This window comes from Megalopta genalis, chromosome 12, assembly GCF_051020955.1.
Source record: "Megalopta genalis isolate 19385.01 chromosome 12, iyMegGena1_principal, whole genome shotgun sequence".
Classification (NCBI taxonomy): domain Eukaryota; kingdom Metazoa; phylum Arthropoda; class Insecta; order Hymenoptera; family Halictidae; genus Megalopta; species Megalopta genalis.
This window is the reverse complement of record NC_135024.1, coordinates 6,706,072-6,850,250: the sequence shown is the minus strand read 5'-3', so window position 1 is coordinate 6,850,250 and position 144,179 is coordinate 6,706,072. Positions and strand designations below refer to the sequence as shown.

The following is a 144,179-nucleotide window of genomic DNA, read 5'->3' as shown; positions in this document are numbered from 1 at the left end:
TACGAGATCAGATTTACGCCGATTAAATTTATTTCCTCCGACTGTCGCCATAAATACTGTCACCTACGCGCGCGGCCGAGATATTGCTCGAGCCGTCGATGATCATCGCTGGCCGAAGCAGGCCGGACCCATCGACAATGCGAAATTGAAGCGCGACACCGCAACTTTGTCGAGAACTTCAATTTGCGGCGGTGACCAATGCAACTTCGCTATTAAACTGAATTATCGGTACTTTCACGATAGAGCCGGCGCGACAGGAATGCCGGCGGTGGTGGGGCGGTCCGAAAAAGCTGAGGTATCACGACGGTGCCACAAGCCGAGGCTGATTGCTGTGACAAGGCTCGCGGATAGTCGCCCGACGTCCCGTAAAGGCCCCGGTCGTAGGTACGGTCCCGTCGCCACTATGTCATCGTGGTACGGTTCCCGTTCACGTGGCCGTTCACAAAGGGTGCGGGGGCCCGACTGTCGCGCGTGTACGTACACACCCGGGGCCATTGAGCGCGAGCCCGGGACCGTTTGACCGATCACAATACGAAATTAAGATAGCGATCGACACCCCGGCTATCGCGGGTCCCGGTCCGACGGGAACGGGCGAAAATAAATAAACGGCCGATAAATCGCGTTTGCGAAACACTTTGGGACACCCCGCAGATCCCATCGGCAGAAACAACCGCATTCAGAGTGACCGGGCTGCGACGAGCCGTGAATATCGCAGAGGATGAAGATCTGCTGAAAAACGAGACCGGTCGCGCATTTTGCCAAGATCCTGGCGAATAAACGCGCAAGATAGGGATGAATGGCTGCGCCGAGATACGCCGCGAGTTTCATCGTGGATTTTTCGAGCGACTCCCACGGTTGGTATTTTCAACGGCGAAATAAATCTTCTGGAGAACGACTGTCAATTCTTCGTTCTCGCACGGCTCGCCGGGCTAGATACGCAGGCCCTAGAAGACGTTACGCCCTCGATGATCGATCGACGGTTCGATTCTTCCACGCGAAGAAAACGAAGGACGATCTCGGGGCCCTGGCAAGGTCCGCACGCTCGTTCCTCCACGGTATACGCGGCCTCTGAATCAGCAAATCCTTTGATATCTCGTTGCGTGCCTGGCGGCAGCTGCCGCGCGCGCCAAGCCGAGCCGAGCCGAGCCGAGCCGGGCCCCGATCCTCGCATTATTTCGTGCTCTCCGGGGCCCTGCACAACGCCGCGCCGTGCCGCGCCGCACCGCACCGCACCGCACCGGCGTGAATGCCCCCTCGACTATATACGAGCAGCATGCATGTAGACATCAGATACGCTCGGTATAATATAACTTTTGCCCGCTAAGATACTTGACGCCGCATACCTTCCGCGAGCAACGGATGCCCGGCGTGCCTGACCCACGAGCCGCCGCGAAACGGATCGGTGTCCCACGAAAATATTATTTCAGTCCCGTCTGAACCGATTGACGAGCTAACGTCGTCCCGGGGAAACGCTGTCACCCGGAGGGTGAAAGCTCCGTTTTCGTAATGGCGATTCCACGCGGCTTGTGGCTGGGCACGATTCGTGGATCACCGAAAATTTGTTTTTAACACTTCGACCTCCACGAAATTATTTACTCGAATTTGAGAATTAATTGTTAAGCTAATCTATTATATTTGCCGGATTCTATTAGGATTCGCAAAGCTTAAGGATATTGAAAAGGTATTTCTTGTATCCTGCAAATTAACTTTACAATTTTTATTTGATTTAATAAAAGACTTTCATTTTGTGAAAGTTTTAAGGTTAACATTTTTTAAGAAATTTCTCTGTATGTACATTCAGAGATTTTCACGAATTTTTGCTACTTAATTAAATACTTGTAATTATACATTTTCTTCAGTTCATTTAAATGTTACTGGAATGGGTGACACTAATTTTGGACTAGCTTTAATTTTTATTGCTTAGAATACAAAAGAGTCAAGCAAATATTTCCAATGGTAAATTTTAACTTCCTAGTTTCGGCTTTATTATCGAAATAGGATTTTTAAAATACGAAAGAGTTAAACAACAATTTCCTATGGTAAATTTTAACTTCCTAGTTCTTATTAACAAAATGCTCTTGACATTGTGGGAATTATTCGACTGCCTATTGTTGGTAGACTCCATGTCTCTAAGCATTGTCAGTTATTTTATTAACACGACGATTACTTTATTAACATGAACAAAAATCCGGAGAATGTAACCGGTGATAAGCTAGAAACAATTCTGTTTTAACATTGCGCACGGTCGCCCGTCAAATATTTTATAATAAGCATGTTCGAAAAACCGTCCCAAATGGTCCAAATACTGAGAAACAAGATTACATAATCTTATTGAACGAACACGATATTGTGAACGAGGGGGTGTGAAAAATTCACGCTCGATCAATTGAATTCCCTGCCAGCGGAGTGTGATACGAATTCAGTCGTGATGATTAATGCTCGCGTGACGTATATAATTCTGAATGCAATAATCGCCTTACAGGCTGGCTCGCGACCCTCCGAAAGGCAGCAGCTTTGATCGAAGACGTCGGGAAGCGGTGCAGCCTGGGGGTGGCAAAAGGGATCACGCGTCCCACGCTAGAGGGTGCGATGCACCCCTGGCCGACTTTCATATTTATTGACCGAGAACCGCCGGCGGATCCATCGATCCGACCTTAACAGAAAGAAAAGCATCCGAGACGGAGAGGTCGAGGCCGACTTTCTTCGGGAGAAATGCGCATACCTCGACATTCTTGGTCGCTCTTTCTCCCTGTCCCCCACCTCGGGTCGCTCTCTTTTCTCCTCCCTGTGCGCGTTTCTTCCCTTTTTCGGACCTGCCGTCCGAGGCGGGCAGCCACCTGCTGAGAAAAGTGCTCCGTGACCGTTCGACGGTTGCGTCAGGACCAGGCACAGTTATTTGCATCATCCATCAGCCGGGGTGGAAGGGGCACGCACACCGTGGGGGCAACAAGGTGATCGTCGGCACGGCGAACAGGGCGAGGCGATTGGCCCCTGCCCGAACGAAATAGGAGATGACCCGCTCCCGATTCCCCCGACGATTCGCCCGTATTGTTCGACCTATGCCGGTGATATTTTATTGGGTTTATGACGTCATTAATCTGCTCGCGGGACCCGCCCACAGGTTTAATCGTGAGGCATCTGAACCGGTGGACACTTGCCGCGCGGTCTACCTGACCTGACGTCTTGGGAATCCTCGGCCCGGCGACCGCTGCAGATTCCGACCGAGATATATACCCACGAATACGTAAATTATACAGTTTATGGGCCTTCCGTGCACTCCTTTCTTTCGCGCCACCATTCCGGCCCGTTCCAGGCCCGCCTCCCCCGCTCGGCTGCGCCGAATCTACTCGACGCTCCACTCGCACGCTACCCAAAATGGTACAGGGTAGTTCACCTCGCTCGAGCTTAAATTTATTGTTGATTATTTATTGTTGATTATAGGAAAACGTGCGAGCGCAGCAACATTGACACTAGATTTACGGAGCACAAAAAACAGCTATTTCATATTAGTTTATAAAAGTAACAATAAGACATTTATTCTGATTTCTAGCAAGTGTTAATATAACATTTGCCGTGATATAAATTGAATGAATAACTCATAAATGTATCTTTATGAATAATCGTAAACTAAAAAATTAGTGACCCGTCATTTTGACGGGCCCCGTAATTCTAGTGTTAACAGCAAGCTGCTCCTAGTTTTAATAACAAGTGCGTCCCAGCATCGGTGGTACAATCGAGGAGAGGTTGATTCTATATAAAAAAATCTTTTCTCGCGTGATACCTCCCTAATCCCGCAGAAAAAGGTTAAGTCGCAGCGATGTATGCAAAAACAAGCCAAGCATTTTCGATCGCGAGAAAAATGGAAACAAGTGCAAAGACAGGCAAAATATAGTAATTTCTCTCTAATACGCGCTCAGATTGCGCACAAAAATGGACAATTTGGGAAGAGAAGATACGATTAGCCTTGCGTCGCGTTTTTATAGTTGCTGACAATCGGTAAAAACGAGCCGCAAGGCTCGAATGAACGAATCTCCCCTTCCCAAATTGTCCATTTTTGTGCGCAATCTGAGCGCGAATTAGGGAGAAATTACTATATCGCGTTCGAAAACCAGATACGACACAAAGCGCGTCCAAGATAAAAACGTCGCTTGGCAATTCGCCGCCGTAAGTGTCTACCGCGTTAAACACATGCCACTTACGGGTATTTATAAATCCAGCCCAGCTCGAACTTCCATTTCCAGGTGGCAAAATAAACGACAGAGAATGGTCCCTTCGGTCACGGTACCTTCGGCTCGTATTTACGTGTAACGTCTTCCGAGGCCGAGCGGATCACGTTTAATCGACTCGGACTGTGGCGAGCAAATGAGTGTCTAGCGATGGCCGATCAACATCCGGCGATCTGTCGATGATACCGGCGTTCACGGGCATCCTCTACGCTCGCGGCCGATGTATCGACAAATTCGTGTCCCGCGGCGAAGGAGGCAGATCTGTCACATCTGTGGAGAGCAATCAGAACCTGTGGCACCGTATATCGCGTTCCGCTCGTGTAGGCCCACGGGACCGGGGGTCGCGCGGGTCGGATATCGATAGTTTGAATCGACAGTACGATGTCTCTCGTCGTGCTCATCAAGCCGCGACAGGACGGCTTCGCTGGATGCTGTGTCATCCGCGTCCAGACGCGAGACGGCCACTCGATGACCGCAACCCCTTCCTGCTTCCTTTGTTTTCCGCGGTGAACGCATTAACCCTGCGACGGTACCGTGTTTAATATTAGGTTTACGGGACACGTCAAAATGACGGGTTCAAAATTTTTTCATTTAGGATCACTGAGATTGTATACAGGGTGGTCCACCTAAATATGACCACCTAAATATCTCCTCTAATTGCAGCGGGTAGAAAAAATTTTTTCTTATGCTATTTCAATGGTTTGGGGAAACCATCGTATTGCAACAAACATTTTTTCTCTTAGGTTAGTTCTTTGCGAAGTTTTCAAGGTCATCGATGTTTTTTTGCGTTTAATTGTATAATCTTTTTTATTGCATCGTGTAACTGATGTAAAAATGAACCTTCGAGGACAAAAATTATATGGAAAGGACAAATTTTCGTCTATCGAGATTTTAGAGACGAAGATGCAAAATATATGATGTATTTATGAAGAATTTATTCAATAAATTTGTTACTTGGGTCAAATATAATAATAATAATAATAGTTGTTAAAAATCCGAATAAATACATCATCGATACCTCTGTAAAATAATTCAGTGTTAATTGAACCAGGAGTTCTCGCTAGGAGCATCTGTATCTAACTAGGTTTTAAAATTAACACGTTAAGCTCGGCATCGGTACCTACGGACCGACGGTGAATTTTTTTCCGTTTGGCCGGCGTCAGGTCTTGGGGACCTACAGTGGGCTTTTCGTTTGGAGACTGTAGTAATTTTAATGAAATTTATTGAAACACTCTAAGCAAAAATATGGTTTGGTTTTGCATGTGTTACAGCAATAACGGTGCCGGACTCAACGTGTTAATTTTTATTCTGATGTATTAGAATGAATTAATTAACGCTCAGATTGTCCACAAAATGGAAAATTTGGAAAAGGAGATACGATTATTCGAGCCTTGCCTTCGAGCCTTCGTTTCTATGGTTACGAATTGTCAAGAACTATAGAAACGAGCTGCGAGGCTCGAATAATTGTATACCATCTTCCCAAATTGTCCATTTTTGTGTACAACCTGAGTGTCAGTTAGGGAGACATTACAATTTCTATATTGTACAGTAGTCAACAGGTCTGTTTGCTGATTCATCAAACATAATTTTATCAACGCCGTTGCTTGAGTCTGCACAAACTAAAATTTTACTCTAAGTGCACTTTCCGGAAGTTTGTGGCCCCTAGTTTTACTTCCCCCAGTAGGGGAAGTTTACTGCCCCTAATCACCAGCGCATAACATAGAAAAAAAATAAATTTTAGGGATGATCCTAAATCAGGTACAAATCTAAGATGCAGGCCAACAGTACGCAAGTAAAAAATCTCGGTTTACAGCGCTCTTTCTAGGTACTAGTTACGAGGGTGTGGCGTGTAAAAAAATAAAGCTGCACCCGACACAAAATTCAGACCGAAGCTCTGGCGAACGTTACACGTCCGGGTAAACCAAGTAAAATTAATTTAGGTAGCCAAACAGCCTATGACGTAGAAAGTTCCAGGTAGGATTATGCATCTTTGTGAGACACTCTTTACGGATATCGGTAATAATTTTACTGCAGCCGGATGACGGCGGCCGATAGTAAAAAAGCCAACGGGGGAGGGGTTCGATGTGAAAATAAAAGATGAGATTGAAAACGAGGCGGTTGCAGAAAAAAATATGTTCTAAAAAATCTATCAATACCGAGTGAGGGAGAACGTGTGAGGTGTGCATATGTTCGAACGAAGTCGTTAGAACGATGAGAGTTCTGTTATCGAAGGTGTTTTTTTGTCGTGTTTGGATCTGATTGAGCATTTCATTCGGGTCCAAATTGTGCGCCACCCTTATTTACGATGATCTGGTGGCTTCTAGCTGTGGGAAATCCCTGAAACAGACGTTGGAAGTCATTAACACAGAAACACTCGTCTGTCGATTATGGAGATGAAAAAACTTCATACTAAAAAACTCCACTGTTATATCAACACAATCTTACGTTCGCTTTTTTAAAATTAGGTTTCCTTAGGAATTTCAATGACACTTGTAAAATCTGAACTGGTTAAGCTTCCGCCAGCGAACGCAGGGTCCAACAAGACCCGCGAGTTGTAAATGTTGACTTTCATTGCTCGCAATAGAAACTTAAATAATTCAATTTTAGTTATTACCTCAGTTACTAAAAATTGAGAAATATTCCGAGACCCGCAGAAATATTTTTAGATCGAAGCAAAATTTTATGTTTTGTTTCATGAAATTTTGTCCGGCAGAATTTTCAGTGTTGCTAGGCGAACAGATTTTCGTCCGTTTTTCGTTTTTTCTTCTTTTTATGGTCGTTCATCGAATATCCTTGAATTATCGAGCTGAGATTGTTTCGTGTTCTTTAGCTGGGGTCGTAAAATTCTGGAAGTCTTCCCAGACTAGCTCACCCCCGGAAAACAAGCATAAACATTCCGGTCTAACGGTATCGGACTTTTTAGCACCGGTACTTTGCAGGCCAGTTTTCTTTCTAACCTCTGCCTTTCTTCCATCTATTTTTAGCGTGACAGAAAATCGTACGGTTCTCGCATTTTTATGGTGAACACGAACGAAAAATACGCAGAGCTGTACCCTCGTCTGCTTGCCTAAAAATGTGGGTCAAGCCATAAAAAACTTAAAAAAACCTAGAAAAGAAGGGTTTCTACGCCACGGTAACTGCAGTTACCCCTGAATGACTTGTAAATTCTCAGTCGACTTTTTACCATTATTGCTCCGAAACGAATGCGGAAAATTGCGTACCGTAAAAAATAGGCTTTACCCTCATCCCCGGGGTTAGAGAATAATCCCTTAATATTTAAAGACGAGCGCCCGTTTTGCATTTTTTATTTCTTTGCTCCTAACCTACGATTCTTTTTTTTGGCTACTTTTACCGTGGAGATTTTCTACGAGTCCTATTGGTTTAGTGTTTGGATTCTTCCCAATTAAAAAAAACCATGTATATTCATAGAATTTATGACATTTTTTTATGAAGATAAAAGCGATTATTGCCACAAGGTCTTTAGATAATCAGTATATTGCGGATCTTTATGCAAATTTGCTCGTCAGGGGAAATTAACAAAAGTTGAGTAAAGTTAGTAGTTTTAAGAAAGTGGCAAGACTATTTATAATGTTTTTAACAATTTAAGCTTTATTACTATTTCATATTTCACTTCCGGCTTCCGGTCATAAATCCACAAAATCCATAGTAGCATAGGTAATTGTTTGCAACCCCGGCAACCATTAAAACAAGAATTATTCAAACGAAGAAACTAACGGTTTCGCACAATTGTTATTAGAAATGTGAAAACAATATAAAAGTTTTATCGACAATAAGAACCGTTTATATCAAAAGTATTCAAAACAGAAATTTAACATTGATTTTTTAAAACATTCAATCATTTACAAATACTGTGAAAAATTATTTTCACTATTTTTTATTTTTCAGGTACATTCGAGTGATTTGTCCTTTACAAATCCGCTCGACCATTTTATGGCTGGGCGGCGCAAGCACTCCAAACATTTTGCACCCGGTGCATGAACGAAGACACTTCCAGTTCCCACTCCATCAATTTCTTTCCAATTTGTACCCTCACCACGACTCGCAGCAACCATACTAAGCCGGTACTGCGCAGAAAGGGGCGTAAGGCGTCGTCCGTGCCCGACGCTTCCGGCGTCTATGTGCCGCCGGGAAAACGGGCCCAAAGTGGAGCGTACTCCGGGCGTATCGTTGCGTGAAACCGACTCATCGTGGACACAACGAGAGCCTAACGACTGGCATTCAGTGCGTGCCCGTTTGGCCACGTGACATGCAAAAATCACCCTCCCGAAGCCCGGAACCAACGGCCCTCCGGCCGGGAATGACTAGGCCCGTGATTGGGCCCCGAAACTCGAGAGCAGAACCGAGATCCAGCCTACCTCGGCTTCTCCAGTTCCGAGAGATCACGTCGCGCCGGGCTAATTCAACCAACAAAACGAACGTTTACGCACGCTTTGCATAAACGCTTACTCATGCTGCTCCCTCGATCCCCTTTTTCTCCGGGCTCCCTTTCTTCGCACCCTCGAGGAACAGCGTAGCCGGGGAAAATTCTCCGTGGCTCCTGGGTGTTCTAGATAGATCTAGCTCGTCCTTCCAACACCTGTTTGTTTCGTTATGAATTTAATTCTGGGTCGGGGACAGCTTTTTTTCAGCGTGACAACTACATTATAACGTGGAAATAATGGACCTGGTAATGATGCTGTCGCAGCGATGGCAGAAGATTGTCGCGTTAGCTTAGCGATTTAATAATGTTTATATGATTGGTCTCAAATGTGTCTACAAGAATTTGTTGAGGAAATTTTTTATAATAAAATCTTGACAATTTGGAGACTTTAATTGAGTCATTAAATTGCAATTATTTTAATGGAGGATAAAATCGAAATATTATATATACGTATACATATGTATAAATAATAAATTTTATCCTACTATTTAATTCAATTTTATATATATATATATATATATATATATATATATATATATATATATTTATTTATTAAACATTTTAGAGTAGGATAAAATTGAAATATCTTCGAGAAGAATAATATAAATATAATATAAATATAAATATAGGATAAAAGTAGTAGGATAAAATTTAAATATCTTCGTGAAGCACTTTATCTGCAGATTTGCAAAAACTCGGTCATAAAAATAATTCAGTAGACCTTGTTTCCAATCTAGATATGTTCCCCATTTATTCTGCAATTTATTGCATAGATTGTACAGTAAAATTATACAGTAAAATATGCATTTCATATTTAATCGGCAAACAAAAATAATCAAGAATAATTAATCATAGAATACACCTCTGCAAATTTTACGCGATCAGAACAATTCTTGAATCCTCAAAATACATTTCTATCGTATATTTCACTTAAAATTACAAGTTCACAGGATACAATCCAATAAAAATTGAACGCTGTAGCCCGCAGCGAAACTCGCAGGAGCTAGACACCCATCGAAATGAGACTTCCAATCGTGACGCAACAGTTCCCCAGAAATCACAATTTGTCGAGTCCCGAGGGGCGTTCCAGGTACACGGATGCGAGCGCGTATTCGAAGTAATAATATTCCATTGCCGGATCCTCCGTCCGGGAAATAATGGATTACCGAAGGTTTAAAAGGCAACAGGCTGTACAATCAGCGTGGACGCGGAGAACAACCCCTCCGCAGGAAACAAGAGTACACGCAGAAAACAGCTCGGCCGTACCGTCCCGTCTCGCAACGCGGTTGGCAATCGCTCATTCGGGATCACGGTATATCACGCTTCATATAGAATGCCGGTGGGCCGATGAATTATTGACCGGCCGGTGGCATCCGGCCGTTCGTTCCGCGAGCAGAAACGATCGACCATAGCAATCCCGTTCGCGGCAATGATGAATCCAATCATAATTTAGTTACATCTTATTAGACTCCTACCGAGCCGGCTCACCGTGAGACCGCCAGGTATATAACCTTCTTAATCCACGAAATGCATCTCGCTGCTACCCCTTCGACCCCTCCCGCCGCACTTCTCTCGCTCCCTCCCCTCGTCGCCTTCTCCTCCTACCGATGCAACGGAGGCAAGCCTTCGATTCCTCTTTCCCGCGCGTTTGTCCTTCGCTTGTCTATGAAACCGCTCATCTGCCGCGGAGATTGCGCTGGCCGAGTCTAATTTCGATCCTCGATCCCTCTTCGTTTGGACCCACCTGCGTTTCGTGCGCGGTTTCCGCCAGGCGGCACGCTAGCTTCTTCGTGATTCGGTGGCATCTGCTTCGAAATTTTCGAGAAAATGATGTTCGAAACTTGCGGATCTTTTAGCTTCGATAGAGAATAATATTATATATTATAGATAGATAATTATATTTATTATATATACAGATAATTGAGATGATCAATGTCGAATCATTTTGGTACATAGCAGACTTTTCGATATCTATACAAATTTATAAAGAGTTTCTTCGTTGCTGATGATTTCCTCGAATAGAACAAAATGTGATCTGTTTAGTGTTTTAAAATTGGTAACGGAACAGAAGAATTTTATTTCGATGTGACATTGCAATTAATTACAGTTTAGTGTCTGTTTTAGACAAGTCCGGGTTAGGTCTGTCAAATAAATTAGTCAAATAATTAGGTCTTTTAATAAATTGACAATAATATTACGATGTTGTTAAATATATTCTTTGAACCTTTCTACTGTTTTATATTTCACCGAATCTTTTTCACAGAGGCACAAAATCCGCGGTTCTCTAAACAGTGCCATAGCAACCCCTGCATACTGCAACCCCTAAAACAAGACTTCACCGAGTAATGAGACTAGCTGTTTTGTACAACGATTATATATATTAAAAATACAAAATTCCTACAATTAGAAAATTTCACTAACATTAAAATGAATACGAAGACTATTTTTAATAAAACGTCAATATGTCAACAAAATACTAAAACAGGAAATTGGACAATTTCAATAAACATTTAGTCATCTATAAATACTGAGAGAAGTTACATACTAGTACATTATTACATTACATTCATTAGTATACATTATTCGTATTATACACATACTAGTACATTATTACATTACATTCATTAGTATACATTATTCGTATTATACACATACTAGTACATTATTACATTACATTCATTAGTATACATTATTATTTATTATACACATACTAGTACATTATTACATTACATTCATTAGTATACATTATTATGTATTATATATTATTATATATTACGTATATATTACATACATATATGTCTGTATTAGACAGCTATTCAGATAACCATTTTACAATTTCTGTAGTCGTATCATCGCGTATGCAACAATGATTTAACATTGGCATTGCTTGTGAACTTCGTCGACACGTGCGTTTATGATTCTGCAAGCACTTCAGTCGATGGCTAAATCGGATTTTGAAAATCCGTGGGAAGGCCTGTAATTTTTACGAGGGACCAACGCGGGCTCTAAGGCCTCCGGTGTTAACATATGTCGTCTCCGCGTCATCGCGTCGATCCGTTGACGTTAATTCGACGCCACCGTGACTAAATAATATTATGGAAACGTGTCATCCGTCCCGACGGAACCCGTTCCGCTGGCCGGGAGTTCACGGACCACCGGGTATATCAATAATTACAACGCGCACACAAGATAGGTCTGACACCCGTCGCTGGGGTTTCAGGCAGCGCGGACATCTTGGACCGACGCGACTCCGAGACCCTCGTCTATTCTTTTCCTGAATCTCCGACGTGCCCGAACAACGACGGACCCCTTGACCCTACTAATGGTACTGAAGAATCATATAAATTAATCCCGCGCACGCACGCGTGTGTGTGTATTTTGTGTAAAACATCGCGGAGAATGTTTTGTTGATTGCAACTTCTTAATAAGTCGATACCGATTAGATCTTCAGCCGGGTTGCTCAGAAGAGAGACATTAGAATTAATGTCAGCCGGGAATTATTGTTTCTATCGTCGAACAAGTAATCTGTATGTTAATGAAAAGCGCCTCGACTAGCTGATTTATTGTTATAATGAAGAACGCGGAGAATGAGTCATATTTATACTGGATGGAAGATACAGAGAAAAGCTGTCATTGTTTTTCGTTAGACTTCCACTCGCGGACCTCATTTTTGATTATCAATGTTGAAAGGATTATTAAAGATATGCCAGTGCGCGTGATGTGGTTCTCGATGACTCACGTCAGTCGACGTCTCAATTAAAATCTTTGCAACAATGTGCGAAGCTAGCTAAACGTTCCGCGAAGCTGTCACGAGAGACAGCAAACAATTTTTATATCATTCAAGGAAGTTGCAATAGTTCTCGGGTTTCCTTTCTGTTATGTTTCTAAATTGCGTGTTTTATAGGATGCTTCTATGAAAAATGTGTACTTCGTTCGAACTTAGAATCGAATCTGTAGATTATTCACCGAGTTATTCACAGGCCTACGAAGGATCGCCAAGTGTCCTGTCATTCCCATTACGCGCAGGATTATCCCACAAGCCCAAGATAAAACTTCTCAACAATCAATCAGAAAACCTCGATCAATCTCTCCGAGAAAATTCCAACAAAATGATTTCATTAGGTTGTCCGGGTAACCCCTTTCGCTGGATTTAGCTGATGCAAGGCTTTCATAGCTGAAGAATCGTCAGCGACTCTTGTCTCGCACTGATAATTCCGACTGTCCCGTTTTCCCAAACTTTATACACAATTCCATCAAAATTGTCCGGTCATTTGAGGCTATAGTTAGAGGTACAATCACCATTAGAGTGCCGACATTGATGACACCTGTATTTCATTCTCCTCATAAAGAACGTCCTGTTTAATCTTCCATAACCATCTACGTATTATCGTTTATTTATTATACAAATACTGTCTTCATCTCACGAGGGATTGTTAATTATAACTCCTTGCCCTACGATTTCTTTCATAGCTACGTTGATTAACACTTCTCGGATTTAATAACTTTTTTTTAATAGGACGTGACAATTTTTGTTTCTCGCGTGTCTTCGTTCGCTCCCATACCTAGACTTTGATAACAGAATAAAAAAACAAATTCCGTTTCAATCTGCAAGAAATTAATGACATTCGTATTCAGTAGATAATATATAAAATTTTTGAGTTAAAATGTGAGTTAACAGAATTCTTAGGAAAAAGCTATCCGCTCTAAAGAGCCACAGGTGCAAATTTATTTTCATACGCGACGAATGACGTAAAAGATTTCAATCGGGCGATCACATTACTGTCCTACTAAACGTCGCGGAAGTCGGAGGAGTCATATCTGTCCGTTTTCTATCCTGGTCAACTCGGATACGCGCACATCGGAGCCTACATTCTTACAACATTTTTCGATCGAGCACAAGTCGTAGAACAGGCTGGGACATGTCAGCGTTCAGATAACCCCGGCGCGGCGTATCGGTCGTTTCCCCGTTTCGACCAGGTCTCCGGTTCAGTTTAATGCACCCGTGATCTTTGGCACGCATGTGCAACAAGGATCCGGGCTGCGCCAGGTGCCCGCGTTTGAGTCACGGATTTTATGGTCCACGACCCTCGCATTTCGCGGTTCTCACGCTGCCTTTAGCGCAGGAATGCTAAAAAGTCGTTCCTCATTAAACGAACTGGAACGGAATTCCGGAACGGTACTGGAAAATACCACGCAACGGGGCCCGATCCGCGAGGCGGGAGCAATATGGATTGTGCATCGCGTGCACTCGCATGCACTCGAGCTGACCCGGCGCGGCGCACGCGACCCGTGAAATAGAGACGCGGGAGCCGCAGTCGCGCCCCTTCCTACGATCCTGATCGAACGATCCTTTTTTCTTTCCACGATCTTCCGGCTTTATGCTTGTTTTCCCACTGCCGATCCAGTGGTTACACTCTTCCGCATCGATCTCTTAATAGGATTAGATTTTACGACGGTATTGTTCCGTCTCTTAATTACTCGACGTTTATTCAAAATGCTGTTGATTATTTCTTACTTTGACTGCCATGCCAACAATCTAAAAAATTTCACAATGTTCAAGTAACATTATTTAGTCGAATTGAAATTGAAAAGTTGAATTGCGTAACATTAATTACATTATCAACGTTTATACTTTGGATCCGTCAGCTGGCGTTTATTTGAAATATAAACAAAGATAATGCAAATATTATTTCGCCACGTGATATCACAATTTTTACTAGTGCCTCAGAGAGCAAAGGGTTAAATGCGTATCAATTCAGTCACCTGAATTTAATGAAGTACAAGTCGTCTTTAAATTTGTTATACTACCAGCACATATTGCAGATCAATCAACAAACTGATAACCAAGCGCAAGTGCTTAAAAAATGACGCAGATGACACAAAGATGAACGACGGGCATAAACATTGTGTTCTATTTGATTTATTTCAGAAAAAAGGGGGACTCTCTATTTTTCCGAGAAAATCGGTTGCCCAATTCCCCGGAGTAGTTGCAAATCCTAGGAATTCTGACCGGCGCGGAAGAATGGGGCCCGGCATTATGCGTGAGCACGTTCGGGTAATGAGCCGTGGCTAACGATGTAATGAGTGTCTCAAGCTCGTTGCTGAAGTTTTGACGCAGACTGCGCTGCTCCTGTTTTAGTTCCAAGCCCAGCGTTCGTAAAAATGTGCGAATCTGCTTCTGCGAAACGTTCGTATTAGCTTTCGTTCGAGCAGAGTCGCGACGTTGAAAAGCACAAAGCAATTTCTTATCTGCCAAGACTGAAATTTTGGTGAGCCGAGCATGGTCAAAGATTTTCCGTCGTAGAATAGCGGAGAACGGGTAGGAAGCATAGCTGGTGACACTTAGAAGTCCGTTGTGGCAGATAAAAAGCAAGACCGGTTAAACGCAGCGCTCGCTCATTCATGCAATCACGCTTTGCGCGGTCTTTCAGCGGCTGGTTCGTTTGCGGAAACGGCGCGAACGACGGCGATTAAATGCTTCCTTGTAAACGTTCTCCAACGCGGATCTCGTATACGACCGAAACCTGTAACACGGGAGCGTTGCTTTTGCGGAAACTTGCAGAACCGTATTGGTAGCAGCGAATATATTACTGTCGTTCTGTGCAGAGTTGTGCTGATTCAATTACATTGTATTTGAATTACATGAAAATTCAATTGGTTAATTGGATTACATGGTACACAGTGAATTCTCCTCAATTTTTCTTCAGCATGAAAACAAGAATGGACTATTTGGGAACAGCTATATTTGCCGATTGTCAACAATTATAAAAACGGGGTGCAAGGCTCGAATAATCGTGCCTCTTCTTAAAAAATTATCCATTTTTGTGCGCAATCTGAGCGCGAATCAGGGCGAAATTACTGTAATTGGGATGCAGAAGAAATGAATTTCGTTGCTGTAAATGTTTACATTTCTATCAATTTTATTAATACATTTATATTGACCATAAAGGGTGCGGAGGGTGCGAATACATTGAATTTGTATGTTGTGCAAATACGATGTATTTAAATTACGTGATTGGTTTACAATGTGATAAAAATGAAAAGAAGAGTTTCCTCAAAGGGAGGATATTCAAACCCCCTGCACCCTTTATGGTCAATCCAATAGTACCAATAGAATTGTTAGAAATGTAAACTTTAGCAGCAATAAAAGTCAAATTCACGTTGTGTACTCTCTAACTAAATTGTTAGTTTTAACACTCTGCAATCTAAAAGGCAATTAGCCCATTTAGCGAATAAATAACAATAATAACGTGAAAAGCAAAATAACCTATGTAATAGCTAGAACAGAATCGAATATTTCCCAAAATATCGAAACCAAAATGCACTTTTGTTCGACTAACGTAAATATAAAGGTTGCAGAGAATGTGATTAGCAACTTTCGCAGCTCGTCGACCGTGCCAGCACCCTAATTACAACATTCCAGGCACTCTTTCCCGCGTCGCACCGGCCGGTATCTGTTTCACGGGCAGCCATAAATTTCGTCTTATCGACGTCATTCCGGTAGCTCCAATTCCTCGACCTCTGGCCCTTCTTTTATCGCCGATTCGCTGTGTTCTACCGGGTCGATAACGACAAGGAAACCGAAGTAGATTCCTCCGGTACAGGCTGAACCTGCCACGGCGAAGATCGACGAGGGGCGAGGCGGGGCGAACGAGAGAGACAGAGAGAGAGAGAGAGAGAGAGAGAGAGAGAGAGAGGACGAAAGAAGAGGAGGAAGATAGAGCCGAAAGGGAACGACGTCGAAACGAAAGCCGCTCCAGAATCGTGGTAGTCGTGCATCCGATAATGAGGCTCGCGCGGCATTTTCGATCCCGTGCCGCAAATAATCACTTTTCTCGACATGGGAGGCTCTCATTACCGGTCGGGGAGGGCGGAGGGGGGGCCGAAGACACGAAATGCAGAAGAAAAAGACAGGATAAATACAGGCAGGGGAGGCGCACGGGTGGAGAGCCGTGGATCGATGCCGTTTTATTTTTTTTCAGAAGCTGATTGAGATCGACCGAGATCATTTACCGGTCGACCTGTTCCAGGCCCTGGACTAATCAGATCAATCAGATAGAGTACGATCGCGAGATGAGTTCGGTATCATTATCCTCCTTCGAGACGCGCTCCCCCACCCTCCCCCTCTCTCTCCTCAATGTCTTTCATAGAACTTGTCCTTTTCCGGCCGCCGTGACGGGTCCTCAGGATCGCAAATCGAATCGTGAAATCGATTTCAATCGCGCGCGCGCCTCGCCGCGATACTATTCAGCCAGCGATCACGGCTGATTTTAATTCCGTAGCTTTTATCGTTCGTTTCTTTGTAACTCGCCGGCCGAAATGCTTCGCTTACTATTCTACGGTAATGAAAAATTAATTGGACGTTTGCGGACGTTCAATTAGGACGACGATGTTCAGCGGAGAAGCGTGGGACTAAGAGGAGGTTGTTAGTTCTAATGGTTATTTGTCACAGAGGATTGATAGGTGAACTGTTATGGGCGTTTAGAGACACGCAGCGTCGTTTACCTAAGTGACTCATTTGCTACCGATTCTCAAGATCTCTCGCTTCCGTGAGTTAGGCTCGCGTGATTTCACGCGTACGCCGACCACGCTTCGCACTGTCCCCTTTCGTGACGTGGACACGTGCACGCCTACTATGTTTCTTCGTTCTGGCTTTATACGTGATAGTATATATGTACACATATATGCACATGTGTATCAAGAGAGATTTCACTAAGGTATCCTTCTTTAGGATGTAAAGAAACCGAAATAATTGGTCACTAGATTATTCGTTTGTATTCACGATTTTATAAAATTCAGGATAAAAGAAAAGGTTCTTTATAGCAGAGTTAAAATAATTATTTAGTGCACGTTAACGTAAAGGTCTCCTTTCGGTTTATAAATTAGTGGATGGGTGCTATGAATACTGAAATATCCGCAGAAAAGATTCAATGCGAAGGATGAATTTATTCGAAATGCAAAAATCGCGTCACAGTCCATTAGCGGCAAAAGCGAATTCTGTCGCAAATAGGACCAGTCTAAAAATTTGCAAAAGCGAACTTTGAACACCGAGTGTCATTAGTAACAAAGAATGTAGAATTAATAAAACGCAGCGATATTGGTTCACAAGTTTACGAGACCTCCTCTTGAATAATAAATTCATTCTCGATTCCACTGGTGAACGAACAAATGGTAATGGCGACCGTGAAAACAGCGGTTATAAATAGCAAAAAAGACGGTGAACCTACTCGAGGAACGAAATCGAACAGGGTTTTAATTAAAAATAAAATCGGTATTTATGATGGAGTGATCGAGGGGGTACAGACAGGATTCTTTTTCGATCTGGCAGAAATACGCAGCCAATAATTCCCTGGATACGGAATGGTCCCCGCTGGTTTCTTTCTCGTAACACGTTATTTCTAAGATCAGGCCCTCTAGCCGGCCGACGGACTTTATAAAACTTATAAATATTCCGCGATATTTCATCGATGCGTAACTCCTGGTTGCGTCTGCAGGATTATCCGGTGAGAAACGACGGATTTCGATACGCATTATTCAGAGTAGCCCGCTGGAAATGCAAATGATCCTCGCCGGTCGAAATCACGAAGGTCGACGCGATCGAGACTGGGCGGGTTTTGTCGCGAGAACGATTTACACGATCGCGGCATAAATCAATTTTGACGACGACGCGCAGCGGTGCCATTCCGTAAGAATTTCGCCGAAATTCGAGATTGAGATCGTCGCATCAAATTGTACATTTTAATTATAGCCAAATTTCGGAAAAGTATCGATATCCACAAAGTTAGTGTCTCTGATTTCCCATTTCGAATATCGCTTGTCTGATAACGCACCGAAATTCGGCGAAACGTAAGAGTGATAAGAGACAAATAAGAATTCATTCTAAACCATAAAAGTGTCAGTTCTCGTAAAAATCGTACGAAGTTATAAATTGTGGCCAACTTTTTGGGAAAACGCGTCGATCGTTCGTTGTTCAGGCGGAGTTGCTTTTCACGGAAAACATTACTAGTTCGATCGCGCGTAGATCGGGGAACATCTTCGTTCGAGCAACAAAAGGTACCGTGGAGAAGCGGAACATAATTTGGAAGGCAGAAAACCGTGACGGCGGTGCTTTCTACCTAACGAGCGGGCTAATTGTTTCGACCCATCCTGATTAACTGTGGGAACCGTGAAACAAAGTGGGCCACTGGCGACGTGATAATTATCGGCACGCCTCGACTAAATTGGATGCACGGATCGTCGATTAATAAATGAAAGAAGCAATTATTCTGCAACGCTACGGACAAATTAACGAAAATTTCGCAAACCTGTGCATAAATGTGATCAACGCAAGTTATTGTTATTTAACTCCGTCTGAACATCAGAATATCCGCAACGATCTCATCGTTGAAATTACATCTTTGTTACATGTTCACGATACCACCGGCACGAGATATCGGATCTTCCTGTAAGATGCCATTGAAATTGGCAGGCACACAATCTTTTTAATGCCAACACAGCCCCAACCAGGTCATTAGGCTAATTTACGGGAGTGTTCGAAATTAGAGATGAGGCCCAGCCACAAAGTCCATCGCGGCCGATGCAGAACACGTAATTATCCGAGGCCACGTGGCCTCGTGATCGTTTTTACGACTGCCGAACGATTTTCTAGCCATCTTCCCCGGCGATCTAACCGAGGATCGTTCGTTGTCCTCGTCGATTACCTCCTCCACTTCCGGTCCGCTGTCTTCTGTCGGTAATGGCGACGCGGGATCGAGCGAAAGGTCCCGCCACCATTACGTGGAAAGTCGATCTGCTTTCGACAAAGGACAAACGTTTTGACTCGGGCACAATGGATCCATTTCACCAGGACTTTCACACGCGGTGTCCTTTGTCCTGGCTGGGGGCGTGGCCGAATGTCGCAGGCAGGTCCTTTCTTCGGGACCGTTTTCATGATAATCTTAAAAAATTGTTTCCCACTCGGAATCGCAACGTTGATGCTGTTTGTTGATACCCGAAAGATCGGGCAATCTTTGTTCATAAATATTTCTTGCGTGGACTTAAGAACGCGTAAAACTATGCGACAGTTTTCCCATTGTTTGACCACAAAAATTGATGTTTTGTCTCGAAATGAATATTCAGAACAAGCATTACATTTCCAGAAAGACGATACAATTAAACACGAATTAAATATGAATTATTGTACAATAGTTAATAATTCAAATCATTTTTATGACGTTTTACAAAGAGTTGTTAACCCTCCAATCGCGAACAACTGGACAATCTAAACATTTCGTACAATTTCGCAAAAATAGCTAAAAAAATTTAAATGAAAAATTTCAGAAAATATTTTAATTTTTTACTCTATTTCTCTTTCGTATCCTTTATAATCCAATTCTTAGGACGCGTCTGCACAACGAATAAAACTAGAAAAAGAACAAATTCGCCCGCAGTTAGAGTATTAACGGACATACTCTGGCCACGTTTATTTATGAACCCTGAAGCAGTGAAGCTCGAACAAAGCAGGCAGCTAAATTTATTAAGTACTCCAGAACAAGCAACGCCATTAAAATGATGTTCGTAATAAATACATCGGGCTTATCAATAGCCTGCGATCTACCAGCTGCGAGCAGCCGTTCGATTCAGGGTTGAATCGGTGGAAACGAGGCGGATTCCCCGGCACAATTCTCCGGATGATTTTTCGATGTAGCACCGGGACGCTCTTAGCCAGCGTTCGATCGTTTCTCAACCGATCCGTGACAAAGATTGGCCCGCGAATGCCGCGACGAACGGCTGGCACTCCGGCGATCCTCTCGCGCAATAAAATAATTTACACGGCAAGTGTCGAGAAGTCAAACGGAGTCAAAAGTGAGGGTAGGATAATTACCGCGTAATGTCGTACTTTCTCCTCGGAGCGTCGGTGTACGCCGGTCATTTACACGCGTGTAAAACGTTGATGCTTGGAAGCAGCTTGCCCGGTGATATTAATGTCGTGCTAGTAATGCGCGTAATAGCGCGAGCGCGAGCGCGAGCGAGAACAGGCCGCGTGATTTAAATCCCGCGATTAAAATGAATAGAAACCGAGGACCTCGACGTTTCCCTCGCGACCGGGCTCGCTTTCCACGAAAATGCTGCGTTCATCGAAGAAAGCGTTCCGAGGAAGTGATTACCGGATTATTCGAGAAGTTCTTTTTTCCTCATGTGCGCGCTTGCTGTCGAATAATAAGACCGTGCGCGAGCAGTACAATTGTTCTTTCTGTCGATGTTCTCCTGTTGCTGGAGATTCTGATTCTTTCGTAACACCGCGAACTCTTATTCTGTATTCGTATCGGCTGTACTACTCGAAAATGGAACGTAAAAGCAACACGATACGATGAACGAATTCAAGAGACTCTTTTTCAACAAGATTAAAGAGACTCGTAGTGAGATTTTTCGTTTTAACGAGATTATTGTTATATAAAGTTGCTACGAGTAGAAAGACGTTTCTTTCAACTGGATTTCTTTGAACTACATACCTAAGGATAAACGAGATAGAATGTCTGGAAAATGTTTCATTTATAATTTCATATCTCAGAGGTTCGTTGCATTTTTTCTATGAGTAAAATGAATAAATCTTAAGCGAATCATGAAAAACAGTTCCTATTGGCAATGAATAGCTGACTGATTGGCGGATGACAATTTTTTGAACTGCCGAGAACACATTTCCCTCACAAAAGTAGATTACCTATCGAGAACCTTAATAACAATTTATCTTAATAAATGAATGATTAACAAAAATTATCTGCACCCTGATATTTTGTCACATAAGCAAATCATATGCTAGCAAATACTAGGACGAAACGTGCAGCCCAAATATCGTCAATGCACCGACATTCATTCTAAAAGTCAGTCTCCGAAGAGTATAAAGAGAAAGTGGACGATCCTAGGATCCTCCGTGCGCCTATCCCTCAGAACATGCACGGCTGAAAAGCCGCAAAAAGAACGAACGTGAACCCGAGAACCATTTCCATCGCGTCAGCGTTCGGCGAGGATGAAGTTCAGGCCGCGAAGTGATCGATCCACGCGATCCCCGGCAATTTACAAATACGATTCCATCAGTGGTGCGTACATAAAATAAATTCCAGGGATTCCTGGGCATTTCACCGAGAAAATTTACGGCCTGAATTATTGCCTGGGCGACGAATTTTTCCAGCGGCGCGCGGCTTATTTACGCGCGGGTACGAATCCCATCCGGCGTGTCGTTGCTTTCCGGGCGAGAGGAAAATATAGTACAGATCGAATTACGGCGCGGCGAAGCGTGGATAGCCGCGTCAATAAAAGTCCGAATGATATATTCGTGGTCGCAAGTGCGTCTTAACGATTCCCCGGGCGTATTTCGAACCGATATCGGATGGTCGACGAGCCGTTGGATCGGCTCGGTCGCGCCTTTTCACGCTGCTCGTATCGCACCGCGCCGCCCCGCTCCGCGCCGCGCCGCTCGGCGTCGCTCCGCTCGGCGTCGTCCTTCACGGATGAAGGACGCGCGAGGATCACGGTCGAGGATTTTCAGCTCGAGCCGGTGGAAAGGCGGCCGGATTCGTGAGCAGGGCCCGTCAGAAGACCGCCGCGCGCCGGTTGCCAGGCCTCGGCCCATTTTGATTGATCGGGCAATATAGCTTGCTCGCCCCCCGCGGTTTCTGCATTACCAGCTACGACGTGGAAAAATTACTGGATTGAGATGCACTCATTAATAATGGCCGCGTACGTGCGCGAGATCGAGCCCCCTCGACTTCGATCCTAAACGGCCGCGACTCGGCTGCGCTCCACGCCGCTCCGCTCCGCTCGGCCGTCCCCGCGGCCCGTGTAATTACTCGTGAACGACCGTGCGACATGAACCGGGACGTTTTACCGAGGAGAATTGATCGATTTTCCAGGAAAAAATTCGCGGCGTCGCTTCTTTTTTCCCGGGTCCCGAGGCTCCGCTGGGAAAAGGCGCTCTGCACGGTCGCCTCGCCGAGAGAGAATAACCAATTTTTGTGCCTCGTGTGCAAGTTCTTGTCAGCGCGGAGCGTTTGATTAATCGAGGGTGTTTGTGCGCGTTCGATTTTTCTGCGGGACCGTGCCGCGAGACGTTTTAATGTTCGAACGTTTCGTGCGGGAACCATGTTTCTCTATTCCTTATTTTTAGGTACCCTTCTGTTATTCTGTGCTCGTACCATCGTATCGAATTACGTTTTACAATATGCAGCTAACGAAACAATGGTCCAACCTGTACATGCACGTATGCTATCAGAGGTGAGTCGTCGATGCTCAATTTCTAGCTTTATCCCTTTGGAGTCTGTTTTTTTTTTCGTCAATTTGCATCATATATAAAGTCAAGTTTTACGTACATGTAGATGCTAATAACAAGAAATGTTGATTTTATTAGTGTAGGTTGTGTCCATTCTAGACGCTAAGGGCTGGGAAATGTAAACAAACATGTGCGTGGTATGCATTCTAAGGACTGGTGTATTCGTGTATCGTGGAAAAGACAGGATTCATTTCTCCGAATAGGCGTACGAAATACATAGATGCGACACATATGTCCCGATAGACTCCAAAGGGTTAAGAAAAGGATCGTTAATCCTTTGCCTAAAGCTAGAAACTTATGATAAATGGAAGCGGCAAAGAGTTAACTCTTCGATTCGTGATCTAGATCTCCGAAGAAACTGTTCCTAGAACCTGAACATCGCCGACCGAAAGGGTTGAATACAGAAATTGTATCACACTCGTGACTGTAAAAGGTGTCCCGCTGACGCCCATATAAAGCGGTCAGTAATTCGAGGAATAGCAGCGTCAGCAACAACTTCGGCCTAGGCCTAAAAGGAACGCGGTCTCTAAAAGTGAGCAATTCTCGTAAATAAATAGCGCTACCGCTTTTTAATTGGTCGGTACGGTCGCCGTGAGCATTGCCGCGGCAAGGAATGCCTGTGCGGGACATCGGGCAGGCATAAAGTCTCTAAAGTCCCCGGGTAGATTTGCAATATAGCACGGTCGCGTAGGGTCGAGCCGGGTCTTAAATAGGAGTCCGTTCGGGGATCCGAAATAAAACGCGTTTCGACGATCTCGGTATTAGAGGAGGCGGGCGTTGGATTCCCGTGAAACTCGATATCCGTTTATCAAGGATCCACTTTGCTCCCAGGACCCGGTGAATTGCTCCCGGTTTCTTGTCGCCGATCGGAACGTAAAGCAGCCACGTACACGCACTCCGACGTCCGTGAACGCGAACCCGGATAGTTTTATGGCGGCCCTCTGCCTTCCCGTAAAGCGTTTCGCTAAGAACTCCCGTGCGAGTCCCGGGGAACGAAAAGAAGAAAGGGGGTCCCGCGCGGTGGTGGAGGGGCGACGGGGCGCGGGGTACGGCGGAGAACGACGCGACGGAGGCAGTGACTTAGTCCGGAGGAGCAAGGAGAGCCACGAACGAACGAGAAGAAAGGGAGGACAGAATGGTCTTAATATCCTTTGATTTATCTCGGCTGGGTCACGGCTCCTTCGCTCCCTCTTTCATCCTCTCTGGTACTCTCTCCCCCTGGGTCAGCCACCCCCCGCGCAAACCGCAACGCATGGGCGGGCCAATAAGTTTTTAAATAACCATAACTCCTGGTTTTATGGCCGAAACGGCGAGCGATGGCCCACGGCCGATCTTCTCGCGTCCGCCATACGGTCAAACTGTAGCGAGCAACTTGTTTGCTTTATCCCTCCTCCCACCGGCCACCCTCCAGCCACCATCCCCCTTTATATTCCATTTGTTGCGGGGCCGCGATAGGTCCGCCAACCTGTCGGCGATCGTACAACGAATCCCTGGCGCCGCTCATCTTTTTCTCTGTTTCGATACTTGCTCGATTCAAGCTACCTGCGAGCAATTTGTAAACACAAAAGGAGATGCCTTCTAATCACTCCGCCTGAAAAGTCTTTGTCCGTTCACCTGGAATCGTTCGTTTTTGCTTTGTGTTTCGTTACACGGAGCCGTCTTGTCGATTCTGAAACGAGGAAGTACAGTAAATTCTTTTTAATCGACGCACAGATTGTACAGAAAAATGGCAATTTGGGGAGAGAAGATACGATTCGAGCTCGTTTTCGTAGTTACCGTTTGTTAGCAATTATAAAAACGAGTAACAATCGTATCTCCTCTTTTGAAATTGTCCATTTTTGTGCACAATCTGAGCGTCGATTAGGGAGAACTTACTGTAATTGGAATGCTTGTTAGCACAATGACTGCAGAGCAAACGAGCCAAATGTTCGCTAAGAATCATAGTAATTTATTTCATTCAGCAGGAGTCGCAAGGCACGAATAATCGTATCTCCTTTTCCCAAGTTGTCCACTTTTGCGCAACATCTGAGCGTCAGTAGACGCTCGACATATCCTTGAAATAACCTTGACATGACCTTCAAATAACCTTGAAATAACCTTGACATGACCTTCAAATAACCTTGAAATAACCTTGTAATGACCTTGAAATAACCTTGAAATAACCTTGAAAGAACCTTGAAAGAACCTTGAAATAACCTTGAAAGAACCTTGAAAGAACCTTGAAATAACCTTGAAAGAACCTTGAAAGAACCTTGAAATAACCTTGACATAACCTTGACATAACCTTGACATAACCTTGAAATAACCTTGAAATAACTTTGACATGACCTTGAAATAACCTTGAAATAACCTTGAAATAACCTTGAAATAACCTTGACATAACCTTGACATAACTTTGGGGAGACATAGTGACATTATTGTAGTGGACGAAGCCTAGTACCGCTCATTGGCACTAGATAGCGCGCCAGTATCTCTAATACAGTAATGTCTCCCTAACTGACGCTCAGATTGTGCACAAAAATGGAAGAAGAGATAGGATTATTCGAACCCTGCAGCTTGTTCTTATAGTTGTCGACAATTCGAAACTATTAAAACGAACCGCAGGGCTCGAACAATCGCGTCTTCTCTTCCCAAATTGTCCATTTTTGTGGACAAACTAAGCGTCAATTACAGAGACATTACTGTACTGCGCCAGCTGATCTCGCCTCTCGTTGGTCACTACTTTTCGTTAATAACTCGTAAACAAAGCCGCGAAGTGCACTTTCACTAAGGAAAAAGTTACATCGAATGACCTCCGGAGCCCCTCATTTCCTGGAGGTGCCATAATTTTGGGACACCCTGTATATCTAGTCGATCATTATCATTCCATCATATAGAACGAACGGTTAAACAATGGGGCTCTTGTATCCCCCTAGACCCGTGTCCATTACACGGGATCCCCGAAGAGCATTTCGTTGGTAAAACAAGGACGGTCATCGGGAGGATCGAGAGAAAAAAAAGGCAGTGCGTGGGCGAGCCGATCGGAAGACGAGGTTCCTCGGTGTGTGAACGGATCACCGGGCAGAAAACGTCCGGCCAGATTTGTGTAGAGTGTAGATCATTACAGAATGGAAGCTAGAACAGCGAGGCGCCCGCTTTCTTCGCTCGCATGCGGTCCAACCGCGGCGTACACGCCGTGTCATGTCGCGGAGGCGCTCCTACTAAGTCACGGGCCATTGTTCTAGTCGTCGTTTGATAGACGATCCTCGTTCGCTACACGACTGCTCGAGAGCACATGCGTCACGGGTTAGACGATGATGAGCATCCGTTGCCCTTTCCGCCTGATCCTTTTCTGGTCCGAACGGTTCTCGTATTCAAATGCGATCCACGGGCTGCTTAGCCTATTTTCGTCGATTTTTTAGACGTTACGCGATTGAGATCTTCGCGATAAGGTTAATTGAATCGCGACGATCTTCTAACATTTTGCGAGATTGACGCTATTTATTAATAAAAGTCTTCTGATGAGATTCTTTAACCGATTTGCATCCACAAGCGGAGTACAATAAATTCTCCCTAATTTTTCTTCAGCTTGCAATAAAAAATGGGCAATTTAGGATGAGAAGATATTATTATTCGAGTCTCGCGGCTCATTTGTTTGCAAGCTGAAGGGAAATTAGGGGGAATCTACTCGTAATTCGCGCGTGACAGTTAATTGATTTAGTAACGAATCCTGAAAATGGTTAACTAATTAGCGATAGTTGACAATCGTCGCACGCGGATGCAAATGGATTTAATAAAGAATATTAATCGTTTTCTGTAGCAACTGCAGAAACAGAAGGTAAACCACAAAGTACTCCTTCCATTATAAATGTATTTTTTTATGTTTTTTAAAATGTAAATTCCCGGTCGAGTTCTTTTTTATTCGAATTACTTTTATTGCGATATTTCTCGATAACTTCTTCCACTGTGTGTTTCTAAAAGACACGCGCTTGTTCCTTCCCCTTCTAACGAAATCGTCCAACGGTCCTTTAGCGACACGCAAAACTGGATGACAGAATATTGATGCGATATCGCAGCGCGTCTTTATGTGGTTTACCATTGACGTCTATCTTGCTACTTTGCGTCAATAGTCGGCAGTCAGGTATTGAAATCGGTCAGCTGAAGAATTTAGAACCTTGGAGGTAGACCCGGATCGGTTCTAAATGGTAGTCCAGTGATCCCATTTAGAATGATAGGGACCCCAAGGTCCATTGAAACTTCTCTGACAAAAGGGGAAAATTCTACCCTAAATAAAACGAACATTAGGCTAACGAGATTCTAATTTCTCGTTCTCGTTTCTCGTTGAGAAAGAAAATATTATTTTAGATTCACGTTATTAAAATGCCTCCATAAAATTTAATGAACACCATACCTTTTTTTTCATCGATTCGTAGAAGCTAATAACTTCAGTCAGTCATTTTTTACAATCTTGCAGCAAAAATATCGCCGCAAATGTGCAATATATTATATATTTTTAAATAACGTCGTGTTTCAGAACGTGCCTGTTAATATTTTTAATTAATACTCGAACGGCCGTTCTTTCGGTGAAAAATGCAACCATGCTTCTGATCACTCACGATTTCATTAAAAAATTTGTTTAACATAATTTTGACAGTACTCTTTCTGGACGCGTTAATTTTTCTGTAAACGTTAACGAACCTTACGAAAATTTCAATCAAGTATCAGACACCAGGGAATCGAATAACAATAGCTACGCTCGGGGCCCAAATGGGTCCGAGCCTGTCCGTAATCCGAGCGTTAAAACGAAAGGTAGATTCACGATATAACTTTTATAGACTCGCGCTTAATAGGAAACGTTCCGGAGGAAGTCGCAAAGGATGCAACCGCTCCCCGTTCGCATCAGAGCTCGCATCTCGCGCGTCGAAATCACTATCGCGTCGGTGGTCCCACTGAAAAGCGACCACTGGGAATATTCGGCTACCAGATGAGTGGGTGGTGCCGGGCTGCGGAGCAGGTTGCGTGGCAACCGGGCGATATGGGCCTGCTCACGAACGTACCACGGCGAACGTCGGTCCGAAGTGCAGCGAGGATGCATTCCGGGTGTAGAACCAGGGCCTGTATGCGTGAACGCGCGTGTCGGACTTAAGCGCACGGATGTGGCACCCAATGAGTTTAAATCATGCCGACTGGCCGGGAAGAAGAAGAAGAAGGCGCAGCAACGCGCTGCTACGAGCAGCGGCGCGGCGCGGTGCAACGCGGTGCAGCAGCGTTGCACGCGGTTAAATCATAGGAGCAGGAAGGAAAAGGCGTGCGAAGGGGATAACGTTCCACCGACGAAGCTCGAATCACGGCGTGTCTGTAATTCGTTTCGTACGATCGCCGGATAAGCGACGTGGCAAGTGTTTTCTACGGTGTGCCCGCGAGTTTCAGGGCTTTCGGATCGCTGCGGAACAGCGGACGGAGGAGGCTGTTACATCGTCGACGGTAAATCTACCTGCGATTTATAATGGAGGATGAACGGATCGTTAGAGGTACAATGATCTTCGTTTAATGCTCCGCGCGAGGATACCGAGCTGTTCTACTACCGATACCTGCTTTAAAAAACTGGAACAGAGTTCGGCACACTTTTTGCCGTGCTCGACGCCAGTTTATTGCACGGCCACTTTATTGCAGGGCCATATTGTGTACCTTCCTGCGAAATAAAGATTGTCCAGCCGAAGCGCAATAAACAGGAGTTACACTCAAGTTGACCTTCTAATGAGAATATTCTTCTAGAATACTCTCTTTTCACACGGCTTTGGGATAGTTGCCCGGTAGTTCGAACAATAACACACTTTTAGTATGCACCATTAACATGGTAGCATGAAACGATTAACGTTCTTCGACTTTTACACAAGTCTTTTAGTCCCTTTAAGTGTCATAATTTCGCAGGTGCATTAGCCGTCTCTTTTTTTTCCTTTCCTTTTATTTCTGCCTTTTCTAGATTTCCATCTATTCTATATATATGCTTCTCTCTTTCCTTTTTTTAGTATTCAAATAGTATACATTTATTTTAGTATTCACACTCTTACATTTTCTCACTTTTCCACGCGCATTCCTCCTAGCCGTACCAACTGGAAGTCATTTTCTGCAAGCCCGTTTTTATTCATTCGAATTAACAATGAGTAGACTGCGAATTTTTATGCAAAACTCAAAAATTGTCTGTATCAATAAAAGAAATAAAAACTAAACGGCAAGTTTGTTTTTTCTTTAATCATTTCGACGGATTAAAAATAATGCATGGACGTTTCAAAAATCTGTTAATCTTTCTACTATTTTCGTAGTCTAGTATTAAGACACGGACGATGCATTAATTTTTATGGAAGAAAATAGAATTCCACGGGAATTTGTCAATAAGCAGAATACTCGAACGTTTCCATTTTCTTTGTCGTGTACGCCAGTGTACGAGGATCAGGAACAATATAATCCTTAGCGAACGACGACTTTTTTCGGCCGAGTCAGGTAGCAGGACTACCTGAAATGTGGGTTTGTATTCTTGCAAATATACCGAGTGTTTTGTATGGTACAATAAAATGATATTACATATAAATTATCTTATAAAAACGTCATATTTCGTTAGTTTATTTATATTGACACTTTTATGAGCATAATTTTACAAAATTTATGATTTGTGGTCTCGTTTGGCGTGATAGTTTATAAAACATTGACCAAGATGTATTCTTGGTTTATCTGGACATGTATCACAGAAATTGGTCGTCTTATGTCTTCCCCTCCTGGTTTGTTTCGACTGGAACAAACTTTGCTATCTTTCTTTGTGCCAGTAACAATTAAACAATTGTGTGTTCAGTAACAATTACATGCAGTTTCTCGTTTAGACGAATTTCGTCAGAGTTGGACGTCGAACTTGAAGATCTATCTCGTGGATCACGAAAAACTCCTCTTAATTTGTTAATCAAAATTTTGCGAAAGTTCAAATGTGTAACTGGTTGTTCGTTTCTCTGCCTTTTTACATGTTTGTAGAGAATGAACGAATTGATTAAACAAATTTCCCAGAAAAATAATTTGCCACCACTTCAGGGACTTTCTCATAAAACAGTACGTTGAACAATGTTGGAGATAACGAAATCCAAGATAAACACCGACCATCGCGGAACGTCATTTTAGTGACTTTTTGACAAAAACCTAATTTTCTCATATCGATGTCCAGTCAATTTTTGTTGCTTGTTAAATGTCCATTACCCTCAAAAGTGGAAATATTAATAAAAATGATCATAAATTGTAATAGATACGACAATTTAAAGTTGAACGTTTTGAACACTACATTTGACGCCAAAAAATATGCTCCTTTTTCTCGCAATGTCCCGACGAACCTAATTAACTTTTTCCTTTGCTTTCTTTTTTAACATTAGGACGCAATATTATTCGTTAGGAAACAGTAGCTTAAATTAAGATTTTTGTATCCTACACATGAAAAATATAATGTTTAATAAAATACAAAAAGTGTAAAAATTCGTTACATTTGACAAGGAATATCTTTTGACACCCAAGGAATCACGGTTTCGGACAAACGGTATTATTTTCAGGATACTTTCCTCCACATAATTCTGTAAAAGTTACAAACCAAGACGAGCCAGATTGCAAATTATTACGTTTTAAAGATATCAACGTTACATTACTTTGAGATTAACGATATCGAAGATAATCTCTCTGTGTTCCAGTCGGTATATTACAGCCCACTGTGCGCCGTGGCGACCGAGAGTTGCCTCTTGTCCGCTAAGGGTGAAAATTTCCAAGCAGTACCACGGTGAGCTGCCGAAAGAAGATGCTCGGAAACTTGTTCCATCAGTAGCCGATTTGGACGAAGTTGCACGAAGGAATTTCCGTTCCGATACCTCGTTTCCGGCGTGACGAAGGATCCAGCGGGTCTCTTAATCCTAACAAATCGAATCCAACGGTCGCGAGGCCACGCGCTACGGGGTAAAAGAAGCGGGAACGGCGGTGCGATAGCGGTAGACGGTCGGAGGGAAGGAACGAACTTCACCGTGTGCGGGGTAACGCGACGAGGGGAGAGGGGTGCGACTGGGAGCGACTTGGATGAAAAAAAAGGAAATAATAAAGCGAGTCAGTGCCAGGTGCCCGGTTCGCATAAGAAGGCGTCCAAAAGCAGTGCGTGTCATTAGAGACCGTGAAAGACGTGACAAATGACAGTCTGTCTCGTCTTGAATGCGCATTGGCGCCCCCTATCGCTGCCATTCGTTTGTTTGCGGTCACACATTGTCGTGCTGCGAGACCCGGGCCCGTGCTGCCTCTTCGTTTAACATGGAACCGACGCCGTTGGCGTTGCGACTCCGCTGTGAGAATCTGATTCGCCATGGATCCTTGGGGATGTTTTGACGGCCGGTTGACGAGCGATTGTCCTTTCTACTTCTGCTGCCCTTCCGAGTGCTGCTTCATCGATATTTTTTTCTTCTTCCTCTCCACACGCCGCGTTCTCCCTTTCCGCCTGCCGGCTTTCTTTTTCCAAGTCTCTCGAGTGGTCTCGATTAACGAGCATGCTTTTTTGCGGAGCTTGTCGGTGAACGATTCCGGGGAATACGAATAAGAGAGGACCGATGGGAAGTGACGGAACGCTTCCAGCGTGGATATTGATAGATCGAACCTGGGGGATGATGAATCTGCCTACGAAATATGCGAGGCTCGAATTTATGAGAGACTGGAGGTTTCGAGCTGAAATCGAGGGTAGTTCTTACATTGATACGTGGAGAGTACAGGTTCTTGTCATAACAAAAATAGAGTGTTTAACCCTTTCCCGCCGAGCGCCGCATATATGCGGCATCCACTCGACGACCTGTGGGTACGGGCGCCGCATATATGCGGCATCGAAATGAAGTGTATACAGAAGACGGACATGTGTAATTTGTAGCAAAAATGATAAAAGAACGGATTCGCGGTACGAGTGCGAAGATTGCGATGTTGGCCTTTGTATAGATCCTTGCTTTCAAATATATCACACATATTATTATATTTTAATAATTTTCGTCTCTCGTTATTAATTATATCAAACATTTAATCTTAGTCTTTGTAATTATATAAATACCTATGTTACCTATAATTTTGTAAGTCTTTCTAAATTAGAAATGTAAATATACTTGTTACATTAGAGCAATGATTGTTTTATTCAGCACAGTTATTATTTAAGACTTAGAACAACATATATACAGAAACCACGCGCACTGTGCATATTTCCGGAGCGAGTTTCCGTTCAGCGACGGTACTTCGGCGGATGGAGCTGCCGTAGCGAAAGGGTTAATTCACTCTGACGTGCATACAATAATCAGTGTAATTAATATCGTGTTTTAATTCGTTATAACTTGTTTCGAATCTCGTAGAGCGACGAGCAGACTCGAAATCTTCCGAGGAAATGGCAGATCGTCGATAAGATTTCTTAACGCGATCGTAAAACGATGCAATATACTTAGCCAGAAGGTGATCCGCGATACCTTGTCGCAGCGAAAGTGTTGCAGGAGGACAGCGAGACACGTTGATATCCGGCGACGTGCATCCGCGGGGACCTCCATCTTTTCCGTCGATTCCGCAATAATTCAATCCCGCTCGGATGTCCCATAACTCCATCGGCGCTGCATCGACCCCGGCCTTGACAACCAATAATCCGGCGATACAACGAGCGATACGGCTATCGTTCCGTCTTAAATCCAATAACGTCTGCGGAACAATGTCGTCGTTGGCGGCCGTTAGCGATCAGGATTGCGGCGGTGCCGCGTGGACGCGTTCAACGATCCGGTGGAATGGGAAAAATCGGCGTGGACCACCCTGGTGGAGCGAGGTTGCCGGGCCGTCGTCTCTATTTCTCAATTACGCTCGAAAGAAATCGTCGGGGGAGTCCGTCGGACGGTTAGGACCGGCCGGAGGGCGGCGTCCCTTCGGATCCATGTTAACACGGCCGGCCACTAATCGTTCACGTTTTCGCCATAAGGGCTGATTCACTGGCAGCACCGCTTCTTTACGGCATTGTTCGCCGGCCCGCCGTCGGATCGCTATCTTAACTAGCCTCGTGTGTGCGCGCTTGGCCGCGAGGAGCCTGGTAGCTACCGCGGCAGTCGCTGGTAGCTAACCGAGCGCTCGTAGACATGATCGTTCCTCCGGCGTGTTCTACGCCGTGCTCGGCCCGCGACGTGACGGCAGTAAAGTAAACGTTCCTCCTCCAGTTGGTACCGGGGCCAGCCGGCCCGAACAACAACAACAACAACAACAACGCCGGACCTAGGGAACCGGGGGAGCAACAACGGCGCACCGCGGAAAACGCTCCGGGATCGAAGGAGATCGAGGAACGATAGGAAATAAGCGAGAGGAGAGGTGCGAAGAGATAGGATTGGCCGGTGCTACCGTGGCCCACCGTGGAACCCCTATCGCGAGGGCCGAGCAAAGGTCAAGTTACGTCAAGTTGTAACCCCTCTCCTCCTCTTCCTTCTCTACCTCCTCCCACTCCTCTTTTATCCCGGGCAAACCTCCCCACCTACTTCGGAACCGAGCTCTATATTCCTGTTGCATTCCCTGGCAGTCCTTTTTCCCCCCCTTTCCCCCTTTTACACCCTGTTGCTCGGTGTAGTCCGTTTCCTCGAGGTCACGTCCTTCCCGCGCCAGACGATTTGCGGTTATAGGGGCCGCGGGGAATCGTGATCCTCGGATCGGGTGCGAACTACCGCGTTGTTCAGCCTTGTTTGGCCGTGGCGTGCTCTTCGGGGCACCGGTGCTCGTTCTCCGAGATTTTCGGCATCTGCGAGAAAGCTTTTACTTCGCGGCGGAGCTTGTAGCTTGGTGTTTTGTATAGAACGAGCGATGAAACCGGGGTTGCATTGTATCGCCACCGTGTACCGTTACTTTTTTACCTGACCAAATTACCCGGTGGACCGCCGTTGTGTCGAATTCCCTCCGCTTGCGTCGACAACCAACTCTTTGCATAAACATTTTACCTTTGCGCACAGGTAACGAGTCGCGTCGACCGACTGACTTGTTGGAACGGCCTCGTAATTTTCGCAGTTTTCGGAGAATTTTTATAAACTTTACTTATAGTTAACTAATAAATCAACTTTAATAATACAATTTATTGCCGCGCAATAAATATGAATTGCTTTTTACCTTTTTAGAAGTTATTACAATCGAAAAACTTCCAGTGACTGTTACTATGAAAAGAAAAATGTTACGACAAGGGGCTACTTGAAGGAGAGACATCGGAGACCGCGATCTTGCTTATTAACTGTTTTCGTTTTGTAAATATTTCGTAACTGTGAGTGTTGGTATTTCGCACGTTATGAAATTGCGGGCAATTATTTGTATTCAAACAGGAGTTATAGATAATTTAATATCGATGTACGAAATTAATTTCTACACCCGATAAAAATATTGGTCGTATTGGAGGGTGAAATATATATATATATATATATATATATATATATATATTATAATAAATAATAATAATAATATAATAAAATAATATAAATAATATAAATTAATAATATAAATAATAATAATATAATAATATAATAAATATATTATATATATATTGTAGAGAATTTACTGTATGTAGCAATATGGCGTCACGCCGACATGTTAAAAACCCTTAGAATTCGTCAACTTTGAACGCGTATAACATTTGAACCGTTTGCGCACTTTGGGACTTGAATTTTTTGGGTTTTCTCGATAAAATTTACGTGAATATATGTAAAAGAGCCAAAAATCTCTGGACCCGTAAAGTTTAACCGCCTTTTTTGTGCCACGAGCCAAGACATTTTTCCAAAATAATAAAGACTAGTATTAGATTGGGGAATAAGTTCGTAGCGTTTTTATCAAGCAATTTGAAGGCATTTTTGAACTTCGCAAACCATTTCCGTGCTGTAGACTCGCCTATGACACCTTCTCCGTATACGTTGTAAATGTCCCGGGCTGCTTCAGCAGCTTTTTGGCCTCGATGAAAAGCGAAGAAGAGAAGGTGTCGAAAATGTTGCTTTTTACCTGCTGGATATTCCATTTCTAAGCTTTAAAAGTAATAAGAAATTAAATTACTCAAAAAGACGATTAGCACAGTTTTGTAGAGCAGAAAGAGCTCTATCGAATGAATATTATACACTTTGTCAAACAGCAAAAGATCTCGTTGTGAAATAAAAGAAAATATAAAAACGCTACGAACTTATTCCCCAACCTAATACATTTACTCTCGTGCATGACGTAACTATATATCGAACAAAGGCTGCCAAACGTAGACCGTTCAGCAGTTGCACGTTAAACGTAAGCTTCGCAGAACATTACCCCGACTTCGCAGGTTACAGTATATGTCTGATCTCGGCGAGCGTTTCAGTTTTATATCTCGCGTTCCGTGATTCATGACGGCGAGATCGCTCGATCTTTCCGGATCGGTTGTCAGACGCGGGCGCATATCCGCGTGGTAAACAGAACGACGTGCGAACCGTATATCGATCTTAATAAATTGTCCATCAGCCGTCATCCATCTTCGCCGCGTTCGAGGATGAACGCGTGGCGGTTCCCGGGTATCGGTAATTTTCAGTTAAAAGCCCATCGGGAGACCGTTGAAACGAGCAATATATACGCATGCCCGATGCTCGCAAAGAATACGAGCACCGCCGTGAATTCGCAGGTGATCCATCTACATCTGGAGTTATTGACAATGACGCGCGGACAAAGTTTCATTCGAGCCTACTTAACGCAACCTGGCGTGTTCCGCGACAGAAAAATCGTTTCAGCCAGTGTTACGATACGCGGTACACGAAGGCGCAGCGAAGATAGAAAGCAAGCCGGTGGAAGCAAATTAATTTGAATAAATTTGTTCGGAGGCACGGGAACACGGTTCGCGCATCCCGTGCGACAAATATCATTGAAATTTTTCGAACGCGTCGCGACGCCCCGTTATCTTTCCGTGCCCGTCTAAAAATGTCGATTCTGTTAGAGAAACCGGACGTGTATACTTCGAGCGGCGCAACTTTCTCTGAGGATTCAAAGCCCGAAGGCACGCCGCGGCTTTGATAACAACCATTGAAACATCCCTGCGCTCGTCGACGCATCGACGTTACATATTTTATCGGCGAGTCGTCGGACGAGTCGCGAAACGAACAATATGTTTCCTCGAAATCCTGAATATCAATCGCGAACAATCCGTCGATAGATGCTGCGGACGTTGATGTATGGACATCTGTTCGAAACACTTGAGCCATGGGAAAGAGAGAGAGAGAGAGAGAGAGAGAGAGAGAGAGAGAGAGAGAGAACAACCGAATCACGCAATATGACAGAGTACTTCAATATTTCATCGACGAAACGCGTATTAACGTTTATGAACGCGGCCGGGATTAAGGTCAGTCGTCGAAAAAATGAACACGCGCTAGCCTATCATCATTAAAATGGTAATATTCACTTAGGAAAGTGAAATCAATTTGTCGAAACGGAGCAGCCTAATGATGGCCGTGCCGCGCCCCTCCAAGCGATCGATTATTATTCATTAGAATGAAAATTGTTTTTTTTTCTTTTTTTTTAGTATCGGCGAAAGTTGACACGGATGAAAAAGCGTGGATCTCTTGGCGCGGTGGTTTGGAGCGATTATTGTAAATGTTGAAACCGGTAGTATAGGCCACGAAGAGTGTAGCGAAAGATCACTGTAGCCGCTGACTACGCGTCGAAGTCACCGATGCGTCCGCTGTGCACAGCGTGAAAATTACTTGAGATTATGTAAGACTGTAGTTGTAATATCAATTGCATGATTTTCTTGCAATATTCTGACTTTTGCTCTAAATATTGAAATTATGCAAAAGAGAAAATATTTTTTAAAGGTTTATATTATTGTTAGTACGTGTACGTTGAATATTTTCAAGAAAATTCAAGAAGAAAGTAGGTGCTTGCGTAAATCAATTATAAATTTCACCTATTTCAACTAAGAAATATATTATAGTTTGTTTATTATTCCTATATAGAACTTTAGACTGCCGTAAAAAATAAATGTCCAAAGTGTACACATCGCAAATATTTTCGAAAGTTATAAGGTTGCCCTCATTTAAAATGCCCTCATGTTAAATGCCCTCATTTCCCGGAAATGCCATAATTCTGGGACGCGCTATATACTTGTTCGGCTGAATCCATGACTAATTTGTGCTATGAGTCAAGCTAGATAGAGCACATTCAAATTTATTAAAATCCTTTTACTTCAAGTTTTCGCCTAGAATGAAAGTTTATTATACGGAGGAGACGTGGAGTACTATAAACAAATTTACGACGGAAATTGGAGAGTCGTAATCTTAGAGCGAAACTTATGGCCCAATTTCTGGTTCGGACCTTGCGTTCTGTTGTTCCGTCAAAGGGTTGTCCCAGTTCTTCCCGCAAAGGTTCTACCCTCAATTCTGGCTCTGCTTCCTTTCGACCCATCGTACTGTTTTCCTCCAACGGAGACAGACCCAAATAAAATTCGTCCGGCGTGTGCCGAACAATGATACCTTTTTGGCCTAAATTGGATTCCTTTCTCGGTCGGTTCCATTGAGTTTTACTGCATACCGTTAGCGAGTTTAGAAGAACGAAAGTTAGACGTTGAATTTTCGCGTGGCCGAACGCAGGCCGCTACTTTCTGTTCCAGAGATGCACAGATAAAGCGAGAACTGTGTTTCAGGTAGCGGCTTCCCCGAACCGTCAGAAAAATATTGGAAAACTTTCTTGGAATTATGTTATACCGTACACGCGACATCTGCGCAGCCGCAACCGGAGGTATATGATTTGCATACTAAGAACAGTTTCTCTCGAAAAAAAAAACTCAACGTACTCGTGGCACCTCTTTGTAATCCAGGTGTGCTTCTTTGGTACGAACGCGGTTTGAATTTTGGGCGAAACTCGACACTGTGAACACTTAGAATAACAATATCCGATACGCAACTAATGTGTGAATTGTTACAATAATATTTGTTTTAATAATTATGTCATTGCTACAAAAGAAATTTGTGAAATCTGTGGAATAAATAAATACATAATATTAATAATATTAGTAATATTGATAATATTAATAATATTAATAATATTGATAATATTAATAATATTAATAATATTAATAATATTAATAATATTGATAATATTAATGATATTGATAGCATTAATAATATTGATAACATTAATAATATTGATAACGTTAATAATATTAATAATATTGATAATATTAATAATACAAATAAATCTGTTTTAGAATAAATAAATACATCGTATAAATATTGTCAAATTGTTTATTTAATAGAAAAAGCACATGAGGTAGAATTAAAACAACATTGTAGATATTTGTGGAAAGTAGTTCTTCTTGTGAGAATTACAAGTCAACATTAGTGTAACATTTGTTGACTTTTTAGTCATAAATTTTTATTGTTGATGCCGTCTAATAAAAGTCCAACAAAATAAAGTTTAAGATACCAACATAAAAATATAAAAACCGATTAAGAGAACAGTTTACAGGCTGGAATTACGGTCTAGTCAATGTCAGTGCGTGGGAATAGACTCGGGGAAACGGTCACCGCTGCCCGGACCGACCCATTGTTCTACCGGTAGAGACGACATTTTATTTGTGTATTTACTAGTATTTCGGTAATCCCATTTACCTAAATATGCCTCCTTATGGCAGCAGCACGCCGTTTCAGTGACACGCCCCGTGATCCCAAATTGGTTCCGGAAAATCAGAGGCTGGAAAGGTCTGGGAAATGAGTCCAGCGGGTATGTCCCCGGGGGCCACGGTGCTTACAGGCACGTTTGTTCTTTCACTACGGTTGGCATTTTAGGGCCTGGACTCGAGCAGTAGCCAATCGGTCGCTTTAAACCGCGTACCGTTATGTAGTTGCCGCAGAGAATATTTAGGCAATAGCTCGCTCTGCGGGAGCGTCCGAAAGGGCTGTTCTTACTGCTGGAAAGTTTAAGACCCAACTGGCGAGCTATTCCCAGGAGGCAATTTGCGTTCAATTTGCCCTGTCATTCCTACGACGCGACCCAAATGCCAACAAATGATCTTCGAAATGCTGCAGCAGACAAATCCGCACTATAACAATCGCCTTTCCTGCTTTTTTCACAATGGCTGATCAAAATGTCGATCTCCTGGATCCGTCGACAGAAAGTAAAATTAATTAATTTTATTTACAAATTATAGGAGAAATTACGACATTTTCATGGAAAATATTTATGGAAATATTGGAACAATTGCTATAACGAAAGCTGTACAAAATATAAATTCTAAAATATTAATATATGTTTCTGCGTTCACGTTCTGGTATACAATGCATAGTTTTTCCACTTCCTTTTCCGTCAAGTATCCGATTGCGGATATTTTTGTTTATAATTCATGCAATCTTTGTTAAATTTTTCGTTAGATCTTCGTCAACATAATTTTACTTCGTCATCTCCTCCTCCAAGACAAAAACGGAAGTCGTCTAAATATTCTCGTCGAAACATTAAATAGACTCGTCTAAATATTAATTTGTCTTAGATGTATTATATTACCTGCACAGTCCAATTTTCGCATCCCTTACCCCAATTTAACCCTTTCTTCTCGCGTCCCTTTGTGAGTAACGGTTCTGTTTTCGCCTGTCGAAATGAGAAGCACATTTCATTTTATTGATTTCTGAAGGTCACATATGCTCGAGGTCCACTGTTCATTTATTTGTTTCGATGTTGCTCGCCTCATATTTTTAACAATTGCACGCAATTTTCTATCGTCTTTATGACGTCTCTATTCGAGGATGATCACTTTTCTTACGATTAGATACATTGCCTGTTTCATTATACTTCTTTTTTATATTATATTTTATATTATACTCTTTCATAATATATTATATATTTATTTTATATTACTGTATTTTTTATATTATATTTTTCATATCACTCATCGTATTTATATTTTATATTATATATTTATATATAATATATTATATATATATTATATATATAAATATATTATATATTTATTTTATATTACTATATTTTTTATATTATATTTTTCATATCGCTTATCGTATTCTGACTACATACTATAATTTCTGCGACTTGTCTTTGATTATTTCTTAGCTTGAAAAGTTCGATTACTATTAAAATATAAATCGTTTGAATACAACTTACTCGATGGCATATTGCACACGTCCGTCTTATTTACGCACTGACTGAAATGTTTTGTATTTCAGATGCCTCGGCGGTAAAAGCGTTTGTTTACATTTCACAGGCACAGGTTGTGTTTACGTTTGCTTCCTCCGCTTGAGGCATTCGTAGAGCTAGTTATTTGAACCATGATCGGAAACTACTTTCCAACATTTGTACCGATCGCATACATTTTTCCAACATTTGTACTGATCGCATACTTTTCTTCCAACATTTGTACTGATCGCAAATACCACACAACATTTTGTTCTCTGTATGGTTTATTTTTGATAATACATGAAAAAATTGCGTTATTTTCTATTTGTTTACTTTATCTAGATTCCACCTACGTTCTCTATTCGTATTATCCGCACAAACAAAACACATTTTACAACTCTAGAACGCGAATATTCTTTGTCAATTTTCTACGAGTGTACACATATATGATCGGAAACTTTTTGCCAGGGGTTGTACATTATTTCGCAGACGTGCCCGTGCGAATCTAATATTCCCGACAAGCCGACCGCAAGCAGTAAAATCAGTATGCGAGATTCATAGCGCGGTCGACGCGGAGAAAGGTGCGTAAAATTTTTCGGGTCATAGGTCAGGGGTTGTCTCGGGAAACTTTTGCGTCGGCTCTGCGTTTTCCGCGAAACGTAATGGTATTCGCGACACGACCGGTGATCGCACCGTCATACGGGTCGCGGCGGTCGTCAACGGGTTCTGGGAAACGTTGAAATCTCCGGGTGGACGCGATTTCGCCGGCCGTGGCGACAAGCGATTGCGATATCGATGCGGACACGGTTCTCTACTTCGCTGCTTCCCCTGATCTACCACATCGCAATCCTGCGACTACGAACGCGGCCGGTCTCAGCGTCCTGTACATCGAAGCGTTTCCGCTTTGCCTGCCCTGCCATTGCGGTCCGTTACGACCGACGCGATCGTGTCTTTCACATATTTACAAGGAGTCGTTTTATGGCGTGGTGCGGCTGCGACTTGTCCCAAACAATTGGTCTAGTTACCCAGTTTTAATGGCATTGTTAAACGATTAGCAATTTTTGCCCGAAAATTTTACCCTTACCGTAATTTAACGTATCGATTTACTTAGAATAGTTGAACTTTCTTCCCCTCTTCCGTGAAAGTTTTTCAATCGAAAACAGTATCTTTACTGTAACCTTGAAGGCAACGGCAAGGAATCAGAGAAACTTCCCGAAAGAAACGACACGAAACATCATTATTTCGACACGAGACATTGTCATTATTTACAAGCAATAAAATACAATAAAATGTAGTGTATATGGGTACCTCGCTGTCATTCTACAAATGGGGGGGGGGGATAAGGGGTTATACTCATTAAGAAGCTGTCGTAGCCCATTGGTCATTAGAACGGTTGCTTAAACGTGTCCGCAAAGTCTGCTTTGTTTTCAGTCGCGTAATTTCTAGCAAAACGTCTTCGAAGATTTCATCGGTGTGCATCTGTGCAGCGACAGCCTCGTCTCTTCGTAGTTACAACTTTCTATTAAATACGACTACCTATACGATATGGAAGAAAAATATTATCTTGAATGTCGACGTAACTTCTACAATATCCTGGTACGTGTTGCAACTTGAACTAACGACACATGAAAAATTCAATCTGACGGCTGGTAGCGAGCGTGCTAAACTTGTACATGAGCAATCTCTGAAATATTGCCAGACATAGTTTCTTCTATACGTTTGCGCATTTTGTAAACGGATAACAGTGTCTGATGAAATCAAACTTTTTTCCCGATTTCCTGTAGCCACCACGAAGTTCTTGCAGAGCTTCGCTTCCCGAACAAGAATCCGAAAACCGAATTGCTCCAACATCCTCGGTTCTCGAACGAGCTTTTGCGAAAACTCAGAATTTTCGATAGAAATGATGCGTTGCATGAAAAGTAAAAACATTAGAAAGTTCTGATCTGTCTTAAAAGATAGAGACGAATTTTCCGAATATAGTGGCATACAATTTATTAATTGTTTCTGGTTCTCAATCACTATAAATGAATGTCGAAGAATTTTCGAACGTTTTCACTTTTTACACGATGTCTCGTTTCTGTCGAAAATTCTGGGTTTTCGCAAAAGCTCGTTTATTTCGACAAGTTTTAACCGAAGCAATTCGGTTTTCGGACTCTTGTTCGGGGAGAAGAGAACAAGAAGAAAAGGACAAGAATTTCATGGTGGTTATAGGAAATCAGAAAAAAGATTTGATTTCGTCGAACAGTAAAATCAAATTAAAAATCTAATCGCGCCTTTCTAAAAGGACGAAAATGAGAAACGATTCAAGAGACAGACTCGATATTTGGGAAACTATCTGTAGAACATCTGTAACGAGGATTCAGGGAACTTCGTGCGGAAAATTATGGAAAGACTGCTCAGTATCTCATTAACAGCAAGAAGAAAGATTTGATTTTGTCGAATAGTAAAATCAAATTAAAGATCTAATCGCGCCTTTCTAAAAGGACGATAATGAGAAACGATTCAAGAGACAGACTCGATATCTGGGAAACTATCTGTAGAACATCTGTAACGAGGATTCAGGGAACTTCGTGCGGAAAATTATGGAAAGACTGCTCAGTATCTCATTAACAGCAAGAAGAAAGATTTGATTTTGTCGAACAGTAAAATCAAATTAAAAATCTAATCGCGCCTTTCTAAAAGGACGAAAATGAGAAACGATTCAAGAGACAGACTCGATATCTGGGAAACTATCTGTAGAACATCTGTAACGAGGATTCAGGGAACTTCGTGCGGAAAAATTATGGAAAGTCTGTTCAGTATCTCATTAACAGCAAGAGCTTACCTCCGAAGCAGTCGATCTTTTTCACCGTAGATTATAGATTTTTCAACTGTGCGCAGGTTCTCTCGTCGGGTCGGTCCGAGCCGACGAAAACAAAGAGCAAGATCTCTAGAGCTTGTCAGGCTCGACTAGAATCCTTTTCTCCGTGTAGCTTCGGCATCACCTTGCCTTCTGTGTTGACAATTCCACGGTGTACTAGCGGCAGAGGATCTTCTTTCGCAGATTTTCGTTTTAAACCATGACGCGCCGCCCACTTTCCTGGCATTCCCCTAAGACTTTTCTCCGCACGAACGGATCCCATTTAAATTGGGATTAACGTGCTGCACCTTTCCGCGTCTGCGACGGAGCAACGACAAATTTTGCGATATTTACTTTCGCCGAGGGAGGGTGGCCTTGTGCCCCGCTGCGCGCACGGATTACTCGGTTTCGTTGCGGTCAATCCACGGATTAGCGGCGGGCCAGCGTGCCGTCTAACCAGATTGCTGGTTAAAGTCCTCGAGATAAGATTCCGCTTGCGATACCCCACGCGCACAATCCTTGTAAATGGACAACATCGGCCGGGCGAGGATTAAGGGAGGCGACCGTTTAAACGAATCAATGCTCATAGAATTTCGGGCGGCCATTCTTCCGCACGAGGAAGAATTTCTCTTAAAAAGAGACGGTGTCACTTATCCGTACGGCTTCCCTTTCTTTCACTTTCTCCCGACGATCTAGGGAAGAAATCGGGAGATCGTTCGAAACGAATCACAGATACGCGTTTAACCCCTTGCCGTACCACTTTCGACAGAGTTTCGACGTGTTGATATATTTTAGTTGAGAAGATCGATCTTATTTAGACTTATAAGGTTATTTATCGTCTCACGGCTCGTAAACAAAAATAGATAGTTTGGGAAAAGGAAATATGAATATACGATTGCTCGAAAATGAGGAATGTGTAATAAAGTATAAGTTATAAATTACAAGTTGAGTGATAAATCACAATGGTACAGGTAGAGCACTCGTAGAAATCTTTGTTTCAAGATCGAGTACCATGCTGTTTCCGAGAAATCGTACAATTGTCCGTGCCCATGCCTTGCCTTTTCCCTTGAACTTTCTCTCAACCCTTTCCTTGAGCCAGTTAGCCCTTTCGGAGGTCGACGCAGCCTTCAATAATTTACGTGGGCCACCGCATGATACTGGAAATGCCATGAAATTGTCTAACAATCGCTCGTAAATCATCGAGAATTACCACCATCGTCAGTACCGTAACATTTCTGCCGAAACCGAGGCCGGGGTTCGTTTGATGCGAACCCAGAGAATTTTCGAGAAAATATAAAACAGTGCGCTGGTTGACTGGGCCGCCTCGCGTCAATCGTATTCGATTCTTATTGGTCACTGTTTTTCATTAATAATTCGTTAACGGTACCTCGGAGAAAATTTTTGTAAAGGAAGAAGTTGCTTCAAATGATCTGAGGAACCCGCCACTTCTGGATTACGAGACATTTTTAGGACACCCTGTATATATATATATATAATTTATATACACAATTTAAAATATGTGCTACTATTTTCATAGTACTTTCCATAATAATTTTTCAAATTACTTAGGTTAATACATTTGATTAATGTAATATATAATATGAAATTCTGAAAAAACACAGCAATACGATACCTTTTTCAAAAAGTGGTCGAATTCTGCCGTACTTACCCTAAATATATAGAAAAAGTACATAGAAAAATATTTGAGGCAGAAATACAAGAATGGTGAAACAAAGATGATACGCAAACAGAAAAAGTTAATGAAAAGCCTCCTCGATCCTATTTTAGAATTTCGAAAGGTTTCGGAACCCAATATGGCTTTGAGTACCCAAAGTAATATTTCGGGTCTCGATATGACTTCGAGTACCAATGGCAAATCCGTCCCAAAGCTCAGATACCCGTACACCCCTGGTGTGTATTTATTTCGACGTCTGTCAGGATTTAATGGCGTCAAGCATTAACTCCAAACATGTGTGTGTATTTTCCTGCGTTTCCAGATACAATACTTTCTTTCTGAAATACTTGTGATAAATTTTCAACACAGCACATTAGTTAGCTGGATTTGGGAACACGTTTGATGATTTCAATGTGGTGATAGTGTACCTGGTGATTTCGATGCATAGTAAACGATGTTATTTATATAAATATAAAAATAATATATGATATTCATATATAATTATTATGATATATTATACTTATTATTATATATTATAATTATTATATAATATAATATATATTATACTTATTATTATATATTATAATTATTATATAATATAATATATATTATACTTATTATTATATATTATAATTATTATATAATATAATATATATTATACTTATTATTATATATTATAATTATTATATAATATATTATATTTATATAATTATTATATAATTGCTATATGCCATTGCTCGTAACACCTCTCTATAGAAATATAGAGATCTAATTCATGTTCTAATTCTTCGTATATAATTTATATGAATTATATTAAATTAATGCTAGTGTTAACTCTCAGACGATTCGATCATTTCCTTCGACGTTTAACAATAATTCATGAATCACCAACAGCCGCATTCCTCCGTTTGAATGCCTTTTAATGAACCTTGATTTTTCACTCGAAACACTTTGAACATTCAAATCGTTGGTTCAGTTGTCGATTCCACCGACAGGAAACCATTGAATTGCACTCATCACCGTGATGTCAAGGTTATTAATACTACGGTTACACGATCGCTCCTCGACGGCTGAATTTTATTCCCTCGAATAAAAATTCCGCAAACCGGAACAAGTCGCCGTGCGAACGAGAGCCGGCGACGCGATTGTTATAATTTTAGAGATGAAACGACGCAGAAGCTGACGCAATTACTCCCGCGCAGTAAAGTTGACAAGGCAAGGAGACTCGCAGCGCTTGAATACTCGATTCAAGACCACGAAGCACCAATGTGATTTATAGTCGAGCGGCCGGATGCGGTGACTCGAGGATCGCGCGTTTCGAATCGAATCGAGCTGATCGTGGCCGCAACGAGGATGAAAATTCGCGGAAGTGCGACACGTTGCAGGCAGAGCGGCACGGATTAGCACGGACTCGTAAGAAAATGACCAATGAACGGATTTCCCTGCCGAGCCGCGCGGATAATCCGATTACGAGATTCGCGGGAACTTTGGAAGGGAGTGGGGGACGGATATGTTTTGACGTGCAATTCGATCGATCCAGGTCGCCGGACGTGTTACACCGCAGACACACGGGGTTACATCAACGCGAGGTTAATCCGATTAAGCGGAGACGGCGTTGAATGAAGATGTTCGCCGACGGTTGTGACTCGGCGGTAAGATCGCGGGACCCGTCTATTTTCGGCGACAGGTCTCGTTCCGAGTACCAGAAACATTAGAGGAACGTGATCCACGAAAGGAGCTAACGAGAAGAGATCGAGTAGGAACGAGGAATTCAACGGGGTTTCTTCATCTATGAAACAGACACACGACCATTCGGAACATGTATGTGTCGTATGGGCTAGAATTAGTTCCTAACAGAACGATCGTATTTCTCGGCGTTCCACTTTCGAAAGTGTGGATTGGCTATCGCGAAATCTGAATTAAACGGGCGAGGAATTTTCGGATTTCGGCGAACGAGCGACCTCGTTCGAAACCGGGCACCGTACTCACGGGTGAGCTGTTCTTGATAATAAAACGAATGCTTGACTCGGAGCTGCTCGTTTGAATATTAAAATGTGTTTAGGAATTATTCGACAATTATTAGTCGTACGTTCTCCGATGGGCATTCGTTATTTCTTAATTGGCGATGCGTGTATGCTGGAACGGCGTTTCCTAATTGAATGATAATCTACTTTGATTTATTGGCTGCTTGCGGATTTAATGCATTTACGACTAAAATGGATAAGTTACGGAACTGCGTTGAGACGTACGAACCCGAAGAATTATTTTCAATCGAGTTATTCAATGAAGGAATGCGTTTAATTGAGCTTTCGTGTAATTTAATGCTGAATACACTTGAATCTCGATTATCAGAACTTCTGACACCTGAATTCATGATTATTCAAGCAAGATTTACGTGTAAATAATTAAATCCAAAATGATTCAGAGATAGCATTATGGTAATCTCTCGTTAGAAGACGCGAGTTCGGAATCGTAACCGAGAGATATGAGAATACTAAGACGTGATTTTTCGAGCCTCGCGGGTCGTCTTTATTGTTGCCGATATCTCGTGAGAGAGAGAGAGAGAGAGAGAAATTTTTTTTAATATATTGGTCAGATTTTTTCAATTAAAATGATACCAAACGCAACACGCTCTAAACCATATTTATTCATTATAGCAAGTAATTTATTTTATTTGTGAAAAAAGCATTGGAAAACCGATTTTTAGCATATGAAATATTAAAGGCAACGTCGAAGAAGCTATGTTTGTCGTTTGAAAGAAAATATTAATGAATGCTATTTATTATTGTGTTATGCTATTCGGGTCTTCGTTCGACTGACATTTCAGAGAAGTGCCCCAATTCGAGGACATTCGGTGGACAGATGGCACGACTCGACGGTCACGTACCTGGTAACTATCGCGTACCTCGTAGCTCCGCGGTTTTTCTTACCTGACTCACACCCAAACAGACCATTTTGTGTTGACTTCCGAGAATCTAGCCAAGGAGCTGCGTCGCGTGCCGCACACACGCTTGGCCGACCCTTAGCATCGACGTAGCAAAAAGCCACATCGGCGTAAGACTAGCACCGGGCAATTCACAGCAATCCTAAATTTGGCATTCTAGGGAGAATTTACCGTATTGCGAAAATCAGTCAGCGTTTAATCCAGCAGTGGACCTACGTATCTGTTCTATTGTACGAACGTTCTTATCATTCGTTCGGATCTGCGAGGTTTTCATGCAACGAAACGACAACATCGAAATTCACCAAAGTAATCGAGAAGTTGACGATGTACAATTTAGAATAATTTCGGCTCTTGATTCGTCTAAAATAATACATGTTCAGATGGAAGCACTTTGACTGCCACGAGCTATAATCGCAATGTATATTGTTTTATATCGATGAGAATATTTAATTTACTTGAAATTTCTAGGATTTTTATTATAATGTATGCTTGAATAAAGAAGTTTATCTAAAAATTTCTCATAGGAACATCCTTATCAGGAATCGTAAAAGAAAAAATCATAGACCAATTATTTTGACTGGTTTGGTAGTTCTAGTGTTAATTTTAGACACGAATTTACGACAGGTACCTAAATGTTTATTTAACAGTATTGAATCAATCGATATAACTGGAACGGAAAGTATAATATTTACAACACTTCTTCTTAGGTGGGTACGAAACGGTCTTCTCTTAAGCAGACCTTCACCCTTCTAATAGGGTCCTCTAACCCTTCTGTAGGGTTAAATTATCATTGAAAAATGAAACTGTACGAGATCAATTATTTCTGCAACATTCTTATGACATTCTGCAACATCCTTATCTCGCTGATCTTAATGAAATTAAGAAGATATGATTAGATCAGCGTAGCAAAAATGAATTTCTGCGTCTACGCAAACAACTCCGTGATCCATACATGGGTGACGCGGCTGTTAAAGTGCTAATCTTTCCGAGGAATAGTGGAACTTAGGCTAACAAGCGGAGAATACGGAAATTCGTGGAAGCAATGAAGCAGAGACTGACGAACAGTTCCGATTAATTCGAGCTGGTCAGGGTCCGAGGACGAACGCGTCTACAAGGGGACTAGATGTCCAATTGAAGACAAAACGGGCCATTCTCCGCGCGAAACACGAGCTCGACACGCCGTATACATAACCGCTCATACCCTATCGCCGCGAGGAATGCGTTCACATCGTCCATCTTCCGTCCAGTTTCACCCGTTCCCGCGTGACCATCTTTGGCGTGGAATTCGTCGCGTGAAAAGAGAGTCACCGGATACAAACGACCGGTAAGCAGGGACGACGGTCTGCCGTCTCCTAAAGAGGACCACGCGCAGGTTGCGACACTAGCAACCACCCGACTTCCATCCGTCGATACGATCTCTCGAGATTAATCGAGAGTTAGGAGCGTTTCTCCGGCACCTAGCGAAAATATTTAAGAAGAAGAAGAAGAAGAGGAGGAAGAGAAGGATGAGGAGGAGGAGGAGGGGGAGGAAGAAGAGAGGTATCAATGCTTGGGCAATTCACGCACACAGGTGCGTCCCGTTAACGCGATTCCCTCCCCGTCCTGCCGGCTGTTCCTCGAAGCGATACGTCCTGGGCCTGGTGTCTTCCTCGGGCGTCTGTCGTAAGCTGGCCCAATTTCTATGGTGGCTCGCCTTATAAATCGCCGTGCCTTTTTTACGACCTTCGCATAAAGCGCCTGGACGAGTCCTCTCGCCAGAGGTAACGAGCACTCTTCTCCATCTTCTCTTTTCACCTCTGCCCGTCCATCTTCCGACCCTCTCCCCCGCCGCGCCGCGGCCCGGTCGATCCGAACGAATTCGTGTGTTCCAGCTAGCGATGGGTCCAAAAACGTCGCAATCGGTATCAAAACCACGCGTGCCCGCTACCTGGGACACCTTGTTACCTACTTGAGCGGACGAACTCGATGATAGAATGCATACTGTGCTCGTGCATCTTTCTGGGCCCTTCCTGCGCCTGAAGTGCATCGATGTTTGTTGGGTTTTTTATGCTCTTAGAACTCTGATACTTTAATTGGGGATTTGCGCTTATTTAGTTTTCATTGTAAACAGATGGATTGTGTAGATTGAACTGGCGTAAAGACGAAAGAAATAAGGTTTTGAGCTTTTAGGTTCGTATAGCTTGATTCATTATAAAATACATATGCTTAAAAAGTAAAGCAATGGTGTTTTCTTTTAAACATTGTCACAAATGTCTTTTATTATAACGTCAATTTACCATGTTCGAAACAGAGACCTTTATTATTGCTGTGATAATAACTAGACAACGGATTTTATGCATTTCTGATAAAAATAGATTGGCAACTTTTGAATCAGTACAGAATTATCTACATAATTATCTATATATTATTATCAGCTCACTAAAAGCATTAAACAAAGAACGTAATTTCTATCTTGTTCCTGTTTGTTGCAACTTATAAAGAAAGTTGTATAAAAAGTATAAAAAGTTCCTATTTTGTGTAAAAATCCGCAGTCTAATAATACTTAACATTATCCTAACGTTATCAAGAATACATTACATAATAATAAACAATGGATTTTCAGAACATCGATGTACCATCTAAAACTGACCAAAATGGTCTAAACGAGGAGTATGTTTCTATTTGATTTATATTTCTTGCAGTCGATGCAGGGAACGTTTACTTTCCAATCTACTCATTAGGATGATTAAACCAGATTTTTAAAAAATCGAAGATACCGAATACCTAAGAAAATGTCGCATTGTTCGACACGAATTCTATGGCATTACTTATTTGTTCGAGCAAAGAATTTGCTTCGGAAGAATAACATAAAGATCGAGCTCTAAATATTATATTCAAGTGCTAAAAATGCATTGTTCGATGAGATTGTCCGAATGATAATTCGTCCTATGTCGGATGGACAGAGGAGAAAATGGAGTTGGTCCCATCGCTAGTCGTTCCGTTCACGGGTCCCGATTCCCCAGAGTTCGACGATGTCGTTAAAACCGTTTCGGCCAGTCGCGAGGACACTCCCCGGCATTTTTATGATTTCCATCGTGTCCGTATAAAACGCCGGGAACAACGGCCTGTCACTATTAAACATCGGGACGCACGCCGGGCCCCAGTGTTTTCGTTTTCAGACGGAAATCGTATTTAACAGTTTTCGGGGTGGGGACCGGTGCGCGGCGCTTGTACCTCGTAAAAGCGGTTCTGGATGTTCCGTTAATTATCTGCTCGGTGTACTCGCAATCGTAAAAGCAATTATATTACTCGGGTCCTGTGCGTGTTAATTCATTTTTTTCTTGATTCCACCCAACCACCCGAACTCCTCTCCGCTCTTACGCCTGCCCGGCTTTTTTTCTGGTACGCGCCCGTTCGTGTTTTAACTCGCAAGTTTTATTGATAAGCAGGTGTCGGATTTATCGCCTAACGCGCACGATTTATGGGACAGTTTTGTTGCCTTTGGGATTATCCAAGTATTATTTAAATTTATGCGGGCTCGCGGTGTTGTTCGGGTGTTAAATAACGATAGCTCCGGCTACCGACGCTCCGGCCTTTTGTTCGAGCCTGCGGTTTAGTATCGATAGCTTCGACGAAATAGATATTATACCTGTTGCGTATTTTTGTAATTTGGAACTTCTGGTCGGTAACTTTGTAACTCTGCGATATATTCCGTAATGTTCCCGAAAATGAAATCTCTGAGATCGAGTCAGAAATAAAAATTATCGATTCATATTATTGAATGAAAAATAAACTATACTCCGAATTAATATAACACTTTCTACATTTCATGAAACTCGAATGGAAAAACATCAGGAGAATATGAGTTCTTTACAATCAAGGAAAAAAATTTGGACGCTTCATCAATGATATCGATTGATGATAAATGCAACTGGTTTACGAGGTATTAAAAGGTGAGTATCCGAAATAAAGAAATGAAGAACATAATTAGACTGCGAATTTTACACAGTTATGGTGAAATTGAGTACCTGAAATATAAGATGCGAAGATGTAAGGAGAATTTAATAACATCGTTACATTATCTGCAGCTGATCAAAGTAATTAAAAGAAACAATTTATATTTATTTAATTTCTGTTCCTTACGATCATCTTGGAAAATTTTTATTTCTCATAAAGGTCCGCAATCTAGGCATAACAACACCGGCAAAGCACAATGTCCTTCGTTCACAAGAACAGAATCTGAATTATTTCAACGTAAAAATATATCTAGCAAGAGACTGAAGGCAAAACCGACACACCAACGTTCGTTATCGATTACAAACGCCGATTAAATGTCGGATAAAGGCCGCTAGAATTTCGAAAATGTGCCCCATAGGAGCGAAGTCTCACGGCTATTCTTGGAATCTGTATTCCAGCTCATGGAGGCTACCGTGTCGGTTCGATAGCGTCTGCGAAATCTAAAAAAAAAAACGAAAGACGAGGGAAGAAGAAGAGGAGCCGCAGATCCAACGGGCCGGGCAACTCCCCCAATATTTTGACTACCGTGTCAACGAGCCGGCGTACCCTTATTCAACATGCTCGTCGGCCCGTAACGCCATTCATTCGGCCACGTTAGCGTTCCCGAAGCAGATTTATCGAACGACGTGTCGCCGGTTCAACGCCGGCGCGTCCATGCGGTTAGATTTGTGGCTGTTGCGGTTTTGTCCCGCGGGATGAAAAGGGCCCTGCGCGCCAAAAGCCACGGTAATTACCGAGCACGGGCCACCGTGCTCTCGCTGTCCTCCCCACGGCTCGATAATTTCCTCGGATTACCGTTGCCGGGAATCTGTTCGCGCGGCCATCGATGCCACTTTGCGAATTGTATACGACCAAGCGCGGATCCGAGCTGCCAGCCGGCTTATGAACACGCGTACGACTCAACTTCGCAATCGATGCTTCGACCGGTTTCTCGCGTCTTTCCTTTACACCGCGACTTAAATCCCCGCGCCATTTAGCGGTCGCGTCTAACCGGAAAACTCGAAATTTCCTAGCATCTTCGTGGAGCACATGTTCGTCGATGTTGAGACACGGTTACGACTGTTCTACACTCTCCGTTCGTCTCTGGAAACACATCTTGCACACTATTTGGTAGAGCAGATTTCATCGAAAGGATGATCGCTTGAGTCAACTCTAGATGAGTATATTTTGGTCACCACTTAATGATGAATTCTTTTATCGCATTGTGTCGCAGCATTTCTATTGATCCTAGATAAATTTCAGTTGCATCAATTTTATTTATCTCGCCTTAAGATGATTATGTGAAATGTACAATAGTCAATACTTTAATGTCAATACATTAATTCTTGCAATTAATGCAGGCAATTTTCCTTTTGTTCAAAGATCCGCAGTCTAATAAAATTATTCAGTTAAAAGAAAAACTTTGAGCAACGGTATCATTTACGACAGATAAATAATGCACTTATACATTCTGCATGGCAAAGAAAAACAATAATATTAAAAATCTAAAATTATAATTAAAATTAGTGAATTCTTTATATAACTTGATAATACTGAAATATCTTTAATAAAATCCTAAATAATGAGATCTTTGGCTCGCCACTTGCATCGACATTTCTTCATGCCTCTTCGATCCAATCGTTACCTTTTATCGCAAGATCTTCTCCGATCCGAAGTGTCAATATGACACGACACCAGTTCGAGGCGAAACGATCGGCCGACGTGCTCTGGGAACGCGATCGCCGCGATAAAATCGGGCCCGACGACGAGCCGACGAGTACACCAGTCGCTCCCCGTCGAAAGCGGTAATTATCGATTCGTTCGCGTTCGGTGATCCTTTACGGGAATTCATTAAGTCTCTTTGTTCGCGACGGGGTTCACGGACAGCGGATTCTGAAAGATGGTTCACGGGCAAACATAAACCCATAGACGCGTGGGGAGGTCCGAGCGCGAAGGTCGAACGATTTTCTGTAATTAAATATGCCGGGCCCCGCGAGTGGGCGGTAGGCGGTGGGCAGTCGATTTATCGCGAAAACCGCGAGGACGCGATATTAAATTTCAGATAGGGTCTGGTAGTCCCCTGAGCACCGGCGGATTGTATTTCAAAACTCGTGCCGGCTGTTGCGATCCTCTATCGACGCTCTTGTTTTCGTCTTGAGCCCTTCGTAAATCTCCATCGATCCACAATGAGATCGTGAACCCTTTGTTGAATTTTGTACAATACCTTCTTCGAGGAAGGGTTTTATTACTTGTTTCTTATTTCGAGGGTTGCTTTTATTTACAGTTGATACAATTAGGAAATTATTTGTAGAACTCCAATCTTGTACAAGATTTTTAATCCCTTGCAGAGTGACATTTAGGCTGTCCCAAAAATATCTCATAATCTGGAAATGGAGGGTTCCTGAGGACATTTGAAGTAACTTTTTCCTTTACAAAAATTTTCTCCGAGGCACCGTTAACGAGTTATTAACGAAAAATAGTGACCAATGAGAGGCAAGCTTGCCCGGCGTGAGGCGACTCAGCCAACTAGTGGACGAAGCCTAGTACCGCTCATTGGTATTAGGTAGCGCGCCAGAATCCCTAGTACCGCGCCAGCCGAGCTTGTCTCTCATTGGTCAGTGTTTTTCGTCAATAACTCGTAAACGAAGCCGCGGATTGTATTTTCGTTAAGGAAAAAGTTACTTGAAATGACCTGAGGAATCACCCCTTTCCGGATGTTAACATAATTATGGAATACCCTGTATATGTATCGAGCGTGTCGATTGTCGACACCAAGCCTTTGTCTCGAGGTTTACACTGTAAGGCCCTATAAAGTTGCCGCAGCGACGAAGTCGAGCAATGCCAGTTGCCGAGACCCAGAAAGTCAGTCTCATCGAAACCATAGTTGCATATACAAGGTGTCCCAAAAGTCACTCGCAATCGGGAAATGAGGAGTTCCTGAGGACATTAAGGAAAAATTCTGGCCAATCAGAGGCAAGCTCGGCAGGCGTAAAGCGGCCGAGCCAACGAGCGGACGAAGCCGAATTCCGCTCATAGGCTCCGCCGCCTCGCGCTCGCTGTTTTCTAAATTCAAACGTGCGCTTAGATATTCTACATGTTCCCAAGTAGTCGATGATTCATTTATTGCGATTTGCGGACCAGTAATACGTTTCGTTGCGAATATAACGTGAGCGAACGTTCGAAAGAAGAATTGAAAATAACCGTGAAATGTTTGAGAATCGACCCGGATTTCGTCGCAACACTGTGTAGAATCGTGGCAGTGCTCGATCCACGATCCCAGGGTCTTTTCTAGCTCGACGTGATTTATAAGCTTCTACTATTTTGATCGATCCAACGAGATTCACGACCGCCGAGGACAGTGTAGCGAGCGGCCCGCTTTCCCGACGACAGGAAGCAATGACCCGTCCTGCCGGTGACGAGAAACCCCTGCGTCTAAATACGCTTAATGGATGACAACTATAAACTGCCGCGCCAGTACATAACACGGAACCACACGGTGAATATCGTTCCGCACGATTGAACGTTGCTCCGAGGTACGAGGGGCCCCGGCGCTGCTCTCTTCGCTTTCAGAACCGATCAGCCTCTCTCTCTTTCTTCGCTATCATTTCGCTCCCCCATTGTTTCTCCGCGGTACAAAATGCACCCTGTAGCGGCTTCCTAGCGACCCTCCGTGCAACCACGCTGCATCGTCATGAATATTTCCCCGGCGATAACGAGCCCCAGCCGGGATCACGGAGAAACCGGCGTCGATGTTGTCTCGACGCTGATCGAATTGGTCACGCAAAAATGATCGGATACATTATTATACGTTCTACTAAAGAAGAAAAATTACCGTATTCGTCGCAGCTACGAACGATTCCGATTTCGGAGTACGTTGTTCAGTGGAGTATCTTTATCTTTCGAGATCGCAACGTTTCGCAAATGCGTTGCTATTTGATTCGGTTCATGTTCGATCTTTTCGTTTAAAAATACAGTGCAACATTCCGCGTCGGAAATAGTTGGATGACGAAATTGCTTGGATAAAAGAATTTTCGAATAATAGAATAAACAGTTTTTTTACATTGAATCTTATTTATTCGAACAAAAACTTAAATTTTTAACCGAAACCGACCTTATCGTTTCGGTAAAGGACTTATGTTGTTAACAAAAAGAGTTTTCATAGATTTGAGAAGAGACTTAAGTTTCTTACATAAAGAAAAAAATTAACAGTTTATTTTCGCATTTATGGATTCCATATCTTTTTGGCTGCTAATTAAAATTCTAGAACTTTCTCGCTTAACATAAGTTCGCTTCTATTCCTATTTGTCAAAACCATTGAAATGAAACATCATCGACATTTTCATTTTTTGGATTTATTAAGCTTTTCCTACAGTTAATAGCATCCGAGGAATTTGCATGCCGAATATAACATTTTCCGATTTTTAATGTCTGTGAATATAGATTTCTTAACAATGCTGCCGCATTCATTATTATTAACATTATCATCATGATTATCATAAATGTATTAATTATGAAATTCTATCACACTTCAGGCTTCTTTGATACGTTTAGCAAGCGAAAGATGCACGAAGGTTCAAATTGAACGATAGTTGCGAACACAACGACGAAAGGGTTGATTGCGATCGGCTCCTCTCGCGATTCATCCGTCCGCACCCTCATTGGCGGTCATAAATATTGACTGATTAAGGGCGCAATACAAAGTGGTGAATCGCCTAGTTACGCGTATAGAAACGATCGAAATCCATGGTTACCCAAACAGTGTTCTCACGAGCCGATCGCCGATTCGCCACAAGAAGACGAGCGCGATTCGACGCGGTTCGAGAGCATATCGCGCGTCTCTCACCACTAGACTCTCATTAGCGGTATTCAACAATTATTCACAGAGGCGACCTCGAGGACGGCTGCGTGCCGCGGGCCGATCTATTGCACGGAAAACCGTCCCGTGACAAATCGAACAGATGTCGGGGAGCCTAGTTAGGCTCCGGGCCACTTTGTCACCGACACTCGACTGTCACGATCGATGTTAATCATTGCTGATCATTGTTGATTCGTCATCTGAACGCGGGGACATCGATACCCTGCGAAGTCATCCTGCATCGAGTGCCGATTCGTTCCGGCCAGAAAACGGCACTCGCCGAAAAATATATTCTCCTAGTCACTTACGGTTGGGTCAACGATAAGAATATTTTTAATTATATATTCGGCGGAAGGAATGCTCGTCCGATTCGACTTTTAATCGTTGTTAGGAACGATGCGTCGAAATAAAAATTTGCATTGGTATCAGCAAGCTATTCGCAACTCAATGTATTTAATTGTTTTAATTAATTCTAGTCGATTTATTTTCGTAGACTTTTACTAGTGGACTTTATTATTAGTGTTTTATTCGTAGAATTTACGAGCAGACCTATGAAAAGAGTAGACTTTCTTTTTTTAATCGGACGCGAAGAAAAGGGCAATGCTTTTCGGAAAAGTCCAATGTTCGTCGAATATTCAGCGAATTAGAGACATATTAATTGATGGCCAAGTATCCGGCAGCCCGGTACAGTAATGTCTCTCTAATTGACGCCCAGATTTCGCAGAAAAATGGACAATTTGAGAAGAGGAGATACGATTATTCGAGCCTTGCGGTTTATTTTTATAGTTATAAATTGTCCACAATTATAAAAACGAGCCGCAAGGCTCGAATAATCGTATCTCCTCTTCCCAAATTATCCATTTTGGTGGACAATCCGAGCGTCAGTAAGGGAGACATTACTGTATACTCTCCTACGAAGCAAGAAACTTGCACAATCATCGATACCGCACTTCGGCGCATAAATCAGCCGAAGAATGTCTCTCGTACCGAAGAAAGGCCGATTCGCAGGCGTTCCAACCGCGGTAAGAAATAATCCCGGTAATCGCAATTAATTTACTCCACATCCTCGGGGGCGCGAGCTTCGGAATCAATCACCGTTTAATCGGTATCCATCATCGCGGTTAAGAGAAACAAAATCCCCGGCGAGCTCGGCTGGCCGAAAGCCGGGTGTCTGCGGGATATCGGTAAAAGGATTCAGCGAGTCCACGGAATCCTGCACGGTTTCAGCGAGGATTCGATCCAGTCGTGCCGTAGATCATTGAAACGTATATCCCACCGATCGCGAGGGGTGTACCTGTACCCAGAGAGAGGGTGTACGTCTCCCTCTCTCTTTCTCTGTCTCTCTCTATCTCTCTCTTTTTGTTGCTCGACGTGCCCGTGGAAGGACACAAAGTAGATTCGAGATACCGGCGGTGCACTCCCAGTTCCCGTGGGGTCGTGCCGGTCGTATATGGCCGCCGGTTGACTTCCAGTTGCTTTCGAGATCGAAGATTCGCCTACGCCCTTTCCCGCGGAAGGATACCCGCCGAAGGACACGCGTACGTTCGAGATCCTGTTTCCAGCGGATCACTCGAAATAATTCGTCGTTGTCCCCGGTGAAATCGATACCAGCCGATGCACGACGCCCGCGAACGTTAGCACAGAACCTACCCTCTTTGTCCTTTTTCAACGAGCCGGAGAGTTATTCGTCGGGGGTGCAACGGTGACCGATAACTCTGCCGATCGCGGACTGCCGCCGGATGATAGCGCGCCGAGCTGGGAACTGGCTCCAACCTCTCGACGGTGCTCGATCGAGTATCGCCATCTCGTTGCTACTTTTAGAATGCCCGCTGATAGGAGACGATAGGAGCTCCGGGGTCGAAGCAATTGCTCGGTCCGGTTGGTCGCTGAATTTTAGCGTTTATCGCTATCTTTTGGAACGTTGCTTCTACTGGGTGGCCCCGCTGAACGACTGAATGATATAAAAGAAAAATAGCATTCGCGAACACGTTTGATGAAACATAATTAATCGATATTCTTTCGTATTATGTGCGAAAAACAACGTCCGCCATTTTCCTGCTCGCGAATTCTTCGAGGTTTATTTACGTGTTTTATATTTTACGTAGTCCCATAAAAAGAAATTTGGGACCGTCAAATCAAGTGAACGCGAAGGCCAAGCAATTTAGCATTTTTTGAAATGTACTTTGACATTAAAATGTTGCAGGTATTTTCTCTGAGTTTTAATCATTGATTTTTCCATTTTATATGCAGAATTGCTGTATAATTTATGGATAAAGAAAATAAAAGAGATTGAAAATGAACAAGTTGTGACCTTTTCAAATCCTTCGCTTTTTCAGTGGCCACTCTGCATTTGGAAATGGTACTTCGAATTTGAAAACTGTTATAAGAGACTGATTTCTCTGAAAAAAAACGTGGCTGCATTGTGTAGCCTATAGTAACAACTATATCATATTGTATTGTATATTATATTGTAATTATTTCAGAACTGTTTTTAGAGAGTTTTCCATAATCCATCGTCACGCTTTCACGCGAAAACTGATTACGACTGAGCGATTTCCATGGAAAACGTGAATTTCGATAATCGATACAAATTTCACTTTGTTCAATGAAATCCATTGTATCTAGCTGCATGTGCCCTGGCTAAGGCATTGTAACAAAAGGTGCACGCTCCGACCAGTTATCCACTAAACAGATTACAGCCCCGGCAGATTAAATAAATTTAACCTCGCGTGAACAGCCAGCGGAGAAAAGCGAATTTCGAAACGGCACCGGGAAAACACCTGCGAGAACCGGAGATTTACCACTGAGGATGATCAGTAGCTCGGAACTGACAGCAAACGACGAATTCAAAGCCAGCGTGGTTGTCCATCCGCAGTCGGTAAGCCAAAGTATCCGTTACGCGGCGGTTTGCGAGGACGTTTCGCACAGGAAACTCCGTCGACTGACAGCGCGATGAAAAAGACGCTTTAACGAGCCCTAATAGGATTCGTACCGGCGCAGATTTCTTTAAGAACCCGGAGGGGATTCTGGTCAAAACGTCGTTAGTCGAGATCGGGACAAACAGCGTTGCCGTTTCCGACTGGACTCGTGACCCGCTGAAAAAGGGTCCTTTCGCGCGGGATCTCCGCAACGGTAGGAGTCCCGCGTGAATGGTCACTCGAGAGCCGGGTTGCTAGGTGACTAAACGATGTTTGCCCACAATATGATAAACGCGCCTCGACGACGTTCCCTGGCATCCCTTTTCTGGGTGAACGGACCATTACCGCGGTCCATTTTTCATCCAGCCCCTTGTCACTTTTGTTTCGGATGTCTCCTCGTTCCGATCCTCCACGGTCTAATAATCTACACCTTTGTGTTCTCAATCGCTAGACGCTGTTTCCAAATTTCTGGTCCACTTTCGTTGCGGCAATTTTGACTGTTACAGAGGTTTTAGGATGACTGGATTACGACGATCATAATCTGAGTCAGCTGCCGCAGAAATTTCATAGAGACGAAATTATTTTAACGAAATGAAACTGAGAAACGAGAATGAAATGAGAAATTAAAGTCCTCTTTTTGCTATGCAGGAATAAAATTCATCTTTCCCACCACGGTACACGAAGTGCAGATAATTTACCAAATAAACGTGATTTTTTTCCCGTTCATTTTTCGTAAATGAGAATCTATCGATCCACTCAGAAAGACATTTAAATCTTCCAAAAGCATCAACCCTCGAACTACGACGGTATTTTATTTGTTCTACAGACGCGTCCTAAGAATTAAATTAAAATAGATATAAAAGAGATAAAGAAAAATTCAGAAGGAATTTGAATTTTCATTAATATTTTGTTACATTCTCGACAAATGTGATTATGGTATTTAACAAGAAATAAAGTGAAAGAAACCTTAATGAATAAAGCATTTCGCCAATCAAATTTTAAAAAATAATTAGAACGCGAATATGTTGCCCGTGGTTGAAGGATTAAACGAAAACAAAACTTTGAAAATCATGATGTTTACATATCGTTTTCGTACCCTGAAGTGAAACCTTGACATTTACACCGTCCGAGTTAATCCGATCCGTAAATTTACACCGTGAATATAGTTTCATAAAATTCCGTGCTGCCAATTTTAGCCAATTTATCGAGGATTTTCGCGCGTTGCCGTTCCAGCTGACAACGGATGCCAAGGCGTCAGTTTCCCTGGAAACTTGAACGCCGGCATGGACGATGCGGCTCGCACGGTTCGAGCCGCGAGATTCGCAGAGTTTTCGCAGCGAGAAGTCGCGTCTCGTGTCCCTTTGACCTCCTCGCGAGTGCGATGCGTTTTCTTCGCTCGTGGGTAGCTGGACGCTTAATAATCCGGCCGTGGTAATCGATTACCGGTGACGACGAACGGACGTCGCGGCTGCGGCGGCGTTTCGCATATACGATGATTCGCGTATACGACGATTCGCACGTCGGCGTGAGCCAGACCGGCTGAGAAACGCCGTTCGCGCCGCTTGCACCGGCTCTTACGACATTCCGCCGCGCTTTCGATTAATGAGATTGAGTGCCAGTTTTCAGCGCTGCCGGCGGATCGGCCCGCGGAATTCAATTAATCGTCCCCGCGTTCCTGAAACCTCGGGAATGCCTAAGCGATCGCCGCTCGCCCCGGCCGGCCGCGATCGAACGTCATAATTCAGTTCCGCGGATAGCCTGAATTTCAATGTGTTCCTCCCGCGATGATCGATCCGCATTGTAACGGGCATCGACTTTGCCGTCGATAGCCTCCGCCGTTCCTCGGAACGATCTTGGAATCGTTGATTCCATATGGAAATTCAGTTTTCAATTCTCTGAGGTCTAATATTACGTTTCTAATATTACAACTGTAGGTTTTATTTGCCGTGTTCGATTTGTTAGTTTATTCGCAGGAGTCGAAATTTTCTTCCAGTTTTATACGAGTTCGAATATGGATGGATTAAACGTTTAACTCGTTTTTACATTGAAAACACAACTAGGTACCCTTCTTCCTGGCAGAAGAAGACTAACTAACAAGGTGGTATTTATCATTCCTATAAAAAATTATTTCGTTCGGACAATGGGAGAGCCAACAGATCTTTAAAGTTTCGAAGTTCTGCAATATTTTTTCAATTTCTAACGAATTTCACGAAAAGGATTCGTTTTATCGAAATTTTGTTCAAATAAGATTAAAAGGGAACATAGTTCTCTACGACTTTGTTATATGTCATTTTTTCATACTCTCAACCACACTTTCGAGATAACAGCGTTTGAATGTTGGAAGATTTCACTAGTGCGGATAACTCGTGATTTGATCTTCATGAATTATTTTATAGAAACAGAAACAGAATTATTCTTTCTTACAAAGATAAAATATAAACGCCGTAGAAACATTTCTGGGTGTTCCTGAGATCATTTGAAGTAACTTTTCCCTTAGCGAAAATGCAATCCGCGGCTTTGTTTACGAATTATTAACGAAAAACACCGACCAATGAGAGGTGAGGTATGCCGGCGCGTGGCGGCCGAGCCAATGGGCGGAACTGGACTTCGCGTGCCCGTTGGCTGGGCCGCTTCGCGCCAGGTGAGCTCGCCTCTCATTGGCCACTGTTTTTCGTTAATAACTCGTAAACAAAGCCGCAGATTGCATTTTCGCTAAGGAAAAAGTTGCTTCAAATGACCTCAGGAATCCTCCATTTCCGGATTGCAAGACAGTTTTGGGACACCCTGTACCGTCTATAGCTCAACGCTCTTCCATCCCAGTTTTTTTCCGGAAGAAAGTCCGACACCCATGGGCGCAAAAGTTGAGAGTTGACCGATCCTGCATAATCCCCGACGATTGTTCCGTCCCTCGAATCTTTCATTAGTGGAATTACAATGGAGAAGAAGGTCGCAGCGTTGACAACTGCAACAACCCCGGGCCACTCGAGATCGTTGGAAGGAGCCGTTTCACCGTCGAGAAGGGAGAGGTCACCGAAACAGAGAGAAAGAAAGGTCACAGTTCGTCGTCGAGAGCACGATAAATCTTGTTTCCTTCCGTGTCGGTGGGCAGACACCTTCGAAAGAATGAGTTCATATCTTCGGGGGCAGAATCGAGTTCATATTAGCCCCATCTGCCTGCTCTAGGGATGAGCTTCTGCATGAACGAGCTGGCACACAGGGACGACCCGGCGGCAGACAAAACGTGGAGGACCAGCAGCGGATCGGCGGACTCGCAAGCAAATAGATCCGGATTATTTTCGGCCAATTGATCACGAATCGGACGACGCTTGCCGCGCCTCTCTTGTTTGCTACACATCGACAGACATATCGGCGAGATTTACCACGTCGACACCGGCCTGCCAGAAGTCGGATAAATTATTTATGGCGGCGGAATGCCTGGACGCGGGGAGGGACATGCTATTTTCTATGGACAAAATGATTCGAGACGAATAAAATTGGTTTAGCAGTTTCTCAATTTGTGATCGTTGCGAGGTATTCGGAAATTTCGCCGCTAAAATGTGTCATAATTGCACAAAATGTTCCGAGACAAATGAACTTCTTCATTTCGAGATTCTTGATTCTTAAGGTTCATTAATTTTTGGTAAGATGCATTTATACAAATTGCTAATTACAAATTGCTGAAATATGTTATAAATGGATAGAAGAATGTGTAATATTGATTGATAGGTGCCGAATCTTTTGGGCAGAATGAAAATTGTTCGTGTCCACTGTAAAAATCAGAAATGCAAATTTATGTTTTCCTTTAATAATGTTAATAAACCGCAGCTAACACGTTGACGTAAAATTCCTTTAATCTTAGTCTTAGACTGGTCTTAGATTGGTCTCTTCTAATAGCAATTTGAAAATTGGATTTTTGTCGCAAGAGCATAAAATCCGATTCCATTAAAATTGATTGCAGAATCGAACGAGGCATTAAGAACGCGGTGTAAAAAAATTTAAGAGCCGGTGCATCCAGTGGAAAGTGGTAAAAATGGGAGACGAGATTGAACGTAGCAATCAGAGAAGAAGAGTCCCGTGCTACCTGGCCGTGGTAAGAAGCGACAAACAAAATACAAGAAATATTTAAATGAACACACGTGCGAAAAAAGGAACGATGGAACGCTATCAATTCCGTTTCTCGACCCCCATTTTTTGTCGCGAACAAAAAGAGGACGCCGCGCTGTAATATGAATTAGCGATGTAGAAACATTAGTGTTTATTTAGCGGAGGTTGCTCAACCCGACTTCTTTCTCCTTTTTTTTTTATCAGGCCCCCGAGACAGAAATTTACATGGACCTTTAATAGAATAAATTTCGCCGCGTTGGAACAAGGTTCCGATCGGTTTTACGATCCATTACGAGCCGGCCCGTGGTGGACGCGGCTTTCGATCGATGACGGCGGCCCAGGAATTGGAAGATCGAGCGTTAGAGTGACGCAATTCTTACGATTCCCGATTCCAAGGTGTGTGTATCGTGTACCCGTCCGGGGCCGGGTCAACCGACACCATCATCATCGGCTATCTGGCTCGTAAAAAACGAGAGAAATAAAGAAAGAACGAACGAAAGAAAGAAAGAATGAAAGAAAGAAAGGGACGGGAGAGGGGGAGACAGAGAACGAAAGAAAGAGAGGAGAAAAAAACCGTAGGATCGGGTCGAAACGTAGCGGACTTTCCCAGATTTGTAGCCGCTTCTTCGCCGGCATTATCTCGATAAAATGAAATCGGTCGTTAAACGAGGAAGCGAGAGACAGAGCGAGAGGGGAGACGCGACCACAAAAAGCACCGGGCTCCGCAGGATTCATAGGGTCATGGGCGTTGGGTGGGGACTCGAAACGAAACGAAAAAGCAAGCCAGAGGTCGGCGAGGGCGGGGACGAGAGGGGAGGGATCGAGAGCAGGAGGAGAAGAAACGTTTTACGTTCGAAACCAGTTTCTATGGTTTAATTTTTACGGGTGGACATCTTCTTTAATTTATGGCGCCGTCCAACCCCGTCCTTCCTGCCCTCCTACTCTACTCTGCGGACGCCTTTCGACATTTTATTGGGTCGACCAGTTTCTCTAACTCGTTGGAATCCGCTCGGCATCGGAAACGCTTGGAAATTGGACGCGATCGAATCGAGAGGGGTATCCGCACCTTTACCCCCGATTCCCGGCTCTAAAATTCTCTCCGCTCGGCCTCGCGATTAGCCCGGGATGTCTAATTGTACCCGTGTGATTTCGCAAGGTCGATCTTCGTTCCCAGCAGCCACCGATATGGAAGCGACAACATCGAAGACGGTTCCGCGCCTCCGTCCGTCTCGAGTAAACCCCCCCTCCCTCTCGCGCGTGTTTATCGGATCTGTACGTTAATTGAACCAGCGAGCAGGTAATAGCTATCATTACGAGCGCTTACGTCTTTCAGGCCAGCAACTAAATTATATGGGCGAGCCACTCCGCCTGGTCGATGCGTCTCGGACTTAGGCGTGCGCGTGCAGACTGTTGTCGGGACTCGGATCTATGTATTCCGGAGAATTTGGTTCCGAGACGTTGAGAAACGGAAAAGCAGGAGGACCAATGTGGTAAGAAGATGCTGGGCGTCGAGGCTTGATTGAAATTTAAGTGTCCGGACGATGCATCGATGGGGTACGATCTTATCGACGTAGAATCTATACGCTACTTTTTAGGCTCGTTTATAGGCTCGACAACAAATTATTCTGTGAATAAGCAGATGCAAGCAATTACGAGAGTTATTCCACATAGTGGTTTTAGGAAATCATTCCTTCAATATTCTTGCTTCGTATGATAAATCTGCATCGCGTTCTTCGGGTAAAAAACGTGCCTCGTAAAGTAAGTAGTACATAAGAACACCTTGACTCGGTTAAGGTTGAACTAGGTTTGGGGCACAGAATACGGTGTTCGTAAGAAAGTATTCGTACAATTTTTAAAACGATATAACTTTTAAACCATTACAGGGGCTATTTTACTAGACAGTGGCGAGATCACGGATTTTAATCAAAAATAGGTAATTTCTAAGTTTAAAAATTTTTTAATTTTTTAATTTGAAATTTTTAAAGTTTTAAATTTCTTAATTTTCAAATTTTTACATTTTTACATTGTTACATTTTTACTGTAGCTCGTAGCTGTACTAAAAAATGCATTTTTTAAATTTTCGTGATGCGCTAACCGATTGCAATTTTGGAACACAAGTTTTTTGCCATTGCCTGGTAGACTAATTCTAACAGCTTAAAAAAAATTCATACCGTTTACTTATTGTTTCACCCTCCCGGAGTAGACCGCCACCATTCAGCCCCTCTATCTAGTCTACCCCAGGGCTTCTCCCTCCACTTAGGGTATTCGAAAGTGGGTCATAGCGTCTTAGCAGTCCAGTTGGCCGCAAGAGACCTGCGAGAGCACAACGTGAAGGTACTGGACGATTTCGCCGACTGCACAACCGGTGACATAGTTTTGCAAAAACTCATTGTCCATCTCCTATGCTCGTCAGAGCCACCGCCGCAATCCGTGCACACTGCTCAGGCCTCCAACAGCTACATCACCACCGACGATGGTTTTGGATGCGTCATGGCGCGCCGTGGGCCGGAAAGAAGATTTTGGTGACCTCTTTACAAAAACCTAATTTTTTCATATCGATCTCCAGTCAATTTTTATTGCTTGTTAAATGTCCAGTACCCCCGAAAGTGTAAATATTAATGAAAATGATCATAAATTGTAATAGATTTCGACAAATTAAATTATGCTTCTTTTCCATGCAATGTCCTGAGGGACCTAATTAATTTTTTCCTTTGCTTTTTTTTACATTAGAAGACAATATTTCTCGTTAGGAAACAGTAGCTTAAATTAAAATTATTGTATCCTATACATAAAAAAATATAATATTTAATAAAATACAAAAAGTGTAAAAATTCTTACATTTAACAAGGAATATATTTTGACGCCCAAGGAGTCACAGTTTCGGACAAACGGTATATTTTCAGAATACTTTCCTCTACATAACTCCGTAAAAGTTACATACCAAGACGAACCAGATTGCAAATTATTACTTTTTAAAGATATCAGCGTTACGTTACTTCGAGGTTAGAGCAACCATAGATAATCTCTCAGTGTTTCAATCGGTATTACAGACCGCTTCTTTGTCTGTAAATCGACAGATATTTACAATCGTAAATTATTCCATACAACATGAAATATATAAATAAACGAAACAAACTAGTAACTTGCTAAAAATCGCAGGTATATTGACTATAAAAGGCGGGGATTTGCAATGCATCACACTGGTACCTGCAACGCCTTTTTAAGCTACTAATAGAAAAATGAAGGACATATAACCCAGAGCCATAGTTCAGAATACTATAAATGTTCATACGTTTATACGCTTATAGTTTTACAAAAAGAAAACGTTACACAAAAATACTAGAGAAACAGATTATATGTTTCGAATTAAGTAAGTCCTGAAACAATAACAAAATGGTAAGATTAATTAACATACTGTCAAAACAAGTCCTGAAACAATAACAAAATGGTAATATTAATTAACATACTGTCAAAACATCGCATTATTTATTTACAGTATGTCCCAAAATTATGGCACTTCTGGAAAATGGGGGGTCCCTGAGGTCATTTGAAGTAACTTTTTCCTTAGCGCAAATGCTATCCGCGGCTTCGTTTACAAGTTATTAACGAAAAATACTGACCAATGAGAGACGAGATCAGTTGGCGCGAGGCGGCCGAGCCAATGTGCGCTCGTTGGCTTAGCCGCCGCGCGCCAGCCAAGCTGCTCGCCTCTCATTGATCACTGTTCTTCTTTAATAACTCGTTGACGAAGCCACGGATTGCATTTGCGCTAAGGAAAAAGTTACTTCGAATGACTCAGGGAACCATAATTAAGTAGCATAATTTTGGGACATACTGTATAAACTCGAAATCTCCGCTGAACTATTTCTTGCTCGTGTCACACAGGCCTGTGTATAAAAACGCTGGCGCGATGCTAGTTTTTGTACACAGCGTCTAGGTCAGCTGATGGTGCTCGATGCTTACCCAGGTGAACGACCGGCAGTAAAATACACCGAACGGCCCATGTTTATACTGTCACAGTGTACAATAAAGTACAATAAATACCTGTAAACAGAAATGGACAATTTGTGGTCAGTTATACTTGTTGACAATGGGCGACTATAAAAGCAGTACACGAGGCTCGAATAATCGTACCTCTCGTTCTAAAATTTTCTTTTCATTCTGTTGTACAACTGGAGGGAATTTATTGTACCTATTGTCTGGGTCGTCCTTCCAATAAACCTAATACCACATCCGTTTTCTATTGTTTCTCGTGCAGCATCGTTCGTTAGGGCATTGCTCTACTTCGCGGTAGCTAATGATCGGTGCTGCCTAGTCTTTCCAGTATTCAAAAATTTTAATCCAATGACGAGCAGATTGAGTTCCATAAAATATCTGAAACTCGATCTCGATATCTCAAAATTCTTCGAAATGAACTTTTTGATTTATAACAGTTCTTCGAATACTCCTAACAAAGTCTAAAACACAGTCGAACCTTCACCAAATGTTTCATGAAATATTCGAAACTTTGTCTCCGAAGGTCAACTCAAATGGACATCGTCCACATAACGATCATTCAGATCGAATTCACCATTTTGCGACGAACACAAAATAGCAGAATACTTTCAACCCTTTCAAAATCGTATCTCCGTTGTTAATCTTCGCCTGAAAATGAACATCGAACGATTTCAAGCATTCAAAGGGTTGTAAAGTAGAATCCTCCAACAACTCCAACCAAAATTTCGAACGCGTTCGGATCTCATGAGTTCCCAACGAAAGGAGAGCGGGAAAACAATAGAACCAGAGATAAACAGAGGATCGCATGTGCCCACTCCTTCAGGCGAATCTGCTTCCTCCCGGGGCAGATAGGCGATCGAACCTCGAGCGGCGACCGAATCCCCACGGGGCCCTCGCTGGAACAGTACACGAGGATCGGTAGACACTGCGGAGTGGAGAATCGAGAAATCTGAAGGAGTAGGGGGCAGTTGGGTGGCCGTCGTTCCGGGACCGAGTCGCTCGTGATTGGCAGAGCAGCGGGGCCCGATCGAGTCCCATTGGTCGCCGAGTGAATGGGCGTATACCGATGGGCAGGTACGGGTTGCTCCCTGCCAGCGGTGGACAATCGGATCCCGTTGGTACGCCGTGGCTCTCTTTAGGCGCCTTCGATGCAGTCGAACAGGTCGTAGCGATCGCGAAGCGCCAGTCCTCTCCCGTCCATCGACGTGGCCGCACCGTGACTCGTGGATGTTCGAGAGAGGCGGACAGACAAGTAGATAGACAGTTGGTTAGTCAGTCGGAGGTCGAGGAAAAATTTCATCGAGGATCGAGGACGACAAGAGGTGGAGAGAGAGAGAAAGAGAGGGAGCGAGAGAGAAGAAGAAGAAGAGGAGGAGGAGGAGGAGAAGGAAGAGAGATAGAGATACATAGATAGATAGATAGATATATAGATACATACATAGATAGATAGATAGTTCGGTAGACAGACGGAAGGTGGAGAGGAGAGCAGGCATCGGCACTCGCTTGGATCGTCCCAGTGACCAGAGGCACTCGGGGCCACTTTTCGGATCCGCATCGTGGGGAACGGTCAACCATTCGCGCGTCCTTCGAGGGGTTGCGAACGAGGCCCAGTCGAGACCGAGGTGGACGATATCATCTGTGGCTGCTGTATACTCCAGGGTGTGCACGAGGTCCCGGTCTATCACGCCACGTGACCGCGCAACAGGACTTAAGCTATTCGAACAGTGTGTGCCGGGAATATCGAACGATTCTTACGATCAAAGTTTTTGCTCGCCGAGGTAGCAGAAACGCTCGGACATGATGTGTAACGTGTGACAGAGGACTTGGTTCCGAGGAAGACTGTTATTAAGTTTGTGGTGCGGACGGACACCGGTTGGCCAGTTTCATTTGGATATCGTCAAACTGCGAAGGTGAGTGAAACAGTTCTCATACGATCCGACGACGTCTGCTATATGCGGGCGTCGACGTCTCCGGTCCCGCGCGATAACGCGACTAAGACGCGTCCGAATCGTCGAACGAACATCCCAACCCAGTGTCATTGACCCCTTCGTTCGACGTGCACCTATCCACCGGTCAGTGTCCCATGACGCAAGTGAACGAAAGCGACGGAGATTCTGGTCACAATGCACGGGCACCGTGCGCGTGAAAGGCGGCAAAGGGATGAAAAAGGCCGGCTAATGATGCTTAGAAAAACCGGGGAATAAATCACTCGCGTTCAGCCGGTGATCAACGGCGTTTCGTCAATCTTACGGCCCGTTCACCGCCCCATTTATCCCTCGTAAGTTAATGTCTACACCCGAAGTGTCCGCGTTTTGCTCGCGATTAGACAGCGCCGTGAAATTGATAATGCGTCCGTAATTGCGGCGCGGGCCCCGTTGGCCCGTTAAAAATGGCCCGCCGGCCGGGGATTTCGATCGGAGAACATAACCCGCGCGCGCCGGTTGGAAAGTTCTTATCGAACACGACGAATTCTCTGTCACCGTGCATTCTTCGGCTTCGTCCGGCGCGATTAGCAATTCGAACGGTCTCGCGAGACCGGCGTTTCCATTATACGGTTAACAAGGTATTAGCTTTTTGCGTGGAAGTTCGACGCTTTCACGAATTCCTCGGGAGAAAAGGCTTCCCGCGAGGAAGAAGCGTCGTCGGCGTCGTCTTTTCCCGGCCAATAAAGATCGGCGACCGCGATTCGCCGTTCCCCCGCGGTCCCCGCGTCAGGCACACCGGCGTCATTTCGTTCGGACTCTCGAGAGTACGCTCGACCATAGGGTACGCCGCGCGACCCTTGGGAGTGGTGCGGTTGGTCGTGGGGTTGCTCGCAAATGAAAACATTATCGTCACCCCTCGCGGCTGCCTGTTGCTATAATATTTGCCTACTGGTAGACAGTGCCGTAATTCGGGCCGCACAAAGGCCGGCACTTTTGTCGTCGCATAAAGGCGAGCAAGAGTCACGGAAGTTGACGTATACACACGCACGTGTGCGATACGGAAGGAGGGAGCGAGAGCATGAGAAAGAGAGAGGGGGGAGGGGGACAGAAAGAGAAAAGGAGATAGAGCGAGATGGCGAGAGGAAGGGAGGGAGAGACGGGAGGAAGCGTTACAATTATTATGCATAGCTGCCCAGCCCGGTTCTCCCATGTCAAAATATATTTATTGCCCCCCACCTCTCACCCCGTCACCTCTCTCTTTTTTCGCCTGGTTGCGGTGTGTCAGCCACTATTGTTGCCCTTTCATACGGTTATTACCCACTTGTACGTCGTCGGAGGCCTCGGGGCCTGCGGTAAACGTGCCACCGTTTCTTTCGGGCCTGTTCAAAATGGTAGCACGCCGATTTCTCCGTCGGAGAAGAGCCTCGAATAAATTCCCGGTGGATCCTGTCGAACGGCAATTTCGAAGATTACATGGTCTATCGACTAATTTTAGGAGAAAGTCGACGAAAATCCACGGCGTTCGCGCGCGCGAGACCAGTCTCGAAAAGGATTGCTTTGTAGGAGAAAGCGTGGACACGTAGAATAGCTTTAAATTAGCATCGATAAGAGGACGCCTCCTAGAGCATCGACGGCGTTTAATTAACCTTAATCTGAACGGCGAGTGCAGTTTCGAAACTCGCGTTTGTATCTGTCGGCCGATCAACGGTTCGGAACCCTTCGCCGCGGTCCTTCGTACCCGAGAATCGTCGGTCCTCATTTGCATATTAACCCTCCGCGGGGCCCGCTCGAGGATCTGACTTAACGCCTTTCTGCCGTTCCACCCCTCGGCGGGCCCCGAAATCGTAAAAGTCCCGGCAAATACGCGTATTATCTCGGCTTTTTGCGGTGCCTGGCGGGAAACGGAAGCGTCGGTTGAGCGGCCCCTGCAATCGCGGGCCAGTCGGGCCCCCGGGTCACGCCGGGTCGGGACCTGTTCCACGACCGAGTTCCAATCGACGTCCGCGAAAAACGGTGCTCGAGGATACGCCGGCTTTTCCAGCGAGACTTTATCTCGATGCAACGTCCCGACAGACATGCATTTAACGGTACACGGGCCCCCGAACCCGTTACTTTTCTAATCTGAGGCCGATGCCAGCCGCTTCGGGACTCGATCGGACGCGAAATACAAGGAACCACACTCTCCCGTGCTTCCTTCCGCTCGCGGTTTCCGGAGAAACTGCATTGCTTTCAACTTTGTTGTCCGCGACATGCTTCGTCGATCAAAGCTTTAAGCACGCCCTTTTTATGGAAATCGCTGCAGTGTGTTCGTTCTTCGATAGTTGCACCTTTTGCAAGATCGTTATCACTTCCTTGGAAACATTTTCAATTATTAACGATCTGAGATGTTTTATACAAATTTGTACTTTTTCAAGCTGCTTTGTAAAGAGATAGATGAAAAACTTCTTTCAATTGGGGATAACATGAGTGCATTATGTTTGGAGTCTATTCATGGTCATCGTTTGGCAGTTATTATTTGACACATCGATTCATATTTTGAACAAGATCAAATGATTAAATGCATCGTCTTCGCTGTCAATTTCTACCGATAGTACAATAACATCGCAAGAATATTTTATCATTTTATATAGCAATCGCTCTATCGAGAAACAACTTCTGTGTTTCGTTTCAATCCCGAAGCATGCGATTTTGCTTTTCTCCGTGCTGTTTACCGAGAATCGAGCTGATAAAAAGTATTCGATGCACCGTCAGCGTACTGTGCGAGCAGCATGGCAATTATCATTCTGGAGGAGAATATTCGCTTCGTCTTCGGTACAAGAAACGAGGAATTAACGTCGCAAGAGTTAGAATTTCCATCTACTTGACCCCGCGCCTTATGATTTGTTTGGTAATCACGTTCACGCTGGATTGTTAATAAATTTTCCTGCGGGACAGAAATCGAGTGAACAATTCAGGTATAAATTCATCGCTGTGCAATCCTGAGACCGATTTTCACGATTACGCGAGCTCGATCTAAAATTTCCGACGAAACTCGACATTGCAACGAGTGGTTGGAAAGACTAATCAACTTTGTTCTTTCTCGAACATTTATTCGGACTCTGACAAAAGTGAAAAGCGAGATACCAATTAGCTACTTCAACGCTGTCAACTCGTTTCCAAGAAAATTAGGAAATAATAATAAACATCTACGTTCACTATTTCAAAGGACGTTGCACAGTGGACATTTATTTGAAGTAGCAGTGCGAATTCGGGTGAATCAATAAAGTGTCATATTTCATTATTAAAATGTCACAGAATATTATCATCGCAGAACATTACTGCTAATTTATTACGTCCGACACGCAGCAAAAGTTTCGTGTGGGTCATATAACACGATAATTGTAAATAGATTTCTGGATTTAGAAACGTTCCCTAATCCGTTTTTACGATTTCGGAAACCCGAAGAAAATACCCGATACAGTTTTAACCCGAAACTTCAGGTACCGGGCCACCTCCATAAACTAATTACTTTATTTCCTCAAGAATTCGACTATACAAGTTCGACCAAGTAATCGTTTCGGGGAAACACCGAAATGTTAATTCTCCTTGCGACTCGAACGAGATCACGGATGAGATTAACGGCCGATACAGTCGGAAAAGGATTCCGCTTTCTTACGATATTATAAATCGACGGTGCGGCTTGTTTAATCGTTGTTTAAACGGAGATTAAATCACGCGACGGCCAGAACGCCGCGAGCTGGCCGCGCCGGCGGGGAACGGCGCGGCGGCCGCATAAAATCCGCGCGCGGCACCGTCGAATTGTAAATCACCGGAACGCGTAATTAAAGCGGAATTAACGACGCTGAATTATTGGAACAGGGCAATTTATTCGCGGCATAAAACTCGATCGCCGGGTATTTCCCAAATCGCGACTCGCGTCTAGGCAATCGTCCGAGACGTCTTTGCGGAGAGTTGCGATGTTAACCCTTGCCGCCGTTAAAAGTCGTTTGAGAAACCCACTTTTTGCGAACGATGCGCTCGTAATCCAGTGAATAGTTATTAGTGTTTTGTGACAGTGAACGCCGCAAACGAGGCCGCGACGCGTTCGCCACCGTACTACCGATCGCGCAAAAACGCTTGTCGTTCTAGATTACATGTAATTTATGACCAGATGCTCGATATTGTTCGGTTTTATTTTCGCGTTACCGGCGGGACAATAATAAAACTTTGAACCGGTGCGAACTGCGAGTCGGAAACACGAGATGCAACAACTACGCGTGTCCCTCGCGGACCTCTCGCAGGTTCTTACGAGACGCGAGCGGAGTTGAACGCGTGTCCGGTTGCGTAGATCTCGGAAAGTTCTCTTCTCGCGAGTTCGCGACACCGACAGTGGATCTCTGCTTTCCTCAATGGATGCCACACAAGCGATGCCACTGCTCCCCTAAACGTTCGCGGGGACAACGAATCCTGCGCGGCGGATTCCCACAAGTGGCAAGGGTTGTTGCCGTTGCGCGTTCTCGATTAACCTGGAGTGGCTGAGGAAAATGGTGCGTGCATAGGGGAGGGGGGGGGATCGTCACAGTTAAAAATTGGATCGGTCACGGGCCGAGGAGACGAACAATGCGCCGGGAGATCGGTCGGTCGCTTCTCGAGAGACGATCGCGCGCATGGGTCAGGTGGTGCCGCGTGTGTGCGTGCGCGTCTCTGCGTGTACGTGCGCGTGTGAAGGCGCGGCGAGAAACCCGGTTCGCCTTCGTGGGGCTAAACTGTCGCGATAAATGATCCTGCGGAGGGTTATTAATTGTCTTTGACTCCCAACCGGGCGCTTTGTGGATCGCGAAAACATATTAACCGAAAAGGAGCTGCCGTCCTCTCTACCCCCGGGCGTGTATGCCCGTCGAATCGACGGTGTTGCGCGAGTCCCGACCCTGACACCCGACCATGCTCGAGTGTCTGCCGTATACAACGATCTGGAGCATCATTTTTCAAGGTCTCGATCGACGCGCCAAGCCGTACCGCTCTGCACCGCGCCGCACCGCGCCGCGCCGCGCCCGGCCATCATCCATCAAACCGATCGTTAAAAACGCATCCAGGCCCGATACAAATTGCGCGACCTGTATACCCGGCCGCATTCGTGAACGCCACTCCAGTTAGTTTCCCTTACGAGCTTTCCCTGAATCTCTTCCCTCTTGCCTGGATGCATTCGCTTTGGCTCTCGACGACGACCCGCGGCGACTGGCAACGAGCGGGCGTCTCGGGTCCTCGGCGACAGAGACCTAACCGCTGCGTCTCGTTTCTTGGACCCCATAGCGGGAAATGGATCACAAAGGAATTCGCAAGTAACCGTGTCTGTCTAGCCGGGTCACCTTTTTTACCGGCGTGTCCACCTCTCCCCCGAGGTCCTGCGAGGTCCTCTTTTTACCTTGTTTCGAGAGGGACGACGTTCGAACGATTCACGCCGATCCTCTTGGTCACTTTCGCTGAAAATGTATTGGCTTCTATGTTTCGTTCTTGGACGATGAGATCAATTGTCTTCTGTGTCGTTAGGGAATTCTGGAACTTTTTTTGAATATATGATAGAAATAAATGGATGAGATGTGTACTAAAAACGTTAGACGGTCCTTAACCAGTTCACTATTTTTGACGAGCATACTCGTCGCAGCACAAAATATTGTCGTTGCTTGTATTGCCGTTTCTGAGTATACTTGTCGATAACAGCCGACTGGTTAAGAAGGATATAAAGGGTGTCCCAAAATTATTGTATTTCCGGGAACTGAGGGGTTCATGAGATCATTTGAAGTAACTTTTTCCTTAGCGAAAATGCGATCCGTGGCTTCGTTTACGAGTTATTAACGAAACAACAGTGACCAATGAGAGACGAGCAGCTTGGCTGGCACGCAGCGGCCGAGCCAACGAGCGCACGGAGCTCGGTTCCGCTCATTGGCTCGGTCGCCTAGCGCCGAGCGAACTCGCCCCTCATTGGTCAGTGTTTTTCATGGATAATTCGTTAACAATGCCTCGGAGAACATTTTTGTAAAGGAAAAAGTTGCTTCGAATCACCTCAGGAATCCTTCATTTCTCGGAAATACCATAATTTTGGGACACTCTGTATGTACACTTTCATATTCCTCTAGTCAATTATACATTTCATAAAAGTGTTGTATTTAAACAAACTATGAAGAAAATCAAACGTAACTATAATTACGGTAACTTAAACACTTTTCGAAGAGAGATTGCGACAGCTGACCGGTTAAGAAACATAAAGTACACAATTTGTTCGAAGCGAGTGTTGCTTCTTTCTATTCTCAATCGTCCGTGACAATTCACGAAGAACGCAGTAGTTGAATTAATCTCAGTGTCCGCCGCGAGCCTATAAAAATTCTCGCAAAATTTCGCAATCAACTAATATACCAGGATGTCTCAAATAATACGGCGCGGTCGAGTGAAAACGCCTCTGGCAAGATATTCTACCACCACCACCCCCACCGGTAGCCCTGTACGTATTTACCAAGCCGAGCATGGTGAAATTGTCGGTGGATCTATCGACCGCCGAGTCAATATTTAAGAAAGCCAGCCGTATTTAGTCTGCCGTGAAGATCCGCGAGGCTCCTGAACGGTCGACATTGACACCGTTTGCCACCCTCGATCGAAGACTGGCTGCGATCGTCGCCGTTGGCCGTTCATAAAATTATCATCCGTTCGGAAAAATACCGGACCGGTTTCTCTCTCGCGCCTGATTCTTTGATAATTAATTACGGAGCGGAGCGACGACGGTGCGCGCGCGGTGAGCGGACGACAACCGTGGACGGTCCCTTGATAGGACAAAAACCGCAGGGACGAAAAACCGAGTGAGAGATAATCGTCCAATTAAACGGTTCGAATAATCTTTCGTCGATGGAGAGTTTCCGCCGCGAGCGAGCGAACCGGGCGAAACGAGTTCTGCCGCGACGGCGGCGATTCACGAGCGCGTTAACTGCAATTACTCGGTTGACAAGGCAAGTCCGGCAGCGATTGTTACAATTCTCTGTTCCCCCCCACCACCCTGTCCCTAGACCGTGCGTCTCGGGTCTCGGCCTAGGCTCGAACGTTAGAGAAAGCGTTGCGCGATTTAATTAATTGGCGGTATATTAATTCGCGAATTTATGGCCGCATTAAGAATGACCGCTTGATTACCCGGCCGGGAACCCCGTGATATACGGCCGACGATTTTTCTCGCTAAGTTAATGAGTTAATGAATCTACTCGAAAGAGGGAGTCGATATATCACCGGTGTGTAACGCCGCGTCAAGGGAATTTCTTCGCACGAAAGTTAACCGACCACCGGTCGCGATCTTATCGTCGCGTAGTTACGCGCTCGGACTTGCGCGCGCGCGTTCGTTCGCGCGACCCAGCTCGCCGGCCTGCATCGGGGCTAAAATATACGGACGATTACAACCGTTTATCGCCAATTAGAGAAAACGAACGGACCGCGAGGGCACCTCGTCCCGATTGTAATTGTAAGCGGCGCGAGCCTGCAACACGATCGGCCGCCGATCTACGGATTATATTATTCCGGGGGTGTGGAAACTACCTGGAGGATTCCTCCGCGGAACTGGCTCTCTTAAAGCCTCGCCCGATTTACACGGGCCTTCGCTGTGTTTACGGATTCTTCGAATGGAACGCAGAAAGATACTCACTCGCTTTCGGCTCTTAGACCGGCCGCGTGCGCTTTTCTTGCGTTTATGGCTCATAAATCACCGGAGGACTTCGATAAACGTCCAGCTGATGTTCGCGTCCTCAAATTTGTCGGTGTCAATGTATCAAATCTTTGAATGTCTCGAATTTCTAAATCTTCGTTTGAATTAGTTCACTTTTCCGATTTAAATTCTCAAATTGCTCTAATTTGCTTATTTTTTCGCAAGTCTGCAATTGTTTAAACTTTTCACTTTTAAGGATTGAAAAAGTTATACTTTGAAATTCTGAAATGTGAAAACAGGGAACCGCACACGGAAATCGAAGCCGGGACCTGCGCTTCGTAGACGGTCGACTTTCTCGAATAGCCACGGAACCCTCCTACTTTCCCAATTTCCAATAGCGCTCTTTTCCTCAGGGGATCCCGACACTTCTAAAATTTCTTTTAGTTTCACTTTTAAGTTCTCAATCCCATTGTCTGCGATTGCTTCTACGACTACAATGGCAACAATGCTAGGTTTAAGTGAACCCTTTGCACACGAGTGTCTCTAAAAACTGTTCTATCACGTTCCAAAATAACTTTTACATGATCAAATTTATCTACATTTGTAAAACTATTAAAGCGTAACCGTTGAATGTGTCGGAATGCTCAATTTCATCTGCATAAGATGCACCGTGCGTCATGTAAAATGGAAATACTCCGCAGGTCAGGAAAACAATTTTGAACTGGGAGTTAAAGTGGCTTCGAGTGCGAAGGGTTAATAACATACAAATCATCGGTCACGACTCAATCTGAATTACATAAAATGTTGGAATTTGTGATTATGGGAATACAGTAGAAGATCTTGCTTGCGTAAGATACAAAATATAATTTCGCAGGATTGAGCACACGTGTTTATAGTCGAAACGAGAAGAAAGTCGCAATTCGCGATGGCGCGTATGTCCGGAAAGTAAACGCTCTTATAACTACATGATTTACACGTCAGATTTCGCGGTTACATAATCGATTGATCATCGATTGAGTTCGAACGTAAAACGAAGATTGAGATTTTCCAATCTCGAGCATTGCTAACCCATTAACTCTCAGCTCACGAGTACAGTAAATTCTCCTCAATTTTCCTTCAGCTTCTAAACAAAAATGGTCCATTTGGGAAGAGGAGATACGATTATTCGAGCCCTGCGGTTCAATTTTATAATTGCCGATTTTCAAAAATTATAAAAACGAAGTGCAAGGCTCGAATAATCTCCTCTTTCTAAATTGTCTACTTTTGTTCACAGGTTGAAGGAAAATTGAGGACAATAATTATAAAAACGAGGCAATTATAAAAAATCGTATCTCCTGTTCCCAAATCGTTTATTTTTGTTTGTTGAAGAAAAATTAAGGATAATAATTATAAAAACGAAGCAATTATAAAAAAATCGTACTTTCTGTTCACAAGCTGAAGAACAATTAGGGATAATTTCACTCTCAAACTTGAGCTCGGAAGTACTGAAATTTAGCGCGCCCGAACACATCATCGACACCGTCTAGCAAGCCGATCTCTTTCTTCCTGACTGCTGTACGCCCTTTTAACGCCTAGCTGTCCCACATTCTCCGGCTGGCCGTGTTCACAATGCGGTCCTATCTTCCCGAAATCTTCCTCGGACCTGGTCTGCGCACCCTCCGATCACGATCCTCCCTGCCCCATCCGCGCCGCGTTCCGAAGGGTTCCTAAGAAGTCGCCGGTAAGAAAAGGGTTGCCGGGGTGCGAGAGGACAATGGACAGGCAGCCGGTGTGGATCGTCGAAAAAACGCTCATAAAGGGATAAACGTCAGACGGGACTCGAGTTTAATGGCGCGTAAAGTTCGACGTGTTCCTGGACCGGGTGAACACGCGTGCGCCGGCAGAAGCGGGACGATGACAGGAGGGGTACGTGACCCCATGGTCCCCCTGCCTCTCGAATCCTCGGCGTTCCTCTTCGTTTCGGCCTGGGCGAGGCGTCGGAGCGGTGTAAGCCGATATTTGGAGCAGGTCGATCGACTTCATTAACGCGTCCCGTGGCAAATATTGACTCTGGAAACTGGGGTACGAGGTGCACGTGTGTACACGAGCTACCTTGTACCCCCTGGTCACCGTTCCTGCCTTTCAAAGTGGTCTGGCAATTCGCTTACTCCGGCTTCATTTATTTCAGCGTTGTCTCGACGGTTAAGGTTAGAGCATAGTAGGTCGTTGAATTCTTTTTGGCATGCGCGAAGGTTGCAGGAAGTTGCACCTAAACTTGATATCATCTTCTTAGGAATTGTTTAAGCTGTCGTACGAAAAAGATTTGATGCTAAAACTCTTCATAGATTTTTTTCAAAGCACAGATATTCGAAGCTGAAATCTGATGTCTAACATATTCTATCGTCTCTTTGAAATCCTTTTCGAAGTTCAAATTGCAAACATCTTCGTATTCAAGTACGCCTGTAGCATAATTAAATAACTGAAACACAAGTACGCCTAAACGTGAAAACATAGAAGTAGTATTTTAATGCTCTAAAGCGTATAATCAGAACGAATGTTTCAAGTTCCAATTTTAAAATTTCAACTCTACGACGTTCGTATTTAATTACAGAGTTACTTTATAGAAGCAATATCTCGGCTGTCGATGTTTCAAAGGGTTATCGGGTCACAGGAAGATATATTCGTACCGAAAAATCGATGCCGCCATTTTTTGCCAAAAATTGCTCCGTTCCAGACCGCCGTGCCTTCGTGCAGCAATCCTCATGAGCAGATTATAGAGGCCGAGCCTCCGTTGTTCAGGCTTCACCGGGATTTTTTGCATATCAATGGAAGAGGCTGCTGACCTGGTAGTCGCCGCGTTATCTGATGCTTCGTGCCCCCTGATAAGCGTCTCGGTTGCGGTGAAACTGCAATGGCCGCTCGAAGCCGTGCCTAAGCCCGCTGGGAACGGGAATTCGGTGCTCGGCTGGAATGTCCTACGAACGCTCGGGCTGCGATCATCGGAAACGAAATGGTCGAACAGTGATCTAACGAGGCGTACGCCGCGTCCGCGGCCGCCGCCGAGCCGAGCCGAGCCGAGCGGAGTGAAGCAGAGCAGGGCTTTGCACGATCCCCGATATTCGAGAGTCCAGTTGAGCGCGCCTTCGTGTTTCGTGAACGGATCGAATTCCTATCGTCGAATTGGAAACGCCACGAGCCCGTTGCCGTAACACGAACCTCTCTATCCGTCCAGTTAAGGCGCATGAATATTCAGAAAGCGCTATTAATCACGAGGGTTTCGTATCGAAATCCGATTACGGAAACCAGAAACGCGTGAGCCGGTGTTCCTCGAAATAATTGATCGAGGGGGAGGAGGGGAGAGAGAGAGAGAGAGAGAGATACAGAGACGACCGGGAGTTAAAGATTCCGATTAGCGGTGAAACCGCGGCGGAAATGGCGGCGGTAGTCGATTTCACGGATCGGAGGACAGTTTAGGGCAGAGAAATCGATCTCTCGCCGGCGATGCAGCCGATCCAGCCTTGGCCCGAATTAACCTTCGTGGGATAGCATCCGATATCAGTCTCTTTTAGCGGCGCGCGTCTAACCCGATCCTTTGTAAAATCAATAGGCTCGGCTACTTAAATGGTACCGTTCGCTGGTTATAGTCACCGGTCGCGATCGGCTGCGGCCCCGCGGATACGGTTACGAAGGTTGAATCGATGCGCTCCGTGATTTACTGTTAATCGCGAGACCACTCTTAATCAACGTCGACCTGCGTAAGCACGCCGCCGCTTGCCAAACCGATCGCGAACAGATTCCGGCCGATTCGACTCTCCGCGCCGATGCTAACAACGTCCCCGATATCAGCTCCGCGCCCCGTTTTTGCGCCGATTAACCTTTCCTCCGTCCTTTCCGGCCCGCTCTGCATCATGCTCGTCGCTCCCAAGATCCCGAACCTCCCGCTCGATTCTCACGAACTTTGCTTTTAGGTGAATTTTCACGATTCGCTCGACAGTTTTACATAACGAGTTCGATGTTCGCTTTTCGTGGACTGCGCCCTAATGGCTGATTCCAACGCGCTGCTACCTGGGAAAGATAACCGTGCGAATATTTTCGTAAATGCTACCGTTGATATTCGAAGAATTGTTTCGCTACCGAACAACTGGATATCGGAGATATCGCATCGTGATCCTGTAAATCTGATTGCTAAAGTAGCAAACGTGTTGTTTGTTTACACAAATGTTTAGAACGTATTATTTGTCTTCCTTCTCGGTGTTTACGACTTCGATGCGCGATCATCTTCTTTACGAAAGATAAATTCACTGTTTGAGGAAATTCATGCACAAAGTGATAAACAGTTTGTGGATTCTTCGGAACGATAAAAACAAAAAGAACGTTGTCCAGCAATTTATTGAATTTTTCTGCGAGGGTTATTTCGCCAGTCGCCGTAAAGAGCCTTTCACCTTCGACGATAGAAACTACGGGGTCTATAAACTTGCGGCCGAAAAAAAAGAAAAGTTAAATACATTGGCGATAAATGTTTATGACGCAGAGTGCACGCATATTAATAAAGATTAATTGTGCTACTATTATACGTTCACCGCGGGGAATATTCCGGTCGGAGAAATGTTTCTCAGATTTTCATAAAGCAGTTAATAAAAAATGAGAATTTGCATAAAGAACCGCGGCCGAGTGTTAAGTAATCTGACGATTACACGTTCATAGAAAGCTCTATTATATAAGCTGTAATAAAATCAAAATTCTGACGCAAAGATCGCCGGCCCGGAGTGCATGTGCGCGGAGTGCACGAGTAAAATGCACCAACAAAGTGCGCCACGACAGTACGCGCCCGCGAATCGAGGTGTCCAACGGTCTAGACGGCAAAGCGATCAGAAAATCTGGAAAAAGGGCGGCCCGGTAATTGTTCGGGCATCGGCTGTGTCGGAACGAGAGCGAGACGAAGGTTGGGGCGAGAGGAAAGTTACCTGTTACTCGGTTCTTTAAAGACAGAGGGAAAAGAGGAGGATGGCCGGGCCTCGTGAGCAAACGGAATGAAAGAAAGAGCGGGCGTCAAACAACTGCGTCGAGAAAAAACTCGGAAACCTTAACGAACTTGCGGCTCCACTGGTCGTCTCTGTTGCCCTTGTTGCTTTTGTTCTTCCTCCGTCCTCCTCGGTCGGCTAGCACAGGGAGACCGTTGGCGTCAGATCGTTTCCTTTTGAAGAACAATCGCGAGGGAACGATTAGAAGGGCTCGGCGTTCAATCGCGACATAATTATACTCGCTTTAGATTCTCGTTAAGGCGTTAATGACGTCTTAAAACGTGCATCTACCACGGCGGAGGCCGACGCGATGCACATTCAATTGCGTATTAACGGCACTCGTCGGAATCGAAATTACGAAGCAGCTTTTCAAATTCGAAAACGATGGAAACTGGGGCGAAACTGATTGTGAAATTATAAATTGGAACCAGCTGCAAGCAGCTCTGCACAGCGACGATCTGTATGTTAGAGAGCATTTGCCGAGAGAGGTTGGATTTATCGACGATCTCGTTTGAGTAAATTATACTGTGTTCGATCATCAGGCCAGGTGTCTTCCGCTCCGTTGCTTAGCGTAACGAATTTATTAAAATATAAAAACCAGCTTGTTTCCTTCGCCTTTTCCACCCACTTGATTTCGGAGTGTTCTTCTTGTTGTCCGAGCCTGGAGGATCTTCGCCGAGTCCTTCCTAACGACTATAATTAATACATTTCCACTGTCTGCTCGTGCTCCGATGTTCTTATCAGATCATCGATGGTCTAATTTGATTCTCGTTTCCCCGACACCGGGCTGCGTCAGACGCCAGTTTTCCTGTAGATAGCGTTGATTTACGATTCCCCGGTTCGAACGGGACGTAACCTGTCCCCGTGAAAACAGAAAAAGACACTCGGCCGTGCCCGAAAAGGGCTTAATGGTCCCGGCAAACGACATTAATTTATTAATTGGCCACGAGGGATAAGGGAGAGGCGGCCTGGCCTCGACAAATCTGTTCCCGAAGTTAACGATCGAGAGAACAGTCGGATACGGCGCGGAGAAACGGACGGAATCGATCGGGTCGCGATGCTCGGATGCCTGAAGCATTACTACACACCGGTGAACCGTGTCAGGGGCGATAATGGTCGTAAAAAAGACGGGGAATAATTTTTCAAGCTCTCCCGTTCCCGGTAATCCAAATAGCATTCGAACATCCGTAAGATATTGTGGGAGGAATAAAAATCGAAGCGAACACTGGGAACCGGTTCGTCACCCTCTCCTCTGCACTCCTCTCTCACTCTCTCTCTCTCTTTCTCTCTCGTTTCTTTCTCCCTGCTGCACCGCACCCCTGCTGACAGACCGCTCCGTCTCCTTTATCTTTCCAAGGATGAGTCGCACGAAGCTGACGCATTCGCACTATCGGCCGCGAATAATATTTATAATTTCTATAATTACAGATGAACCAACAGTGTAAGGTCTGCGGTGAACCGGCGGCTGGTTTTCATTTCGGCGCGTTCACGTGCGAAGGCTGTAAGGTAAGGAATCCGTTTAATCGTCTATTTAACCCCGACGCTTATCGCGAACCTCCTCGTCTGCGAAAGGTTCCGCGAACGAGATCCCGGAAAAATCGGGGAACAATTTTCCACCGGGAAATCGCGGTCTTGGAAATCGAATAGATCTCTGTTAGATAGATCTCTGTTAACGGCTGCACCAGGCACTGCACAGAGTAACCTGGAAATCGGACGAGAATAGACATCGTGAAGGATCTTCAGATCAGATAGTCGTGGTTTGTTCGGCAGAAAAATGCGAGTTTTTCGAATAGTAATAACAGTAAACTTCTTCGAACGCATTAGGGAAGGATATGTGTCTCGATGCCATGGTCAGTGCAGTCAAGACAATTAACTATGCGAGGTAACTCGTGCGCGGGGAGTCCTGGCGAACATTATAATTCTGAACTACGATCGGACAGAGGCTGCGCGTCGCGTCACCATCGTAGTTCAGAATTACAATGTTCACCCGGTAGACGCTCCAAAACGCTGTCCGGGACCCCCCGGACTCCCCGGACTCCCTGGACTCCGCTTTCTTGACTGCAGTGGTCATAGCTATGAAAATAAGCGATCGAGACGAATCAAATTCGCATATTTTTCTACGCGTGTAAGATCTGGGGAACAGTGGAAGCAGTTCGCGGAACTGACCTTGCAGTTTATTAGTTAATCTGGACAGATGAACGTGCGCTACAATCATTTTTTAAATATATTTTTATTATTATATTTTAATATATTATATTATATTTAGCGACTGAAAGTCATTGTTGGACACTATTCGAATAACTATTCATCCAGATAATTGTTCGAATGAATAAATAATTTAATAATTTTATTCGCGTACAATTGTCTCGCGAATAAGGTTACTATTACCTTATTCACGAATAAAATATAATTCGTCCTCGCGGATAAAAATAATGTATATCTAAGCTACTATTCCTTGAACGCTATGACACATTCTTTCGCAATGTCAACATTAACCGCAACGTCTGCTCGTATCGTCAACAACAGAGACAATCTCTTGGTATCTGCAGCTCACATTAATCCCAGAAATCCCGTTTCTTATAAATGATCTTGTAACACGCTCGGAAATTGTGTAATACACAATAAAAATGCATCGTACGCCACAATTCAATCGGATCGGCCAAAAATCTTGTACGCCGCTTTGCAACGGGTGAACAGATTTCGCGCGTCGATAGGCTGTTCCGTTACGCGTTGCTCAACACGTCAGCAACAAGATAGCGTCGTCAGACGCGTACGCGTAAATCATGTATCAACGAATTAATTGAGGCCGCGTCGCGCGCACGCGGCTTGCCTTTCGCGCGCGACGCTGTTCTACACGCGTTGAAATCACCGGCCGAATCTCGCGTCGGAAACGACCCGCGCCGTCCGCTCCGATTTTGAAGGAAAGAGAGAAAGAGAGAGAGAAAGAGAGAGAGAGAGAGAGAGAGGGTTAATAAGCCGCGACGAATCGCGAACAGGAACGAACGGCACGCACACGGACACGTCGATCGATGAAGAACGCGAGGAAGTCCGGTCTTGATGGACTGACGAGCGGGAGCGTGCTGGGAAAAAAGCTTGCCCAAAGCGAATCCGTAAGTGGACGGAAAAATCGAGCGGGACGGATCGATTGCCGCGGATCGTCCTCCCGCAGGGATGGATTCGTCGACGGAACCTTATTCGGAAGTTTTATATGCGCCGCAGATCGTTCGAAAGCAATTATCCGAATTCCGCGGTTATTCTTCCCGAGAATTAACTCTTTGTCGCGATAATAACGCGTATCCCGAAAAAAATGCTATTCAATTTGATCGAACCGGCTAGATACGAAAGCTGAAAGAAAAAAGAGAACGAAACATTTGCATTCGAAAATATTAAGCTTGTTACACACGGTATTGTAACGATTAAGTAACTGTATTACATTATTTGGACGGCGAAGTCTGAAATGGCATGTAAAACGAATCATTATTGGGTTAACGTGGGATAGAAATGCGTCGATTTTGGCGTAAAATATTCGAGCGGTAATTGATTTACGATCCAGTTTCACGAGGTTCGCTCGGAACTGATTACGCTCGCTTTTAATGCGTTCAAAGTTCTCCGAACGCCTCGAACGCAGTTCTTAGAAACTATAACGATAGCGAGGATTTCTCTCGGATCCGATCGCAATCGAGTTCACAGAATCGATGAAATTAACAATTTGCTCGCTTGGATTTCCCGTATAAATCGCGCGCGCTCGAATTCGACCTTTATCGCAGCCTCGCCGTAATTGAATTCCTCGAAGTAATTTGTTACCCTTTCATTTGACATTATTATCTTTCTTCCTTAGAATCGGCGTTCGGCAAAGTTTGATTCGCACGACGGATAAGGGATAAAGACTAACGGATACAATTCTATTTGATTACGTACTCTAATGGCTCCTAATCCGTATATTATATACGATCAACTAAACTAGACTTTTCCGTAGACTAAACAAATTTCACGTCATCATTTATAATTCCGTAAATCTCTGACGAGAACGTTCATAAAAATTCCGAATAGTTTTTGTCAAACGTAAATTCGCGGAGTAAACTGGCTTTCGAACTGGAAGTTTGGCATTTGTGTGTAGCGTAACGATCTGAAATTATGGCTCATATCTCGAACGCTCGAACAATGTTTCCCAAGCCGGTAGAGGCACGAAGCAAGCCTGCTTTCATCTTCGACGGCGATTCGTAACGTCGCGATCGGGTACTCGCGGGGACAGCAAAGCGGGGACCGCGCTTTCATCGCGATGTCCTTCGACGGTTCGCCGGTCGCGGGATCGATCGATAAGGACGCAAATAATATTCAATCGGCGGGTTCCGCGGGGTGCACAGGCTCGCACACGCTCTCGCTCGCGGTGCGGAGCGGCGAACGCGCGTACACAACTCGCTCGCCGACAGGACGATCCTCGAGTCTCGTTAGGCCGCGTTTAGTTGGCCGAAGGGTGTTGACCCTTGCTCTCGTCTCTCGTCCCACTAATGTGGTACACCGTGGAATATCGGTACCGCATACTAAGTGACCCATCCGATAGTAATTGGACCTCATTAAGGCAACAACGGGGCCCACGGGTTGTCTCTGTTCTGCCGCGTGCGTTCGGTTTCCCGGAGAGACCGAGCCGCCAGATAACGCGTTTTAGGTAAATTAGACTCTCTCTTTGTGGACTAGGATCGGATCCGTCGGGGAAAATACGGCCGCCGGTCTACGCCACACAGATTTATGTCCGTATATCTGCGTTGCCTTCGATGGCATCCTCCTCCGAGACCGGATTTTCTATCGTCCACGCTATACATATACCCTCGCCTTTCCCGCCGTTCTGAGTACCTACGCGATAAGGGGCGATGCTCATGAGTTTATTAAGGCCGGCGTAGACTGATTGTCGGCTTCGACTCGATGATCCGTGAGAGAGTTCCTTTCCGGATGTACAGTAAATTCTTCCTAATTCGCGCTCAGATTGCGCACAAAAATGGACGATTTGGGAAGAGCAGGTACGATTGTTCGAGCCTTGCAACTCGTTTTTATAGTTACCGATTGTCAATAATTATAAATACGAGGTGCAAGACTCAAATGATCGCATCTCCTTTTCCGAAATTGTCCATTTTTGTGTACAATCTAAGCGCGAATTAGGAAGAATTTACTGTACTATGAACTGCAAAAAGATTCCATTTCTTTTGAAGGCATTTGAAAATTTTAGGAGATTTCCGGAGATTGTACTTTGGTAATTACTAAACATTTTCGAGATTTTAACGTTTGTTTTGAAGCAGTGTTGCAACTTTTGTAGTAGTAACTATACATTCAGTAAGAATTTGAATTACTTATTGGTTTCATTTGATTATGATTTACGTTAAAATTGCTGATATTATAAAGATTTTTTCATAGAATATGGCTGAATCCATTTTTGCATTCGACCATATATTATCCGACGTTATTAATATATTATCATCCCCATAAAGCAACACATATATTAGTTAGTTTTAATGTTCACTAGGTTTAGTTTTAAGTAATTATAGTCTTCTAAACTGGTTAGACAAAAGTCTCTGCCCTCGAAAATCTGAAGCAACCTTCGTTCTTTGGAACCCTGACACTTATCTACATCCATTTCTACGTGCTCGCACATTTCCATTAATCGCCCCTGAGAATTTACACGGACTTCGATGCATGAACAGCTTCCAGTTGATTAGCAAATCTCTAAAAAAGGCTGAAAAGTGGTGAAAAAGACATTCGAGCACTAGAATCTCATTCTTCTTTGTATCACGCCGAAGCAATTGAACTACTAATAGAAAAACTACCGTTCGAAAATAGAAACTCGCACAAACGGAGTCTAGTTATCACGTTCGGTTTTCTTCGGCGGAACAAAAAGTTCATTTTAATTGCCCGCTGGTTACGTAAGGTTCACCCTCGTTCCCGGGACTAATGCCTGTCTACCGGAGCGGTCCTCCCGATAAGGTGTTCCGTTCAAGAAGCCGATGCGAGGCGGTTTTTCGAATGCGGTTTTTCGAGGCGGTCTGTGCTGGGATCGTTGCCGGTGCGTCCGCGTGGGATGAGAGATCGGTCGCCGGGTCGCCGAGTGGCTTTAATTCTCACCTCTGGACTTTCGTGCGGCTCTCGATATCAGGGCCCGATGGCGCCGTTATATATCCCGCGATAACATCGAAACGCCGTGAGAGCAACGTACCGGCCACCTCTCGGCCTCCGCGAGCACATAGTTACGCCGCGGAGCGACGTATACACGGCCCCGCGAGATGATAATATTAATTCGCGTGGCCGGCCGTATCGTCTTTCATCCGATCCCGTCGTGTCGCGGCGATCCGCGATCATTAATTAAACATTCAATTCGTATGAGAAATTTTGCGCGTTGCGTTCCGCTCCGCGCACGGCACCGCGCTGCTCAGCGCCTCTCCGGCTCGCCAGGCCTGCTGCTTGATCGATGCCGGATCAGGGGCGGGAAAAGGTCCCGGGAACATCTCGGCAGAACTATCCGCCGACTGGTACGCTAACGGTTCGCATGCTTCGTAAAAATCGCGTCCGCTCTAGCGCGCGGTGATGTAATTCGATGTGCGGGCGAACGGGCGATGTGCGTCTCGATGATCGGCAGAGAAATATCGGCAGGGCGGGAGGATCGTGTTTGGAAAGTGAGAAGAATGTTAGGAGTTATGATACCAGCCGAAAGAATTCCGTGTAAGCGGTTCTTTCGGTTTTACTGCGACTCGATCCGGGCCCAGGACCGCAGACTCTCCATTCTCACGGCTGTTCGAGACGGTCCGGCCGGCCGGACGTTCGGGAAATATTCGAAATAATTCAAGGGGCCGTGCATTACGGGAGCGGGTCGAGAAACCGGGGACACTCATTAGCATACTAACGACTGCCTTGAATTCCCCGCGTAACATTGAGGAGGAGCCATCCCGCTGAAAGCCTCCCTCCCCGTCCTTCCTGCCCCCTTTGTCGTCCGAGCCTCCTTCCATTTCTGGCGACGCGACACCGCGTTCCTCGGAAACCTGTCTTCAATCTCGACTCGATTGACAATCCCGGGAATTCGCGAAATGCTAAACACTGTTTTTCATTGAAAATCCGGGATCGTGAGGACTTACTTTGTACGGCCGAACCACGCCATGTTCGCGCGACAAGGCCACGAATTACGTTCTTGATGCTGCACCAATCAATAATTCGATCTCATTGATATTCGATATTGATATTTGATTGTGCGCTTTCTTTGGTGAAAAACCGAGTAGAATATACGATGAAATGTTTCAGAACGATGTAAATATGACATCTCTACTGAAAAAATCCTTCATAGATCTCCTTTAAAAGTTTAGTTACTACAATTCTTTTGAACTCTGTCCGCTAATTTTCGTTAGAAATGCTCAAATGTAAATTTGAAGATACAGTAAATTCTCTCTAATTTTTTATTTTATTGTAAACAAAAGTGGACAATTTTGGAAGAGGAGATACGATTTTTATAATTGTTGACAATCGGTAACTATAAAAACCAGCCGCGAGGCTCGAACAATCGTGTCTCCTCTTCCCAAATTGTCCATTTTTGTTTACAAGCTGACGGAAAATTGGGGAGAATTTACCGCGCCTCGCAAATACAGTAATGTCTCTCTAATTCACGCTCGGATTGTCCACAAAAACGGACAATTTGGGAAGAGGAGATACGATTATTCGAGACTCGAGGCTCGTCTTTATAATTACAGTAATTTAACCAAGAAATGCCAAATTTCAGGTTGCCGTGAATTATCCTTGTGCCAGTCCTACGCCTATGTAATTTATTGCTCCATTTTTAACACGTCCGCGCTGCTCGAACTACAATAAATTCTCCCTAATTTTCCTGGACAATTTGGGAAGAGGAGATACGACTATTCGAGTCTTGCGGTTCGCTTTTTTAGCTACGAATTGTCAACAACTATAAAAACGAGCAACAAGGCTCGAACAATCGTAACTTCTCTTCCAAAATTGTCCATTTTTGTGGACAATATGAGCGTCAATTAGAGAGACATTACTGTAGCTCGCTATCCTACAGATTTAGGTGCGTCGCGCGTTTATGTTACGGCGTCGAGAAGAAGTGGCGCGCAGTTTAATCAACATTTCGGGCTTAGCCGGCCGCGCAGCCTCTTTTTGCAAACTAGTTCCCGGGCCCCAAAAATAGAAGTCTAACACTAGGATGTAGGAATCCAGGGCCCTCCACCCTCTTTTACGATTCCTCTTCTAGCAGCGCTTGGATTCCAGAGTCCGCTAGGTGGCAAAATGACCGAAAAAAAGGCGGGAATGGTCGCTCGAAGGCCGATCGAAGAGATCCAGCGCGGATCCTGCTGCGCCTGACATATGAATATTAACGTGACCCGAGCTCTCGGCCCCCACCCCGATGCACCAATTTGCAAGGCTCCGCGGCTCGTTATGCGGACTGGTCTTAAAAAAGAGGCCACACGGTGGGGAGAGATTTCGTGGATTCGCGGCGCGTTGCGATGCAAATCCAAGGACCATTGTATTCCGCGGGGCGATTATGCGCGACCGACATATCGCGGGACGATTTTCGGCAACGTGGAACCGCGGTGATTCACCGGGGACATAGACGGGCGGTTATTCATCGCGCGACAATGAAGTTGGATGGATCGGGGACACGCGCGCGCCGCGAAAGAAAGCACCGGGTCGCTTTTCGCGCGAACCTTTCGTTGTCGGGCCCGTCGCGGGTCGTGTCGGCCCGAACGGCCTCAGCCTGGAATCCGGGCTACTTCCGGCGGCGGAATCTGAAAAGGCACTTAGCCTCGATGGAAGTGTCGGGTTTTCCGGTCCGACGCTGTTGCATCAGCAGCTAGAAGCGCAGCTAGAAGCGCAGCTCGAGGCTTGTCGGAAGTGCTGGAGAGCGCACGTGCCGGAAAAGTTGGAACACGCTCGCTTAGAAACGATTGGCTTTGTTCGCGATACCAGCTGGTTACATTGTTTCCTTTGATAAGAACCCTTCGATTTTCTGCTCGAGCTATCACGCCGATGTGGCTGCGAGGTTCTACTCTTTACCGGATATGTAGCGCGTTATTTTTATCGCCGATGCAGAGAAATGGAAGAGCTAAAGGGGAACAATGTACGGTTTACCGAGAGGAACTTCGGAGGGAACAATCCGGATGAGGAATGCAAGAAGAAGTAGAAGAGAAAATGAGAGAGAAGGGCAAACTAGTTATTGAAAACTGCTAAATTACTGGCTTAAAAAATGCTGATAGACTTAGCGAATTTTACATATAGAAACAAGAAATGCAACATTAGATTTTCATTTCACATTTTATTATCCATATTCGCGCTTCCATGGATGATTAGATCAGGATGGAAATTCATCGTGGTAAAAATCCCCAAATGGGTGAAATTTAATTAAGGAAAATGATGGAGCGTTTCCGTCGCTGACAATCGAAATTTTTTAAAACCGGAGCGCAGTTACGCAACGGCTCGTGGAAAGATGGCCCGACGAGCGGCTTCCCGGAGAACTTCCTTGAAGACGAGCGAAATACGCAGGTCGAAGCAGCCATTTTGTCGAGCGAGGCTCTCGTCGATCGTTACGTCAGAAGTGGGAAGCCGCGGAATATCGATGTAGATTACCGGAGCAATTTATGCAACGCGGCGAGGCACGCGTCCGTGCAACGAGAACACTTATTCCGTCGTGCTGGGTCGAAGTGACATAGCAGGGAAACGCACAATGGCACCGGACCAGGGAGAACGAGGGACAAAGAGAGAGAAAGGGAGAGAGAGAGAGAGAAAGAGAGACGGGGAGACACGCAGGCCGTTTTAGAGAAAATGTTTAGGCCGATTTCCACAAACGGCGCGGACGATTTCGCGACCGTCGATTACCGTTTCCCGTCACGATCGACAGATTAGTCGACCGGTTCGTTTTTTGCCGCGGCGCTTTATTGGCTTCGCTTGGGAGTGTCCAGTCCGCGACTCGCGGCAGAATATATCGACTGCGGAGTCCCTTAGACAGAACTGTCACGTCCCGTATTTTATACGAGCCACCGTGGCGGCACGACACGGAATCGGTCTCCTTTCGTTACGCTTGCGAACTCGTCGCAAATCGTAACGATTCCGCGGGCAACACGCGCTGGAGGCACACGGGTTACGCAAAACCTGGAACGCCGAGACTTTCGACGAACTGCCGCAGAAAACCCATTGCAATTGTATCGTCGACGACTCGCGGAGCGGTTTGCGAAACCGCCGGTGGCCTCGCGGACCGACGTAAATGAATTGCTTGGCGACGACGCGTCTCCGACGTACGTTTTACCGCGTTCGCGTTTTCGTCCCGTTCCAGCGACAACGACGCGAACTCTTGCGCGAATTGAGCTATTACGCATCGAACACGCTCGACAAGATAATCGGAGACACTTTGCAGGCAGCGCTGCCAGTGCCAAAAGCCAGATGCTCCTAGAGAAGGGAGAAATATCTCTAGTGTTAAATTGTGTTAGGTTGTTCGGAGAGTAATTTCGTTTTTCCACGAGAAAGTGAAGGGCGACTTTTTGTTAACCTTTTATTGCTTTCTTCTCTTTCCGGTAGCTTTGAAATCCTATGCTCGTAGAAGTCCCGTATTTTTTTTACTGGCAAAATACTGAATCAAGTGCTTTTTTAACACTCTTACAAAATGAAATTACCTTTCCGGCGACTGAATAATTACGTGAGTTGATAGCAAAATGTGCTTAAATATGCGACGACTGAAACGTATCTAGGCTCTGGTGTTAAAGTCCTTTCTCATTGTGGAAAATCTTTTGGATGTTGATAGACATAAGTGATCATTCAGTTGTGTACACAAGAAAATTGCACGGAGTATGTGGAACATTTGTTGATCGAGAAGAGAATTTTCTAATTTTAGCGGTTAGACTCTTTTTCTCTGAGATATTACTCAATTTGATTTTACTGAATCGAACAACGTACGATAGTCAGATAGAGCAATGACAGCGAACTGAAATCATTGATAAAGCTAATCTTATTTTTCCGACCTCATTCCGCGAAACGTTTCTCCGCTGCTGCTTCGGGATTTGGAATTCCGACTCGATTTCTTAAATGTACTGGAAGTTCGGAATTCTTGGCTGGCATTGCTTGTCTATCACGAATTGAAATCGCAAGGCTCGCGATAATAGCGCTTTCCTGATCTCGTTACGAGGAACGTAGACACATTATTAGCCTGGGTTTCGAATTCTTGGCTGGGTTCTTGAATATGTTGCAATTCTGGAATTATTCTCAGATATTGCCTGGCTATCGCTCATTGAAATCACTGGCGCACCGATCGAGTTACGTTTCTCTGATAACTGCGTCACACGTAAGTCTGATCTAATATCATAACCAATATGAAATAAACATTCTCAAAGACGATTGTAAGAAACAGAAAGTGAATAAAAATAAATCGTTTCATTTACTAATTTTAATAAAATCGAAAGTAGTGTCACAATATTATTAAATTCTTCTCGTGTCTTCACAGCTTTATATTTCGACCACTTATTTTTGCTATAAATGCATAAAGCTCGCAGTCCGTTTACGTTTATGTTGTCGCAAAAGTTCAGAATTTTTTGATCGAAATCATTTTTGGAAACTACAATAGAACGTGTTAAATATAGCGTGTTCCTGTTTGACAAGCGATCGTTTTCGAGTCTTTCAATTCTTCCTCGTCCATCGTTAATCGATCGGTAAAGGAAATTGTGTCGAACTTGTGGCAAAAACGAGAAGCAGAGAACGTTCGTGTTGCGCGGTGAACAAAAGCCTCGGCAGCAAAAAAACGGCTCGGTTTCGCCAGAAAAGCGATCGGCGACGATTTTCTCGGCAAGCAGCGATAAAAATCGCGATCTTACGGCGCGGTTTTCCGAAAGGAAATGGCAAGTTCGACGCACGGCCGCGTCGGTTCGTTCCGCGACATCCGGCACGGTGGATCGCCGGCTCCGTTTATCGCGAGGATCTATTTGCAGCGGCGGTATTTAAATGGCCGGCAATTAGGCGACGTAATCGCAGCAGTTAAGGAGCGAGTCGCGCCGACGAAGTTGCCAACCGAATCGCCTGCGGATTGCGGCCGAGCGTAGAAAAGGAAGCCGCGGAAAAGAGCAACCTCTCGGGGATGGCGGAGGACACGGGGGGAGAAGGAGCGTAAGAGGAGGAAAAGGAGGCGGCGTGGAGGAGGTGGAGGAGGAGGCGGAAGAGCGCGCCGCTGGAATCGCTCTCGGATTCTCCGCGTGTGTTAACACGCGCCACCTTATTGCCTGCCTAACGTCGGCTTTATGAGAGAGCTAATTGTGCCGGCCGGCCAGCCGCGGAGATATCGCGCAGAGATTGCCTCTATAATCGAGTTTACGGCGATGTTCGAGCGAGTGCGCGCGACCGCGGCCACGACTAAAAGCCAAGTACTATCGCGCGAGCCCGAGCGAGCCCGAGCGGGTAGAGCTAGGCACAGAGAGTTTCCGTGTCACCTGCGTTCGACTTCGCGGCGCGGCGCGGCAGGTTCGAGAGGTCGGCTGCACCGGTGCACCGGCCGTGCATCTTCCGCCGGCATTTCGGTGCCGACACCGCTGAGATATTTCCTGACGATTGCCCGTGCCTGAACTGGGAACTAGGCGAGCTCGAAATGTTCGGCGGTTTTCAGTCGTGCCTTCCATTCCCTGCTGTTCCGACGATGGCAAATAAATCGCCGATCGGCCTTCGTGCCTGCGAACCTACACGGCGTTCTAAATTTTAGGGATCGCTGCGCGCCATCCCGTTTTCTTTCGGATCACCCTAAGGTTACACCAAGGTTATTTACCAAAGGTTGCGGCGATGCTGTTGGCTCTGATTTTTGCGGACGCATTTGCTGCATTTGCTGAGATTTATCGCTCGTGTTCAGGTGCAAGGGAAGTCTTTTTAGACTTTGCTGGATCTTTTAATTTGATCCAGCTTCTAATTGTAGACCTTTAGATGTTATTTGGGTTTATATTATTGTGGATCTCCGTGCAAAATCACAATTTCCTAAATCGTTTGCAGGACACACAAATGAAGTAATAATAAATTGTTTCTTCTAATAATTCTGTTAACTTGGAGGTACAGTAATGTCTCCCTAACTGGCGCTCAGATTGTGCACAAAAATGGACAATTTAGGAAGAGAAGATACGATTAATCGAGCCCTGTAGCTCGTTTCTTTTTATAGTTGTTGACAATTCGTAATTATAAAAACGAACCGTATCTCCTTTTCCCAAATTGTCCAGTTCTGTGGACAATCTGAGCGTCAATTAGAGAGACAGTACTGTACCATAACGGTAGCATTAAATTCGTGTTATGTCTTCGCAATTTTATATTTCATCAGCTCGTTTCTGCCATAAATGCATAAAATCCGCAGTCCAGTTACCATTTAATGCGTCATCCGTCAATTTGTCAAACATATGATGGGAGCACTAAATGTTAAAATGCTTCGTCAAATGCCTATTTTGGAAACGTACATTGCAGTGCCCAATGCATTACCATCTTCGACGATTTTTTGTGCCGTTTCTGCAAAGACAGACGGAGAGCTTAGGTTGCGATATCCGAGTAAAAAGTGTGCCGGTCAAATTCCTAGGCGACGCTTCCCATGGAACGTCTGGCATGGAAAGACAGAGCCTAGCCGACGTCTAGCCCGGAGGAGCGTAAAACGTGACAGAGGGGAGGAAACCGCGGACCACAATGCTCCTCTGGTATAAAGCGGCGATTTACGAGCGGGCAGGGTGCCCGACGGTGACGTAGCGCGGAAACCCGCGACGGCCGGCACCTTGCTCGTATGTGGGCCAAATCGCGGCCAAGCGACGTCCGCTTTACGCTCCTTTTACGAGCCAATAAATCGCGATCTATCGATCCCGACGCCGCGGCACCGAACCAGACCCGCGCCGAGAAGCGCGCACCCTCTCCGCCGCGGATCTCCGCCGCGCCGCCTGGAAACCGTAACATCCGTGACATAATTTAACGCGCGACCGTAATTTACGGCTGTTCCTCGAATTAGGATCAGTCGCCCCCTCGCGAAGCGGCCTGGAATCTCCGTAACGGAACCTCGCCGATCAGTGTCGAACACATTAGATTGTCCAATAAAGTTCTTGCGATTTTTCCCGGGCAATTAGTTTCTGCTAATTAGAATCGGTCGGAGATGCGATTAATATCGTTTAATGCGCTTTAATCTCTTGTGCTGTTTAAAGATTATGATTGAATGTGGAATCTTCGGCGAATTAGAACGACAAAATTAAACGCCTTGGGAAACGGTGATACCGCATTCCGTTCGTATAATTAAAAGTACACTTCGTTTCACATTCTTGGACGGGCATTAAAATTTTTTCTTCACGTCACTCGGAGCGCCTTCGTACTATAATGTTTGATAAGAAGCAGCGCGCCGGTATCGTTAATAGAACAACATCAAGGTTTATTAATAAACCGTGGGTATTGCAACCGGGAATGTAATAAAACGTTCACCTTAACAGACACTAATGACGCTTGAACCTCATTTTTACCCGTGTAAATCTTTCGGTCGGCGAGTCTGCTTTTTCCTCGCCTCGATCTTTATCAAATCACTTGGAAAGAGGCCTAATTATCTGTACGCTCGCTACCGACGTGTATTGCGACATCTTCATCTGGAAATATTCAAATGCAAATTCACCAATCGCGAGTGTATTTTCTTGTAAGCAGATAACGAATTTTTACGCAAATTCGTATTGGATCCCTTTGTCATCGTGAATATCGTTAATAGTAGAGAGTAATATTTAACTGGTTACTGCTTCTCACAGACGATGGGAACAAAGGATCCAATTTCAATTTAAAACATGCAATATACAATAATGTCTCTCTAATTGACATTTAAATTGTCCACAAAAATAGACAATTTGGGAAGATAAAAAACAAGCCGCACGGCTCGAATAATCGTATCTCCTTTTCCCAAATTGTCCATTTTTCTGGACAATCTGAGCGTCAATTAGAGAGAAATTACTGTACATGTTATTTTATCATGTCCAAAATATGTGCTACGCAAAAAATAGAAAATAGGAAACACGCTGAAAGATAACTTGGACAATGATAAAATATAAAACCTGCTCGAATTGATTAAACAAACCGAAATCGTTAGTAATCGATTAACAACAAGATTTTAATACGTTGAGAACAATGGACATGGACATTTTAAAGTTCTTCTAATTTGTTCACCGTTCTATATCTCGACTACTCATTTTTATCGTAAATACATAATATTCGCAGTCCAGTTATGAACTGCAAGGAAATGTCATCATAGAAAAGTTACGAATACTTCGACGGTCGTTCGCGGACTTCGATTGCCTCCGCGTGAAATAGAAGATCGTGACCACACGTGTTAGCGATAAATAACTGAAGAGAAAATGAAGCCGACCGAACTCGTTGGTCAACCCGACAAAAGCTGGAGCGAAAGGATGGTCAAGATGGCCCAGTTCACGCCCGGAGCGATCATGTCCTCTTGCCACAGCAGCGGCGGCGCCCTTGAGGATGAGCGTTTAGCATTCAGGAGGCGGCGGTTCCCCGTCGCCCTGCGTAACTGAAGCGACGACGGCGTCGCGACGTCCGAGCTCACGTCCGCGACCGATCTTTTCAGAACGATCGGGGGCTTGCGCAAAGCCCAGAGACACAGAATTGACGCAACCCGGCGAATTCTCGCGAAACCGACCGCTTCGCTCAGACCGCATCCAATTCTCGGGGAAGAAGAGACTTCGGGAGGCTATGAACGGTGCTTGTTCCATGGAGATGCGTCGAAAATCGGTGTACAACTGGCTCCGCTGGAAACACAAGCGCCCGTGTAATGAGCTGCGCGTGAAATCAGCCCAGCATTTCGGTCGCTGAATATCTTAGCCGGACGATTGCGCGGCACGTGCTCTCATTTGCATGCCCTGTCGACACTCTGCGAAACGCCGAGATGATCGCCGTTCGTTCTTCAACATTTTCGTCGGTTTTACGATCTTCCTTTGACTTTATGCAACGAGTTTTCGATACTTTTCGATATAAGTACGACGGTATTTTCTTAAAGAATTAATTTTTAAGGAGAGGACCAGAAGTGTGAGGAGTCGAAAGCAAATCCCGTCATGGATGCAGAAGGGCCTGAGTGACAAAAGTGAGTATCGAGAGCATTATGAAGATACAAATTTCTTATACGGTGACTCGAATTAATATTCGGACACCTTTTAAAACGGAATAATCTTTTTATAATCGGACCAAACGGCCTAAACTTTTTTTTGGTTGTTAGAGTGACTAGTTTACTAGACAATGGCTGAACAATTATTTTCAAGAATTGCTATATGTTGGCGTTAGATTATTTTACTAGACAATGGCTAAAAAATTTTCAACTTTTTTATCTGAGCCTATAATGAAAATGAAGAAAAATGCGTTCTGTAGATTTCGATAACTTATATACATGTTGATAGTATCATCAAAATCGTAGCTTTTCACGAATTTCAACCAGAAATAGGTAATTTTTACATTCTTCAGCGTGCACATAACTGATTGAGATCTACAAAACACATTTTTTAAATTTTCGTTATAGCCTCAGATAAAAAAAATTAAAAAACATAAGTTTCTTATTTTTATCGTCATTCCCAGTAATAGCAAAATTTAAACAAAGCATTCTAGTTATGGTCTACTAGACTGGTCCCTCTAACATCTAAAAAAAAAGTCAAGACGATTTACTTCAGTTCTAAAAAAGTTGTTGCGTTTTAAAAGATGCCCGAATATTGATTCGAGTCACTATACGCAATGAAGTTGTTTTAAAACTCTTTAGGATATCTAAGACTTGAATTTTTCTCCTTTTCACTTCATTAGTATAACATGAATTGTGTAATAAATGAATTTTATACGACAATTATTGATTATAATAACGTCAGGCCTTTCTTGCATAAAATACAAAAATGTGGTTAAAAAATGATATTTACTAACATTATTCTTTATTGTTTATGATTTTTATATAACATTCGAGAATTTATGAAAACTTATAATTTTGTAACACGAAAATGAAACAGTGCCTGTTAACCGCACTGTTTGTTGCTATGCACATTTCGTTCTATCACTTGTTGAGGCAACATGTAAGGACTGGATTAAAAACCTTCTTATTTGCAATATGTCCACTTGAATGTTCATGTGACGACGCTTGAGTTCTCCGTCTTTTACTATAATTACGTTTCCAAGTGCGTATCCTCTTGACGTTTTCTTGAAGTAATTCTTCGACCTGTAGATCTTCGTGAAGTTGGTTCACTCTCGTAGTCTGAATTAGAAGACTCCATTTCCCCGACTTTTAGCACAAATTTTCGTTCGCATTGCACAAAAAGGTACGAAACACGACGATCAACCTTGTTCGTGAACGTCGCGCGTCGATACAAAATACGCCGTAGCTTCGCCAACTTTAGAGATATCGCAATCAAATTTCCAGGACACATTTAGAACGGAGTGAAAAATCGGCTCGTACATTTTACGCAAGAAGGGCTCGAGTGCCCTCAGGCCGTTCTTGGATCCGAGAGTTCAACCTATTACATAAATCCGACAATGCGCTGCGAACGTACCGCACGAGTATACTACAGCTCCTACCAAGATGCCATGATCTCCTTACCGTGTTTACCAGTCGTTAACAAAGCGTACTAAAAACAGGTCATTCGGCAGGGCGCGTGCTTGTTCAATTGTTCATCGGTCTATTCACCTCGTATCGCTTTCATTTTTCGCCGTAGCGAAGTTCCAGGCGTTTGAAGTATCATGGTCACACGCGTGACCACGCGTTGAAGTCACCGGGCTCTGCCGACTCTTAAGCAACCGGCAGCGTTATGCGTGGCTACGATCTACTTACAGCCTGAACTTTCATGAACCTAACAGTCTATTGTCTGTCGGGAGAGAATTGAACCCGTAGGAAACGCGCTCGGCTCCGTGGACCTCATATTTTACATTTGCATTTTGCTGGGTGCACCGCACTTCGTGACTACCGAGTGACTGATAGGACTGACAGGTCAGAGATAAAAGACTCTTTGCAGTCTACTGTTTACGATTGCTTTATCATTTTTCAATTGCTATCGATCGTTATCGTCGACCACGGAGAACTTCGTGTATCTGATCGAAAATTTTTTATCAGCCGAGCGACATTCGGTGTCAATCTTTTGTTCTTAATGATTTCTCGGTACAAGAGAAAAAAATTGCTGTTTGCTGCGCGCTTACGTTCACTGGAATGCATAAATGTTAACGACAGATTCACAAATGGATAGCGTTCGTATTTAGAACGGTGTTAACGCGTTTGATTTACGAGCGAGATTTCGTATTCTATATTTGATCGAGACGCGAAACTGCAAATGAGAGACCAAAGCTGGTCGCAAATGAACGATCGGGTCCTACGATCGGACTCGTTTCAATTTCCACCGAGTCGATTAGAATCTTTCGGCTTTCCGAAACGAGAGGGAAAGAACGAAACAAGCTCGCGCGTTCCAACGATTTCGGGCATCGAAAATTCGTGTCGAGCTTTCACCGGAAGAGGCGCGTGTCCGCCGGTCGGCAGCCTCGTAAATAAGCTCGCGTCTCTCGGGGTGTCTACGTTGGCGGCGGCCCGTTGTCTGCTAAATCTGTCTGTCTGTCCGCGAGACAATCGTCGTCGTTCCTGGTTCGCAAACGAGGCGGCCGGGGCACAGTTAGTCACGCGAGCCGGCCCGGGATGAAATATCGAACGCGAGGCAGCCGAGGAAAGCGTTCGTCGAACAGATTATCACGCGGGAATCGGATTCACGTGACCCGTCGTTGCTGCCTCCGCGGATCCCATGGCGGAGACGCGAGTTCTATAGCAGCATCATGGGACGGTGGCGTGCATCGCGGATGATCTTTCGGATTGAGTAAGGTCGCTAAGTAAACGCTACGGCCGCCTCGTGCCCGGCCTCTCGCGTAACGAGGAAACGCCGTATTGTTTTCTCGGTACCGTACAGTATCGCGACACGTTATCGTCGGCCGCAGCATCTCTCGATTCTCGAAAATTAGCGCGCTCCACCAGGTGCCGTCGTGTTCATTCTTGCTTAGCGAAGAGTGAAAGCTACGAATTTATTATTCGAACCACCGCGCCGCGCCGCGCCGCACCGCGTCGCGCCGTTGGTCGTTCGCGAGGATGCTTTTAATAATATTCCTGTTTGTTTTACGACCGCGGGGAGGGGATCGTTCGCCGCGTCATTATTCTCCCCGTGTCCGTTCAGTCAAGAAATTTGATCCGCGAGAGATTCTTTTCCCTCGGGGACATAATAGGGAACGTAGGCAGCGACCGATCGCAGATTACGCCTCGATTAAGCAACGGTTCGGTAGCGGTTCGATAAACAATCGGTGGCAGTCGCCGAACAATTTATCGACTGCTTGCGAAACCCGGTTCTCCGTCGATCGTTCGACATTTTCCCCCGCGTTGCATCCCTTTCTCTCTCTCTCTCTCTATCTCTCTCTCTCTCTCCCTTTCTCTACGTTTGAATATGATCGAGCAATTAAATCCATCTCGCGGTAGCTAAATGGTATGCGCGGCCTTTGCGCAGCGACATCCACGCGGCAAGACATTTTCCCGGCACACGCAACGAATAAATCACCGGTCCTAAGCGATCGATCACGCTCGATCCTCGCGGCGAGCCTCTCTTTCTCCGCTCGAGCCGCGCGGCCAACGGCTCGGTGTCCGTTTCGGGGCGAGCGCAGACTTTTCCGACGCGAGTCCGAACGGTTTCCTCGTCCCGGCTTTGGTAATGCCGAGAGAGGCCACGAAACCCGGGCCGCAGGTGAAACTCCCGAGCATCGTGATCATCGACCACGATGCCCGATTGTATCCAATTGAATCGGTCTCACCGCGAGGATAGATTCGACCGGCCGATTACGCGCCACGGGAAAAGGACGAGCAGAGTGAAACGCACACACGCGCGCGCGCGCGCTCGCGCGAGTACACGCCGTGCGATCGTTCGTGTCCGACCATAACTTTTCCATCCGTGGCCCCGCGTCCAACAGGCAGCATTTTCTTGTGGCCCGATAACCAACCCGAAGAAATAATTCCTCGGTATCCGCCGATCGATCCGCCGGTTTCTTCTCTTGTCCCAAGCTTTTCTCACGTATCGTCGCGGCGCGTACACTTTTTCGCGTGAAACACCTGTACGACGGAGGCACAAACTTTGGACCGTATTTCCGGGGACGGTCAAACGACGAACTGTGATCAACAGATGAAGGATTTTTAAGAAAAGGTTAATAAAAATAGAGCTGAACGGTTTTGATCAGACTGTTGCGAAAGTCTTCAAAAGTTGGCCGATTTTCAGCAGCCTTTAATCATTCTTAGTCTCATTTGAGAACCGTTCCTCGCAAGTTTAGCAATTAAAAGGGATATTCGATTTATTGAATCTCATTAGAAAATGCGGAAGTAGTTACATCACGCATGAAATACTAGATTATCAAATGGATCGCGGGCCTTAACGCATGATGTGATCAGTGTCAAGCTTCAATGGGCAGAACTTTCATTTCCAATGAAAGAATCTTACTTATATACAGTCACATATTGCTATAGATTATCGTGGTTCAACAACGATACCTCTCGAATCCTAAACGTAATCGATTAACTGATGCGAATTTATTTAGACTTGTCATTATTTTTATGTCTTAATCTACCGTCTCGATAGATTCAGTGTCGCTATATTGTTCGGAAAGTAATTTCGTTCTTTCGCGAGAAAATGAAGCACGATTGTTCAACGTTTAGAGCAAATATTATTTAACGACGTATTGTTCCATAATTGTTCGACGTTCTTCGGATAGCTCCGAAATCTTCTGCTCGTAGAGGTCCCGCTTTTTATCGGCGAAATATCGAATCGAGCGCTTTCCTTGCATCCAATGCGTTTGGTAGTTTAAAAGGGAATCGATTGAAATTCTCGAATACAGTTCACCGCGTTCGAGCTTGGAGCGGTCAGCGTGTATGCAACGCGTCCGTCGTCCAAGCTCGCATCTTCCTGGAGCGTGAATCCTGCGCGTCGCATCAATCCCGGCATGCTAGGCTATCCGAGGAAGGATCCAGGGAACACGTAGTTCGTCGTACGGTGTCCCTTCGAGATAGACTGAGCGGCTCCTCCGCGGCGCGGATCGCGACCGACTAATGTAAGCAAATAGCTCGCGCGCAGACAAATTCCCCGCGACCATATCGGGCCGCCGGAAAAATCGCTGACGTACGATCTTGTCCGCGACCATAAAGCGCCAGTCAGACGCAAAGCGGCGGACTTGAGCTTGCGGCTCGGCGACTGAAACACGGGCTCGTCTCGCCGCCGGAAGATCGATGACTTCCTGATCGGCGACGCTGAAACGATGACGCGACGCTCCGAACCGCGTGAACTCGGCTCTCAAAAATATTTGGATTGGCCATTAGTAGAGCCGTGCCAGCCGCCAAAATCAAGACGGACTCGTCCTTCGCCTTCGAATGGTTTTCTTGAAAAGGATTCACCAGGTAGAGAAAATGAGGATCGATTGGCGAAGATTTGGAAACGTTTAGAGGCTGTTAGAATTGTTTGCCATATAAGAGGACAGAAAAAACGAATTCAGAGTTTTGTGAAGATTCTTGAAAGAGGAACGAACGATCAAGTGGAATATTTTTCGTCTACGGTACGAGATCGTTGGTGGTCAGCTCTAGGTGCTTATCTAAGGACTTAATCCATATATTAAGGAATATTTAATAATAAATACTTAGTAGAAATTATCATAAATTATTATTGGACAGTGGATTTACTAACAATGAACACGCAATTTATAACAGCAAGCAAAGAGTACAGGCCTTAATGTTCGAACGAAAGATCTAATTCTAAAATAACAGTTTGCCTTATCGGTATTTTTTAGTTGCGCGATATCTATCTGATATAAACTGAACGAAGAGGTTCAACAAACATACACGATGCATACATATCTGCAGCGTATTTCTAACACCGTAGCAATAATCTCGCAGACAAAGAGCATTGAAACAGCCGCGACCACAATTCGCAGCTTCCAAAACTGAATTCCGCCGCAGCGGCGACCCGAGTAATTACCGAACGTTAAAAAAGAGCGTCGGTTTCCGTGGCGGACGGGAACGAAAATCGATTTCACCGATCGTCAAACAGCATTTCCCCGCACGTATCGCCGGAGAAACGAACTTACAAAATCGCGATGGGGAATCAGCATACAATGACCGTCGTTCATTGTTCCCGCAGTTAGGAGCTGTCCCCGTCGCGATCTGCAATTCAATCGGCGGCGTACGTAGAACATGGAAGCACCGCGCGTCATAAAAGTGCGTTAAACCGCGCGAACTCGAATGACACGGGGCATTAAAACGCGGGGACCACCGGTGAACACCGCGGATCCAGGTACATATCCCCGGATAATTAAAACGAGCGGGTCTCGAGCCGATGCAGAGGCGAGAGCCAGCGAACTCGATCTGCAACGGCGGCACGTAGGCACGGTTAAAAATCGAAACGAAAACGAGAGTGGCTCGGTTCTCTTGTTCGGCATGCAGGCCGCGCATCAGCCAAGGTCTCCTTAGCTGACGTCACCGTGTCGGTTTTCAGCGATCCCGTTTCAGCAGAGTTCCCTTGGATCGCGGCCAAATGGTCCCCGTTCGCCGAGCATTGCTCGAACGACTCGCAGAAATCATCTTTCCGCCGGCGACCCGTACTTTCCATTTCGAAAGGGGGTAGTGACCCGCGTAGAGGCGATCGCCGCGCGACTCGGCCTCACCGCGCGTCGATTCTATTCCCGAGGAAAAGGTACGCGGAAAAAGGAACTGCCGGCGGCGTGTGGCGGCTCGCGGCGAATATCGGGTGAATATCGATCATACCTGGTGGTTAGTCATGCGCGGCGTCCGATCGAGAAAAGCGGAATAAAATCGCGAGACTGGAACGCGTGCTGGTCTCGCGCGTTGGCCGCCAGCGACAGCTAGAAATAGCCGGAGATCTAGATAAGTCATTACGTGGAACGGCTCGTTAACGATTCGCGCTCGTCCGTCCTCCCATCGCGCGCGGCCCGACGGTCGCCGCGCGGGGAAAACGATTTCCCGGCGCGCGGAGACGTCACGAAAACCGGCGTGACCGATTATTACCGCGAGCGGAGCAGCTGGTACCATGTAGTGCCAGGACACGGAATTCAGATCTCAAGCATCGCCGAGTCATCCCCGATGGGAAAGTCACGGGAGGAAGGAAACGCGAGCGCGGACGAGCGAGCGAGGCGAGCGGATTCGCTGGAACGAGGATGATGACGCGCGTTCCGCGAACATCGGCGAGCATGAATCCGCGCGTGTATCAGGGTCACGACGCGTCGCGCCGCGTCCTAGTCACAAGCCACGGGAAATTGGTGGTGGGCAACGTCGCGACGCGTCGCTTGACACATCCACGACCGGTTCTTAGGTGCAACAACTGGTACGTTGCATCCCGGGCTTCCCCAGGCAATTTCGACTGCAGATCCGCGGGCCGAGTCACAACGCGATAATCGTTTGTTCGCGTTCGTTCTTCACGCTTCGACCGACGCCTCACACACGCGCTAATGACGGAATTGTTTAGACAGGTTTGGAAATTAATTCTTGCGTTAATACACGAACGGTGGCAAGTCGGTGTAAGTCGATTTCTTGATAGGTTGATTTAATGTTATTTAATGTTGTATCAAGGTATTAATTTTATACATTGATTTGCGCTATTTCTGCCTTTCAACGACTCTGATTATGTGTTGCACAATTTGGGACCCGCAAAATGTTAGAAAATGGATTAACGAAATCGTATCACGTTTCTGAAATTTTCAATTCTAGTGTCACGGAGTTGTAGTTTGTTATTTTATCAAAGAAGAATTTAACTATAACACTAATTCTTGACTAGTTTTCAAACTTAATCTTTATTTAATATTATATATTCGAACAAATTGAATTTTACTAGGATGTTAAGGATTCGAAGAAATTAAAGTACAATCCACAAAGATAAATTCTATCCTTGTTATCTCAATATCATTGAACAAATCACGCAGATTTCATGAGAATTCGTGGAGTCGATTTTTAGCACTTAACGTGCTACGTGCGATGGCTCCTTAAAAAATCGTTAAAATTGAGAAGACCGAGAACAATGCAAATTTTCTGCTGCTCTTGCAAGAGCTGTTTAAAAATGAACCGAAACAGCAGTTCGCTGCTTTCGCCACGAATGCACAGAATTCGCAACCTCGTTAAAATAGGAAGAAATAACCTGGAGCACCCTGTATATTCCGGTTCGCGAACCTGCAAGGTAATCGTGACGATACTGCGACTCGAATGTACACGTTTATAGTCTGAAACAGTTGCAGAATACAGGGCGCTTTTAGTGTTAAGTATATTGCCTGGTAAAATGAATTTAAGCACTGGTGCCTTGGCTGTGAGTAATGATACCACTGCCACGCGTTGAAATCTCCGGGGCGATACTACTTCCAGGCATTGAGATCACCAGCGCTAGACTATTAACTTCTACGTAACATTTCAATTTTTCCATTTGAAAATTGATGATTCTTAACCAGTTATTTATCTGTACTACTATCTAATTTGTGCCACTAATTGCCTGTCTTTGAAGAATTATTATTCTCGCATTGTTTCCTTATAGTTTTGTCCTCTTTAAACTCGGAAGTATCGACTTTGTTACGCGTTCTTCAAGAATGTCTTCGGACTCTTTCAGCGACAGGAAGTACAATTTTTCACGCATCTTCTATTGTCCTCTAAAAAATGGTGAACAGAGAAACCTGTTCCCCAGTTCCATGCCGTTTCCACACAATCAGCTGAGACACCTGTGAGACCAGTGCCCTCGCCTTCGCACCCACGTAACGCAACAAAGTCTCTCTCTCTCCCTCTACCTCTCTTTCGCTCTCTCTCTCTATCTCTCTCTCTCCCTCTTTCTCTGTCTTTCTTCCAATGTCTGGTCTCGCAGCCTTTACCCATCCGTTTTCGTTTATTCTCGCCTGTGGCCTCCTTCTATCTCTCGGAACGGTCTTCCTCGTATCCTCGTCCTTTTCATTTACCTTTCGCGTCCTTGTTCCGCGCGCCTCTTACTCGCTCGCGTATCAAGAATCTATATTAAGGACGTGGGAATGTGAAATGACCTGTCCAGCTAGACTGTAGAGGCCCGCGGTACGGTCTCGGGAGAGCAACATTGTGTGTCAAACCCGTCTGTTGCGCGCCAACCAGCTGACTTTGAGCTAATTATTCCTTCATCCTGATTCAATCACCGGTCTACGGATGAAAATACCACCAATTCATTCTTGCCGCATCGGTAATACGTGTTCGAGATGAATTTCTGAAGACGCAATAAGATATTTCGTTTCGACGAGACGATACTTGGTTTCGCAATTTTATTTAAACCAGCGAAGCGCAGTTGCACCGGTTTCGTTCCGCAAATTGGGTGATTCGGAGTTTGCGGCTTCTTTGATTTCAACTATTGGCCATTTTTCTTGTAATTGAACTGCGGACACTTACGCAGTTCCGAGTTATCCTGTTCACCATGAAATGGAATACTGTTTAACTCTACTTTTTTAAAAAGAATGGCCTTATCGTTTTAATCATTTTATTTCATTCAAATACAAAATTTAGTTCATAAATGTTCAAAGACAATGATCTCGGGACTGGTTACTTCAATTCAAGTAGTCCAGTCGTTGATCCTTAGCTGTAAAGAGTTTTCTGTAAAATGGCTTAATTTTGAAGCGCAGACGGTTCACCAATAAATAAATTCCGATATCATCCGTTTACTTAGTTTCGAGGAATTTCCAACACTTGTAGACAGTCGACCCCACGATACCCGGATTTTCCTCAAATTTTCACGCAGTCCGCGCAATCGCGGGCCGCGATTAGAAGCGGACATGCGATCGGCGCGTTTTTCCGCGATCGCGTACCGCGACGCTTCACTTTACGTAATCGCGAGGCGTGTTCGCCGCCGCGCACGCGGCTCCCATTGTTCGGCGCTCGTAGCCGAGCGTCCGCGATTGTCACGGGTGAAAATTATTTCAGCCTCGAGGCGGTTGTCCCCTCTAATCGCGTTAACTCGCAACGTCATCCGCGTCTGTCGGCCACGAAGCTCGTGTTTGCGAGACCACTTAGCCGGTGTCGCGCGGACAAAGGTCGCGTGCATTTCACGGAATCTGTGAATCCGTCGACGAATTTGCTCGCGCTCGTTCCCGGAACGAAGAGAGCCAGCCAGCTCCGGTCCGCGCCCAACGCTCGCGTTGACCATTTACAATCCGGCGCGGCGCGCCGGTCCGTTTCAGCTCGCTTGAGACAGCGCCGATTGCCCGCGCCTCGAATTCCTGTCACGTGCGGGAAACTATCGGCGCGCTCGGGTTTTTTTTCACCTCCCCTCCGCCCTTGCTCACGCGTTCTCTCGCACGCTCACGCGATCGGACGCTCGCTCGCTCTTTCCACGAGGAAATTGTTCCCGCAACGCGCGCGAGCTTAGCAAACACCGTGCCAATCGCATTCCCGACGCCGGGTCGAAGAATTGACCGTGTTCGGCGCTGTCCTGACCCCGTCGACGCGAAATTAATCGATTCGCCGAACGCCCATTTCGATTTTCTTCGCTCGCGCCCGGAGGAAAACGCGGCGATCTTCGCGGAAGCGTTTTCATTCAGATCCGCCGGACGGTATTTTAATGGGAATTAACGCGGCGGTCGTGAATGACGGCATTTTGCGGTTTCGCTTGCTTAATTAGATGCGAACAACGGTAATTCGATTTGTCTCGCGGTTCCGAGAAGTATAAACCGCATTGTATCTGCACATACTAGCTTACGTTACAGTAATTTGATTCGAGAAATACCTACCATTATACGAGAGAGTGAGAAATGAAGAAATGAGGTTGAAGACTTTCCTTATTCTGTGTTCGTAACATTTCGTATCGTCGAGCATGCGATTTCGTTGTAAATCGAGAATCGACGATAGAATTCGGAGCATCATATTTTACAGTAAATCGTCCCTAATTGAGGATCAGATTGTATACAAAAATGGACGATTTGAGAAGAGGAGCCTGACGGCTCCTTTTTATAGTTACCGATTGTCAACAACTATAAAAACGAGCCGCAAGGCTCGAATAATCGTATCTCCTTTTCCCAAATCATCCATTTTTGTGCACAATCTGAGCGTCAATTAGGGAGAATTTACAGTATTTATTTATGTACCGATAAAAATCGTTTAATGTATTATTAATATATGTATATAATATAATTATAATGTATTGTCACATGATACAATGATTGACTACCAATTAATTACTGGTAGTTAGAACATTGAAGATATCTCGGCGCTGGCGAAATTTCCATTGTGCAATTGATAGGAAAGGTTCAGGAGAATGAGCGCGCGCGCGCGCATAAGGGCATGGCGAAACAGAAAGATCGAAGTCGGAAGGATACGGTATGAATTTTCACGAACGGTTTTTTGCCGCTGCCTAACTATGGCGCGATGTGTTCTTGTACAGGCTGCCGACAATTTGTCAAACTTTCCCGCGGCGATTGCCGCTTCACGATCACGGACAACGATTTCCCCGCTGGCGTTTTATATGGCGTTGCAAATCAGTCCGGGATTCCGGGCATGCCGGCTGATTTGTGATAATCTCCGGCGTCCATGACGGATTTGTCGCAGCCGGCCGGCCCTAAATGGCTCGCGTTTCAGCCGCTGAGAATTTTCTGCGACGCGGAGCCGCTGCCGCGGCGGTTTGATTCCGTGCGCTGTGCCGGTACGTGATTCGCGACCGGACGAGGACCGGCAAAAACTTGAAAAGCCGAGGAACACGCGCTCGCACGCTCTTACGCAATCACGCGAATCCCGTTGTCCACCTTGTTTTCTGTCTACGGTCAAGATACGCACAGCTGACCGACTCGACGACGCAATCGCGTACGCGAACTCGATTGTAACCGCGACAGCTTTCCGCGGGCTTCGTCGCGTTTCACTTCGGGAACGATCGTTCTCCCAAACGTTAACGACGCCCCCGACGCCCTGACGTGCTCGACAAAGTGAAAAGAAGACGCTGAAAAATAAGCTTATTAATCCTTTTAGTGCCGACCGAAAAGGTACCGAGTCTTGATTATGTCAAGGTTATACTTGGTAGTGTGGGAGAAAATGAGCCCGACCGATCGTATATAGATCGGGACCGGGATTCGAATCCGGATCTTTCGCTTGGCGGGCGACTGGCTTTAACAAATTAGCACCTATCCCGACCCACCGACAACACATTCTCTCCTTATAAACACACAACAACACGTCAGAAAAATGCCGGACTCCCACAGTTCGGTCATTCCCGACACTATATGGCCGCCTTCGGCCATGGATCTTCACCGATCCCAAATATCTAAATTGTCTAAAATGTGTCAGAACGCATGGGCCCCATAGTCCCACTTCTGAAATTTATAGGTGAAAATGGCGTCGACCGATCGAATAGATCGGGAATGGGATTCGAACACGGATCTTCCGCTTGCCGGACGACTGCTTTAACCAATTAATCTATCCCAGCCAACCGACAACGCATTCTCTCCTATATTATGTTATAAGCATAATACGTTAGAAATATGATTTAAGAAAAAAAAGTTATGAACACTTTGTAAAATATAATAATTATATAAATCATAAAGGGCGACACTAAGAAGTACAAATTTTATTCATCAAAAATATCAGATATTAACACTAAACCTATCAAGCAGTAATACTAACTGGCATGTACTGCTTCACAAAAGTGAGAAGACCGAATTTATTTAGAATTTGTAACGTTTTTATTATAAAACTTGCTCCAATAATATAACTTATTCAAGCGTTTTCCTCGAAAGAGTCTCGGAACTTTGCAGAATTGCAAAATAAGAAAGCGGTCACTTTGACCGCGGTAGGTTTAGTGTTAAGATATTTTGGCGGAAATATAAATGATGGGAGAGTGAAGGAAAAGAAAGGGCGCGTTTCGTCCTGGTCCCGCTAGAGGACTCGTCAAGTAAGGCTATCTAGCGGCCCCTGTCTGTGAAATGGAGAACATTTTTGTCGATGTTTCAAACGTATTTAAAATGTAGTTAGCAATGATCGCAGAGGATTGTAACCCTGTTACTTTCCATTGTGTGGTCAGAGAATTCGATCGGCTTCGTTGAGGACGCAACTTTGTAGCGATTCTCGTCGAACGATCGAAGCAGACACCTCCCGCCACGCGTTGAAGTCTCCGAACTACTTCGCAGTTTACGATAGAACAACGTCCCAGTTGATCGCAGTAACGTCCGCGTGGAATCACCATTTCCTCGAAGCACAATTAAAGCCGTTTCCGATCTCGATTCCCATTGATACAGCTGCTCGGAACGGGTTCCAGTGAAATTCAGGTTCACAGTTCAATAGCTGGGGCCATAAAACTCCGCGTTTTCCGCGGGAGCGTGCAGCTCCGACGGGAACTATCGGCGTCTCGGGATCTCCCATTGAAGCATTAATCAAAATAATCAATCTAGCGGGGCCGCTCACGAGTCCCATAGCGCGGAGTTTCTCCATAAAACCAGAAACCTGGTATATCGGTAGGATTTAAACCATCGCGGCGATTCCGATCGCAAAGAAAACGCTTTCTAACGGAACGCTCTTGGACTCACGCTGTCCGCCTCTGCTTCCCTCCATCCCCGATAGAGCGCACATGTATATATGTTCTATACTAGTTTACCGGGTCTATATAATATTCCGTGTACCGCGAAAGTCCCGGTCTCGCGGCCGGACCGCCGCGCTGCGGCGACCGGCTTCGCCGACACGCGTGTACACTAGATCATATTGCAGCGCGGACAATGAGCGTTTCGTAGGCGGAAGCGATCGGGTCCCGAGGCCGTGCCGGTTTTCGCGTGCACACGGACGGCACCGTGACCCCTTTCACACAGTCGCGGTGACAGCCAAGGATCATCTGGCGTACGGGAGCCATTTCCAACGCGTCCGACCGCGCGGAGATCTAAGATCGTTGCCGAGAGATTATAGCCACCGCCGCCGCCGCCGCTGATGCCGCTGCATCGCTGGTCCGACGATCCGGGCTCGCATCTCGCGATCATTACCAGTTTGTCAACCTTCCGGCGCTCTTTCTCAGGTACCCGTGACATCGATTAATCAACGCCACCGTGCGCCCTGGCTGACGCTACGATCCCCACGTCGCGGTTCCCCGTTTTCACCGGGACTCGCGCCGCTAATAAACAAGTGTATCCGCGCAGACCGTCCATTCTAATTGCCGAGGAACGAGCCAGTTTCTCACGACTGCCCTGCGAGAGCCGGCCGATTCGAGTCGCCGGGCATTCATTTGCATCTTAACGAACAATTTTCCCCGCTCTCCGCTATTATTTCGATGTGATCTTCCTTCTCGGTTGCGAGAGAATATTCTTGAACCCGTAGAATCTGAACTTCCTAATGAAAATATAACGGGGTGGCGAATACAAATATAACGCAGCGTGATTAGGATCATTTGTAATATTATTTGTCAGTTTCTTTCAATATATTTTTCAAAAATACTTCCTCTTGGCGGGTTAGTTTTTTTTCTGTAGATCTTAATAGAACGCGTGAAAATTTGAATTGATTGCCGGAAATTGGACAGTTAACTGACGATATTTATGATCTGGATTCAAGTGAATCTGAAACCAGCCGCCCAGTGTTAATGAATATATGTGTCCGACACGTATGCGAATAATTCGGTCATGAACGCGACGGTCATGAAAATCGACCGATCGATCACTTTTTCAAGTCCTCTGGATGATTCGACACTCCCGTTTGGGATCTATTTCTAGCTTCGGAAGGTTCGGACCGTCATCGAGTCACCCACGCGGATGCGTCAGGTGAAATCCAGAATCCGAGCGTTTCCGGTTTACGATGAAATATGGGTGCGCTGAGAATGACTCGTTCTATGTTCTTTGCGGTTTCTGCATTCGATGCGGTCTATAGAATCGATATATTAACTTATTGGTTAGCTTTATTTGGAGGAAAGTGAATTAACTAAAGCATAGATTACTATTATAATAGCAGGACTGTGGATTTTTATGCTGAATAAAAATTGTCTTCATCAACTCTAAAAACCAGAAACTAAATAGCAAGGTCATCCTTTCTTTAATCATTTTGAAAAATTAAAACTAATTGATTCGCATTTTGAAATTCCAGTATTCTTTATACTATATTGAATTCTAAAGAAATATCCAATATTGTCATAAATGCATAAAATCTGCAATCTGGCGATAACCAATCTTGCTATTTCGAGGCTGTGTCTGTGATCTCCCAAACTGAATTCCAATGCTTTATTCAGATAGAGCAATTTAATCTGTTATCAGAATTTGTTCACTTTTGACAGATTTAAGGAGACGAGACGCAAGAATATTTAATAAACTCAAGCACCAAGGCTTGCCCGACAAAGTAACTCCGTTCGTAGCTACTAAACGCGCGTAATACTTTACACGCTTCCAGACCGCGATGAAAGAAGTTGATCGCCACTTCGAGCATCCTCGAAAGAATAAAATGGTTCCCAAGACGCGGGAGAGTATCGTCGTAAATTAGACCTCGATGCTCGTCGGTTTCGAGGCGGTTTTATTGTCGGCCGACAGGCGTCTAACTTTACGAGCGGCCGTGTGCTCAATCTCGTACACTACCCAGCCACCCCCTCGTCGTTCGCTCTTCTTCTAGGCATGCTAATTCTTGTGACGTGCGTAACATTAACCTCTGACGTTTAATCCGGTAGAAAACGCGGTCCGCGCGCGGTCGGCCCTTCACGCGGATCCTTCGGCGATCCTTCGTCCCAGATATACAGGGTGTCCGTTCGATAAAGTCAACTTGGACCGCTCGAATTATGAAAAAATTTTCCCAATTTTGTCGTTCGTTTTCTCGCGTACCGTGGGATTCGTGACACCGTGTACAGCCGGCAGAGTCCGCGACGAAAAGAACGGCGGATTCTGTGCCGCGCGATTCGCTATTTGCTTCCACTCGCTGTCCCCGTAAGGAAGTTACCGGGATTACTTGCCTTTCGCAGAAACCGTGGCAAAAATTCGTTGGCAATAACTCACCACACCGTTGATCTCCGCGAGCAAATGTATTGTCATCGGCGGAGCCGCTTCTGGCGAGGCATTTTCCCCGTTTAAGGAGAACCATTTGGAAAATTAAGAGACCAGGACCGCCCCTCGCTCTCCTGTAACCGTGGGAACAATTAACGCCGCGATCTAATAGATACAGCTGTAACGCGAAAGACAAATATTTCACGCGAGGATCCGTATATTCAGGACAAACTAAGTATAGGATCCTCGAGTGTGAAACTTCTAGCAGAAAACGGCAGATTTTTCCTGCGCGCGCTGGTAATTAACTAAAACGGAGAGGATATTATCATAATCACGGAACCAACAGTCTCGTTACACGGCAACGGTGGCCATTAATGAACGCAACGCGATTGGAGGTCATAAACGGCACCCAGCTTCCCAGAAGCGTGGTCGACCAGTCTATTAGCGGCGAGTAGAAGAAATCATTCGCTATGCGTCGAATGATAAGAGGCGGCTTATGAAAAACTTGATTAGCAAGCCGGTAAATCACTGACCAAACGATCCAACCACCGGCAATAGAATTCCCTCGGATCGCGCTCCCGCGCGGAATCGAAAAAGTTGCTATGAATTTTATGCTCAATAAACAATCGTCGTTCCCCAGATCGAAGGAAAATACCACCCGCGAGAAGCCCGGCCAAATTGGCGCGCGTTTACGATATCTGTCGATAAACTATCTAAGCTTCTAACGTTCCCCCCCGATCTGCCTACGGTCGAATCACCGATCCGGTCTTTTCTGATTATAGTCGTTCTTCGGGCGTACCTACAACAACCTGGCCAGCATCTCGGAATGCAAGAACAACGGTCGGTGCGTGATCAACAAGAAGAACCGCACCGCGTGCAAAGCGTGTCGGCTGCATAAGTGCCTGAACGTGGGCATGTCGAAGTCGGGCTCCCGGTATGGTCGTCGCTCGAACTGGTTCAAGATCCACTGTCTCCTGCAGGAACAAGCCAACGGCAGTCAGGCCGTGAACGTGACCCCTGGCCCTGGATCTCCGTTCGGTCCAGCTTTCCTGCCCGGTTACCTGCCTCAGACTCAGAGTCAACAGGCCTCACCTAGTCAGGAGGACCTAGCCCTCCAATCGCACCTCCTACACGTGGCGATGCTGAAGAAACGGCGCAAGGTGGACGACGAGTCGCCTCTCCCGGAGGACATGGCGCTACTGAAGAAACGGCGCAACGTGGACGACAAGTCGCCTCACCCGGACGACGTGGCTCTGCAGAACCAGTTACGCCTGCTGGCCTGGCAGAAGGAGCGCGAAAGGGTAAGCAGCAATCCTCAGCAGCCCCCCACAACACCGCCCAGGAACACCACACCTCTCCCTTTCTACAAACAACAGCAACAGCACGCGGTTTCGCCGATGTTCCCCATGAATTTTGCTCAAAAGGACGTCTGCGTGCCGTCCAGCCCTTCGGAAGTCTTCAGACCCTACCTTCCGACGTACAAAAGGAGGGCGGACACGCCCAGCGATAGCGGCGCGTCGTCGGTCGACGGCGACGCCGACGGCGATGGCGACGCCGACGGCGATGGCGACGGCGACGGCGATGGCGACGGTGACGGTGACGGTGGCGACGGCCAGGACACCGAATCTAGAAGCAACTCGGCGCTGAGTTATTTCAAGGCCAGGGCAGCGTCCCCGACTCTCTCGGAGAGGGATTTCCTGCCCAGGAAGTTCAGAGCCACCGTCACCCTGACGACTGGATTTCACCCTCACCATAGTCTAGGTCTGATCTATCCGCCGCCAGGCTTGGTGACGCCAGCAGCGTCCCAGCACTCGCCCAGAGGCGGCGATTTGCTGCTGGTTAGTCCCAGCCCAGGCGGCCTAGCCGTCGAACAGGACGAGCCGATCGATCTCAGCGTCCGATCCGGCAGAAGCTCCCCGAGACCGAGTCAATTGTCCGAGGAGGACAACAGGTCTATGGAGAACGTCTGCAAACTGAACAGCCCGGCGAAGGAGGAGGCGACCACCAAGAGCAAACCGTTGGACCTGAGGCTGGGAGTGAGGCCGGCGGAGCTGCCGTTGTCGTTGTGAACTTATCGGTGGAACTAGCAGGCCCAAAACGGGCTGGTTCTGAGCTCTGATCCGAACTTGGGTACTGGTGAATCCTCGTTCGAGGAGGCCGGCTGACGGAAGGCTTCCATGGGAGTCGACGAGGATTCGGTCTCTACGGGAGAACGGAGACCTCGGAGACGCGACTGAGAAGAAGATGCAACATGACGAAGGCATCGACGAAGCATCCGAGAGCTTCGATGGAGGATCGTACTGGAGCAACGACGTCGAATCGCGAGAATGTGTTCAAATCTGTATATAGGTGTCCGTTGAACCGATCCAAGAGTCCAGATTAATTTATTACGGTAGCGGCTAGAAAGCGAGCGAGACGGTCGATCTAATCGTTGATTTCACTTAGGTCCATTATTCTGACATGTAGAGGTTTTTCTGCCGCGTGTCGCGTCGCGTCCATACACGCACAGACACAGGCACAAGCGCGCGCGCGCGCGAGCATGCGCTGTCTCGACGTGCCCGTCAAAACGGATTCCGTGCATCTTCTCGGATAGAATATCGTTTCTTCTATTTCTCTTTTTTCTTTTTCTTTTTTCGTACTGGTTCGAACGATTTACGTGACAAAAATTTCGTCGATATCGGCCAACGTGGAAATTAATCGAACGACTATGTGAGTTGTAACAATCACGTAAAACTATTACGCTTGTACATTATTTATGATTACATTTGTAAGTTGAACTTACCGAACATCGCGAGACGCGCACCTGAAAATTTTCATTTGACAAAGATCCTTCCATGTTCGATGGAAGGATTCGAGAATCGTTTGACGACCTATCCAGTTTTAGTATTTCCATTTCAGAAGGTGTGCGTGAACCTTCCGACAGATTTATGAGTCCTGTACAATGAAACCTGGGGATTCGCAGATATATCGGCCAGTAGTCGAGTGCCTTAATATAATATATTTATAGAAATATTGTTTTTATTATACATATCTGTATAACTTGAAATACCGGCCCGTCCTGGGACAGGATCGCGCCTCGATCGGCGCGCGCGATCGCTCGGCCAATCCGTGATCATCTGTTCGAATCGGATTCGATCTTCTCTTCTCTGCTTTTTTCGTACGGCGAAGCGTGTGCGCGCGGGTCGAGGTGACGCGGATACGGCGCTCGTCGCGCGTCCGCGACCCCGTCGCCGACGATCGAGGCCAGTAAATGAAACGTACGGGAGGAGTGACGTCAGGTATCATCAATCAAGCGACCCGCGCATCCTGTAAATACGCGAAAATGGAGATATGGGGGACAGGACTTCGTCTACGAATCAGAATACTGCTTCTGCACTTCCGCTTGGTGTACGACCTCTCGGCTGGCGCGACAGGCGAACGTATATTTGTTTTCTCTGTTTTTATTTTCTTTCCACCTCCTCCTCCTCCTCATCCTTCGTCCGCCGTCCTATCGATGAATCTTCTTTCCTTTCCATTTTGTACATAATAGCATGTAAGCGGTGAACTCCTAGCGGCCAGTACATACACGTAACGCGGAATTAAATATTTTTGTTTAATCTACGGTCATTGTGTCTCGTTTTTCTCGCATCCCTCCCTCCTCCGGCAGCTGTTCGAGATCGAAAGCAGATTCGAAGGTGAGTAAACGCTTCTTGGTGATTTAGACCACATTCGAAGGTTATTTTATTTTGTATTTTATTTTGTATTCGGTATTTTAGTTTGAAGCTTCGATTTTAATCGGTTAAGGTTAGAGGATAGTTGCGGAAAGGTTATCTGCTGGCGAGCGCAGAATTTAGCCGCCACAAAGCGATAGATTCGTTCCGTGTTGTATCGAAATCCGTGTTTCCGAAGAAACATGTTATAGGAGGTTCGACTGTATTTGAAAAAGAAATAAATTGTATCATTTCAAAATCAACGTAAAGTGAGCAAATTGCTGTTACATAGTACACTTTATTGTACGTGAAACGATTCAAATAGAATGTGTATTTCACAATGATCGAGTTCCTTTATTTAAAGAATCGTCGTAAAATCGTACATCCAAAAATCGAGATCAAAACATGCACACCCGGATGAAAGTACAGGAATAAACTAGAAGTTTCATCCTGATATACTCAGGAATAGATATACCCCCTCCCCCTCCAAAAGTATTAGTACACCTGCTGATTTAGTATAAATTGTAATTCCTCGATCAGTTTAGGTAATATTTTATGCCTAGTATCAAGTTTAATGGCATTTTTAATGGCATCGAAAGTGCGCATTAAGTTAAAAGTGTCTGTCACTTGTGCAATTAGTTTGCCCATTTATTGCATTTTGATCAGCGAGAACGCATGCCGAGTTCATTTCGTACGATATGCTTTCGAAATATGTGAAACATGCTAAAACATGCATGCAATCAAATGGAATCAAAAATAATGAACAAACTGATAAAACGGATGCCGAAGTTAGTCCAAAAAGTAATTAAAAAACGCGGTCGATATATCGTCGAAAAGAAAATGTAATTTTCTTGTATAAAATAGACGTTATTTTTATTGTAATATAAAAAAAGTACATGCATGTATATTTCTTATAGTTTAATACAATTACCTTAGAAATGCATTGAAGAAATTATAAGAATTTCTTATAGGTTTCTTAAATGTATCTAATATTCTATTAGTGTACCTATTTCAGTTTAATACAGTTACCTTTGAAATGCATTGAAGAAATTCTAAGAATTTCCTATCGGTTTCTCAAATTTATCTAATTTTCTGTTAGTGTACCAATACTTTTAGAGGGCAGTGTACGTGAAAGACGCGGTAAACAATCAATCGGTGACTCAATTTTACGCCCGTTTCAAAACCGATCAGATGGCAGAGGACATATTTATCGTGAAACCGAGTATACGGAGCATCAGCTATGCTAATTCAATGTGCGCATCTCGCACACGAAGATAGATCCCATCCCGGCAGTCGGCGCGGATCGCAACAGGAAACGCAAGAGCGTCGTAAAATCGTTAAGCTCCGTAACTCTGGTATCCGATCATCCCACGCGGTTAACCTTGGCAAGTCGATCGTTCCTAGCGCGACCGGATCGTGCGGGAACGATGCATCTCGTCCCTGTTCCCCCGGTCCACGCGATGCGTCCTCCCGCACGACCGCGATCATCGATGCTAATCGAGCGTGGTATTATTCGCGGCGCGATAATAACTTCGCGTAAGCCCGTGGAGAGAGATCTCGCTCGGATTCACCGGCGTGAATCGCGATCAACGATCGGAATCATCCTCGGATCAGAGCCCCTTAGTGCGCGCTCCAAAACTCATCGGGCCACGGCGTTTTATTGCGGCCCATCATTCACCGTATCACGGCCCATATATCGAATCATTCATTTCGCGCGTAATGTATGCGGAACGTGGGACGCGTATGGGGCCCCGTTTCGCGCGCGGTAGGTATCGCTCGAGAAAACTGGTACACCCTGAAAACTCGCTGCTGCGAACAGCGCGGATCGATTTGTCGAACGGCGGACCCTGAACCTATTAGGGTACATTTACACTGCCACGAGATGGGCCTGTGCTGAATAGCTGCCTAAGTTCAATCTGTTACTTAAACGATCGTTCATTCTGGCACAGCCGACGCCGCGATTCGCACGTCGATGTTTAAGTATATACGAATCTGCTGCGCCAATTCCTTTTCACACGTTCTCAAAGAAATGTACCTACTTGATGCTCTTATTAAACTTAAAGTGGCATAATTCGTCGATACTTTCGGTATTTTCACCGTTTAATATTTTATCTACACATTTTGTGTGTGTGTGTGTGCGTATGCGTAGAATTACTAATTCTACAGATCATAGAGATTCATCATTAGATTCATAAAATTACTATTCTAAAAATTACATCTGGACTATTAGAATCTGCATGATACGTTTCTAACTCTAAAATTGTCTCAAAATGATTCTGTAAAATGGTTTTAAACGAGCAAATTGTTCAATTTGGACCCAGAGCATAAAAGAATGTTGTTTGACCACCCAGTTTATGAAAATGAATTTGAATGAGTGTATTAGAATCGTAGTGGTGTAAGTCAGATTTTCGAAAATGTTGATTTATGCCTTAAAATGCAATCTATGCATACAAAAATAACAAAAAGATGAGTGAAATAAATTACAAAGCCACTACGAATTAACTTAACTCTAAATAATTCTAACAATAAATTTTACCAATAAACGATACAGATGTTAGTGAATAACAACACTCCTTATTTCTCACAATGTGGAAAATGTGACTTACGCCACTATGATACTAACACACTCAAATATGTACACATTTCATTTTTGTACATGAAAAGAGAGACTGTGTAGTGCAAGTACCCTCAAAACTATGTCAAAAAGACGAATGAATCAAATAATAAATTATTTCAAGCTCGGACGTTGATCAAATGCATATAATGCATACCAAAACATGGTCTAACGTGCACAGAATGGGTGCTGATCGAAGGCGGCAACCGCCGCAGCAGTAAGTTATAATTCCGTTCGGCGCGATGATCGTACAGGGTCGCTTCATTAGGATCATCCCTTTCCAGTCGGCCGGTCGTTACGGTGGATCGTGGCCGGTGTAAAGGTGCCCTTAAGCGAGCCGAGTACGCGCACGTACATGGACCGAACTCGGATCGTATTCGCCGAGCGGAGAAGAGAGCTCGCGCAGCACTCCGGGCTGCGCCGTGTGCGCGCTCGACTATCCAGGATAACAAACGGGCGAGACTCGGACCAATGCGTCAGTATACGACGACTGGTTGCACCACCCGAGCAATAAGCAATCGCTTAGGCTCGTCATGACTCTATGCATGAGAGTTGGGCAACGCTGGATACGTACGATACGATACGATACGATACGGCGCGGTACGTACTCGTACGCAGGACGCGATTTCGCTGGTAAGCGTTCCCTCGGCCTCTCGCCGAGTGAAATATCGCCGGGCCCGGGGTTACCGGTTAGGGTTCGAGAGATCGACGTCGGCCGCTTGATCCGCACTGCGGGAGAAACTGGAGCGATCGCGATCGAGCGGACCTCCTTCGACGAGAGCTCCTTCGCGATTCCTTCCCGGTCGCGCACCGATCCCTCTTCGATCGCAGATCGGATGACTCGTGGAATCACCCGTCGTTCCTCCATCAGCGTGCTCGTTCGATTCGAAAGTCCAATCGAATTCTGAGGGATTCGATAAGTATCTAATTTGATGAGGCAGATTTTTCATGTGCATATTTTGCTCGATCTTTTCTTTCTTCATCTGTTTCTCAATTTTCTAAATGAATTTTTGCGCATAAGGTCATTAATCTCTTACAGTGGAATCAAGGCGGTTTCATAGTTTTAACCGGTCAGCTGTTGCAAACAACAAGTATACTATTTAATCAATCTAATGTACACCGTTTTTACATAATAATTATTTATGCTTTTTTGTTTGTTTGTTTTATTTCGCCTTGAGATCTCTAAATATTTTTGCCAAAATTGGAATTTAAACCGGAAATTTGCAAGATTATACTAATAAAACACAACTAACTGGTTAAGTCATTCTAATCTAAAATTAATTTATTCCTGTTCGGATTGATTTCGAAATTATCGTTCCGAAATTACAAATTTATCGTCGAAATTATAATTGGAATATGAATATACAAAAACACGTGATGTTTCTATAAAAAAATATCGTTTCTTTTCGTCATTACTATACAAAATAAAAATTTTCTTACGGAACAGCAAATAACAGAAGTTGAATAAAAATACAATTCTTCCTTGAATAATTGCATCGACTGCTTGGAACACGTCTAAACGACATCTAAGCACGCAAAATAAGTGCACGATGAAGCTGTTAATGTGTTCGTAGCGAAGCTAACTCTTGTCTCGGTTATCAACCGTTTGTGTCCCAGGGGTTATTCAGAAAACACGGTCGAAAAATGATGAACAGCGTGATAGTGCTTGTCTTAATTAATTGCGAAGAGAACCAAGCGGCGCGATAACGCTCGTCAAGATTGACAAGCAAAACAAAAAGAAAAACAAATGAAAAGAAGCAGCTATGCGATGCACGTGCGTCACTAAAGTTTGATCGCGACACAAGATCTGAACACCGTGATCGCGCTGCTTGGGACTCGAACGGTTAAATCGTTCGCGTCCGAATGGAATTGAATAGCCATCGTGGAACTTTCACTCGTGCATCCGAACGTTGTTCAGGGTTTGCGGAAAACCGCCTAGCACGCCGAGCGTGTAAACCAATTAACCCTCGGAAGAGTAATCGTAAAATTGCGAATGGTACGCGGGTTCCAAGGCGAAATAATACGCGAAGCTTGAAAAGCTGCGATGCCCTTGCATTAGGTAAACAAGGCTGCGAGACGCGCCAACGTTGATAGGTTGATTCGCTGAAAACAAAAAGTTCGTCGGCCTGGCCGCCTCGGCATTGTTGACATACCGGGCGTCGACTATAACGGAAGTGCTTTAAGAGTTCTTCATAAGAACGCCAGCCGGATCGTGGCCAATACCGATCGGGATGCGTTTTCTCCTTCGCGCGCGACGCAGAACCGACTGCGAAAGGAGAAACGCTTGTATAAAATACGAGCACCGCCGGTGAACATAGCGCACCGCGAGAGCTGGATGTCAACAGCTCTCCGGGGACCTACACGGTCGACTATCGGGGCCCGGTCCCGAACGCGGACACGGATCGGACCATTGATCGACTGCTTACTTACGGTTCTACGCGGATCGAATAAGAAGTCGCCGGTTGTGCACGGTCTCTTTGTGCGCGCCATCGATTCTTTTTCCCCCGTGCCTCTCCGCGGCTGCGGGGAATTAACGATCGCCGGGAGGGAGAAGGACAACCGTAATGAGCTTTAATTGATTACAACGTACGCGTACACGCGTAACCACCGGCTGCTAGACCGGTGAGTAATGAGCCGCGTCTTCGCGCGATTATTAATTCATAAAGTGCTCCAGCCACCTGCGATTCGAAGCACTGCCTCGGACACTGTGAAATGTTTACGCGACAGCTTCCCGTAGAGAGTCCGTGCCTTAAAAAGCAAAACGAGAGGCCTGATAGCGCGAGATCACGCGATGCATCGATACCGGGTGTTGAGGCTTTCTGAAATGGTAGCGGGGGGGGGGGGGGGGGGTCGCTGTAACTGTCGCGTTCATCCACGAAACGGTTCTCTGTCTCTTTGGAAGAGGACACAGCTCGATGAAAGTAACCTAAATTGATGATATTTGATAGCGTATCAAGGAGATGCCAACACGCGTTTTATCAGGTTGTACCGGCAGTTCTTTTCGTAATATTCGTGCCCGATGTCGTTAGGCAACGCGAACGTCATCATCATTATTAAACCGAGACGATCTCCTCGAACAACCTATTATTACATCGTGTGTCTCCTCTTAAGAGGATGTTGGAAATCAATTCAGTGATATTACACTGGCGTGCTTAAACGTGCGCGAAATTTGTCGAGGATGCTGAAACTGTAATGGTTACGCTTTAATGTCGCAACGAGCGGGTCGATGGTCAATTGTGTTTCTTAGAAGTCCAGTCCAGCTTTCTCCTGTCTTCAAGAAAAAAAACGATCGACTGCGTCAGGAGTCAAATTCCGTCTGGCGAACGTGAAAAAAAAACTCGTTCGATTCGGTCGCCGACGCTCTCGCTTAGCGAACAAGCGAGCACCGCAAGCGATAACCCGGTCCTCCGAATCGGGAACCCTATCGCACCTGGCCTATGCGATTAGCCGAACAAGCGTATCCGGCGTGGAAGGTGGCAATCTCGCCGAAAAATTCTTGTCGGGAGCGTAACGCGTAATAAGACGTTCCATTTCCTCCCGAGTAAAAGTAAGTGCCAGGTTGGTGATCGGGAGCGAGCGAGCGAACGAGGCCGGTCAGCTTGCGTCCGCGGCGCGCGCTTCTTTCCCCCGGGGATCGTCTGGCTCGATCCCGGCGATTTACGATCGTCGGAGGGTGCTAAAAGCGACGGAGCCGCGCGCGCGACGTCCTTCCTCTCCCGCCCGATTAGCGTTCGCGTGCACATCGAGAAACACGGAAGAGAAGAAAAAAGAAGGAGACCGAGGATAGTCGGAGCGGCGTGCACTCGGCGCGGCCCAATTACATTAAATTGAGTTATAACCGGATCAAATTGCCGATAATTGGCGGCTCTGCATAGGTTTAATCGGGCGCCACCCCTCCCCCCTCCCCGCCTCCTCCCACGTGTTCCCGTTGTTCTCCTCTTCATCATCTCGCCACTCTATCGCCTCGGCTGTGGCTCGTATGAAGTTATTCCGCAAAGTGGCCTCCGAGATGAAACCTCCGTGGTGGATGACGATGAACGAGGACGGGGATAGCGGGAAGGATGAGGGAAGAGGGAAGAACGTCCGAAGAGGGAGCTAACGAGAGAAAAAGAGGGATTCCGTCGTCCATAGAGAGCGGCCTTATCCTTCAACAATACAAATTGCTGATTATGCGCCCGGCTTTTACGTGCCTTCTAATTGGGCCGCCTCGGCTCTTGGGAAAGATCGACCGATCGCACGATCGGCCCTCGTTAACCCCTAACGCTCTCCGTGCACGCCACGGTTCCGCTCCAAGCCCCTCCGCTTCCCTCTCGGGGCCGAAGTGGATGGCTCGCGACGACGTAGGCTGCACCCAACGCGCGCTCTCCCGCTCTCTTCTCCTCGCCTCACCGATTCCAGCTGGTGGGCCGCGTATATGGGCATGCAGGAAGTCGTACCACGCGCTGGACCAGTTCCGAGTGTCGTCCCTTTTGACTATCGAAATCTGGATCGAGGGCCGACCGTCTCGTCGCCGATTCCGCCTCGCGTCGATCGCTCTTTATGGGACGCGTTCCCGCTCGGGAACACCGCGCTTTCACCGCGGATTTTATCCGGGCCCGACCGGATGGGCCTTTGCGCGCCAGCTGGAGCCTCCAGCTCCACAGCTTCGGCATCGTGTTCGGCTTCGGCTTCGGGTTCAGCTTCGGCTTCGGCTTCGCGAGGACAGTCGTATCTCGAACGGCATAAACGCTGACCGCGCGATTTGCTCTTGCCTCGCTCGTTCGCCGAGCCCGCGCCATTAGGATAATTTTATTGGGCAATTATGGCCGCTACGGTAGTGCCGGTCTCATTGGAACCGATTCCTACGCTTGTATTTCGTTCCCGGATCGCTTTCGGGCTCTCTCGCGACCGCTCGGGAATCATGCCGAGGTATTGTCTCGTTCTGCTGCGACGCCGGTGACGATTCTTGCTCGGCCAATCCAGTGAACGGATTCGCGAACGCGCGGAACTTCATAGTGATGCAGGCTCGAGTTATAGCGCGGCAGTTTCTTTAGCTAACGCAGGACTATTAGGTCGAGTCGTAAAGATTTTCTGTTTTACTACCTATATCTATTTTATTTGTTAATGAATAGATTGTGGATGCTTATGCAAATGCGTGTTTTTATAGAAAATAGGAAGTTCATAATTGAACCGATATAGAAATGGGTTTGGTTATTATTGGATCGTAAAAAGTATTTCTTTTTCGTTTTTTTTTTTTTAATGATCGGATGCGTCATTAGTGGGATGAGCGATTCAATGCAATTTGTTACCAAAAACGGAAATCATTTACGATGCAACTTAACGCTTAATGTAAACCGACAATTTTTTCGGTGACCAGTTTTCAAACGTTCTCGTAGTATAGTTGTTGTTCTGGAAATCTAGATTTTGTATTTCACGATTTCGCGAACTTTTCGAGCTACGTCTGTTCGAGTTATTCTTTTTTTTTTGTTGCACAGATGCTTATGCTTTAACGCTTGCGCATTGTGCAGGGAACTTGACGTTTATATTTTTGATGCATACGATACTGTTGGTATTATATTAATTAATATGTCTCAGCAGCAAAATTATAATTAGATATTTGCATTTAGATTGAATGTCGAGGATTGAGTAGAAGATAGAAACGGTACAAGGCAAAATTCCTGCACCAAGTGTCTCGCATTTCTCAAATAACATTCGACTCACTTCGGTTCCACCAGAGACTGAAATAATTTTATTTAATTTATTTATCTATATATATGGGTAAGGAACACTTTGTTACGAACAAAGACAAAATTTTACAATAGTGATTCAGAATAATAATATAAAGTGATTCAGAAAGTACACTAAGAGACATATTTACGTTTATTATATACCTATGTTAAAATATATTTACATTATATTACATTATACATTAGATAGACAGTAAATTCTTTCCAATCGGGAAGAGGAGATGCGATTATTCGAGCCTCGCGGTTCATTTTTATAGTCGTCGATTGTCAACAACTATAAAAACGGAGACAAGCTAAAAGACAATTAAGGAGAATTTACTGTACTTATGTATAACATATACAATATATATAATTAGTTAAAAGTGGAGAAAAAACGAAGAAATTCATATAAAGTATTACATCGATTAAATTGCTTTCGGTTCGAAATAGGTCGAGGATGTCTCGCGCAAGTTCTTAAGGATGTTTCTGTTGCCAGCGCGACGAGGGGTATTTATTATTTCTCGGTTCGATCGGATAGAAAAGCAACACGACCGGTGAAATCGCCGAAAGAGCAACGAGCTTTCGCCGGTTCGAGTAATCGAGCCCCAATCGCGCCGACGGTTTTTCTGCGGCCGCTCGAACGACGACGCGACCTTGTTTCGAGATCGAAGATAGCCGGAAAACGGCTACCGTGAGCGTGGACGAATCGCGATCCGAGGGGGATCGATCGAGGCGCGAGATCGGCGAAGAAGGAAGCCCGCGCGACTACGACGGAGCGGCGCGGCGCGGCGCGGAGCGTACCGGGAGATTTCCGTGAGAGCCGACGTGATCGAAAAGCCAATATCTGTTGCGCTCGATCCCGGCTGCAGGGAGAAACGAGCCTGATCCGCCTAATGAACCGATCGCTGTATCGATTAGCGCCGGTTAAGAGCGATCGATTGCGTGTCTTGTCAAATTTGTCAACGGGTGCGAACCGGCCGCAGACATAACGATCACGCCGGCCAACTCGCTCGGCGTTCTCTTACGAAACCCGAGGCACAGTCGGGAATCGTGGCGAGGAAGAAGGACGAGGAGAGGACACGAACCTGCCGTTTCGATTGCGGGGCGCGTGCCGGGATGCCACCGTTCACATCGATTCGCAAAAAATCCCCTTCTCGTATTCGCTCTTCGTTTCTTTCATGGAACACGCAAAATAAGCTAGATAAGTTATTTCGTGAAATTCTGTGCACAATTTTTTGATATTCTTCGGTGATATATTATTTTCGCTGATTCTGAGATTATTTTGCTGAAGTACTGGTTTCTTGTATAATAGATTTCAGCTAAGCAGGATGAATTGTTCTACTTTTTTTTTTTTTAATTTCATTGGAGAAGCATCGTTTTCTTCTATTCTTTAGCGCGTGCTATAATTTTCATGTATAAAAATGTACAATTGTGCGACTCCGTGAATGTTGTTATCTGATAAATGATATTAAATTTAACCCCTTCCATTCGAGCGATGACTCTGAGACGCCACGAAAAATTAACGTTTCAAAATAATTTTAACCGTATCAAATTTGATGACATTAAAAGAGTGTTAAAATTGTAAGTATTGTACGTGTCAATAGGTTCAATTTCATATGTATACAAGTTGGAATAACTTACGTAAAATGGAAATAGAATAAAATGATCAGAGATCATGTATCAGATTTTGCATTAACATAGCTTCAAGCGCAAAGGGTTAACACTGTGCAGACTATACTAGATCTTCGACAACTTAAATTTGAATGTATGAATATCTTGTATGTTGCTGTAGATCATGTCGCATCAAATTGAAAGTTCTCTTCGCTTACACCAAAGAATCTATATTTATTGAAATTCCGCAGATCTTTTCGCTCCAACGAGACAGAGCATCAAAATCGCGTCTCACGACTCCTCGGTTCTACGCGATTAATTTCGCTCCATCGGCAACGAAACAATCTAACCACTGGAAAGACCGACACGTCCAGAACGAGTGGCTCCAAAAACACGTTCGAAAGAACGACTAATCGGTCCCGAGCTTCGTCAATCACGTAATCGTGAAAAGGGCCCATCAGCCAACGGATAAATAGAAGTGTCCGACGTTATCCCCGCAGCTAATTGAGTTTCCTTATGAATTCGTTAACGACAGTGCCGGGTGCACGCGCGTCAGCCTCCGCGGACGTCTTCATCAGGCTTTCACGGCACTTGGTCGGCTGGGGTGTTCGGTGGTAGCAGCATCTGGTTACTTTCTGATCGAAGGAACGAGGAACGCGACCGTCCCGAGGCGCGTACACGCAGAGAAACTTGATCCGGCGAAGGCGAGGAGTAATTATTAATGAAGATCCGAAGGACCCGAGGCCCGGCCGGAACATTCTTCATCCTTCCACGATCCTCTTCCTGATCCGGCGATTCGACCTGTGCGCGCGGTATCGCGTGGAAATCGAAGACGCGCGCGCTTCATCATCGGGGAAACGCAGCCCTCGTGCGACTCCGTCCGGCCGCGCGGCCGGCCGAGGCTGATTTTCCGGAATCGGACGACGAATGGTTTAGAGGGTTCGGCTAGGTAGATGCCAGTCGACGATAAGGATCGTTATCGGCACTGGTGGCGCTAATCAAACGGGACATTTCCATTCGAAGACTGACAACGCAATATTTTTCGGAAGACGCTCGAATTCGTCGCTCGTTAACCTCTGTCACTGCTTCCAGCAAGGAACACGCGTTTTCCTGTTGCCGGGGGGATCCGGCTGGCTGTTATGAGAGGGAATTAGTCAGGTCACATTCGTGGCCAGGTACCGTTTAATCGATGCTAAATCTTCGCCTTGGTATCTCAATGATTGTCAACGATCTTGTATCTACTTAGTATCGGAATACCTGGAGATCGTTCCTGGAGAAGTTACGGTGCATAGCGATCGATGGATACAAGATGCATTTAGAAGCGAAGAATCAGTTAGGCACGATCGGGCCTTTTTGTATTTACTTGTGGAATGCTGACGAATTAAATGAAACGAGAAGATTCATTAATTTTCTATTTTTTTTTTTTTTTTGGTAAAATAAAATGCCTTATTTATTTATGTTTGCGTTCCAGAAGGACCATCTTGAAATTTTGAAGGAACATTGGTACTCTGAAATTACTATATTCCTCACTCGTTCGTTCTATTCTGGAATATGCATCTCCAAAATCTGATCTCTTCGTCTCAGAGTCATCTACCCGATCAGGTTAAAATTACTCAGCATCGGTTTCTACGCTTCGCCGCCTTACGCATGGAGAATGACCTATTATGTGATCGCAATTAGATACTGCTTCGAACGGAATGTTTGATCTTTTGCCGCTCTATAGGACTCGCATGACAAATGATATCATTTTTGCTCGAAAGATACGTAACGATTTGATTGTCTGTCCGCGATTACTGGCTTTATTCTGTTCAAGTTGCTCACCGACGTCTGTTAGATCGAAAAAACATCTACAAAAAGAAAACCAGCGTACATTACTATGACGTACAGAATTGCATAAATCGCGTGTTCGTCGATGTGAATATTTATTTTAAAGCGTTTTATATTTTCTCTCCGTTTGAGTCGCTCTAATCAGCGATTGCTTTGCGATCTATCTGCCAGAGAATGACTTCGAAAGAACTTTCCTGTTAATTAAATCAATTAAATTAAGACAAATCAGATTAAACATTCAGGAAGACTTTGCTTTAAAAACTAGATTGAGTCACACCCCTAACTGCCAGCGAATCAACCAATACAACCAATCCGAATCAACACCAATTGCCAGGAAACAATGGAAGATCGAGTTAGCTGCGAGGTCCTTATTTTCTCCAGCTCGTCGCCCGCGGCCATTGTTCGAGCAAGCAGGAAGCTTCCCCACCGGCTCGAGAGCAGTTCTTATCCGTCGCTAGGCGCGAGGCAATTTCCCTGAAACCCCATTAACCCTTCGGAGATGAACGACGGAGAGCCAGAGGAAAAGAGCGAGGAGGATGAGAAAGAGAGAGAAAGAGAGAAAAAGAGAGAGAGAGGAGAGAAGAAGAAGGTGGTACGTTCTGGAGAAAGGGATAAGGATGAACAGGCGCGAGGAGGATCAGGGGAGAGGACGTGGAAGATCGCACTTGTCGCTTGCCAGGTTCCTCGGTGTGTTGCATCGCGTCGAGATGCGCCGGGTTCTACATAGTTGGCTCGAACCACACGAACCAACGGAAGAAGGAGAGAGGAGAGGAGAACGAAAGTAGAGGGACGGAGGAGATGAAGCAGGAGGACGATGACGAGAGGAGCGCGAGGAGGAGGCGGGAGAGGAGCGAGAAGAAGAAGAAGAGGCCCTCGCGAGGCGAGGGGTCACAGCCGCTTATGTAAACCATATAGAAGCACACACTATCTAGCAGCGCGCCGTTTATCTAATAATATTATGGTGCAACGCCAGCGCAACCCATAACAGGCGCTCGGGATGCACTGGCCGCGATGCATATAGATACACTTAGGGCCGAGCTCGTACGCCTCTATAGGGTAATGCTTGTGTACGCCGAGCCACGGCGCAAGGTGTGCGCTGTCCACGACCCATGGGGGTGTGCGAGCACTTGTACAGATACTATCAGCAGATATTTCGTGAGATAGAGGATATATCCCGGCGATATTATCGCCGCGGAACGAATACGGTTCTCGCGCCGGCTCCACGCGAACCCCGCCAGGGTAATCGATGGCCCCGGAATTTGTTCGGCGCGAGTTCCCGCACGGATTTTTCACATTTTTTCGACTCCCATTTATAGACGCCCGATCCTTATACAGATTTCTCATTTGCTCCGCGGAAAAATTTACAATCCGCAGGGTCCGTTTAATAACGCTCCGCATGCCTCTATTGATTTTATTCAATTTTTGTTCCGATCGAAAGAGGAGCAGGGTATGTTAATCGTGATCCCGGGCACATTTATTTATGCCTCCATTCAGCCTGCTGCTCGATTTTGTTTAAATGGAAATTCATCGACGATCATATTAACCCTTTCCGTGCGTTATTTCAATGGGAAAATTAAATACAGATTCGGTATCTTAAATACGGCTTCGCCGTACGACGATCGAGATGCTTCTAACAAGCGCGGTAATAAAGCGAGTCGTTCATGCAACAACGAATATTCCAAAACGCATGTCCGTGATCATGATAAGAAGATAATTATTCAGATATCGTGATGATCTATTGCTTCTTGCTACGATTTACGATCTTTAACACGATGCTTTCTAAGATGAAAAAGTGCATTCATACTGCGAGAATGTCGTTCAGATTATATCACTAGCTAAATTTTTCATACATATCACAAATTAAAAAAGGTAAATCTCGTCCGTACATATTTTGTCAACGCGTAAGTTCTCGTATTGAGAAACATAACTGCAAAACGAAACGGAGTAGGTATCACAAATCTTTTTAACTCTTACTGCTTATTGCATGTGCGACAGTAGAAAATGATACCGCGAATAATTTACGCAACTGGAGCAACCTTATTGTTAATACGTTTCCACAAAATATTTCACGAAAGCCTCGAGCATCTTCCACAAGCACAGCCCTGGCAGCTTCATTAAAATTCCTCCGTGCATAATCAGTGCTCGGCAACCAAGTTCGAACGCTCCGCGTCTGTAACTCACGTGTCCTTAAAAATCGTTAAGTACTCGGCTGCGAAGTTTTCGAGCCTAATGCGATGAAGTAACAGAACGTCCGCGAATCCAGTTACGACGAGTCGCGAGGAACGCGTCGCGCGAACCGATCGCGACGGGGAACCGGCGTGAAATCGAAGTTGCGTTCCACGATCGTTAGCGACGAAATTACGAGGCGTTCTATTAGAGGCGGGCGCCATGTAACTTTGTAAGTCCGCGGAGCAGGCGACTTACGAGCCGCGTAAATCGCGCGCCGAGCGGATCCAATCCTCTAAGTCATTACACGGGAACTTATGATCGTCAAAACTTCTATTCGCGCGGAGTCGTTTCGATTCCATCGACCGGCGCGGGTCGTCGCGCGAGGAATCGATATACATACATGCGAGCCGCTCGCTCGCTCGGCCGAATGATTTGCGAATTGCGAATTTATGAACTATTAAACGGCCGGCAGTTTAGAGCCGCCTGTTGCAACGCGATTGATCGCGGTATCCGAGGAACGCGTGTTCGTCAATCGTACAGTCAATTTTTCCTGTATCCGGAACCGTGAATCCTTCGGGTTCCAATCAGTGGACTTGATTTGGAGCCTAATTCTGTCGTGGAGTTATTGCTGTGTCGTTTGACAAGGTTCGAAGATGTCTTTAAAATAATTATAACACGTGTTTTTTTAGGAGTTTTTCTGTTTCCGAAGATTTTGAAGATTTCTTCTTGCTTATGAAAATCGACGGATCCTGAATACAACGCTTCCAAACGTTAGGAATCAAATTTATTTATTTATTTGTTCATTTATTTATGTATACAGATGTACAGACGCATGGCAACGAAAATAAAAGCATGGGTGAATGAAGTAAATAGTTTATAAAGTTTTGTTTTAACCCTTTGCACTCGAGTGGTGACTCTGAGGCACCGCTAAAATTTGTTATATCACGTTTTAAGATAATTTATACATTAAAAAAGTTTAGATTTCAAGACTCAATTTCGCATGTGTAAAATGCACTTTATCATATAAAATGAAGATACTATAAGTCAGAAAAATTATTTTAAATTTACAGTTAAAGTCGTTTTGAGTGCAAAGGGTTAAATGTAATAACACTGACGTAAATACGTAAATCTTATTGTTATTAGTGTTTATGTTATTGTTAATGTATGTGCCTTGTAAAATGGATCAATCAAGACATAATCGATCATTCTAAAACCCAATGATTACATTGAAGTTCTGTCCTAAATGCCAGGCAAAACGAGATGGACCATTAAAATTTACAAGCGAAATAACGCCATGATTGTTAGCCATACCACGTATAACTTTCTACAGAAAATGATGCGAATTAAAGGCCGATTAGCTCGTTCAATAACAAAGAATAACAAAAGATAAATCCTTCAGATAGATCGTCCTGCGAAACGATTTCAATATTATTTCCATACAAATTGAATTTATCGAGTCTCGCTTGTTTATTAAGCCTTACTTTCTCAAAATAAAATAAAACAAGTTAAATCGTTTCTCCATTGCGATTTTGAAGTTCCCAGGTCCCGTTTTGTACCGACTTCGAAAAACGGCGCTAATCGAGCCAATTGGAAGCGTTCGGTGCTCCGATCAGCCGGCGATAGTGCGGGCAAGTTTAGCATGGAGACACGTGAACTCGTCCGATCGAAAGGTTCAAGTGCCTTGGATGACCGATGGGACGGTACGGTGGATCGGTGTATTATTAAGAGACTGGTCGATGCCGTTTAGACGAACCGGCATGGCAGCCGGCCGCAAAAAGCGACACAGAAATAAGTTAAGGTCCGCGTGACACGGCGCACTTACCATTCCGCCGGGCGGTTTAATGTCTTCGGGTTGTCAACAAGATCGTCACGAATATCTGCTGGCGGAGCGAGCGGTTCCCCAGCTGGTCGTCGCGTCGGTGGAATCGCGTCAAAGGGGGGCAAAACACGGCGACGGAGACGAACATATCGGCGGTCGCAAAAGTGGAACGATAGGCGGCTTTAACGGTGGCACGCGTGATTGCGGGCGATCACGCGTCTACTTTAAAGGTTAATGCCGTGACGCCAGAAAAATGCCGGAATTAATGCGTCGCGTGTGCTACTGGTTGCGTGCCCGATGACCATTCCCGGTGGCCCACGAGAAAAAAGACGGCCCCGCTCTCCGTGGGTAAATCGGCGTAAACACACACGCGCGAGCGATCGAGCGAGCGGACGACCGAGCGGACGACCGAGCGAGCGGAGAAATTCGACGCGTCTTCTGCGAGACTGCCGAGGAAGTCTGTTAGCGGAATCGGTATTGCTAGCCGGTGGCTATAATCGGATCTACTCCGATATCAACGCGATTACAGGCTACCGGGGATCTCCCGAGCCGGCGATGATCTCAAAATAACCCGATTTAGTCACAATGTAGCCGCGCGTTGCCGCGCAATCCGGTGTTCCCTGATTATCTCGCACCCTTTATCTCTGCCCTACGGGCACGCGTTAGATTATAACACGCTCGGGCATTTATTAGCGACAGTTTATGCTAAGTGTTCGTTGGAATTCTATTAAATTCCTGCACGCAGACCGTTCGATTTGAATAATGATGCCGCGCCGACCGGGTAATTGTGACATTAATGTTTCGCGGATTATTCCGCATGGTGGTTGACATCCAATTAAGGCTAATAACTTATCTGGGAGTCTGTGCGCAGTACGCAGAAATTGTTCCTGAGATATTAATGTCTCGAGGGAAAGAGTCGAGGTACTGATGTATGATCAACTTATTCAAATTATTATAGGATCGGACGAATATTTATTTAGTCCGGCGTACTTCACGGTAAAGCGTGCTGTTCGAGATATATTTATTTATACGACGAGTGTTAAATAATACATTTAGCTGTCTGCAAAGATAAATTATAGGACATTTATAAAAGAACATTGTTAGAGCGAAAATACATTTTTAAAATTCTGTGCACAGATTGCGTGACCATACCTCAAACATGCTAGGGTTAACACTAGATTTACGGAACCCGTCAAAATGACGGGTCACTAATTTTTTAATTTACGATTATTCATATCGTAGAGATACATTTATGATATACATTTATTTACTTATTCAATTTATATGTTATTTACGGCAAATGTTACAATGACACTGGTTAAAAATCGGAATAAATGTCTTATTGTTATTTTTATAAACTAATATAAAATAACTATTTTTTTCTACTCCGTAAATCTAGTGTTAACGCAGCGATGGATCGTTGAACATCAACAATAACAGCTGTCTTACAATAATTCTCACGGGATTTACCAAAGAAACGAACTGATTTAAAAGCTCTTCAGCTTCGAGGCAGAAGACGACGTTGTTCTTGATGATTACACGAGCGTGCTAACAAAGCGCGTTAGACTAAAAATAGGCAAATATCGACGGAAAAAAGTGCATCACGTGATGAAGAAGAGGCGTCAACCTTGTGGTTTTGGCTGTCTTTTATCGGACGGCTCGAACGGCGTCGGCGCGGCGCGGCTTGTCAATCCGTCATAAAGGTAACTCAATTGCGCACCGTAAAAATGGCCCCGCGGGCCGTAAAGATCGATGATCCGACGTCGAAGTTCCTGCGCTTTGTCTTCACGCATGAGCCGGGCGGATCGGAGGAGATTAACGCGGGTAAGGTGACGGACACGACGGACACAGCGAGAAAGAAAAGCGAGAAGAAGCGTCGGCCTCGGGTCGCCGGTCTCTCGCCGGTCGCGACTCTCGATCCGGCGAACTTAATTACGCGCCGGAACGGAACGCTCGTCGTTGCTCGCCCGCAGGGATTTGCCGGGTTAATTTATTAACGGCCGCTTCGAAATCGGGAACGATTGGACGTCAACGTCCCGCGCTAACGAGTCGCGACAGCAAATTGTTTCGTGCGATCGTCCCTCTCGCCATTGGCGAGCCATTCAATTACCGCCGCGGACGATTTCTGCCGGATTAATTGACCGATTGTGTCACTACTCACCGGGATCCTTCGCAAAAAACGAATCTGACACGCGGACGGGATTCCTCGAATTTCCGGCGAATTGTTGCGCCGCGCTGTGCGAGCGCAATCGCAATTGCAATTGCATCGGCGCGGAGAACTATGAGAAAATTAAGCGAAACGGTTGATTAAACGAGAAAAGGAGACTCGACGGAGGTGAAGGGTCGCCTGGTCGATCAGAAAACGGTAAAAATTACAAATGGAAAATTGTACTTTCGTCGATCATGCACCTGTTTTCCCGCTATAGCGTACCAAATGTAACCATTTAATTTACCGAGGCGAAGTGAGAAACTGTATGTCGCTTATTATTTTACCCCCTCGTTTGTAACAATGATTATACGATAATGAAGATGGCACGGATCTCACAATTGAAAGGTACAGGATTCGCGCGCGCGCGCGCGTATACGTATGATCTGTATTGACTGCGTACAATCGCGCGAGGTTTCTCTTCGGGATAACGCGAATTAAAGGTCGTTTTAACGCTAAACGCCGCTTTCGACGGTTAATCTGCAATCTCGATTCGCGAGTCAAACGTGAGTGGATAATGGAGGAAGTGCAGAGACGATGGAAGATATTAAGATAATGGGGAAAATTGACGATACACGTCGGAGGGTTAACGATGACTTACGGGGCCGGAGTGAAAACGTTATTACGTATCGATGAAGTCTGCCAGAACGGTTTGTAAGTACGTTTCCTAGGTTTGCAACTTAATTAACTACCAACCCGATGTTTTATGTAAGAAATGCCCAAGAGATATCTCTATATTTACCGACGTCTCGATGATAGTTTAATTCCCGAGTGTCAGCTGCTCGGTAATCACCCCGTCACGATCCTATTGAAAAATCGAGCCAACGGACGAACTACTGAATAGAGCAACAACGCTGTCCGAGTTTAATAAGAAATCGATAAAATGCCGATGCGCAACCGTGAGAACACTTGAAACCGACGTCCGTTTCGCGGAAGCAACGGTCGCTTTCAGGAGAAATTTCATTCGCTTCGTTTAGAATATAGATTTCGGAATTTGAAACCGCGTCATCGATCTTTAATATGTAAAATTTTCTATCGCGTTCAATGACAATTTTTTAAAGATAATTTTTACGGTAAGTTGAAAGCGTTCTGTTAGTGTTGATATTTTAGATATTATATCGTGGTATGTATTTCATATTTCAATTTCTTGTTTGATAAAACCATTTGAAATGCATCTGTCACCTTTCGATATTAATCTTCGATATTATTCTAACGCTAGTTTAACCCTTTGCACTCGAATGGTGACTCAAAGGCACCACTAAAATTTGTTACATCACGTTTTAAGATAATTTTTATATTTTACAAAGTTTAGACTTAAAAAATTGTTAAGAGCGTAATTGTTGCACGAGTCCCAAGAGTCAATTTCATATCCATAAAATGCATTTTATCATATAAAATAAAAATACTGTAAGTGAGAAAAATGATCTTATATTTACAGTTAAAATAGCTTCGAGTATAAAGGGTTAAACTGCAAAAATTAATAAAAACGAATTAACAAATCACTGTTAACCTGAAATCATCTCGAGAACTAAACATAGGACATACTTTCTGGAAACATATTTTCTAATCACTGAATGAACTAAAAACATATAATTTACATTTCGTACGGGTTTCAGTTACTTCAGTTTGATATGCATCATTTCTTGCATACGCTATAATTCAATTGCTACGATTCCATGCTAAATAAATTAAAGATCGTCTAATAACATAAAATAAAGTAACCATAAATATTTCGTTGCTGTCCAAATTACCTTCTGCTTCCATTAAAATTCGGGAACCAATTACATATCTGAGAATACTGAAACTCGGAAATCGATTTTTCGAAAGGTCAGGGAAGCGCACCGATCGCCAAAATCGATTGGAATGAAGCTATGAACCCGATCCCGAGGGCAGGGGTAAAAAGTAGGCAGCACGGGAATAAACTCGGCGTTTCGTAGCGTGGATGTCGTCGCATCGATCGGATCGGACCGATACAAAGCCTTCCACCGATTTCCAATGGTAAAGTCCTCCCGCGGCAGTAGCGAGCGTGACGTTCCCCGGCACGGGCACCGTCCGTAGAGGTTAAAACGGTAGGTACTGAACGAGGACGGAGGACACTAAGGAGAGCGAGCTCTGCCCCATGAATATTTAGGGCCCTCGGTACTCCCGCAATGGAGTATTTATTCGCGAGTGCCGGTTTTATATCACTCAACCGGAGCGGAGGCCGCCGGTACGTCCGCGGTGCTGCCGGCTTCTCAAAGGAGGCTTTCCCGATGGGGGATCCCATGCCCGAGATCCCCGAGATCGAGTTTCACCGTCCACGGTCCCGATCCGCTTGAAATATCGCTGGGATCGGACTACCGATCAACGATACGAGGCAATCGACGCGTTGCTAATCACGGATTACCTGTTATCGCGGTAGCTCCTGTCTTCCCGCTTTCTACCGGGCTTTACCCAACCACGCGTTTCCGGTGATTAACAAGATACACACACTGTGGATCTTAACTAGCGAGCAGTTAGAGCCGGCCGAATGGTACATTCCAGATTTTTGATCGAATCGTAAACGGAGGATGAATAATTAAATCATAGTCACGGTTACTGGAGCGAGAGCGAGTTCCTGGTCATTTTTGTGGGAACGTTCGCTCGAATTGTTACGAATTTAGCTAGATTACTCGTTTAACCGTTCGTCCGGGATTTTCTGGACGATTTAACGAGCCTCGTTTTCTCGTGAAAAGCCCGCGATATCGCGTTACAGTTTCTAGAAATAAGAACAGAACGCGTTCTGGGAACTGCGTTCGGCGCATGCAATGGACTTCGGATGCATTAAAATTGTTAAGCCGTTAGTTTCGAGCTAGTCTCGTGAAACGGGATTGTAAATCAATTTCTGCTGCGCGTTCTTCGTATATTTAACGCCGAATTTATTACAATTTTATTCCGCGCCCGCAGGAAGCTGTCTGTTCTGCAGAAATATTCTCCAATAACGCGACAATGAGGAAGCCGTATTGATCGTTCAATGATTAACACAGGAATAGGAGGAATTAGATTTGGAATTATTACGATTGAAGTGCACACAGTTTTAATGTTTCATAAATTATCGAAGACGTCGAGATTCGTATTTATCAATGTATTAATTTGCATGAGCGGTTTAGTCGATTATACTTATTCCTGTGTGTTGGGATTTTCTCACGATTATTCTAGCAATTATAATTATTGCTTTACCACTCGATGAAATCATCGGAACACTGTTTCTAGTTTACTCGAAGTTTCGTTAATTGATTCACAGAATTTACAGGACAAACGTTATATTTTTCGATGATCATGTACTTTCGTATGTTTAAAAGTCTTCAACCGCTCTAAGATTTTTTAATTCTTTATTTTTCAATTTTTAAAAATGATATATCGACTTGTTTTCTCAGATTCCAAAATTCGATTCATATATCACGTCTCTTTATAATTTGTTCTACATTATTAGACTTTTAATTCCTGATGGACATCTCCGAAATAATGCAAAAAAATCTGGAACAACGAGTTACTTATTCTGTAAACCTTCGTTTGATGGAACCTCAGCATTTACGTCTTTCTTTGCTCTTCTACTTTCGTGACAACATCCGGAGATACAAGTTACTTATTAATTTTTCCAAATAATATATCGATTTGTTTTTTTAAAATTCAGCACGCGAAAAGTTCTCTCGATCACGAAAAATTCCATTAAAATCCTATGCTGCTTCGACGCATTTCCAATTGACGAGGAGCAAACGTATCTCCGTGATAATAAAGGCAGAAAAGGCTCGACTTAAGGTTACGAGGAAGTGTCAGAGCGCTGAGCGCCGTGAGTCGATAGATTCCAGGGATCAGAGACCTCCGCGTAGATTAGCTTTTTTCATCGACTCTGTGGATGGACTTTTTAATATGCCCGCGAATCGCACCGCGAGGCAAAATAATGCCGGGACGGTACGTACGAGGGTAAACAGCCGCAATCAGCGCAACCTTTCGAACAGGTTGGTGAATAGGCATCGATAGCTCCAGGTGCGTCGCGAATTACAATCGCACCGCTCGCCGGCGACGAGTAACGAGTACTCCCAGGGAATGATTCAACGTTTCGACGTAAGAAAAGTGTAAAAAGGTACAAATAATATCGCACTGTCCTCGATGCCTTTCACCGAGGAGCGCGCTAATGGTAAAGCCGCGATAGCGCGTGCACGCGCCAGCCTGCGCTCGCGGATGAAATTCAAATTCGCTGCCGCTATACCATTTCCAAACTACTAATTCCACGTCATTTTCGCTGATGGACGAGAGTACGCGGAGAGCCACGGCTCTGTATTTCATCATTCGGCACCTTCGAACCCGGCAACGAGACAGCTCCCTCGATCTATGCACGCGAACGCCTCTCGATCTCGCGGATCCAGGCCGACAAATGAATCTTCGTCGACACAATCGATGTGTCCGGTGATTTATGGGATACCACGATCGAATGATTTCGATTCTGTCCGCTTTTAATAAACGCCTGTGTTGGGTCGCTCGACAATGCGACGTCGGCCGTGTTAATTCGTTATCGGACTGCGGATTTGTTTTGCAAACTAAAGATGCTCTTTATCAGTTCGAATTTTTTTCTTTAATAATCCTAGTAGGACGTATATATCGACAGTTCTCTATTCTTGTAATCTTTCGTGTGTTGCAGCTATTTTGATTTTTGTCACAAATTCATAAAATTCCCGGCCTACTCATTATCTCTGACTCGAACTACGAACATCTGTAGCCTTGTTAGCAGATTACAGTTTGCACGCTTTAATGACAAAGCGGGTAAGTGAAATATAAGACAGCCTAGGCATTAGAAGAGCTTACGTGCATCGTAATATTATTGGCAACTTATTAAAACGATTACGAGTGAAGCCAAATTCTTGTTTAATTTCAGAGATTACGGTTTCAATCGTCGAGTCATCGCCGTTTCCAAAGTCTAGTTGCGAATAAGCCGTGGTGAGCTCCTGCAAATTCTGTTCAGAGAGGTCTAAATTATATTTTTCAGCGCTCCGAACATCGATGAATGGGATGCAGAAGAGACTGTTATGTATCAACAAGATTCCGTGAATAGAAATTTAATTATTGTCCTTATTCGACGAGTCGAAGTTTCGACGAGAAGGGAACTCTCGGCCGCGGGTTTTTCGGAAAGTATACCTTTCTTCGCAGCTAATGAAAATATCTTGTGCACCTTTCCATTCATCGCTCCGTCTTGTACGCACGCTTAAGATTAGGCTAATAACAGCTTGTAGCCGTGGCTCGCCTCTCTGCTGGCCGTACAATTTTATTATTTTCTTTCTCTATCCGTTCCAAATTAACGGCATATTATTTTCGCAATAAAGACTTACAGAGAAATAATAATAATATCATGACAATAACAGTAAATAATTACAACAGCAGGCGAATTTATTGGAAATGTATTTGAAAGGGCTAGGTTCAACGATGCCATTAAACAGCACTATATTTCAGTGGTACGTCTACCGCAGCGGTGTTTAAATACATCGCAGACGCAGCCGTATAATTAAACACACTAGTAAACGTTTTTTCTTCTTTCTTTTTTCAGCGGATGTATAAGACCCTGGAGCATTAAGCAGAGAAATTCAGTTTCTTGGCGAAAAGTCCATTTCTGTTTGCGGAATCTCGCGCTTTAAATATTTCTAGTTAACAACTGGAATTCAGAATACATTCGTAATTATCCACGAACGAAGTCTCCGAATTTCGGTATACCGAGTTCGGTCTTCAAATGAAGGTACGAGAATCATCCACTCGAAATTCCAGCTGTATTTTTACACGTTGACGTCGAAATGGTTCGATTTCACTTCAGAATTCCCATGACAAACTTTTGATGCATGCAAAAAATTAAATATATATAGCAAGAGCTTATCATTTATCCTACGACCATACATTGTATAAATTTGACTTCAATGTCGAAAGTACAGACAATTTTCTCGTCGATTGTAGATCGCAGGAGAATTGCACGTAGAATTACTATATGTTTCAAAGTCTGCTAAAAAAAAACCTGTGCCCAGTCGAAATTAATTAACCAGACGTTTCCATTCGAAAAAGCCGCAGATAAATCGCTGCTTTTCACCGAAGGAAAGCAATTCCCTCGAAAGCAGTGCGTACAAGGTTCAATTATTCACGTGGGAGAGTACCGAGTACCGGCGCGGCGTATTAGAAGCGAGCATGCTCGACCAGCCTGGTTTCCCCGTTCGTTTTCATCGGGAATCGATCAGCGGTTGATCGGACGACGTCGTCCGCGTCCGATCGACTCGATTTTAGCCAGATCGAAATCGCGAATACTGCGTCCTCCGTCCGTTCGTTCGCCTGTCCGTCGGTCCCCGCGCCGGCGTTTTCCATTTAAATGCGAGCGCGAGCGCGCACCGGCCGGAATAAATTATCCGGTCCATCGATTATTTCCTTACAACACCGCCGGCAGCCCCTTATTTAGAGTGGACTCGCGGCGAGTCCGAGCTGGAAGCGTCCGCGCGGATGCCTGCGCGCCCAGAATAGGAGAAATTCCCTGACAATCGGCGAGGCGCGCGCGATCCTTCTCCCAGATACGCATCGCGATGACCGGGGGCCGCATCGATTCGGAGCGGACGACGGGGAGGAAGAACGCAGGCCATCCGAGTCCGCGACGGAGCGTCTAGAAACGCGGCTCTCGAGAAATCGCGGAAACCGTGTCGCCTCGAAAGGTCAGGCCCGCGACATTTCGGTGTGGCGAGCCGGTGAACCTGCTCGCGACAATAACGCTCCGCGAATTAGCCGATCGTCTCAGCTACCTTGCACCCGAACGATGGAGGCTCGATTTGTAACGTGGCTTGGATGACGGCTGCAATCGGCATTTGGACACTTGTCGTTCAGATGAAAATTCAGGCACCTGGGGGCATTCGGTACTATGACATCCAGGATGTTAAACATTTGAACACTTGGGTTATCCTGATAAGTATTTGAACATCTAGGACATTAAAAAAGGTACTTGGATAAGTATAATAGTTGGATAAGAACTTGACACCTAGGTCATTCGGATAAATACTTAGACACCTGGGACACTTGGCATTTGGACACTAAGGGCGTTCAGTACCATGACACCCAGGATATTAAACATTTGAACACTGAGGTCATGCAGACAAGTATTTGAACGTCTAGGGCATTCGGAGGAGTACTTGGATCAGTAAGACATTCGGATGAGTACTTTGATACCTAAGTCATTCGGATAAATACTTAGACACCTGGGACATTTGGTATTTTTACACTAAGGGCGTTCAGTGCTATGACATCCAGAATATTAAACATTTGAACACTTAGGTCATCCAGATGAGTACTTGAACACCTAGGACATTCAGAAGAGTACTCGGATAAGTACTTAGATACCTAAGACATTCGGATAAATACCTAGACACCTATGACTCTTGGCATTTGGACACTAAGGGCGTTCAGTGCTACGACACACAGGATATTAAACATTTGAACACTTAGGCCATCCTTACAAGTACTTTAACATGTAGGACATTCAGAGGAGTACTTGGATAAGTAAGACACTCGGATAAGTACTTAGACACCTAAAACATTCGGATAAATACTTAGACAGGAGACTTGGCATTTGGCCACTAAGGGCGTTCAGTACTATGACACCTGGGACATTCAACATTTGGACGCGTAGGTCATTCAGATAAGTATATTTGAACATCTAGGACATTCGGAGAAGTACTTGGATACTCGGATAAGTACTTAAACACCTGAGATACTGACAAGGGAAGCCTCTCGATTGTCCTACTTCGATTTTAACGAGCTTTCGCACAACGGCAGATTCTAGGCCCCCAATGGCGCATACGAAACATTAGGCGTAATCACTCGATAGCCTCAGAGATACAATCAATTAAAGTTACACATCTCTTGACATAGTATGCGTATGACTGAATGCTGGTTTAATACTTCGTCCGGCTGCTAGAAACGTAAACATTGGGCATTCGTCGGTCCGTGGCTACCGTGTTTACTTACGACTGTGCCAATCTGTTTTTCGTGCATGTAGGATAAGTATCACCCTGCATCGTGTCCGATGGTGGAAGCCACGCACTCATCCAACTTTGCCGGCGATGTTTCTGGGATGTCGAGTCATACATGCAAGACTATGTCAAGGGGTATGTAACTCTCTAAAACTATCAGGTAACTATGCCTAATGTTCCGTACGCGTTATTGGGGGCCTTACGATCTACCATCGTAAGATAATGAAATCGAAGTCGGACGGTTGAGATCTTTCCCTTGTCAGGGAAGTACTTGGACACGTAGAGCAATCGCGTAATTACTTACACACCCATGATAATCATTAGACTGCGGATCTTTGTGCGAAATAAAAATTATCTAAGTTAATCGTAAGAAATGAAAAGTTTGATTTTAGCCAAATTTGCTTTTTGAAATGTGCACTGTGGCAGTAATCTGTAAAGAACTTTGTCAACAAAGAGAGTAATAAAAAATTCGCGTAGAATAAATCGTTGGAACATTATCAATTCCAACATTGGGAAAACCATGATACATTTGTCTAGCGAAGCTGAAGTAGATTCGTCATCACATGTTGAACTTGTCT

General features: G+C 45.0%; 1 protein-coding gene and 1 long non-coding RNA gene across 4 annotated transcripts; both read left to right on the top strand.

Annotated features, from left to right (window-relative positions):
* Positions 1-65,650: 65,650 nt before the first annotated feature.
* On the top strand, positions 65,651-66,886 carry LOC143260413 (uncharacterized). The gene is made up of 2 exons (XR_013034572.1): positions 65,651-65,758; positions 65,838-66,886. It is a non-coding gene; the product is annotated as an uncharacterized LOC143260413 (long non-coding RNA).
* Positions 66,887-68,560: 1,674 nt separating this feature from the next.
* LOC117217480 (uncharacterized) lies at positions 68,561-117,558 on the top strand. Of its 3 annotated transcripts, none has more exons than XM_033465110.2 (3): positions 68,561-69,330; positions 83,428-83,505; positions 114,741-117,558. In XM_033465110.2, the coding sequence occupies exons 2-3, from the start codon at positions 83,428-83,430 to the stop codon at positions 116,025-116,027; spliced, it is 1,365 nt and encodes a 454-aa protein (XP_033321001.1). In that variant the 5' UTR covers positions 68,561-69,330; the 3' UTR covers positions 116,028-117,558. The 3 variants fall into 3 exon arrangements, with proteins under 3 accessions (XP_033321001.1, XP_076381577.1, XP_033321002.1); XM_076525462.1 differs by lacking the exon at positions 68,561-69,330 and adding an exon at positions 73,610-73,871; XM_033465111.2 differs by lacking the exon at positions 68,561-69,330 and adding an exon at positions 98,026-98,095 and having other exon boundaries at positions 83,453-83,505.
* The last annotated feature ends 26,621 nt before the right edge of the window (positions 117,559-144,179 follow it).

Excerpts from the sequence above, each read along its gene's own strand:
- LOC117217480 (XM_076525462.1), top strand. Across the intron at positions 83,506-114,740 it reads TCACGTGCGAAGGCTGTAAG|TCGTTCTTCGGGCGTACCTA; the intron begins GTAAGGAATCCG and ends TTCTGATTATAG.